This window comes from Bufo bufo, chromosome 7 (genome assembly GCF_905171765.1).
Source record: "Bufo bufo chromosome 7, aBufBuf1.1, whole genome shotgun sequence".
Classification (NCBI taxonomy): Eukaryota; Metazoa; Chordata; class Amphibia; order Anura; family Bufonidae; genus Bufo; species Bufo bufo.
The window spans coordinates 23,665,479-23,809,657 of NC_053395.1; the positions used below are offsets into that span (position 1 = coordinate 23,665,479).

The 144,179-nt window shown below is 45.6% G+C and overlaps 3 protein-coding genes across 6 annotated transcripts; 2 read left to right on the forward strand and 1 right to left on the reverse strand.

The window, feature by feature from the left end:
• The first annotated feature begins 9,857 nt into the window (after positions 1-9,857).
• Positions 9,858-21,282, forward strand: GNG13 (G protein subunit gamma 13). 2 transcript variants are annotated; one of them, XM_040440728.1, is made up of 4 exons: positions 9,858-10,074; positions 18,534-18,786; positions 18,964-19,103; positions 20,643-21,282. In XM_040440728.1, exons 3-4 carry the CDS (start codon positions 19,006-19,008, stop codon positions 20,746-20,748), a joined length of 204 nt encoding a protein of 67 aa, XP_040296662.1. In that variant the 5' UTR covers positions 9,858-10,074; positions 18,534-18,786; positions 18,964-19,005; the 3' UTR covers positions 20,749-21,282. The 2 variants fall into 2 exon arrangements, with proteins under 2 accessions (XP_040296662.1, XP_040296663.1); XM_040440729.1 differs by lacking the exon at positions 9,858-10,074 and adding an exon at positions 16,018-16,069.
• Positions 21,283-23,016: 1,734 nt separating this feature from the next.
• On the reverse strand, positions 23,017-84,704 carry CHTF18 (chromosome transmission fidelity factor 18). Of its 2 annotated transcripts, none has more exons than XM_040441225.1 (22): positions 84,573-84,704; positions 84,073-84,288; positions 81,228-81,366; positions 80,684-80,879; positions 80,428-80,526; positions 79,153-79,205; positions 78,692-78,839; positions 78,386-78,607; positions 77,652-77,749; positions 77,409-77,532; positions 76,223-76,365; positions 68,531-68,624; positions 61,341-61,439; positions 59,603-59,733; positions 59,058-59,223; positions 58,633-58,857; positions 56,917-57,066; positions 40,735-40,865; positions 29,062-29,206; positions 25,293-25,421; positions 25,003-25,054; positions 23,017-23,336 (listed from the first exon to the last, which is right to left on the reverse strand). In XM_040441225.1, exons 1-22 carry the CDS (start codon positions 84,691-84,693, stop codon positions 23,203-23,205), a joined length of 3,015 nt encoding a protein of 1,004 aa, XP_040297159.1. In that variant the 5' UTR covers positions 84,694-84,704; the 3' UTR covers positions 23,017-23,202. The 2 variants fall into 2 exon arrangements, with proteins under 2 accessions (XP_040297159.1, XP_040297157.1); XM_040441223.1 differs by having other exon boundaries at positions 25,293-25,424.
• A 55-nt stretch (positions 84,705-84,759) lies between these two features.
• On the forward strand, positions 84,760-91,890 carry RPUSD1 (RNA pseudouridine synthase domain containing 1). 2 transcript variants are annotated; one of them, XM_040440202.1, is made up of 6 exons: positions 84,760-84,838; positions 86,967-87,165; positions 88,049-88,172; positions 88,249-88,351; positions 89,317-89,418; positions 90,806-91,890. In XM_040440202.1, exons 2-6 carry the CDS (start codon positions 86,984-86,986, stop codon positions 91,171-91,173), a joined length of 879 nt encoding a protein of 292 aa, XP_040296136.1. In that variant the 5' UTR covers positions 84,760-84,838; positions 86,967-86,983; the 3' UTR covers positions 91,174-91,890. The 2 variants fall into 2 exon arrangements, with proteins under 2 accessions (XP_040296136.1, XP_040296137.1); XM_040440203.1 differs by lacking the exon at positions 84,760-84,838 and having other exon boundaries at positions 86,709-87,165.
• The last annotated feature ends 52,289 nt before the right edge of the window (positions 91,891-144,179 follow it).

Below are 144,179 nucleotides of genomic sequence, written 5' to 3' on the forward strand. Positions count from 1 at the left end.
GATTTGGAGTCACACTCAAAATTAAAGTGGAAAAACACACTACAGGCTGATCCAACTTTGATGTAATGTCCTTAAAACAAGTCAAAATGAGGCTCAGTAGTGTGTGTGGCCTCCACGTGCCTGTATGACCTCCCTACAGCGCCTGTGCATGCTCCTGATGAGGTGGCGGACGGTCTCCTGAGGGATCTCCTCCCAGACCTGGACTAAAGCATCTGCCAACTCCTGGACAGTCTGTGGTGCAACGTGACGTTGGTGGATAGAGCGAGACATGATGTCCCAGATGTGCTCAATTGGATTCAGGTCTGGGGAATGGGCGGGCCAGTCCATAGCATCAATGCCTTCGTCTTGCAGGAACTGCTGACACACTCCAGCCACATGAGGTCTAGCATTGTCTTGCATTAGGAGGAACCCAGGGCCAACCGCACCAGCATATGGTCTCACAAGGGGTCTGAGGATCTCATCTCGGTACCTAATGGCAGTCAGGATACCTCTGGCGAGCACATGGAGGGCTGTGCGGCCCTCCAAAGAAATGCCACCCCACACCATTACTGACCCAATGCCAAACCGGTCATGCTGGAGGATGTTGCGGGCAGCAGAACGTTCTCCACGGCGTCTCCAGACTGTCACGTCTGTCACATGTGCTCAGTGTGAACCTGCTTTCATCTGTAAAGAGCACAGGGCGCCAGTGGCGAATTTGCCAATCTTGGTGTTCTCTGGCAAATGCCAAACGTCCTGCACGGTGTTGGGCTGTAAGCACAACCCCCACCTGTGGACGTCGGGCCCTCATATCACCCTCATGGAGTCTGTTTCTGACCGTTTGAGCAGACACATGCACATTTGTGGCCTGCTGGAGGTCATTTTGCAGGGCTCTGGCAGTGCTCCTCCAGTTCCTCCTTGCACAAAGGCGGAGGTAGCGGTCCTGCTGCTGGGTTGTTGCCCTCCTACGGCCTCCTCCACGTCTCCTGATGTACTGGCCTGTCTCCTGGTAGCGCCTCCATGCTGTGGACACTACGCTGACAGACACAGCAAACCTTCTTGCCACAGCTCGCATTGATGTGCCATCCTGGATAAGCTGCACTACCTGAGCCACTTGTGTGGGTTGTAGACTCCGTCTCATGCTACCACTAGAGTGAAAGCACCGCCAGCATTCAAAAGTGACCAAAACATCAGCCAGGAAGCATAGGAACTGAGAATTGGTCTGTGGTCACCACCTGCAGAACCACTCCTTTATTGGGGGTGTCTTGCTAATTGCCTATAATTTCCACCTGTTGTCTATCCCATTTGCACAACAGCATGTGAGATTGATTGTCACTCAGTGTTGCTTCCTAAGTGGACAGTTTGATTTCACAGAAGTGGGATTGACTTGGAGTTACATTGTGTTGTTTAAGTGTTCCCTTTATTTTTTTGAGCAGTGTAGTTATATTCTTGTACATAGGAGCAGTATTATAGTAGTCATATTCTAGTACATAGGAGCAGTATTATAGTAGTTATATTCTTGTACATAGGAGCAGTATTATAGTAGTTATATTCCTGTACATAGGGGGCAGTATTATAGCAGTTATATTCTTGTACATAGGGGCAGTATTATAGTAGTTATATTCCTGTACATAGGGGGCAGTATTATAGTAGTTATATTCTTATACATAGGCAGTATTATAGTAGTTATATTCTAGTACATAGGAGGCAGTATTATAGTAGTTATATTCTAGTACATAGGAGGCAGTATTATAGTAGTTATATTCTAGAACATAGGAGGCAGTATTATAGTAGTTATATTCTTGTACATAGGAGCAGTATTATAGTAGTTATATTCTTGTACATAGGAGGCAGTATTATAGTAGTTATAGTCTTGTACATAGGAGGCAGTATTATAGTAGTTATATTCTTGTACATAGGAGCAGTATTATAGTAGTTATATTCCTGTACATAGGAGCAGTATTATAGTCGTTATATTCTTGTACATAGGAGCAGTATTATAGTAGTTATATTCTTGTATATAGGAGGCAGTATTATAGTAGTTATATCCTTGTACATAGGAGCAGTATTATAGTAGTTATATTCTTGTACATAGGAGCAGTATTATAGTAGTTATATTCTTGTACATAGGAAGCAGTATTATAGTAGTTATATTCTTGTACATAGGAGGCAGTATTATAGTAGTTATATTCTTGTACATAGGAGCAGTATTATAGTAGTTATATTCTTGTACATAGGAGCAGTATTATAGTAGTTATAGTCTTGTACATAGGAGGCAGTATTATAGTAGTTATATTCTTGTACATAGGAGGCAGTATTACAGCAGTTATATTCTTGTACATAGGAGCAGTATTATAGTAGTTATATTCTTGTACATAGGAGCAGTATTATAGTAGTTATATTCTTGTACATAGGAGGCAGTATTATAGTAGTTATATTCTTGTACATAGGAGGCAGTATTATAGTAGTTATATTCTTGTACATAGGAGCAGTATTATAGTAGTTATATTCCTGTACATAGGAGCAGTATTATAGTAGTTATATTCTTGTACATAGGAGCAGTATTATAGTAGTTATATTCCTGTACATAGGAGCAGTATTATAGTAGTTATATTCTTTATCAAATTTCTTTTTATTTGAGAAAAATATACAGTCATGTAGAGAGTCATACATTTTGTGTCCAGACGCAGCTGGACAAGTGCATAGATAGCCAACACAATATATTCAAGATAGTTGCATACACGACTTCAAATAATAAAGTGACAAATGTAAACAAATATCTAACGAGGGGGGGCTATGACAAGACAAAGGAAGGTGGGATAGGGGAGGGGGAGAGTTGGATGTCAATCACAATCTTAAATCAAGACATATCTAAGCCTAGAATTTGCGATATAGCTTCCAAGGAGACCATAGTTTTACAAAAACTGCTCTAGAGTGACTTTCCCAGTGGGCTAATTCTTCAAACCGATATAGTTGGTCAATTTTTTCCGTCCACATCAAGAACGAGGGAGCTGATTCATTTTTCCACAATAGAGGGACCAGCAGTCTAGCTGCTGTAATAAGCATGGTTTGTAGATTGTACTTTGAGGGGGTTAGCGTGCCATTTGGACACCAGAGCAGCAGGAGTTTTGCGTCTAAGGTAATCTGGCTATTACATATCTTGTTGATAGTTGTTTGTACTTCAACCCAAAACGGTTTTATTTTCTCGCAGCTCCACCAAATATGAGATAAAGAACCAATATCTCCTCCACACCTCCAGCAACCGTTTGGGATAGCGGGATTGAGCTTGTGAAGGAACTCCGGTGTCTTATACCATCTTGTAAGTAATTTATAAGAGTTTGCCTGTATTCTAATACAACGGTTGAAACCATGTGAGTGTGTGAGGATGAACGCTTTTTCAGGTTCTGACAGGGACAGGGACAGCTCCTTCTCCCAGGCTGCAAGGAACCACAGATCTGGAGGTGCGGAGGAGAGTAGCTCCCTGTAGAATGTGGAGAGAGGTTTCTTGGGGCGAAGGGCGTTAGAGATTTTCCCCTCCAACCAAGAGGGATCTCCCGTAGGCCTGGGAAAAGATTTCAGAAGCGCCAGATCTTTCTTAAAAGCCATAAGCGCTAGGAAAGAGGCTTCCTGAACCCTAGGGATTTCATATATTTTACTCCAATTTAAGGCACCTGATACAGTTATGATGTCTTTCAGTTTAAAGTTAGATAGTAAAGCCCAAATTCCTGTTGCATCAGAGGTGGTAGGGTGAACATGTGCCTGCAGCAGCTCTAAGGGGAGACTCAAGCTTGGGAACCCAAGGGTCGAGGACCCATATAATTTGGTCCATTCCAGTAACAGACCCTTCCATAAGGGCGAGGTAAATTTATTATTAGCAGTACATTTGCGCACGCCCCATAGAACTAACTTGTCCCTATATGAAAGCAAATTACACTCCAGTCGGGAGACAAGGCCGAGAGGGCGCCAAGAGATGAGGCTCAGAGCTCTGTTCAGCATTGATGCTTTGTAATAAAGGTATATGTCGGGTAGGCCGAAGCCTCCCAACCTCTTCTCCCGAGTGAGAGTGGCATAAGCCAACCTAGGGGACTTGCCAGACCAAACAAAGGTTGAGATGACCCTGCGGACCTCCACAAAGAAGGAATGGGGTAGCCAGATAGGAAGTGTTTGGATGAGATAGAGCAGTCTGGGGACAATAAAAGCTTTAATGAAGTTTTTCCGCCCAATCCAAGAGATAAACGGGAGTTTTAGAGAGTGTAAGTGTGTTCTAATGGATTTCAGTAAAGGGACATAATTTAACTCGAAAAGATCTTCTGGTTTTGCTGAGATATGGGTACCTAGAAAAGGGATTGACTTAGTGGCCCACGAAAAAGCAGCGGAACCTTTAAGCGTGTCTACAGTAGCAGGTGGGCAAGAAATATTCAGGGCCTGTGACTTAGTATAGTTGATCTTAAAATTTGAGACCGCTCCATATTCTTCAAAAAGGGCTTGAAGTCTGGGGAAAGAGGTTAGAGGGTTGGACGTTATGACCAAAAGGTCATCTGCAAAAGCGGCCGTTAGATGGGTATGCGACCCCACGGTGATCCCCTTAATATCTGGGTCTTGCCTGATCCTGGCCAGCAGGGTCTCCATGACAATAACAAAGAGGGCAGGCGAGAGTGGGCATCCCTGCCTAGTCCCATTAGTAATGGGAAAAGCTGGAGAGAGTGTTCCATTAATCCGTATTCTGGCAGAGGGGAGCGAATAAAGTGAGAAAATGGATTGGATAAACTGGTCCGGAAGGCCAAACTTCGACAGTGCCCGAGACATGAATTGCCAGCTGATCCTGTCAAAGGCCTTTTCTGCATCTGTACTGAGAAGAGCTAAAGGTATTGAGTGCTGGCGAGCATGTGTGATCAATTGTATGACACGGACCGTATTTTCACTCCCCTGCCTGCCAGAGACGAACCCCACCTGCTCCTCGTTGATAATGCCAGGGAGAACCGACTGAATCCGTTGAGCCAAAATTTTGGCCCACCACTTCACATCAGTATTTAGAAGCGAGATAGGACGGTAACTCCCGCAATTTAGGGGGTCCTTATTTTCCTTGTGGATTACCGTGATATGGGCTGAAAGCGATTGGGGAGGAAGGGAACCTCCTTGGAGTAAGTGGTTACATAAGGTATTAAAATGGGGAATTAGGGTCTGCTTAAAGGATTTGTAGTAAGAGATGGTAAAACCATCGGGGCCTGGACTTTTGCCCGAAGGTATGGAGGAGAGAACCTTACCAATTTCATCGTCTGTGACAGGAGATAAGAGCTGAGCTGACTGAGCGGGGGTAATGGTAGGTAACTGGAGGGAGGACAGAAACTTCTCAGTTGCCTCACCTAATTGAGCTGGTGACATATTATCTGGTGTTTTAAGGTTGTATAGGTCCCTATAGAAGGCACAAAAGGTCTTTGCTATATCTGGGGTACCTTTATGAAGGACTCCTCTGTCATCTTTAACTGCAGCAATAAAGGAGTCAGTTTTTTGTTTCTTCACTAAAGCGGACATTAGCCTATTCCCTTTGTCCCCGTGTGCATATGAGCGGAATTTGGCTCTAAGTAACAGCTTAGCTGACGTGACATTTAACAGGTTCTTGAGCTTAGTACGGGCTTCTGAGAGCTCCAAGGCACAGCTAAGGGCCTGGGAGGCTTTGTGCGTTAGCTCTAGAGTCTGAATCTGGGAGAGAAGTGTCGCCACAGCCTGATTCCGCTGTTTTTTAATATGTGCACCCAAGGCTATTAGTTCTCCCCTCAGGACAGCTTTGTGGGTTTCCCAAATAATGGAAGGGGAGGGAGCGTCAGGGCCTGAAGTATTAGTTGTGAAGAAATCAGTTATGATAGAAGATAATTTCGCAGCATGGGAGGGGTCAGAGATGATGGTCTCATTAATGCGCCAATTCCATTCCCTCTTTGGGAGGTCCAGCAGGGACACACTCAAAAATACTGGAGCGTGGTCAGACAGGGTGATGTTCCCTATGTGAGAATTTATAACTCTGTTAGCACAGGATTTGGATAAAAATAGATAATCTAATCTATGGTAAGATAGTTTAGCAGCTGAATAAAAGGAAAAATCCCTACCAGTAGGGTTTGTGGTGCGCCAGATATCTAGAACCCCTAACCTCTGTAGGGCCAATTTAAGGCGCCGCAACCGGGCATGTGTAATGGCAGACTTCCCATTTGAGGAATCTAATGTAGGATCAAGGGTAGCATTAAAATCACCTCCTAGAATAACCATTCCCTCCTTAAAGGAGGATAGTAGGCCTAGGGTCTGAACGAGCCAAGCAACCTGCCCTCTGTTGGGAGCATATACAGTTGCCAGGGTAACAGGAGTGTCAGCGATAGTGCCCTTAACAAACAGGTAACGACCCTCAGGGTCTGCAGAAACGGCAGAGTGCTTAAAGGGGAGCTGCTTGCGGATCGCTATGCTGACACCCCTGCTAGCCGAACTATACGTGCTGTGGAACCACTGGGAAAATCTTTTGGGGGGCAATTTGGGGATCTTACCCTCTCGGAAGTGGGTTTCCTGGAAGAATGCTATAGACACTTTATCCCTCTGTAAAAGGGCCAGGATTTGGGACCGCTTGCAAGGCTCGTTCATTCCCCGGGCGTTAAAGGAAGAAATCACAATAGACGACATTCTGAAATAAAAAATAGACAATCAGCATCTGAAAATGCAGTATATGACATCTGATGGAGGGGGAGGGGGGGGGGGAAACACACGAGGAAAGGAGGGGAGACAAACAAATAAGCCACATAACAATGGTGCAAATACATTTTGCATAGGGAGCTCTACTGAGCACCTGACAGTACGACCCTTTCTCATTACGGCTACCAGCCGGGGTCTGTCAGGTGGGGGGTCCCGCAGAGCTATAGAGGGCCAAATACTGGCCATCTCACAAGGAAAAGGGGTGACCCAAAGGTGAAACCGGGTTAACCCCTGCAATTATCAAATGAGCAAGTAGCAGGCAAGGTCCAGAACTTTAAACAAACCAGTAAACAATCTGGAAACGGATCAGTCTCATTAGAACCCTGGAACAGCCTTCATCCACAACAGGCGGACAGGACAGGCCTGGAATAGGGCCCTGTGCCCTCAGAAAACGGTGAGGCACCAGGTAACTTCTCCAGGAGGCGCTCAGTCCCGGTCATTTCGGTCAGAGCTGGAAACAATGCAGAAATCTTCTGTAGAACTTCTTATATTCAGGTAGGAGGATAATCAGGCTTCTCAGCCCTAGCTTTGGGCGACTTTTTGTTGTAAACAGGGCGCCATTCAGCTGCTTGGGGTGGCGGGAGGGGAGGATCCTCCATGTCGGCCGGCATCCATGAGGGAATATCGATCGGGGGTAACCCCAACTGGGCCCAGCTGGCATGCAGATCCCTCGGCGAGCGGATGGTGATCTGGCGTCCGTTTTTGAGGACTGCGATTCCGAACGGGTAAAGCCACCGGAACGGGGTAGCTGCAGCTCTAAGGGCATCCAAGAGCGGCTTGAGGATGCGCCTTTTGGCTAAAGTGGACGGGGCCAGGTCCTGGAAAAGCATGAGCGACGTACCTCCATACTGCAGCTGCTCCTTCTCTCTGCCGGCTCTCATGATTGCTGCTGTATCCACAAAACTTAGGAGGCCGCAGATGACATCGCGTGGGGGATCGGTATTCTTAGGCTTAGGCCTAAGCGCCCTGTGAATTCTTTCAATCACGATACGCTCTGCTCTCTCAGGCCCCAGCAGGTCAGTGAATATCTCGTGCGCCACCTTTTCCAGCGCTTCACTGGCGAACGATTCAGGGAGCCCGCGGATCCTCAGATTCCTCCTGCGGCTCCGATTCTCCTGGTCCTCGACCCTCAGGAGCGCTTCATTAAGCAGGTCAGTGTGGGAGCTGATCGCTTTGTACGTCTTCTCTTCCCTCCGGATTGCCGCCTCTTGCGCGCCTTCCAGGTCTGACACCCGGTGACCCATGTTCCGGAGGTCCTCTTTGATTTCCGAGAGGTCTCTTTTAATCGGTGCTAACGCTGAATTTAGCACCTCCAGGAGTGCCGCTTTAGTGAATGAGCCCCTCTGCCTCCTCGATTTGCAGGTGGAGGCATCCGAGACACTCCCGCCATCTGTGTCTTCCTCCATGTCGGATGCCTGGGCAGGAGCGGGCGCCATCTTGGGGGTCTGAGCCGACCGAAGCTTCGGTTGTTTATTAACAAATTGATCCATGTCAGGCTGTCTGGATCTAACATGGACTGGATCAGCCTGATCCTTGGGTCGATCCCTACCCGTTTTGCCCATCAGAGCTGTGCTGTTAGCTTAATATAGGGGTTAATTCGCCGGTATGGATGAGGAGCTCAGCAATCTGCAGCCATCAAGCTACACAGCCAGGCTCCGCCCCGTAGTTATATTCTTGTACATAGGAGCAGTATTATAGTAGTTATATTCTTGTATATAGGAGGCAGTATTATAGTAGTTATATCCTTGTACATAGGAGCAGTATTATAGTAGTTATATTCTTGTACATAGGAGCAGTATTATAGTAGTTATATTCTTGTACATAGGAAGCAGTATTATAGTAGTTATATTCTTGTACATAGGAGGCAGTATTATAGTAGTTATATTCTTGTACATAGGAGGCAGTATTATAGTAGTTATATTCTTGTACATAGGAGCAGTATTATAGTAGTTATATTCTTGTACATAGGAGCAGTATTATAGTAGTTATATTCTTGTACATAGGAGCAGTATTATAGCAGTTATATTCTTGTACATAGGAGGCAGTATTATAGTAGTTATATACTTGTACATAGAAGCAGTATTATAGTAGTTATATTCTCGTACATAGGAGCAGTATTATAGTAGTTATATTCTTGTCTATAGGAGCGGTATTATAGTAGTTATATTCCTGTACATAGAAGCGGTATTATAGTAGTTATATTCTTGTACATAGGAGGCAGTATTATAGTAGTTATATTCTTGTACATAGGAGCAGTATTATAGTAGTTATATTCTTGTACATAGGAGAAGTATTATAATAGTTATATTCTTGTACATAGGAGCAGTATTATAGTAGTTATATTCTTGTACATAGGAGCAGTATTATAGTAGTTATATTCTTGTACATAGGAGCAGTATTATAGCAGTTATATTCTTGTACATAGGAGCAGTATTATAGTAGTTATATTCTTGTACATAGGAGCAGTATTATAGTAATTATATTCTTGTATATAGGAGCAGCATTATAGTAGTTATATTCTTGTACATAGGGGCAGTATTATAGTAGTTATATTCTCGTACATAGAAGTATTATAAGTTATATTCTTGTACATAGGAGGCAGTATTATAGTAGTTATATTCTTGTACATAGGAGCAGTATTATAGTATAGTCTTGTATATAGGGGCAGTATTATAATATTCATATTGTTGTATATATAGGGGCAGTATTATAGTATTTATATTGTTGTACATAGGAGCAGTATTATAGTATAGTCTTGTATATAGGGGGCAGTATTATAGTAGTTATTACCCCCTATTCCAGGTTTGGGCAAATTTCGGACAATGCTAGGTGCAGCGATTCTCACTTTGCGTCCTAGGAATCGCGACGCTTCTTTGTCTTCTCCTGGTGACGACGACCGCTTTATCCAAAACGCACAAGACTCGGCCATCAGCTGCTTTTCCTTAGGGAAGCAATTAAAGCAGAATCCCCCGGACAGGTATCTATGGCAGCCGAACACTGGATGTCATTAGCATCCGCCAGCAATAAAATGGTACAAATACACCGGGTGACTAATGAGTCCATCTGAGGCCAACCCTGATTTTTATTTTTTTTTTCTCTTCTTCCCTGATACTTAAAGCAGAGAGTATAGTAAGTGATGAGGAGACGGCAGATCCCGGCGGCTCCTATCCCATCCCCAGAAATAAAAGGCCATCACTGATATTAATCCCCCCTCTGCTGCAGCTGGATTGCTGCTACATTAACAGATTACATTCTGGGCAGGTTTAGCAGGATCCCGTCTGTATAAAGGCCAGTGCCAGGCTCCAGCAGAAGAAGACACTTCCCAGCTCCAGATTCTGCTGCATCTTCCAGACCGTTCTGCAGGATCAGGTAAGGAATCTTCCTGGCTATTTTTGGAATATTTTACATGTGTAAGCTCAGCACTCAGCACTCAGGGGGTTAATGACCACTGCGAGCTTCTGCCTGCCTATAATATTTGGGGGGGGGGGGATCTATTTTCAGGGACTAAATTGTTAGACGCATCGATTACCGGTGTCGTGGGGGGATTCATGTGGCTTCATCTTTCTTGGTTCATGTACTCTTATCCTGTATTTCACTATGTAAGGAGGTAGCAGAGCTGAATTTGTCGTTTTACTTTATTGAGCACCGTGGCTACTTGCTCGCAACTGCAGCACAGAAAAAAAACTGCAGGAGTTTTGCAGCGAGTTGTAGCAGAGCTGAGTTTGTTTTTATTATGGTATAATCCATATGACACACACCTATAGGCCTCTCAATATTAATAACAAGGGCTGGGAGGAGGAGAGCGTATATTTTGGCATGTTCTAGATATGCTGCATCATACATGACTGTGCATATAATGTCATGACCGATCATAATAATGAGGGCTTTGGCCCGGAACAGCAGTAAGGAGTTTGTATTTTCTGCTTGGGGTCTCAAGTCACCCAGAATCACAATGAGAGGGTCAATCCATTACTATAAAAATTTGTCCCAAAAGCGAATGAGCCCCTAGGGTGTATATATAGGCCCTATGTGTTATAACATATACTGTATGTAATATGACATTTACACCCTGTGTCTCGGATCCCCAACATGCGCAGGTGCAGCAGAGCTGAGATGGTCAATTAGAAAGGCTTACGGTGATTTTACATAGGACTTCAGATAAGCCTAAAAGCTAAATGACTGCTTCAGCCCTGCTACATCTGTGCACATTTTTTGGCACTGGACGGATCTGTCTTTGGCGGAGATCCCCCGTTCTATCCCGTACCCGCCGCTAGGCTAATAAATCTACGGATGAAAGTTCCTGACTCTGATGCAGTGCACCATCTTTTTTGTTTTTGCCGAGATGATGACATCATTTGTATTCTCCTGATGATGTCATCCAGAACCCTGATAAAGCGGAGGTGGTCTCCAGTGTTTGGTGCCCTCCTGGCCCCAGAAAGTGTAAGGCCAGAGGGTCCCATAGTGTGAAGAGAGATTAAATGCCCCCCTCCCCCCTTTCTGTTTTTGTATAGTTCCTCTAGATCAGAGATGCTCAACCTGCGGCCCTCCAGCTGTTGCAAAACTACAACTCCCACCATGCCCTGCTGCAGGCTGATAGCTGTAGACTGGGAATGCCGGGAGTTGTCGTTTTGCAACAGCTGGAGGGCCGCAGGTTGAGCATGCCTGCTCTAGATTGTCAGCTCTGCTGGTAAAATGCCGCTATTCTTACCGGTTGGTATCTTGAAGGAGCCCCCGCTGCTGGCGGGTAATATAAATCTGCCTGTGAGGTCTTCTAGAGCTGAGACCCCCAACCAGAGACCCCCCTCCCCTGTACGATAGGGCTCATAACCGGGAGCTGTCTGTTCACTGGTCTCCAATAAAGGATACAACTCCCACCCGATCACGAATCGCGCAACTTTTCTCCACGCAGGGTTGCGATACTGTGGATCGCTGACCATCGACTTCTATGGGGGAGGGGTAACGTCACGCCACCGTGGTCTCAATGCAAGGAATTCCTTATGGGTAAGACCCTCTCGGGCCTGGGGTCATCTCCCACCTGAGGACCTTTGTGTAGAATATAGATCACGTGGATTCAGATGGTATCGAGCCTCCGCCCCAGGCCCCCCGCCTCCCCCCGGCTATCTTGGCGCTATTAGGTGATCTTCTTCCTGTAATTAGGTGCAATTTTCTAATCTCGGCTCTGATTTCAGTCGCTGAGAGGAAAACGGCGTCTATTAAAATCTCCCTGAGAAATAATTCATGGGCAGAGAGAAGATCCTGGCTTTCTTGCATTATGGGAAATTAAAGGACTCGTACAGATTTCTGTAAAGCTTAATGTAAAGTTCTGCAACTTACTAAGGCGGCATTCACACAACCGTATTTCGTATTTTTGATCCGCATTTTTTTGCTGATCGGATGCGGACCCATTCATTTCAATGGGGTCGCAAAAGATGCAGACAGCGCACCCTGTGCATCCGTATGTCCATTTTGTGGCCCCACAAATAACATAGAACATGTCCATGTCTTGTCCGATGGCGGGGCGTTCTGCAAACTGCATAATGCACGCGACCGGTATCCATGTTTTGCGGATCCGCAAATCCGACATGGTCGTGTGAATGCCCACTAATAGGCTTTGTGTTCCAATTCCTCACCGTTTGCAAGATCTCTTGCTGCCAGTAAATGGGGACATTCTTGAGGCTGAATACTGCTCACAGCTGGGGGTTTGTTACATTTGCATCCAGTCTAGACAATCCCTCTCTCCTGTGCTGATTAGTTTCTCACATTTAAAGGGGTATTCCGGCTAGAGAAAGTTATCCTGTATCCGCAGGATAGGGGATAACTATTAGATTGGTGGGACTCCCACTGATCACGAGAACGGGGACCCCGTACCTTCCCTCCCTTGAAACGGAAGGAGTGGCCGGACGGAAATGCGCACCACTACTCCATTCATTTCTATGGGAGCGCCGGAGATAACGGAGCGCTGTACTCTCGGAGTTACCATAGCCGGGCACCGCCGGGTCCCCATTCACTGTAATGCTGGACCCCACTATAGTGAATGGGAATCTGGTGGCGCCCGGCTTTTCCAGATACGGTAACTCCAGTTGGCCGCTCCTCTACCGGATTTACCAAACAGAGATGTGAACTTACCCTTACCTGACTACAGTGTAGACTGGATACATTTTGCAGCAAACCCTCAGCTGTGAGAAACATTAAATGAGGATATATAGCGGAATTAAGGCGCCTTCACACGTGGTAGATCTTGTGGCAGGAAATTCTGCGACTAAAATCAGTTCCCTTCATTTGAATGGGGCGGCAAGCGCTTGGATTTCTGCAAGCCCCATCGGGGGAATGGAACAGATTTTCAATCACGGAAATTTTTGCTACAAAATTTGCCGTGTATAAAGGCGCCCCTGCGAGGGGAGGACTCTAGGAAAGCTGGGTGATAAGGCAGTGGTTTGTATATCTTGAGGATCTTTTGATTGGTGCCCTCTTAAATTTTAAAAATGTCCGCCCTCAGCGGCAGGGACGGGGTTAAAAGCACCTGCCTGTTGCTCCCTGTGTCAATACCATGTCGGTGGCTTGTAAGAACCTGCAGGGACAATGTCTACATCCAATATACAAATACGTAGCGGGCACTGGGGAGGGGGCGGCGGGCGGACAGATGGAGCCTTTCAGCAGAATTTGCATTGTGTTAATGTGATGCATTAGTGGCTGGACGCAGTCGATAAACAGACGAGGCCGGGGCCCTGGGATCATACACTCTGCCCAGCCCATATGTCCAATCGCTGAGGCCTGGACCATGTGTCACTCCCCACACAGACCGGACGCCTGCGCCATAACGTGGACAACAGATGTACCTCTAAATTTTTTGGGGGCCCTGGCTTCTTCACCCCATGTTTACCCCCCCCCCCCCCCTCAGCTTTTCCTTTTTCTGTCCAGTATAAATGGAGTCCAGTAACAGTTCCAGCCCCCGCCTGTTACCCCCATAGCGTTGTTCATTCCTGGGGGGCACAATCAGCGGACTTCTCAGTGTGGTGGGACTCGTACCTGATCCCTGCCCCTGGGTTCCAACTGCATTGTCGGGCATCGCAGGTCTCAGGCCTCCCCGTGTCAACATATGATTTAATGTGGGTCACATGCCCTCTGCAGCCAATGACTGGCTGCAGCGGTGACTGGACACCTATGTATCATGACACGTCATCGCTGCAGCGGCCAAACTGGATATTGGCACGGGAAGACCCGCTGGGCCCGAGGGACAGGCATCCGATAAGTATGGTTCCCACTGCAGGTCTGGCCACGCTCGGAAAGGGGCGGTCTGCAGAAAAGGTCCTCAAGGGTGATCTACCCCTTTAATGTATCTTTCTAATGTGCTGTTACAGAGCTCCAAAATCCCCTGCACAGCCATAGTTAGAGGGAATTTGTTTCCAGAAATGCCTTCATTGATGTGGAGCGAGGTCTAATTAGAGAGAAAATGAAGTTTTATGCAATATGAAAATTGGACAGCAAGTGGGCGGCGGCAGTTGTGTCAAGCACCACCCCCTTTTCCTTGATTGACACCCTCTTTGCTGTCAAATGTCACTCTCTCCGGAGCTGACATCTTGTGCATGTACCATGCAGTTGCAGGACAGCACATGCGCAGTAAACCCCCCCCCCCCTCAGCCTGTGGCCATCAGCTTTGATGTACTGCACATGTACAAGAGCTGAGTTGAGAGGGTGATATCAGCAGAGAAGACAGGAGAGGCAACAGTCAGCACCGCCCACTGCAGTCTAATTTGCATATTTGATAAAGCTTCATTTCCTTACTAATTAGACATTACTCCATATAAATATAGGTAGGTTATGAATGCGTTTCACACCTCTCTCTCTAGGGCTGTAATGATAACGATGAGAAAGGCTTCATTTAAATGATACCATTTCTGTCTACCTGTGGCCACCACTAGAGGGAGCTAATTGCATAAGGATTTATGCAGTTCCCATTGAACTCTATGCAGTAAGCTCCTCGGCTCCCCCTAGTGGTGGCTTCAGGGAGAAAAAAAATGTTATCTTTAAAATAGTATTCAGGATTTTCTAATTAGCTGCCTAAATCACTAACAGAATGAAATGTGGAGTATACTCGCGTTATCAATCTTTATGTATTCCTGGGTCTCTCTGGTCTTTAAGAGGGTTCTTAAAATGGCTGTGACTTAAAATGACGGCCAGCAGCTTGTCCTAGAATGTGAGCAGGACTGGTTGCCTCCACTTGCAGAGCCGCCTAGCGGGTGAGGGGCGTGGCCTTACTACACGCTGCGCTGCTCTACAACAGATGGTAGTGATGCGATCCTGCCTATGATATGCCGTCATGGCTGAGCAGCCTGACAGGAACATTCACCAATACGCAAGTGTCAGAGCGTCGTGTGTAGTGAACGCCCACCTGCTCAGCCCCAGTGGGCAAGTGGCGGCAACCAGTCTTGCTCACATTCTAGGACAGGATGCTGGCAGCCATTTTAATCCTTCCCGGAGAACCCCTTTAAATTGCTGCCTGTGACGGCCATGCTTCCTCCATAGCGAGGTCACTCATGGCATTGTCAACAAGTATCGACAAGAGACTGAGGATACCGGGGCACAGCAGCGGGCACTATACGCCCCTTTATCTAAAGCTGTGGGAAGGGAAGCAGGAAAAAAAGATTCTGACCCACATAAAAAGTTCCGCAATGTTTGAAGCTTCTATACAGATTTGTGTTTCCATGGTTACAGACTACAAACCCTTGTGTAGTCTGATCCTTCAGTCATGTCTACTATCTTGTCCATCATCAGTAACACATGGCCGCACGATCAGACTACACAAGGGTTTGCTTGTAGTCGGTTACTATGGTAACACAGGTCTGCAGATGAGCTGTGCGCACAAAATGGTCGTTTTCTCATCAAGAATAATTAGCAAATTTACCATTTTCGAGATCTGTTGCTGTCAATGAAGGAGAACATTCTTGTTAATGGCCAGACTCAAAATCTGTACGCACAGTACCTATCAATTCACAGCTGAGGGTTTGCTACAATTTGTATATAAGACATTCTAATGTAACCCTTGGCCGAGGTACTGATACATTGTAACAAACTATCAGCAGAAGAGAGAGCTTTGTCCTGTTGTGGAGACAGCTATTAAAAACCTACAACTGTACAGATTTTCAGTCACTGGATTTAAATGTCCCATTCCCTGACAGCAAGCGGATTTTGAAAATGGTGAGCTGAAACCGAAAACTTATTATGCAGACGTTTACATAACGAGCTTCGCTTTAAACCTCGGTGCTGACTGGGACTTGTATGTCACTTTCACATGAATGCTGGGAGTTGTAGTCCTGGAGATCACTGGTCTACGCACTAATGATTAGACTAGTGTTTCATCGGAGAGGTCAGGGGTCACGGTGGTGGGGGGTTGGTTTGGGACGCAGTCAGGAAGCACTAATCCTAATGTACAAGATCTCCCTCCAAAAAATCATCCTCATCGTGTTTGTGTGAAAATACCAGCAGAGCACAACACCCAGCCTCCATCTGCTCCAGCTTTGTTTGATGCTGTGCCCGTCGTGGAGCCAACAGATGTCTCCGACTGGTGTGTTTAATCCGCCAGCCAGAGACTACCACCCCCATCATCACATACAATGTCATGTACTATGTATAGGGTATAATATTATAGTTCTCTGTGTACAGAGGTTAATAGAACTGTATTATGGTCATGTTGGGGGTTGTAGTGTTAAGCCTCATTCACACAGCAGTGTTCCACGTACGTGTTCTCTGCACATGTCCCCATTCAGGTCTGTGGTATTAGCGTGGATGCATGCTGATCCATCACGCCCATTATAGTCTATCGGTCTGTAAAAAACCACAGATACCACACGGATGCCATCCATGTTTCATGGATAATTAGGAAGAGATGATTTTTCGGCTGCAGAGTATCCGTGATGTATGGACGACACATGGAACGCACACGGATCCTTCACGGACATCTTCCTGGTTGCATCACTGACCGCCTTCTCACGGATTTAAGACGTGTGAATGAGGCTTAAAGGGTTTCTGTCACCCCACAAAACTCTTTTTTTTTTTTTTGGATAGTTAGATTCCTTATAGGGCGATATAGGAGAATATAATAGTCTTACTTACTTTCATGCGGCCGATTCTTTAGAAAACGAAGTTTTATAATATGTAAATCAGGGCTCTACCAGCAAGTAGGGCGTCTACTTGCTGGTAGCTGCAGCAGCAATCCGCCCCCTCGCCGTGTTGATTGACAGGGCCAGCCGTGATCTCCTTCTCCGGCCGGCCCTGTCAGTATTTCAAAAATCGCGCGCCTCTGGTCATTCGGCGCAGGCGCTCTGAGATGAGGAGGCTCGTCTCCTCAGCACTCCCTCAGTGCGCCTGCGCCGATGACGTCTTCTCTTTCGGTGATGTCATCGGCGCAGGCGCACTGAGGAGACGAGCCTCCTCATCTCAGAGCGCCTGCGCCGAATGACCAGAGGCGCGCGATTTTTGAAATACTGACAGGGCCGGCCGGAGGAGGAGATCACGGCTGGCCCTGTCAATCAACACGGCGAGGGGGCGGTTTTCTGCTGCGGCTACCAGCAAGTAGACGCCCTACTTGCTGGTAGAGCCCTGATTTACATATTATAAAACTTCGTTTTCTAAAGAATCGGCCGCATGAAAGCAAGTAAGACTATTAGATTCTCCTATATCGCCCTATAAGGAATCTAACTATCCAAAAAAAAAAAAGAGTTTTGTGGGGTGACAGAAACCCTTTAATGTGTATAAAGGATAATAGAACTGCATTATGGTCATGTTGGGGGTTGTAGTCTACATTTAGAGGATAATAGAATATTATGGTCATGTTGGGGGTTGTAGTGTTCTTTGTATAGAGCATAATAGAATTGTATTATGTATGAGATATTGGATAAATGCAGGTTCATGGGGGCGCTGAGTACAATGGTTGTCGTGCAACAGTGTTGAGTTACTTTCTCCCCGGGCACATCTTTCTTCTTTTTTTTCCTCCTCGGGCACATCTTTCTTCATCTTTCATGTGCCTGAGGAAGAAAGCCGAATGCATTGAAGCCCGCTGCACATCTTCATCTGTATGTTTCAACCATTTTTATAAACTACTATTGTCATTCGCGCCCCATGAACCTGGTTGTTTTCCCCCAATATTCCATGTATGTAACAGGCCTGGTCCCCCGGAGCAGGAGGGACACAGCTTCTGAGCAGAGTCTGAGAACCTCCGATGATCCTCCATCAGTTCTTCCTGTTTAGGGATGATTCATCTCGTTAGCAGGAGCTTATCACCTGCGAGGGACTGTCCTCACAGGTGAGGAAGCGCCCACCTGCCTGTTGATTATCAGGGCGGGATATCTAAGCTGACCCTGACAATCTGGGGCCTCATGCGCTACACCAAAGCTCAAATTTGGCTTTGGAAGTAGTAACTGCGCATGCGCGGTCTGTCATTGCTCCCAAAGCTGAATATGACCTGCACAGGGCCCAGATTGCCGGGATCAGCCTAGATGTCGGCCAGGTGGGCGCTTCTTTACTTGTGGGGGACAGCCCCTCGCAGGTGACAATCTCCTGCTAATTGAGATTAATCGATTTATCAGAATCGATGCGCTCATCCCGATGCCCGTTGTTGCGTTCCTTTATTTTATTTGGGTTCCCAGCAGCGGGAGGCACTTTTGTTCTTGCCTTCTAGCTAGAATTGTATTATGTGCATGTTAGGGGTTGTAGTGTTCTATGTATAGAACATAACAGGATTATGGTTTCTTGATGTCTAGCACTTAGGTTGTCATGAAGAATTTATAGAAGGAAAGTAATCTTCACTTTGTCCTACTTTATGTCCCCCTTAGGCTCTCATATGGGCCACAGAGAGACACCTGCCCTACATGCCAATTAGGGCCGCCTTCGACTGCTACTTTAAAAGACCTTCCTCGCTTTACCTTCTTCATAAGACGCCCATTGGAACATTCAAATCGCATTCAAATCCGGTCGGTGCCTGGTTTGACTTGTGCGGGGACGTACATGCAAAGCAAGACATAAGCAGTGGGAGATAAGCGGCTACAATATCATCGCCTCTATCCAAAGTCTGGTGTCTAGCAGCAGGTAAGAGGCTCGTCGATGAAGAGATGATACCACTGCTAATCTATGTGTACTAGGCAATGTCATACCCAATGGGGGAGGCAGAGGGCGCTAGACTAAAAGGAGGATCCAGGTAGAAGACCACTGTATGGCTGGGACTGGAGGAAAGTCTAATCTCTGTATGTTCTGCTTCTGTTCTAGCACATTCTCCTCCGCGAGGTCTTCCACTGTAAATCAGCAGCCATGGATGAAATGGACGTTCCCCAGATGAAGAAGGAGGTGGAAAGTTTGAAATACCAGCTGGCCTATAAGAGAGAGATGTCTTCCAAGTCCATACCTGAGTGAGTACAGCTCGGGGTAGAGTCAATGGGCACCAAAGCAGATTTTTAGGAACTGGTGCAGCAGGTTAGTAGCTCCACAGCTTGTTACCGTAGATAGCAGAGATGTGTCCATCTAGATTGAAATCTACACCATCACGTAGGCCAGAAAATGATAAATGAGCCGCCCACTTCCCCTTTTCAGAAATTGGTCAGCACTTGGGCCTAGGCACAATGGCATTTTAAAAGTTTTTAAAGATTTTTACACCAGCTTTAGGCATAGGGGGGGTCATAGTAAAGAACTGCTATTGGATGACAGCAAGCAAAGATCTGGAAAAACAGGAGGAATCGATACAGAAAGTGTATTGGAAAATTAGATCACTTATATGATGAATCAGAGAGTCCCTGACAGTTCCCAGCAGCACAGAGTATTTCATGACATGGTCTAATGGGGGAAGTGACCAGTCCACACATGTGATGTTAAGGATGAGAATAGGGTCCTAGATAAGGTGACGGGGGTCGTCCAGCAGCACAGAGTATTTCATGACCTAGTCTAAGCAGTTGAGTGCGGGGCAATGACCAGTCCACACATGTGATATTATTACAGACAGGGGAGATGTTAACATGTGAGGTGGAGGATGGGCTCATAGCACAGCAGCACAGAGTATGTTAGGTGAGAGGACTGCACTGTGTATTGATGTGAGGAGGGCTACAGGTTACATCTCAGGCTGAAATCTCCTCTCACCTTCTAGGTAATTAAGCCATTTGCAGCAGGTTTCCTAATTAGACTGTGAAGAGCGGTAATTAAAAGGAAGCTCGTTACTAATGGAAAAACCCGAACAGGTCAATAGACTAATTCACAGCTCGGTGCAGGCGGCTTGTGAGAGTACTGGTCACAAAATGGTTAATGTGTCTCATAAGGAGGGGGGGTCAGAATCCCACAGCAGCAGGACACGGGGCAGATTGGTTTAAGGTCCATTCACACGTCCATATGTGTTTTGCGGATCCACAAAACACTGACACCGGCAATGTGCGTTCTGAAATTTTGCGGACTGCACATCGCCGGCACTCTCATAGAAAGCTTTTTCTATTTTTTTTTGCGGAACGGAAGTACGGATCCGCACAGCACTTTTCCGGCCCCATTGAAAATGAATGTGTCCGGACAATTGCAGACGTGTGAATGGACCCTTACAAGGGCGGTGCAGTTTGAGATTCCATATCCCTTTCTAATGCTTGGATGCCTGAAAGATATTAGCCTGATGTAACATCGCCACCTGGTGGCTAAAAGCATATTGCTCCCTTCCTCTGGTTATTTATTTACTGCAATGGTACTGATCAGTCCCTGAAAGTAGGCTGCACCGTATAATGGTAGTCTGAAAGTGACTTCCTGTCTGATCTCCAAGGCTGCAACTCTGTCTCTTGCCCATTCTTTACACTGCAGCTCTGCTTGTTCACACACTCCCTTCTAGCCAATATGAAGTGCAATAAAAAGACATGGAACTGATGATTTAGGTTTGGACACATTTTGGTAATTTATATCTTTTTTTTTTATTTTTTATAAAGGATACTGAAGTGGATAGAAGAGGGGGTGCCCAATGACCCGTTCCTGAACCCCGAATTGATGAAGAATAACCCATGGGTGGAGAGAGGAAAGTGCAGTATCCTGTGAGGCTCTGACACCAGGAACTGCCCCCCACCCAATCTTCTCTGAATGTAACCAATACTGAATATAGGGTGCAGATTGGAAGCTGATCAGGCCTGAATGACTGCGCTGAGGTGGTCCTAGCTGCCCGCAGACCCGGAATTCTCCATTTCCCCATGACCAGTAGATAGAAGGATGACGACAAGTACCCATTATACTTTCCGCTTTACACAGTTGAAGCGTGAGAATGCCTTCTACTTTAGTTTAGTGATAGGTTCTTCTGTCCTCACCGAGGGGCGGCTATAGTTGCTTGTCACATCTGTATGACGGCAATAACACAGGCTTGTCCTGCACGGTGCAGTAGTGAGCATGGAAGGCTTCGAGGCCCTGGTGTGGCTGTACCTGACAGATTATGCACTATATAAAACACTATGCTTTTCAGGTTAATTGTAATTTATAGAAAATCAGGGGAGACCCCACAGCCCCCCTAAACCCACTTTGTATTTTTCTGTCCAAAAATAAACAGATATTCTGAAAATGAATAGAAAATTCATATCTAATAAAAACTTGGTGCATTTTTCCTTCACTGTCACTGGTGTCATTTTGTACATGGGAGGCAGTATTATAGTAGTTATATTCTTGTACATAGGAGCAGTATTATAGTAGTTATATTCTTGTACATAGGGGGCAGTATTATAGTAGTTATATTCTTGTACATAGGAGCAGTATTATAGTAGTTATATTCTTATACATAGGAGGCAGTATTATAGTAGTTATATTCTTATACATAGGAGGCAGTATTATAGTAGTTATAATCTTGTACATAGGGGCAGTATTATAGTAGTTATATTCTTGTACATAGGAGCAGTATTATAGTAGTTATATTCTTGTACATAGGAGCAGTATTATAGTAGTTATATTCTTGTACATAGGAGCAGTATTATAGTAGTTATATTCTTATACATAGGAGGCAGTATTATAGTAGTTATAATCTTGTACATAGGAGCAGTATTATAGTAGTTATATTCTTGTACATAGGAGCAGTATTATAGTAGTTATATTCTTGTACATAGGAGCAGTATTATAGTAGTTATATTCTTGTACATAGGAGCAGTATTATAGTAGTTATATTCTTGTACATAGGAGCAGTATTATAGTAGTTATATTCTTGTACATAGGAGCAGTATTATAGTAGTTATATCCCTGTACATAGGAGGCAGGATTATAGTAGTTATATTCTTGTACATAGGAGCAGTATTATAGTAGTTATATTCTTGTACATAGGAGCAGTATTATAGTAGTTATATTCTTGTACATAGGAGCAGTATTATAGTAGTTATATCCCTGTACATAGGAGGCAGGATTATAGTAGTTATATTCTTGTACATAGGAGGCAGTATTATAGTAGTTATATTCTTGTACATAGGGGGCAGTATTATAGTAGTTATATTCTTGTACATAGGAGCAGTATTATAGTAGTTATATTCTTATACATAGGAGGCAGTATTATAGTAGTTATATTCTTATACATAGGAGGCAGTATTATAGTAGTTATAATCTTGTACATAGGAGCAGTATTATAGTAGTTATATTCTTGTACATAGGAGCAGTATTATAGTAGTTATATCCCTGTACATAGGAGGCAGGATTATAGTAGTTATATTCTTGTACATAGGAGGCAGTATTATAGTAGTTATATTCTTGTACATAGGAGCAGTATTATAGTAGTTATATTCTTGTACATAGGAGCAGTATTATAGTAGTTATATTCTTGTACATAGGAGCAGTATTATAGTAGTTATATTCTTGTACATAGGAGCAGTATTATAGTAGTTATATTCTTATACATAGGAGGCAGTATTATAGTAGTTATATTCTTGTACATAGGGGGCAGTATTATAGTAGTTATATTCTTGTACATAGGAGCAGTATTATAGTAGTTATATTCTTATACATAGGAGGCAGTATTATAGTAGTTATATTCTTATACATAGGAGGCAGTATTATAGTAGTTATAATCTTGTACATAGGAGCAGTATTATAGTAGTTATATTCTTGTACATAGGAGCAGTATTATAGTAGTTATATCCCTGTACATAGGAGGCAGGATTATAGTAGTTATATTCTTGTACATAGGAGGCAGTATTATAGTAGTTATATTCTTGTACATAGGAGCAGTATTATAGTAGTTATATTCTTGTACATAGGAGCAGTATTATGGCCTTCCCCGGTTTCTCTTACCATTTTTCTCCATCATTACCAGGTTTTGTTCTGTTACATTCTTACTGTGTGCAAAATAACATTCCTTGAAATGTTAAATTTTTATTTTAATACAAAACATACTTAATAGAAAGCGTCTTACAATATATAAACATTATGAACAAGTCGCAAAAAACAGTGAACAGTTCAGTCACCGCCTGATGGCACAAAACACCAAAGTGTCTCCTCTACACAATTTCCATTTCAACATGACTGCGATCATCATAACAGATCCTTGATGTAAATGTTCCTTCTCACAGCGTTGGAAACTCCCTCATTAAATCGGAACCAAACATGGCTGTTCCCCACCGCCGTCCCCATCTTCTTTTCTACAGAGACTTCTTGGACGCCATTGGCTGCTGAAAATGGAGACGACCGATTAGACAGAAAACAAATACCATGGGGCTGAAGATTCAATGTCCAATCTGTTCCTGTGTATTTAGGCCCCATGCAAACAGTCATGTTTTGCAGCCTGCAGAACACATACCTTCTGAGTGCATGCCGCCATTTTTTTTTTTTTTTACTCCTGCAGAAATGTCATATCCTTGTCTGTAATATGGACAAGAATAGGACATGTTCTATTTCTTTCCAGGACTGTGGAACGGACTTGCACATCTTTTGCAGCCCCACTGAGATAAATCGGTCCACAGCTGATCTGCAAAAAATGCATGATCCCTAATGCAATCAATGCAGATTTGTCAGTCCCATCTCTCCTTCTCAGAGGCAGCCATATTGGATGTCATTCAGCTTTTCCAGAAACAGAAAGTAGTAAAAACTGGACAGAATAGAGTTGGAGGCGGCTGAAAAAATAAATAAATAAAATCAATAATTCAAAGCAAAGACTTAGGAGTAGAATGGCCAAGGTGGCCCAAGCCTTAAAGGGATTCTGTCACCAGGATTAACGCTCCAGGAGATCGTGGGACAACCCCTTGGGCTCCTGACAGGTGATTTACATATGAATAAGATCGCTTTTTATAAGAATATAAGGCACACAGAGCAGAGGGATCATTGTAAACACTGCATGAAGACTAATGGGCACATATAAATATCTACATATCGTTAATCCTGGTGACAGAATGCCTTTTAAAGGGGTTGTCTCAACTGAGATATTGATGGCATATCCTAGCCATATGTCACCAATGTCAGAAAGGTGCAGGACCCGCTCCTATCTCCAGAACGGGCCCATTCGTTTCTATGGGAGTTCCGAAAATAGCAGAGAGAGTACACTCAAAGTCCCATAGAAAACAATGTAGAGGGCACTGTGCAAGCATGGCCACTGCTTCATTCACTTTTATGGGATTGCTGGAGATTGTGCTATTTCCAGTAGTCCTACAGAAGTGAATAGAGGGCAGCCGGGCATGCACAGCTGTTCTCCGCTCCCTTTGTGGGTCCCATCCTGGAGATAGGTGCGGGTCTGAGAGATGGAACCTGCACCTATCTGATAGTGGTAGCATGTCCTAGTAATATGCCACCAATGTCTCAGATGAGACCAACCCCTTTAAGTATTGTCTTTGGCTCCTCTGCCTCTATATTACAGATAATGCACCAGGGAGGGGTCGCTGTATGAAGATGCAGCAGCTGCACCGCGCTCTACAGAGGCTCGTAATCCTCTCCAAATCCCAGATCAATGTGTATAAAATATGTACACGCAGGAAGATCGAAGTGGACGTCTCCTCAGTGATGGGTCAGGCACTTTATGGGCCTCTTTATAAAAGTTTGATAGATCGCTTTGCTAAGCACAATGGCGGCCTGAAACAATAGCAAGTCATGCAAGGAGAAAGCTGAAGAGGACTTGTCCCGAGACAAGACCCTTCCCATTTGAAGGTGGGACCTGCATCTATCAGACGTTTATGGCATATTCTAAAGTGAGAAATCCCCTCTGAAGGCGCACGCTATCTGCACAGAGTAGTGGAGCTCCACCCACAAGCGCTGTGCGGAGACCCCCCACATACACAGGTGTGACCGACTTATAAGCTGTGTGCAGAGGGTCATTGCTACTGTCCCGCGAAGAAGGAGTTTTACCTATAGAGATCACTTTCTTGACAATTTGTCGGCCAAAGAAATCCTTTTCAGGCTGTTATAAAAGAAAAAAATATATAGCTTTAGTATTGACGACTTTTACACCTAATGACTGCTTTATTATAAAAAAAAAAAAATGAGGAGAAGCTGAAAAAACAAGCTTTTGTCCAGAGTGAAGGAGCCGACCCCAGACGCCCCTGTACAGGACATGACACCGCAGGGTGCTGAGATCTAGGTGTAGGGTGGACTCCTCCACTGTGCACACATGAAGCCCCTGGAATCTATGGTTCTACCTTCTCCTCAAACGTGGTCTTCTTCATGATATTCTCCAGCCGCTGTTCGTGGTTCAGTGTGGTCGGTTTGGCAGGAGGTTTTACGACAGACTCTTTACCAGGTTTCTCCTCTGATTTGCTGGTATTGTCCTGCTACAAATAACACATAGAAAAGGGTCAGTGACGTCATCTTAAATTAGGACCTTTCAGTGGCAAAATGTCTCAGAAATAACCTGTTACAGCAGCGGAATATTCATCCCTGCCGCATACATACATCATAATATTCACAAACTCTACAGTCCTCGTACAATGGGCGCCGCAAATAAATTACCAGTGGTCAGGCTTTAGAGAAGAAGCTGTACAAGTGCCGCTTCTTCTCTAGTGTCCTCCCAGCCAGTACAGCTTCTTCTCTAGTGTCCTCCCAGCCAGTACAGCTTCTTCTCTAGTGTCCTCCCAGCCAGTACAGCTTCTTCTCTAGTGTCCTCCCAGCCAGTACAGCTTCTTCTCTAGTGTCCTCCCAGCCAGTACAGCTTCTTCTCTAGTGTCCTCCCAGCCAGTACAGCTTCTTCTCTAGTGTCCTCCCAGCCAGTACAGCTTCTTCTCTAGTGTCCTCCCAGCCAGTACAGCTTCTTCTCTAGTGTCCTCCCAGCCAGTACAGCTTCTTCTCTAGTGTCCTCCCAGCCAGTACAGCTTCTTCTCTAGTGTCCTCCCAGCCAGTACAGCTTCTTCTCTAGTGTCCTCCCAGCCAGTACAGCTTCTTCTCTAGTGTCCTCCCAGCCAGTACAGCTTCTTCTCTAGTGTCCTCCCAGCCAGTACAGCTTCTTCTCTAGTGTCCTCCCAGCCAGTACAGCTTCTTCTCTAGTGTCCTCCCAGCCAGTACAGCTTCTTCTCTAGTGTCCTCCCAGCCAGTACAGCTTCTTCTCTAGTGTCCTCCCAGCCAGTACAGCTTCTTCTCTAGTGTCCTCCCAGCCAGTACAGCTTCTTCTCTAGTGTCCTCCCAGCCAGTACAGCTTCTTCTCTAGTGTCCTCCCAGCCAGTACAGCTTCTTCTCTCGTGTCCTCCCAGCCAGTACAGCTTCTTCTCTAGTGTCCTCCCAGCCAGTACAGCTTCTTCTCTAGTGTCCTCCCAGCCAGTACAGCTTCTTCTCTAGTGTCCTCCCAGCCAGTACAGCTTCTTCTCTAGTGTCCTCCCATACAGTACAGCTTCTTCTCTAGTGTCCTCCCAGCCAGTACAGCTTCTTCTCTAGTGTCCTCCCAGCCAGTACAGCTTCTTCTCTAGTGTCCTCCCATACAGTACAGCTTCTTCTCTAGTGTCCTCCCATACAGTACAGCTTCTTCTCTAGTGTCCTCCCAGCCGGTACAGCTTCTTCTCTAGTGTCCTCCCAGCCGGTACAGCTTCTTCTCTTGTGTCCTCCCAGCCGGTACAGCTTCTTCTCTAGTGTCCTCCCAGCCGGTACAGCTTCTTCTCTAGTGTCCTCCCAGCCGGTACAGCTTCTTCTCTAGTGTCCTCCCAGCCAGTACAGCTCCTTCTCTAGTGTCCTCCCAGCCAGTACAGCTTCTTCTCTAGTGTCCTCCCAGCCAGTACAGCTTCTTCTCTAGTGTCCTCCCAGCCAGTACAGCTTCTTCTCTAGTGTCCTCCCAGCCAGTACAGCTTCTTCTCTAGTGTCCTCCCAGCCAGTACAGCTTCTTCTCTAGTGTCCTCCCAGACAGTACAGCTTTTCCAGTGCCCCCTTCCCAGACAGCACAGCCTCTTCTCTGCTGTCTCTTCAAACACAGTCAGTACTGCGCTCCGATTTATTTTTACCCGATTTCATGTTTTCTCTGTTTCTATACAGAGCTGCTCCGTTTAGCCCCATGCCCTGTCAGATGTGACCTGCACATCCCAGTGACATTACTTTCAATGTAACGTCCACGGGTTCTCCTTGCGGAGATTCAGCTGTTAAAGTCTGACAAGTCACACTCTCTGGCAAATCAGCTCTCATCCAGAAGGAAGAAAACTCTCAGATGCCACCTCTAGGCAGCTACCCTGTAAGTGAATGTCTGGCTCATTGAAGACCCTTGACATGTGACCAGATGGCATCTGCAGGAGCTGAACTCTTTAATACTTGCAATATCAAATTTCTAATATAATTTTACTTCTCTAGGGCACGATGACACACTTCAGTCTCAGGAGATTACCTAAATCCTCCAGCAATTTCATCAGCCTCCGCATGCTCATGATGTTAATGAGAATAACTGATGATGCTTGTGGTATCTGGGATACAGTGTAAACAGCCAGTCTTATGGGGCTGGCATGTTACGCCACTCTGCACTTTCAGGGAGCTTTGGCAAATCACAGGGGTAAACTGGAGAACAACAACTTCTACAAGGTAGCCAAGGACTGAATCTGCGTTCGGTGCAATCAGCAAGTAATGAGGGTGCAAAGTTATTGAAGACACAAAATTATACCGTACCAGCAATGACCACTAGGGGCAGTGGACGTTAACGCACCCCAAGCAGTATAGACGGGAGATAAATGCTACAGGCTCCCATCAGGATCTGCTATTGTGTATTGGTGCAGCTGGATTTCACCGCACTGATCCTGTGATCCTCCAGGAAGCCACTTAGCCCCCCCATGACAATGGGCATGACCATCCCTTACTAAATGACCACTGCAGCCCGTAGGTGCAGCACTATGGCAGGCTGATGAGCTCTGAGGCCTGACATCACTGAGGTCCTATGTTCTAAGAAGTCCCAGAGCAACATCTGCAGGAAGTTCTGCTCCCAGGTGTAAAGATAAAAATATACTAATGGGTTAATTGGCCCAGAGCGGAGGCACACAGAAATAGCACGTAAATACAATGACGCCTCAGTGACGGCTACGTGACAGGCCATCTAGGCTCAGCAAAACTCTGATAAAACGGGGGGAGGTTTTCCTAAAAAATGATGACTGCACAGTGCCTAGTATAAAGAAAACACCTCCTAGGCACTATGCAGACAATGAACAAGCAGGGAATACTGGCAGATTTCAGCTCCGAAGCCTGCAGAATAGCGAGTGCAGCTACTGAGCAAAATGCAGAATAAGCAATGTACATACACAGTGACTGCACCAGCAGAATAGTGAGTGCAGCTCTGGATGTAACTCAGGATCAGTACAGCTAGAGTGTCATCAGATACACTGCAGCTGTAATCTATTTAATAGTGTATTCAGAGATATGGATTATATTGTCACACAACTTTGTGAATTCAATAGTAAAAGTAAATATAACAAACTTTGTGATACACCTTTCCAGAAAATAATGTCTTGCTCTCCATATATCAGCTCGCCCTTTCCCAAGCTAATATTCTCTATGAATTCTGTGACAAATCATTCTAACAGAAGGATCATATTACAGATGGCCGTATAAGTCTATGGAGGGGGGTATAAGCTGCCCTAAGAGAAAGACACTGCTGGAGCTAATTGTGGATCTTATATATCTCACCCTAGGTGCTTTGTTCACATCACTGCTGCTCAGTACTTCTCTATAATGTCCTGCATGATGCTTCCGAGTGAGAGACTATGTTCACATAAGCAATATCTGTAGCTACTTCTTTACAGAATACAGTGGGAAAGGGGTAAAATACACTGATGAGTAGGAGGCCTGTTTTAAGCTGCTGATTCTCTTACAGATTTTTCCACTACATATTTAGCCTTCGCACACAGAATCTGCTGTCTCCATTTGCAGTCTATGGGCACACATGATACTGGGTCTAGAAATTCTAGATGGAGCCCGCACAGGGGAAAACCATTCAGTGTGTGGCCCTGCACTTACCTTTCTCGCATTCCTCGCTTGCTGAAAAGCCTCAGACCGTCTCATTTTCTCCAGTTCTATCTCACGGGCAATAAGCTGCTTGGCCTGGTAGGTGAGCTGCTTCCGGGCTGGGAGCTCTGGGAACCTGCAGACATCCTCCACGTTGCTGCAAGATACAATAAGTCACAGTTAGACGGGCTTTGAGAGCAAAGAAGAAAACTGCTTTTCTTTCAGAAACAGCACCACTCTTGTCCATAGGCTGGGTGTGGTATTGCAACTTAGCCTCATTCAGTTCAATGGTGCAGAGCCGCTGTACCAGACACAAGCCATGGACAAGAGCGGCATTTCCTGGCGCCTGTGTGGATGGAGAGGTGGTGTGTACAACGCCTCATTCACATAGGACTGCCAGAGATCTCCGTACAGTGCTCGGCTCAGTCCCATAGACAGAGAATGGAACAGTGAGTGTGCGCACTACCACTCCATTCAAGAAGGGTATTCGGGGACCCCTGTTCTCGTGGCCCCAGCAGTCAAAGCTCCAATGATCAGACATTTATCACCGATCCTCGGTTCGACTGCGTCGATTGACCAAAGTTGTCTAGATGGTTTTGCTCACAGAGGATTGTCTAGACTGGATACAACTGTAACAAAACCTCAGCTATGAGGGGTATTAGGTCTTTACAATGCAAGATGACAACACTGGAGTTGGTGATGTATTTATAATATTTACAGATGTAGCAGAGCTGACTGTTACTTCGCCTCAATGCACCGATTCATCAAATCCATTAGGACTGCAGGTATGCAGATTCAGCTCTGCTACATGTCTATTCAAGTGAAGCACACAAAACGTTGCAGTGTTAGCTGGAGCTTGGTGCAGCTCGATGATAAGTATTTTAGAGATGAGGGCCATCTGCCGCAAACAAATGTGCCATCGAAGTGATACCAGACACGAGCTGATAACAAGTGCAACAGAAAGGAGCGCAGGATAATCTGGTCTCCAGGAGAAGTCACCCGGGGAGATTATGTAACCGGCTGAGGATTAGTGACAGCTCCGCGCCTCTCGCTGCATCAGCCTCTGCCAGGCAATGAGGTAACAGCCCAAACGGGAAAAATAGACAGACAAACCATTAGCGGATTATGTTAAAATGGACAAACGACCCGACAAAGTGAAGCAATCTCCACTGAAAACTACAGCTATAGGACAACCAGTATGGACACAGCTCCGCCAATGGTTTTCACACAGCTTTCCCAGAATCCTTTACAGCGGGTCTACCCCACTAGACCAGAGCAGCATGGTGACGTCGGGGTTTCACCAGCTTCACTGTAATCATGGCTCCACCAGAACCAGCATCATTAGATCCTAGGTAAAACTGCCATTAAGGGGCCTGGAAAAGCTGGGTGACAATCTTTGTAAGGGATGTAATGCAGCTCAATAGAGTGTCACCTTCACAGGACTAAGGAAGTAGTGGTTTCTTAAAAAAATTAAAATAAATCTAAGTGACAACTTTGGTCAGTAGGGCTCTGCACACCATCCTTTAAATTACTTATTATACTCCCGAGCCGCACTCACTATTCTGCTGGTGCAGTCACTGTGTACATACATTACATTACTTATCCTGTATTATACTCCAGAGCTGCACTCACTATTCTGCTGGTGCAGTCACTGTGTACATACATTACTGATCCTGTACTGATCCTGAGTTACATCCTGTATTATACTCCAGAGCTGCACTCACTATTCTGCTGGTGCAGTCACTGTGTACATACATTACATATCCTGTACTGATCCTGAGTTACATCCTGTATTATACTCCAGAGCTGCACTCACTATTCTGCTGGTGCAGTCACTGTGTACATACATTACATATCCTGTACTGATCCTGAGTTACATCCTGTATTATACTCCAGAGCTGCACTCACTATTCTGCCGGTGCAGTCACTGTGTACATAAATTACTTATCCTGTACTGATCCTGAGTTACATCCTGTATTATACTCCAGAGCTGCACTCACTATTCTGCCGGTGCAGTCACTGTGTACATAAATTACTTATCCTGTACTGATCCTGAGTTACATCCTGTATTATACTCCAGAGCTGCACTCATTTTTCGATTTTACCCCACCCCATTTCCTTCAGCTCCACTCACCCAGTGCCATCAGATCCGCCCCTCCATGTCCCCCAGTGCCATCAGATCAGGCCCTCCATGTCCCCCAGTGCCATCAGATCAGCCCCTCCATGTCCCCCAGTGCCATCAGATCAGGCCCTCCATGTCCCCCAGTGCCATCAGATCAGCCCCTCCATGTCCCCCAGTGCCATCAGATCAGCCCCTCCATGTCCCCCAGTGCCATCAGATCAGCCCCTCCATGTCCCCCAGTGCCATCAGATCAGCCCCTCCATGTCCCCCAGTGCCATCAGATCAGCCCCTCCATGTCCAGGCAGACCAAGAGGCTGCCTTAGGGCGCAGAGACCGGGGGGCGGAAAAATGAAACTTTTTTTTTTTAAATACCCCGTATTTTTCACCCCATAAGACATTTTTCCCCCCAAAGTGGGGGGAAAATGCCCCTGCGTCTTATGGGGGGGCGAATACTAATTTTGGAAGCGCTTCATTAGTACCGAAGGACCGGGAAGCGGTGAAGGATCTGTACTCACCGCTTCCTGGTCCTCCGCAGGGCAGTCTGCAGTGTAGGGCATGCGCACCATATGACCTCACTGTGCGCGGCCTTCACAGCTGACAGCCAAGAACTAGGAAGAAGAAAGAGAGCGCTGGTGGTGAGGAGTCGCGGCGTCCAGGAGCGGTAAGTTATTTTATTTGCGCTGATGGCTGACAATGCGGGGCATGATGGCTGACAATGCGGGGCAGATATGAGGCATTGGGGGTCTGATTGCTGGTCTGACCTGAGGTGTAATTGAAAAACTGGATTTTTGTACTCACCGTAAAATCCTTTTCTCGTAGGATGCACTGGGGGACACAGCACCACTAGGAGGCTGACACTAGAAGTAAAAAAAAGTGTTGGCTCCACCTACCTGGGCTATACCCACTGCAGATGCAGGAGAAAACCAGTAGGAGCACAAGAAAAAACTGTAAGCCAACAAGTCCTAAACCAGAAAGGACCAACAGAAAAAACTAGCTACAGAGGGTGGGATCTGTGTCCCCAATGCATACTACGAGAAAAGGATTTTACGGTGAGTATAAAAATCCATTTTTCTCTTGAATGCATTGGGGGACACAGCACTATGGGACGTCCTAAAGCAGTCCACAAGGGAGGGCAGCAAAAAAACAGCCATGCAACGCAACTCACAGCTGCTTGCAGAACGCTGCAACCCAAACTGGCATCAGCAGAAGCCAAGGAGTGGATGTGATAAAATTTGGAAAACGTATGAACAGAGGCCCAGGTGGCGGCCTTGCAGACCTGGGAAGCTGAGGCCTGATGTCTAACCGCCCAAGAAGCCCCGACCGCCCTAGTGGAATGAGCGGTCAATCGAAAGGGAGTAACGCGACCCTTGGCAACATAGGCCTCCTTAACTGATGACCTAATCCAACGGGATATAGTGGCCCTGGAAGCTTGCAGGCCCTTGCGAGAACCCTCAAGGATCACAAAGAGGGAGTCCGACTGGCGAAAGGGCTCAGTCAACCGAAGATAGAGGCGAAGCGCCCTAACAACATTCAAACGGTGAAACGAACGCTCCCTAGGATGAGAGGAGTTAGGACAGAAGGACAATCTCCTCATTAATGTGGAATGAGGACACCACCTTAGAGAGGAAGGAAGGCACCGGACGCAGAACGACCTTATCCTGATGAAACACCAAGAAAGGGGATCTGCAAGAGAGCGCAGCAAGTTCAGAAACTCTGCGAATAGAAGTAATCACCACAAGAAAGGCGACCTTAAACGACACAAAGGAAAGAGAAATATCCTGTAACTGCTCAAAGGGGGAGGCATGAAGAGCATCCAGGACAATGTTCAAGTCCCACAGGAGGACGAAAAGGCGGAACGCAGTGAGCGACCCCCTGCAGAAAGGTTCTCACTTGACGGCGAGAAGCCAGGGGTTTCTGGAAAAGAACAGATAGAGCTGAAATCTGACCCTTGAGAGAGACCAACCGAAGACCCTTGTCAAAGCCCGCCTGGAGGAAAGACAAGACTGGGAATAGAAAGGTAGAGATGGTGAAACAGAGCAGCCTCACACCAGGAAAAAAAGGTCTTCCAAGTACGATGATAAATTCTGGAAGACTGGGGCTTGCGTGCGTGGAGCATAGTCTGGATAACAGACTCCGAGACACCACGGAATCTCAGAACCGCGGCCTCAACAGCCACGTCGTTAAACGCAGCTGATGTAAATTTGGGTGGAGTAGCGGACCTTGGGAAAGGAGGTTGGGACGTACAGGGATGCGCCACGGCGCGTCTGCGAGTAGGAACAGAAAATTCACGTACCAAGCATGGCGAGGCCACCAGAATCGCCGGAACCCAGGCCGACTTCAGGCGCTTGAGAACCCTGGGAAGGAGCGGAATGGGAGGAAAGAGGTATACAAGACCGAACTGGGACCAAGGAAGGACCAGAGCATCCGAGGCCAGCACCGGAGGGTCCTGAGACCTCGCGAAGTAACGCGGGACCTTGTGGTTGAGACGGGAGGCGAAAAGGTCTATGTACGGCATGCCCCAATGCTGACACAGACGAAGAAACACCTCTGGGTGAAGAGACCAGTTTGGCGACAGAGTCTGCCGCCCAATTGCCGACCCGGGGATTGTGGACTGCGGAGAGGCCCGGAACGAAGGACTCCGCCCACTGAAGTATGCGAGATGCCTCTTCCATGAGCCTCATGCTCCTGGTGCCCCCCTGATGATTCAGGTACGCCACCGCAGTGGAGTTGTTCGTCTGGATACGGACTGGAAGACCGGAGAGGTGGTGTGCCCAATGAGATAGAGCCAGAAAGATCCCCCTGAGCTCCAGAATATTGATGTGCAGGGAGGATTCCACTGCGGACCACTGGCCCCGAGCAGACAGGGACCCGAAGACAGCTCCTCAACCTGTCAGGCTGGCGTCCGTGGAGATCACCTGCCAACGAGGGGGAAGAAAGGACTTGCCCAGAGATAGGGTGCGAGGTAGAAGCCACCAGCACAACTCCTTGCGGACAAGACAGGTAGACGAACCAGACAGTCGAGACCCGGCTGGAACGTGTCCCAGCTGAATAGGATCACCAGCTGAAGATGCCTGGAATGGAATTGCGCAAATGGGATAGGCAACCATCCGGCCTAAAACCCGCGTGCACGTCCGAAGAGGTAGAGGGGACGGCTTGCGAAGGCGAACCACTGCATCTTGGAGAGCCACTACCTTGTCCTGGGGAAGGAACACTTGACAGAGGCGAGTGTCTAAGGTCATGCCCAAGAAATCCACTCTCTGGCAGGGAACCAGGGAGGACTTGGGGAAGTTGACCAACCACCCGAACTGAGACAGGACAGACGGGGTGATACAGAGGCCAGGATAGGACGGAGGGAGCCGTCCTTTTTGGGGACCGTAAAAAGATTTGAATAAAATCCCTAGAAGCGTTCCGACTCGGGGACAGGAACGATCTCACTCCGAGGGACTGAAGGGAATAAATGGCCCGGAAAAAATCTGCCGCCTTTACGGGGGGGGGGGGGGGGGGGGGGGGGCGTGACATGAAAAACGACTCGCAGGAAGAGTATAAAACTCTATTCTGTAACCGGAGAAAATGATCTCCAGGACCCATGCGTTGTCCACGCTTGCACGCCACGCTTGCAGAAGAGGTTTTTTCGCAGACTGGGGCTTTGAAGGCTTGGGGCGAGAGTGCCAGGCAGGTCTGGCTTTGAAGGAAGGTCCCCCTTCCCCCCGACTTCTTGTCCGAGCGGGAGGAAGAGTCCCGATAGGAGCGAAATTTTTTGGACCTTGAAGTCGCCAAGGGAGGGCGACAGCGGTTCTGGGAGAGGAGGGAGCTTTTTCCTCCCGTGGCCTCTGAAATAGGCTCCACCAGGCGCTTCCCAAACAGCTTTTCGCCCTGAAAGGGGAGAGAGATCAGCGCCTTTTTGGAAGCTACATCTGCCGCCCATGAACGGAGCCAGACCATACGGCGCCCTGCTAGATCGGCGAGCCGATTCCAGGGAGACATCACATAGGTACCGGGGAGCCTGGAGAAGCTGAGGCGCAAGAATGGAAACCTCTCCTGGAGCAGAATCCGGCAGCAAAAGGGTGAGCTGCTTGGCCCAGACCACGCAGGCTTTGGCAACCCAGGATGCGGCAAACGCAGGCTGAACAGCGGAGCCTGCCGCTACAAAAACGACCTTAGCCAAGGAATCAATCTTCTTGTCAGTGGGATCAGACAAGGAAGCCGCATCGGCCAAGGGAAGGGTTGGTGGCCTTGGCCAAACGGGCCACATGAGGATCAACCAGAGGTGGGACTGACCAGAGGTTCACGGATTCTGCACTGAAAGGAAACAGAACGTCTGAACCCTTAGAGATCTGCAGTCGCTTATCAGGCTGACGCCACTCTTTGGCCAGGAGTGCGTCAAGGTCCGGGTGGTTAGGAAAAACCAACACAGAACGCCTGGAACGGCGGAAGGACACAGGGTCCTGAGAAGAGAAGGGAGTACCTTCCTGCACATTGAGAGTGTCTATAACCGCCTTAATGAGGTCCTGCATGGCCACAGATAAAGTAGAACTCTGCTCTGATACAGAATCGGAGTCAGGTGTCCCCAGGAGCGGCGGAAGACGAGACTTCGCCTGCCTCAGACTTGTCCAGGGAGTGACCAGAGGATGCTGAGGAGGAGCGGGACGCGGCTGAGATCACTCGAGGTCTTTTACGGGACCGGAAGCTGTATGAGAAATACACACAGTATTACTCATACAGCCAATGCATTCCAATACAGAAGTATTGGAATGCATTGTAAAAGGGATTAGACAACCCAAAAGTTGCCCAAAGTGGGACAAAAAAAAAAAAAAAAAAAGTTAATAAAGTTTTCCCCCAAAAAATTTAAAATAAACAAAAATTTCATTTTCCCCAAATAAAGTTAAAAAAAATTGGTAAAAAATAGAGAGATAAAAAAACATTAGGTATCGCGGAGTCCGTATCGATCGGCTCTATAAAAATATCACATGACCTAACCCGTCAGGTGAACATCGTAAAAATAAAATTAAAAAAATAAAAAAAATTTTTTTTTAAAAAGCCCTTTTTTTCACCTTACATCACAAAAAGTGTAATAGCAAGCGATCAAGGAGTCATATGCACCCCAAAATAATGCCAATCAAATCGTCATCTCATCCCGCAAAAAATGAGACCCTACCTACGATAATCGCCCAAAAACTGAAAAAACTATGGCTCTCAGACTATGGAGACACTAAAACATGATTTTTTTTTGTTTCAAAAATGAAATCAGTGTAAAACTTACATAAATAAAAAAAAAAAACATATTAGGTATCGCCGCGTCCGTGACAACCTGGTCTCTAAAAATACCACATGATCTAACCTGTCAGATGAATGTTGTAAAGAACAAAAAAAAAAAACGGTGCCAAAAACAGCTATTTCTTGTTACCTTGCCTCACAAAAAGTGTAATATAGAGCAACCAAAAATCATATGTACCCTAAACTAGTACCAACAAAACTGCCACCCTATCCCGTAGTTTCTATAATGGGGTCACTTTTCTGGAGTTTCTACTCTAGGGGTGCATGAGGGGGGCTTCAAATGGGGCATGGTGTCAAAAAACCAGTCCAGCAAAATCTGCCTTCCAAAAACCGTATGGCATTCCTTTCCTTCTGCGCCCTGCCGTGTGCCCGTACAGCAGTTTACGACCACATATGGGGCGTTTCCGTAAACTACAGAATCAGGGCCATAAATATTGAGTTTTGTTTGGCTGTTAACCCTTGCTTTGTAACTGGAAAAAAAAAAATTAAATGGAAAATCTGCCAAAAAAGTGAAATTTTGAAATTGTATCTATTTTCCATTCATTCTTGTGGAACACCTAAAGGGTTAACGACGTTTGTAAAATCAGTTTTGAATACCTTGAGGGGTGCAGTTTCTAGAATGGGTGGTTTCTATTATGTAAGCCTCACAAAGTGACTTCAGACCTGAACTGGCCCTTAAAAAGTTGGTTTTTGAAAAGTGACACTGGTCAGATTTGCAAAAAATGGCCTGGTCCTTAAGGTGAAATATGGTCGTGTCCTTAAGGGGTTAAAGAGGACACGTAACTAAATGCAATACATACAGACATTAAGCAGGGAATGCTGGGAGATTTCAGTATAATGCAGGCTGAACTGGACGATGTTCAGTGGACTTTAAGTTAAAAGGGTTTTCTGAGATTTTAATACTGGTTACCTATCCTCTGGATAGGTCATCAGTATCTGACTGGTGAGGGGTCTGACACCCAGCACCCCCGCCAATCAGCTGTTTGAGAAGGCACCGTTGCTCCTGTGAGGGCCGCTACCCTCTCTCTATACTACCAAGCACAGTGCCGTACATTGTATAGTGGCTGTGCTTGGCATTGCTCTCAGTCCTATTCACTTCTATGGGGCCCAGCTGCGCCTAGGTCATGTGACTGATGAACGTGATGTCACTCAGTCTAGGAGAAGGCCTTAGCGCTACTGCCAGCACTGTTGCCTTCTCAAACAGCTGATCGTGGGGGTCCCAGGTGTCGGACCCCAACCAATCAGATACTGATTGAGGATAACCCATCGGTATAAAAATTTCAGAAAACCCCTTTAAAGATCCATCTCACATACAATTTATTAAAGGTAAAAAATAAGGGGTTGGGTCAGCACAACCTGCCTGTAGGTGCAGATCACTATGGCGAAATACATATACAAACGGAAAATGCAAATGTGATCGCACACTACATCCAGCACTCTGCCCTCCATGCTGGACGAGACATTGGTTTATATTTTGGCCAAAGCATAGTAAGCCACTCACCGCGTCAAGGCTGTCTCATGAGTGGTCCCTAACTCTTGTTCCTACCTGTTCATGGGCCATAAAATCCAGGGAATGCAGGTCAGCATGCAAGCCAAGTACACATGGCCCATGAACAGGTAGGAACAAGAGTTAGGGACCACTCATGAGACAACCTTGACGCGGTGAGTGGCTTACTATGCTTTGGCCAAAATATAAACCAATGTCTCATCCAGCATGGAGGGCAGAGTGCTGGATGTAGTGTGCGATCACATTTGCATTTTCAATTTATTAAAGGTGTTTTCAGACTCTAGATATCGATGACTTATTCTTAGACATTGGTGACATCAAGCACTTCCACCAATCAGCTGCCAGAAACACACTGTACAGAGCAGGAAGCAGACAGCGCCATCCCTTGGGTAGTGGCCATGCCAGGGTATTACAGCCCATTCAAGTGAATGTAACCTGGCACGACCACTAAACAAGAGATGGAGTTATCTACTTCAACAACCGATCAACTATGGGAGCTGGGTGTGGGACCCCCACCAAACTCATATTGATGACCTACACCAAGGATAGTGAAGAAATAGGAGGTGACAGCAGCATATCCAAATGAGGGTCCTTTATTCACCGAATTTCCATGCTTGATAAAGGCTACTATGTAGCCAAAACGTCGCACTTTTTTTGTACATTGTTTCATGGAATTTCGGTGAATAAAGGACCCTCATTTGGATATGCTGCTGTCACCTCCTATTTCTTCACTGATCTGTTGACCATTGAGGGAGTCATACAAGGTACATTGGTATGTATACCTACATAATATGCATTAATACTACTGTGATTTGTACATTGGTGCTGCTAATATACAGACGCGCAGCCTATTCTACAGCTTGATCCACACATCACCGCCATATCGTGTGAGTCTCTATACACACAGACAGCAATTACAATAATTGCACGACTGATGACTGAGTAATTACAGCAGAAAAACAAACACACATTACACGAGGGTGGGGGTCTGACTGCATTACAAAACACGGGATAAGACATCAATATCAGATCGGTGGTAGTCCTGCTCACAGCACCCCCACCCATCAGCTGTCAGAATCAGATATGACATTTTGGAAGGAGCTGGAAGCAGAAGGCCCCATCCACTGTGTACTGGCTGGACTGGCGTACCGCAACTCAGCTTCTATTCAAGTGAATGGTAACCAAATATTTTATTTATTTCTTTAATGCACTTATATAGCGCTACTAGATTCCTCAGCGCTTTACAGACTTTGCTTCGGGCGGTCCCTAATGGGGCTCACAATCTAAGGTCCCTATCAGTAGGTCTTTGGAGGGTGGGAGGAAACCGGAGAACCCGGAGGAAACCCACGCAAGCACGGGGTGAAAACATACAAACTCCATGCAGATGTTGTCCTTGGTCGGATTCGAACCCAGAACCCCATTGCTGCAAGGCACTAGTGCTAACCACTACTGCCAGTACACAGGAGACAGAGCATTCTGCTTCCCACAAGTACACAGGAGACAGAGCATTCTGCTTCCCACAAGTACACAGGAGACAGAGCATTCTGCTTCCCACAAGTACACAGGAGACAGATCATTCTGCTTCCCACAAGTACACAGGAGACAGAGCATTCTGCTTCCCACAAGTACACAGGAGACAGAGCATTCTGCTTCCCACAAGTACACAGGAGACAGTGCATTCTGCTTCCCACAAGTACACAGGAGACAGAGCATTCTGCTTCCCACAAGTACACAGGAGACAGTGCATTCTGCTTCCCACAAGTACACAGGAGACAGAGCATTCTGCTTCCCACAAGTACACAGGAGACAGAGCATTCTGCTTCCCACAAGTACACAGGAGACAGAGCATTCTGCTTCCCACAAGTACACAGGAGACAGTGCATTCTGCTTCCCACAAGTACACAGGAGACAGAGCATTCTGCTTCCCACAAGTACACAGGAGACAAAGCATTCTGCTTCCCACAAGTACACAGGTGACAGTGCATTCTGCTTCCCACAAGTACACAGGAGACAGAGCATTCTGCTTCCCACAAGTACACAGGAGACAAAGCATTCTGCTTCCCACAAGTACACAGGAGACAGAGCATTCTGCTTCCCACAAGTACACAGGAGACAGAGCATTCTGCTTCCCACAAAGTCCACTGTGTTATCTCCAGCAGAAAGCAGCAGATCGTGGGATAGGTCGTCAATATGAAAAAATTGGAAAACCAGTTTAAAAAGTTAGAGTTTGGATTTATTATTTGGAGGGAAAAAAATAAAATTCTACAAAACACCTTTCCCGACAATCCTTAAGGTCCTGGTAAATCAGAATTGTAGGTCTGCTATTTACATCTATTGGGGATCATTTGGACCAAGTCTCCAAAGAAGCTCCAAAGACCCACCCCTGAGGATCATTTAGACTCCGCCTCCAAAGACCCACCCCTGAGGACCTCAAGTGACCTGTTAACCCAGTACAGGCCCCAGACTAAGAGCCCATCACTGGCCTCCAACCCACACTGGGAGTTGTAGTCCCACAACAGCTGGGAAGTCACGGTTTGGAGACCAATGGTGTATACACAGACACATATACATAGTATTAAACTGAATAAAAGGATATCAATTCATCTGGACTATTTCTGCCTCGATCAATAGACAGCGAAGATGATTTCAGCTCTGAGTCGACAGCAGAGTAAAAGATGGAGAGGAAAATCATTGCATCTTTATTGCTCGACAAATAATAAGTTATTGATCGGGTCAGTGCCTGACGACATCAAGATCCGGGAGGAGGACGGGAGATACTCACGGGTCCAGCTTGTAGACGTACTGGCCGTCCATGGTGCGCTCCTGGTGGTAAGTCAAGTTGTAGGCCAGCATTGTGTTGATGAGGTCAGCCAGCTGCTGCTTCTCCTTCATGCTGTACAACTGAGTATTCACCTGCAGGGAGAACAGACGCACGTCACGATAGGTGCAATACAATGCACGCAGGGGCCCACCCCTCCTCCATAGTACAGCCAAACACAAAAGATTTGTACAATATTACAAAAAACAGTGCCACCCTTCTTCAAAGGCCATGTCTAGTACTGCAACTAGGCACATTTTACTGCATGACAAAAAGTTATGTAGCTTTCTAGTATATGCTGCTCCCAATCTGTACCAAGAAACCACAAGGCGGCAGTGTACATTACTACCATGGCACGTGAATAAACATACAATTGACAGAAGAAGAGATTGGAGTGCCGACAAAGGGACGGGGCACGGGCTCAGCTCTGAACCTACAACCAAATAAATGCATATGGCTTGGGGGGGGGGGGGGGGAGAATATAGATTTCCTGTTCACAAACACTTATCGGACATCAATTATTCATCCAGGAAAGCAAGCAGACGCAGGAGCAGCTCCAAACATCGATCACAGATGGGCTGCTAGCATTCTTTCTTAAAGGAAACATATTGATCTCGCCAGGGTGGGTGCACAGGGAGGTAAAAGGGCAGAGATCAGAGGTGTCAGGCCTGCCGCAGGACATAAGACACGGTGCACGCTCTACAGAAACATGTCAGCCCTGCCGCAGGACATAAGACACCAGTGAGCACTCTACAGAAACATGTCAGCCCTGCTGCAGGACATAAGAGACCAGTGAGCACTCTACAGAAACATGTCAGCATTGCTGCAGGACATAAGACACCAGTGAGCACTCTACAGAAACATGTCAGCCCTGCCGCAGGACACCAGGGGATTCTGTTTTTCTGCAGCAGGCTTTCCTGTGGACTTATATCGTCCACAGGAAAGCCTGCTGCAGAAAAACAGAATCCACCTATACAATAGGTGATGGTCACAGCTTATCTACTGGCCCTCCCCGCACAACAATAGTTTCTAGCTCAACCTAGGGCACTACCTCTAAAAACAAATGGAAAGCTGTGCGGTATGGGATGCTCACTTTAGGGCTCAGGTTCTTGTATGCACGTAAAAGATTGTGGCTGCATCCCTTAGGCCGTCCGGATATCCTTGGTGGAACTGGTGAAGATCTAAAGTCAATGCTGGAAAAAGGACTGCATCAGGCGCTGCCCAGATATGTAGAATCTTGAGATCTTGTCTCTTTAAAGAGGACCTTTAATGTTTTTTTTTTAGTTTAGATAAATACTAGGGCTGCACGATATGGGAATTTTGTGCGATTGCGATTAGGGCCCTAAAAATTGCGATAACGATATTTTAAGGGAATTGTGCTAGAGGTCTATTTGCTTGGATTTTCCCATATGAGCCGCTGACGCGGCTGGGTATGACGCTGCGTTGTGGGGTGGATCTGTGGAGGACGCTGCGTTGTGGGGTGGATCTGTGGAGGACGCTGCGTTGTGGGGTGGATCTGTGGAGGACGCTGCGTTGTGGGGTGGATCTGTGGAGGACGCTGTTATGTGGGGGATCTGTGGAGGACGCTGCGTTGTGGGGTGGATCTGTGGAGGACGCTGCGTTGTGGGGTGGATCTGTGGAGGACGCTGCGTTGTGGCGTGGATCTGTGGAGGACGCTGCGTTGTGGGGTGGATCTGTGGAGGACGCTGTTATGGGGTGGATCTGTGGAGGACGCTGTTATGTGGGGGATCTGTGGAGGACGCTGTTATGGGGTGGATCTGTGGAGGACGCTGCGTTGTGGGGTGGATCTGTGGAGGACGCTGCGTTGTGGGGTGGATCTGTGGAGGACGCTGCGTTGTGGGGTGGATCTGTGGAGGACGCTGCGTTGTGGGGTGGATCTGTGGAGGACGCTGCGTTGTGGGGTGGATCTGTGGAGGACGCTGTTATGTGGGGGATCTGTGGAGGACGCTGTTATGTGGGGGATCTGTGGAGGATGCTGTTATGTGGGGGATCTGTGGAGGACGCTGTTATGTGGGGGATCTGTGGAGGACGCTGTTATGGGGTGGACCTGTGGAGGACGCTGTTATGGGGGGGACCTGTGGAGGACGCTGTTATGGGGGGGACCTGTGGAGGACGCTGTTATGGGGGGGGATCTGTGGAGGACGCTGTTATGTGGGGGATCTGTGGAGGACGCTGTTATGTGGGGGATCTGTGGAGGACGCTGTTATGTGGGGGATCTGTGGAGGACGCTGTTATGTGGGGGATCTGTGGAGGACGCTGTTATGTGGGGGATCTGTGGAGGACGCTGTTATGTGGGGGATCTGTGGAGGACGCTGTTATGTGGGGGATCTGTGGAGGACGCTGTTATGTGGGGGATCTGTGGAGGACGCTGTTATGTGGGGGATCTGTGGAGGACGCTGTTATGTGGGGGATCTGTGGAGGACGCTGTTATGGGGGATTTGTGGAGGACGCTGTTATGGGGGATCTGTGGAGGACGCTGTTATGTGGGGGATCTGTGGAGGACGCTGTTATGTGGGGGATCTGTGGAGGACGCTGTTATGTGGGGGATCTGTGGAGGACGCTGTTATGTGGGGGATCTGTGGAGGACGCTGTTATGTGGGGGATCTGTGGAGGACGCTGTTATGTGGGGGATCTGTGGAGGACGCCGTTATGTGGGGGATCTGTGGAGGACGCTGTTATGGGGGATTTGTGGAGGACGCTGTTATGGGGGATCTGTGGAGGACGCTGTTATGTGGGGGATCTGTGGAGGACGCTGTTATGTGGGGGATCTGTGGAGGACGCTGTTATGTGGGGGATCTGTGGAGGACGCTGTTATGTGGGGGATCTGTGGAGGACGCTGTTATGGGGGATCTGTGGAGGACGCTGTTATGTGGGGGATCTCTGGAGGACGCTGTTATGTGGGGGATCTGTGGAGGACGCTGTTATGTGGGGGATCTGTGGAGGACGCTGTTATGTGGGGGATCTGTGGAGGACGCTGTTATGGGGGATTTGTGGAGGACGCGGTTATGGGGGATCTGTGGAGGACGCTGTTATGGGGGATGTGTGTTATGACACATAGGGCCATGAGGGGGGGGGGGGGCAGCATAAAACGTATAGCATCTTATGCTGGTCCCCCTCATGGCCCTATGTGTCCCCTCATGTGTCCTAAACTGCGCACATAACTGCCTTTGTGTGTAAAACAAGCTCTCTCCTATTGATAACAGGTCCAGCCTCTGTACTCACTGTCACTATAGCGAGCGGGAGCGAGCTGGCCGGCCGGCGCGTGACTGACGTCACTTAGTAACGCTCCTCCCACTTCAGGAAGCAGAAGCATTACTAAGTGACGTCAGTCACGTGCCGGCCGGCCCGCTCACTCCCGCTCGCTGCAGTGCATTCATAGTGACAGTGAGTACAGAGGCTGGACCTGTTATCAATAGAAGAGAGATTGTTTCACACACTAGTAAAATACTTTACACACAAAGGCAGTTATGTGCGTGGCGTCCCTTCATATATAATCGCGGCATTTTCGGGTCGGCCAAATCGCCATATCGCATTTGCCGATTATCGCGATTCGATTATTTTTTTGATTTATCGTGCAGCCCTAATAAATACCTTTACTTGCGGGGTACCCCCGGCTGATGCTGCCACCCTGCCTGTTTTTTTCACATATCGCTCCTGCGCCCCGCTGTGCCCCCTGAGCATCTGTGCATCGGAGGAGATGCCAGGGTTTCTCAATGGGCGTCCCCTCCCTGGCTGTGCCGCCATCCAATCACAGCGGAGAGCGTCACAGCCAGTATTAGCATACTAAGCACGAAAACTGCAGGGGGGCACAGCGGGGCGTAGGAGCCATATTTGAAAAAAAAAAAAAACTGGCAGGGTGGCCGCAAGTAAAGATATTTATCTAACCTAAAAAAACTACATGAAGAACCTCTTTAAGTGTTTATTTCAACCTGCAACCTGATCTTGTAAAGCCCGATGAAGGGACTGGTGCTGTCCCCAAACGTGTTGCTTTAACGCTGGAAATAAAAGCAAGATTTTACGTTTCTGGGCAGCACCTGACAGTTCTTTTTTCCAGGGTCGACTCCCTCCCTGCACAATGACCTATTCACAGGTCACAGGGCATGTCTGCAATGCTTTCTCACAGAAGTCAATGAACACCTCCTGTCTTTGGCCCATGTGGCTGCTGTAAAGCATCTCTCTAAATACTTTTAACAACAGTTTGGGCAAGAAGATTGCCCCCGAAATTACACCCACAAACAACTGCATTTACAGCATACTGATAGGATATGTCAAATGTCTGATGCACGTTCCATCTATGGGACCCGCTCTCATCTCAAGAAGGGGGCCCGTCATGAATGAAGAGCATGCAGTGCATGTGTTGGCATTCTCTCCATTCACAAAAATAATCCCGTAGTGGAAAATGGAGAAAGCCACAAATGATTTGGCCTGCACGCCTTTCACAGCCTCAGATAGGGGCAGGAACTTTTAAAGGGGTTCTGCACTTTGTTTAAACTGGATAGATGATCAGCATCTGACCGGTGGCGGTCCAACACCCGGGACCCCCGCCGATCAGCTGTTTGAGAAGGCAGCCGCGTGTGGCAGTGGCCTTCTCACTGTTTACCGCAGGCCCAGTGACGTCACAACTAGTATCACTGGCCTGGGCGCGGCTAAGCTCCATTCCCTTGAATAGAGCTTAGGCCAGTTGATACTAGTTGTGACGTCACTGGGCCTGCGGTAAACAGTGAGAAGGCCGCGGAGCTGCTGGAGCGCCTCTGCCTTCTCAAACAGCTGATCGGCTGGGATCCCGGGTGTCGGACCCCCGCCGATCAGAAGCTCAGTTTAAACAAAGTGCAGAACCCCTTTAAGTCAGAATGTACTATCATAGGGCTGACAGGATCTCCAAGTCAGCCCCGACCCAACGATCATGTTGAACAGTGACAGGGTCAGGACAAAAACAAGTCCCCCTCCTTTGACAACCACCACGTTCAGCACTGTTCATGGGAGCTTCAGGGGTTAAACCATCAGGATCGCTTCTGTAGTAGTCAACCTCAGCTGCAGTAATACAGATATTGTTCCCGCACACTCAGCGATAAGGAACGTGTATAGCATCCTCAAAGTCAGTCATTCTGCATGAAGGGGTTAAATATAGTACATACTAAAAAAATAAAAAAGACTAAGAAAATGAAATAAAACATGACAGAAAGTTCACAGGGATATAAGGCATATTTTTGTGCATCTACAAATTGTTTTGTTTGTCAGGTATAGGACAGCAAAAACGGACGAGGAGTGCGGCCGATCCTCAGGACGCAGAATAAAGGGACGGCTACTTTAAGCCTCAAATATGAGGTTTCCGTCTAATTGCCTTGGCCCTTGGCTCACCCGGAGACACAGACGAAATTGCTTTTTGTTCACTTCAATCACAATTGAATTAAAAGGATATGAGCCTGGGGCTTACGGGTCTATAAAAAGAACGAAAAAAGAAAATAACCTCAGACCCAGGGGGAGACGATGACCTGAGCCATCAGGATAGATAAACCGAGCAAAACCTGCAACGCAGGACCTTAAAGGGGCAAAACTACACCACATGCCATATTCGGTCGGGCACATGGATAAAATGCGGTACCCCGCTCAGGGAGAGCCCAAAGAGCGACCGCACAAGATCCAGCATGAATCTGCATCTCCAAGGACATTACACTGCCGTCAGTGCTGCAGAAAACATTATACTTATGGTAGCATGTGACCAATGGGAGTTGTAGTCCACACAAAGCAAGGGATCCAGAGTAAGTAGTCACAACTTTATTTTACCTCATACCATATCTCACCTGAATGGATCTGCGCTCATCAGCCACCAATCAATACTCCATTAGTGCCCCTTTTTAAACATCTACCGTCCTCATGGGTGAGAATTTTTAGATAATTTAACACTCTTAAAGGCGTTGTCCCACAAGAATTATTCTTCAGTTCTCAAACCAGAACCTGGATCTGAATACTTTCAGAATTGCATGTAATAATGACTTTTTTTGTGTTTTTATTTTTTACAGCCACTGAATTATTCAATAAAATACATCTGTATGGCGCCACCTGCTGTTTTCTTATTTCTTTGTCCTGCTCACTGAGATGGCCGCACATGCTCAGTTTCATCCTTCCACTGCCACCTGAGCTGTGACAGGGAGAGAGCTGCAGCAGAAAGGACACGTCCCTTGAGGTGCCAGCTTTATATTAATGAGGAGATCTCTGGATCCATGTGAGGTGCAGGGCCGGTTCTGACTTTGTTAGAAAGAGAAGGTCGTGTACCATATGATGCATGATTTTAATTTTTACTGTAATCATGGCATAACCCCTTTAAGAACCTGCCTATTTTGGGCCTGAAAGGGGTTTTGCCATCACATACAATGGGGGCATATCCATTGTCTAATAGGTGCGGATCCGACCTCTGGGACCCGCACCTACAACGAGAATGCAGCGTGGATATTAATGGATGCGCAGCCGCCCTCCATTCATTTCAATGGGGCCTGCCGAAAACAGCCCAGCGCTGGCTCTGCTATTTCCATCTGCCCCATAGAAATGAATGGGAGCAGGGGCCGCGCTGCGCTCCCCATTCACTTGTATGGGAGCAGCGCTTGGTGGTGGACGGACCCCGGGAAACCCGGGGTCCTCCAGCCACAGCTCTCCTCGATCTGTTCTCCTATCAGACAATGGGGGCATATCGTAGCCGTCTCATTCCAGCACCAGTAAGATTTCTATGCTTCCATTGATGTCATTCGATGAGGACTTGTTTATGTAGATCTGAAGCTCTGCAGCTGTTGCAAAACTACAAATCCCAGCATGCCAGGGGCTCCATGTGGCCTCGAATTTGTTTGGGGAATGGAGTTCCCAGTGGGCAGCTGCTCAAAACGGTACAACTGATCCCCTCTATTTAACCAATGTGCCAATGCGGGGACGGGGGGGGCCCTCTGTTTCCATTGACCAGCCACCAATATCCGAGCTGCACCTAGTAACGTTTGAATTAAATGTTGTTGCGCCTGTGGGGCCTGTATTTCCGTCATGAGGCCTAAGAGGCAAATCTTTTTTTTTTTTATTTGTCTTTTTATTAATAGTCAAGAAAGGAATGAAACATGTTACAATGATGGTGCAATTGCGGTATACTTGAAACAACAAGTTTTGGAATGATAACAATTGTAATAACAGTTAAATTGTGAAAATCGCAGCCAGTTCCGCTAGGAAAGGAAAAGAATAAAGGAGGATTGCATGGTCAGAAGTGTATGGGGCATAGGGAGGTAATGGAATGGGGGGAAATGGGATATAAAGGGAGGTTGTTAGAGTATTCTGAGTACTGTCTAGTCTTGTAGTGTAGGGGGGTGATCCGTAAGTAATTGAAGGGCATGCGCGGAGGATCGAAATGAGATCCAGTTCTGCCACGTCCGTTGAAACTTCATATGTGTGCGTGTTTCCCAAGCGGAGAGTTCTTCCATTGGAAAAATACGGTTCATTTTGTGTAGCCATTGGGTAGAGGAAAGGGGATTTTTGTTGGTTCCAATATTGGGGAATTAACGATTTCGCAGCGGCTGTGAGGAATTGGAATAGCATCCGGTCCTTTAGTGGGATCTCTCCTAATCTAACGTTGAAAAGAATGGCAATAGGTGTGGGATCTTTATCTAAAGCACAAATCTTTTTAATAAATCCAGTGATTTCTGTCCAGAACGGTTTTATTATCGGGCATAACCACCACATATGGAAATAAGTACCCTGTGATTGATTGCATTTCCAACATATATCGTTCATCTGCTTTAATCTAACGGGAGTACGGTACCACCTAGACACCGTTTTAAATGAATTCTCTTGAAGTTTAATACAGCGGGAGTTGCCGTGAGAAGGTTTATAAATTAGTTTAATTTCCGTTGGTGTCCAGCTAGTGCCAAAGTCCTTACTCCAATCCATTATGCAACCTCTCTCATGGGAGATTTTATCAGTTGTAATATGTTGTAGATTTTAGAGAGAATGTGTCTGGGGATGGACTTAGTGGATATGAGAGTTTCAAATTCAGTGAGGGAAAGGACAACACGATGAGGGTCCTTTCAATGATGCAAATCGCGACCCATCACAAACTACCACTAGTTCTACTAGAAACGGACGCGCTGAAAAGGCGTTCGATAGGGTGGACTGGACCTACATGAAACAGGTATTACACCATTTTGGCTTCCCAGAACCTTTTATTGAAGCCATTTTCATTATGTACTGCCAGACTAAGAATAAATCAACCCTTATCAAATAAGAAAGGGAACAAGACAGGGATGCCCCTTATCCCCCATACTATTCGTCCTCTCTCTAGAACCTTTACTAGCACAGATTAGGAATCGCCCGGATATAGTGGGCTTTGATGATGGACACTTTACACACCACATTGCAGCATATGCAGACGATATTGTATTGTTCATCACAAACCCCTCTATTGCCTTTCCGGCATTGCAGTCCCTCCTTCAAAACTATGGTACCATATCTAACTTCAAAACTAACACTTCCAAATCCGAAGCACTGAGTTTCAACATAAGAAAAGAAGAAATAATCTACTTGAAATCCAACTTCCCGTTCCAATAGCCACAGTCACATATTACATATCTTGGCCTTAAACTCAGTTCAGTCGGGAACGACTTAGACTCCTTGAACTATGCTCCAGTCCCTCAGAAGTTTAAACCAACCCTAGATTCCTGGTCTCTACCCTATCATGGATTGGTAGGAAAAATCTTATAAAAGCCATTCTCCTTCCGAAACTACTATACCTTTTTCAGACTCTGCCCATTCCCCTTCCAGCCCAATTTTTCAGAAGATTGACCAGTCAGTTCCTGTGGAACGGTAGACGACCCAGACATAGTTCAACATAAAACAAGAGGCGGTATGTCACTACCTGATTATGAGGCGGTTCATCTCTCCAGAATAGTTCAATGGCTGAGAAAAGATTCCAATAAACTCTGGACTTCGCTAGAAACTCACCCATCGGACACTCCTCTGAGCGCTCTTTTATGGTGCAAGGAACCAAGAGACTGCAATCCCTCCACTAAACACTATTACTCGGACCTCACTGAGGATCTGGGATGTATAGGCGAAAAACATCAGTCCCAATGTCTCCCCGCTGATGACGGTAAATGACATCCCAGAGTTACATCAAAAAAAGTTTAAAGACGTAGGTCTCAACCCACAAAACCTGTCCAAAATAACGCTTTATTCCTTTTCAGAAACCGATAAAGATGATGATCCCATTCAACATTTATCTCTTCACACCATCCAAAGAGCCCACCTTAAAGCTCTTATCTCCCAAACTTCAAGCCTAAGAGGCAAACACCTTGGGTCACTATTAGGGAAAAGAGCATTGATTTTGGAGGGATTGTAGTGCCATCTTGCGAGCACCTTGTAGTCGTTTTCCCGCAATTTGACACCTTTAGAAACTTTTGGTGACAAAGACAGAAGTTTTATCCTCTCCTCATCTGATAATTTGATCCCTAAATCTCTTTCCCATTTTGGAATAAACCAAAATTCATTCAACTGAATCTTAGGGAGTAGAGAGTCGAGATCTTTTTACTAGGTTCTTTTTGTCGCGCTGCTAGTTTTTCGAACATTGAGTGTTCCGGGTTAGCAGGTATAGTAGAAGGAAGAGGCTTAATATAGTGGATGAGATGCTGGAGGTGGAAAGGAGAGAGACCCCCCCCCCCCCAGGACGCAGATTGGATGTGAGTTCTTGTATGCTAGGCAATGAACCCCGAGGGCACAAGTCCAGCAAGGGAATTCGCATTTCAAAGGCCATTGGGGGAAGGGTGTCCCTAAAGGTTTGTTGAGAGTCTAGGAGAGCATCCGAGACTCGTGTGAGAGTTATGGAGTTAGATGTTAGTGCTTTCTTCAGTCCGCAAACATGCCAGTGGCTTAGTGTGTTTTTTGTTAAAGGGATTCTGTCATCAGATTTTACCCCTATAACCTAAAGATATCCTCATGTCCGGACTAATAAGAAGAATCCTAAGCTGGCCTTATTAAACTTCACTGTGGCTCTATTTGTCCAAAAAACTGGTTTTTATAACCTGCAAATCACTTACTTAAGGTGCCCAAGGGAAGGTCCGTTAATACAGGGTGCCCGGCCGCACCCCTCGCCGTCCGGTGCCCAGCGCCGCCTTACGTCTTCATCGCCGCCTTCCCCGTCTTCAGCGCCGCCTTCTACAGCTCAGCACCGCCTCCGCAATCCTCCCCGTCCCTCTGCCAGATCCTGCGCCTGCGCACTAAGCTCAACCAATCTGCAGGTCATTTTAGGGTTGAGCGAAGTGCGCATCAGGCCGGCGCATGCACACTTCGCTCAATGAAGCCGCTGCCAGGAGTCCGCACGGGCGCGTCAGGCCGAGCCTAGTGCGCAGGCGCGGGATCTGGCAGAGGGACGGGGAGGATTGCGGAGGCGGTGCTGAGCTGTAGAAGGCGGCGCTGAAGACAGGGAAGGCGGCGATGAAGACGGAAGGCGGGGCTGGGCACCGGGCGGCGAGGGGTGCGGCCGGGCACCCTGTATTAATGGACCTCCCCTTGGGCACCTTAAGTAAGTGATTGGCAGGTTATAAAAACCTGTTTTTTGGACAAATAGAGCCACAGTGAGGTTTAATAAGGCCAGCTTAGGATTCTTCTTATTAGTCCGGACATGAGGATATCTTTAGGTTATAGGGGTAAAATCTGAAGACAGAATCCCTTTAACGTATTATAGACGTTCTTTGCCGAGCAGCAGAGAGCTGAGGGTGGTTGGACACATAGCATTATCAGCCTGAATGTCTAGTCTCTCATTAGAGGCCCTAAGCCAATCTAGACATCTTGTCCCTTGGATTGCTTTGTAGTAGGTTTTGAAGTCTGGGATTGATTGTTGGAGTTAATTGGCTATTGATGTAGGGAGGAAGATGCTCAAAACCTGGGATTTGTGGGGTTAATTTTGAAGTTTGATAACTAAGTAGTCCAGTATAGACATAACGGCTGGGAACGTTTCTTCAGGATTAGTAATGAACAAAAGGACATCGTCGGCAAAGGCTGCCAGTGGATGATGAGCGTTTCCCCTCTAGTGAGTGTTTCCTGGGGAGTCATTCAGCCTAAAATATTCTTGTAGAGCTTCTTCTATTCGTTTAACATTTTTCTCTGATCCTAAAAGAGTGCAATGTAATCTCCACTTGTAAGTAGGTTTAGGAGTACCCTGTAGATTATAGCTCAGAAAAAACGGTGCACGATCTGATAACCTATTGCCTATATCCGTTTTTAGTCAGAGGTGTAGTTGTTGAGGAGGGACAAACAGGTAATCTAGTCGATGGTAAGATTGATGGAGGTGAGAGAAAAAGGAGTAATCCCGTTCCCCGTGGTGCATCAATCTCCAGGCAGGTAGAGTCCGCCAGGGATGCCCGCAGCCTATCCAGTGCCACCCTAGCGATGGATGTGGAGGGGCCGGAGAAATCCAAAGACGGGTCCAGTGCCACATTCAAATCTCCACCCAAGATTATGGAACCCTCTGCAAAGTCTCTAAACTGAACCAATACTTCCCAAGGTGATCAGTTGTGAGCCTATTACTCCTTTGAGAAAAACATATCTCCCATCCAAATCGACTTGGGATGAACGCAGGGCAAAGAGGAGCGACTTGTGTATATCCACGCTAGCTCCTTTTGAAGCAGAGCCAGGTGAGGTGCTGTGGTACCACCGATTATAATGCAGGTGTGTGCAAGTTATAGGAAATAGCATTGTACCATCGAAGAAAGGTATTGCCATAGGTAGAATAGGATTCCCTTGAAAGGAGATCTTCACATATGTATAGTGATATGTGTCTTGGTGCAATATGTGGAGCCCATCGAGCTGACAGGAAGGAGGTTGTGGGACAGGGAGGGCAGACAGGGTAGTCAAAAACAAGTAACAAGGTAAAGAACATTAGGAGAGAACTTCTAAGTAGAATAATGTCGTGAGGGGAGGAACTTTCCATCCACACGGCCTGTAGCTACCTGATCGGGCTAGCTGGAAAATGGTAGCTGTATCATCTCCCTATGGGCAATTTTGCAGGGAGGTTGACGTCCTGCTCAGATGTCATCTAATGGTCTATCTTGAGTAGTTTGTGATCTTCTCTGTGTCATCTGGCGGTTTACGGCTTTAGATCTTTGCGTTTTACCAGATGAAACTGGGGTCCAGGGAGAAATCACTGGAAGAGGTGGCAATGGAGCTATATGTTGAGCAAAGTTCCAGTCCACGATGTGTAGAGCTTCTATTACAAGGGTTTCGTATACCCTCTTGAGATCAGCCGCTGCCCGAACCACTAGCTTACTGCCTGGAGCATTAATAAGCAACCCAAAGGGGTATTAGCCAGCGGTAAGGTGTTTTTTTTTTTTTTTTACTTTTGAGCATTTCCAGCAGCGGTCTTAAATGAATGATTCCTCTTACGCAGCGTCATGGAGGACAGATCCTGGTAGATGGTGCCCGTCGATCCCTCGTAGGTGATGAGGGCAGTAGTTCTGGAGGCCGCGAGGATTTATTCTTTTGTCTGGAAACGAACCAGCTTACAGATGACATCTCTTGGGGCTTTGTTTTGCTTTGGTGAGGGACGTAGCGCTCTGTGGGCACGCTCCAGTTCAAGGTTGACGGTTTCTTGGCTGAGCAAATTTGAGAAGATGGTGGCGAGGGAGGTTGCAAGTAGTGATGAGCGGCAGGGGTCATATTCAAATTCGTGATATTTCGCAAATATTTATATAAGAATATATTCGTTATATTCTACATTCTTTTTATTTTCTACTCGAAAATCGACAAGGTAATGATCGCGTAACAGGCGTGTGTTAAAAACTAATATATAGCACTATAGAATATTGTGCTATATATTAGTTTTTAGAATATTCGTCATTTTTTTCCATCTGAAGTCAGGATTTCTCCCTGCTTAAGTTGCTTGTGGGCCAATGACTCATTGGCCCACAAGCAAGAAGGAAGGAGGAATCATGTGTTCAGATTGAAAAAAATGACGAATATTCGATATAACGAATATATAGAACTATATTCGAAATATTCGCAAATTCTCGAAGTGGCGATGTTAGAGATAAAAATTCGCTTTTCGAATATTCGTGCTCAACACTAGTTGCCAGCATGTCAGGCGACACAGATTCTGGCATGCCTTTCAGCCTGAGGTTGTTCCTCCGTCCACGGTTTTCTTGATCCTCTATCAGAGAGTACAAGTGATTCACGTGAGCTTGGCAATTATCTAGATTATGAGAGACTTCATTGTTGAAGTCTACTAAGGATGTTTGCGCAGTCTCTATTGTTTCTGATCTAGAATGCATGTGCCTTAGATTCTGTTTGATATCTTTAAGTTCACGTACCAGTGGTTCCAGAGAATGTGTCATCAGCTCCTTAAGGAAAGCTTTTGATATCTTCTGGTCATATCCTTCTGCTGTTGCCTCTTCCACTTCACTTCCTCCTTCAGCCTCCGAATCTTCAGTTTGAGGCTTCTATGTCTTGCCGGCGCCATCTTGCTTAATTCATGCGCCGGGGTTGCTGGTGTTCTCCTTATGAAGTGCTCTATTTCCTCTTGAGAAGCACTCGATTTGGAGGGTCTCAGGGGGTCTTTAGATCTTTCCCTCGAGGATTTGCCCATGTTTAGGAGATTTAAAAGCTTATAATTCGCCCGATTAGGGCTGGCCTGCAGCGGAGCTCAGTGTGCTGCCTGCATACAGCTCGGCCGTGAAACTTCAACCCCTAATATATTTTATTCTCTTCGATTCATAGGGTTATAGCGGTTGCCACTAGGAGGCAGACACTAAGCAAAAAGTGTGAGCTCCTTGTACGAGCTATACCGGTCCTACAGGGACTAAGCTAAGACAGTACAAGAGCAGTAGGAGAAGCAGAAAAAAAAAAATCTATGCAAGAAAGCAGAACCTGAACAAGTCCTGAAGTGGAGGCAAAAACCAATTATATAATGGAAGGGAGCTGTGTCCATGAACGAAAGAGAGAAAAGATTTGACGTTGAGTACAAAAAGTTTTTTTTTTCTCATCTGCATCGTCGGGGACACAGGCAAGACCATGGAACGTTCTAAAGCAGTCCTAAGGGAGGGCAAGAAAACCCAGAAGATGGAGCAGTCAGTGAACTGCCTCCAAGTGATGTGTCTGCAGATGCAAAGGTGTGCACCCTATAAGACCTGGAGAAAGAAGCGACCTGGACACTTGGAGGGCCAAAGCCCGGTGACACACAGCCCTGGAGGCCCTTACCGCCCAAGCAGATTGGGCAGTAATGCTGCATTCACACAGTCAGTGTTTGATCTGTGATTTCCATCAGTGCTTGTGACCCAAAACCGGGTGCAGGTTGAAAACACAGAAGAGGTGCAAATCTTCCCATTATACCTCATCTCTGTGTAGCCTCCAATACTGGTTTTGATTCACACTGATAGAAATCATTGATACAACGCTGACTGTGTGAAAGCAGAATGAAGGTTCATGGTTTTTGGTGCGGTACGCTTCCACAATTACCAAGGGAACCCATCCAGAAATGGTGGCTTTTGACACGGCCAGTGTTTTTCTGGGACCATCTGGAATCATAAACACAGATAAATGCGAACAGCCCAAACCAGATATCCAAAGCGTGTAGACAGCGCTCTTGGGGATAAGATGGAAGAAAAAAAAACGCAGGCAGAACAAAATCTTCGTTGCGAAGACGACTCCACCTTTTGTAAGAAGGATGGCATTGGGCAGATTAGAACCTTATGGGGCACAGGAAATGGGGAGCGACAGGAAAGAGCCTGGCGTTTCGAACCCCTAGGAATGGAGATGATGGCCACCAAAAAGTCATCTTTGTAGGAGAGAGAACGGAGACATATTTGCTGCAATGGTTCAAATGGTGAGGACTGAAGAATCACAAGCCACAAATTAAGATCCCACGGGGACAAGGTGTAGCAGTAAGGGGGCACAGAATGCGCAACCCCCTGCAGGAAAGTCAGAACTGCAGAAATTGACGACAGATTATGCTGAAATAAAATGGTAGGGACAAAACCTGATCCTTAAAAGGGGTTGTCCGGGATCAGAGCTGAAACCGGACATATCCCCATTTTCACCCCTCTGGCCCCTGTGAGCATTTCATGCTCCAATGCTCTCCCTTGCCCTGCGCTGGGTAACAAAGGGCAAGGGCTTGTTTCTTTATATTTTCACATTGCTAGGCGGAAGCCTCCGCTCGTTCATCGGGCTATTGGAATCTTTTGACAGGCGCCAAGACAATTCCTGGGAAAGAACATGTCCTTCCCGACAATCACCGGCAGAAATCGTGCTGTCTAATACAGCCTTTACTCCCTGTGGGAAGGGCTCACACTGTTTGCTTACTGTTCACCTCCTAGTGGCGGATGCAGCTATACCCCATGGTCAGGCCTGTGTTCACCAATGACCAGGCTGAGAAACTTTTTTAAAATCTTTTACTGCACCCTCCCCCTCCCACACTCTTCCCACCCCCAAAAAAAGGCCACCATTTTTTTAAATGCCTTGCGCAGTAGATCATGTCAAGGACTAACAAGGGGATATCCTGCCCTCTGTCAAACACCTTAGACAACACAGTGGCTACTTAACTGCAAAATTTAAGGGGTCACCGCAGGGATTACATGGAGACCTAAGGTTATATGCAGTAGCACGGTCATCAGGATTGCACAGCGTATTGTGGCACATTGGAATCCTCTGAACCCTATTATATGGCGGTCGTTCAGGGGTTAAAAGTATTCTTTTACAGTACACCATCAACACTGCATAATGTTCCAAGTAAAGGGAGCTCGGAAGCGGTCTTATATTTAGAACTGGTGCTGGATGCGCTAAAGTTATGGCGAGGCCGGCGGATCCTCTGCCAGCTATGGGGCTTTAGTAAGACTGGTGTCTAAAACACTGATCTTAATAAATGTGCCCCTATGTTTATACGGGTTTTTTTTTTTTTAGGGAATTTCTACAAAACGTGAAACTTGCAACTGAGCATAGTATGAAAAATCTACAGCGAGTCCTATAATATATCACGAGCACATGAACAGGATTTGGAACAGTCCATTCACACAACATGGCGCCATCTTCAGTGTGGAATTTGGGCTAAAAACCTAATGCAACTAAACAAAACCAAAACTGACTTGGAGACGGAGATGTGAACCACTCAGTACTTACTGGCCGCAGCTTTGGAGAGATGACATCAAGCAGAAGACATAGAGCATCCAAAACCAAGGACTGAGGTCCAACACGTGAACGGATAGAAGGGGCGATTTCGGAAACCATGGCGCTCAGAAGATTCTGCATTTGGTTAAGTCTGGATAGAGCCTGTATGTAGAGAAAAAAAAAAAAAAGATGATTTGATATCAAACACTTGAAAAAAAGGCCAATCTGCTACCTAAAACTTCTGAAAACTCTGCCCTATTAGGGAATTCAGTGTTGATTTAGGGCATCCTCTGTTCAGGATCCTCATCTCGTGATCAGCGGTTATATAGAGCGTCTCGCACTCAGGAGGACCTTTCCAGTCCTGCATCATACAGACAATCAACTGACGTGAACGGAGATTGTGTAATGCTTCTTTTCCCCTGTGGTGGCGCTGCAGGGAAATTAAACACTTACTGCCAACTTTCCCCACATATTCCCCAGCAGGGGGGCACTTTACATTCTGCTTATTGACAAGAAACCCTTCTAACAAGCAGCGGAGAACCTCTCTGTTAAACACAATGTCAGCAGTGCACACAACTTTATACCTGAGGCTGTGTAATTATGGAAGCAAAGAGGATATGGTGCCCTTTATTTGGGATCACTGCAGCAAAATTAGGCGCATTAACAAATGGCTGCGACTTCAGTTCTATTGAAGCATTACTTTCACATACTGAAATCAATGGCTGGCCATGTAATATTCTGTGACACCAGAAATCACAGCCACGCCGGACGGCAAATCTTTTCTGGCCAACTTGAAATTTGCACCCTTTTAGGCTTCTAAAACAGGAACCACGTCCTATTGAACGACTCGGAAGTTATGGAAACAACTCGCTAGGCAATGCCATTTGTGTGGCTTTCATTCACTGCTATAGGAATTAAAGGGGTTGTCTCGCTTCAGCGATTACATGATAAATGCCAGAGAAAGTTAATACAAGGCACTTACTAATGTATTGTTATTATCCATATTGCCTCCTTTGCTGGCTTGATTCATTTTTCCGAATTGCTTTGCAATCCCACAAGCAGTGGTCGTGCTTGTACACTACAGGAAAAAGCACCGGCCTCTTTGGTGGCTGGGACCATGGGAGTGGTGCGCATAACTGCTTTTTCCTATATAGTGTGCATGCACGGCCACCGCTGCTGGATTGCAGGGTGGTCGTAACTATGGAAACAAGTAGTGTATAATGCGATGGAAAAATGAATGGAAGGAAGCAATATGGACAATCACAATACATTAGAAAGTGGTTTCTATTAAATTTCTCTACGTGATAAACGCTGAAGCGAGACAACCCCTTTTAAAGGAAACAGAGCTGCTCTGACATCTTCATAACTCGGGCCACCACTGGCCGGTGCTTACTCAGGTTATTCCCTTCTCAGCAATAAAAGCCAGAGATGGGAATAACCCTCGAAGTGTCACTGTAGGTTCACAGATTGGTTGTAATTCAGCACCATCTGCAGGTCAATGAGAGTTCCAACAAAATACCGTAGCCAAATACAAAAGGTGAACCTGCACTTTTTTTTTTTTTTTTATTAGAGGGAGTCGGGAGTGTTAATTGTTGGCCAAATGATTATTCGTCAGGCAGTTATTGACTGTGTATGGCAGGCTTTATTATCGTTATCTACCAAGGAGTGCAGTACTTACTGCAGGTCTGATTAGTTCGTTAAACCATTAAATGAAACTCCCAGACGTACCTCGTAGTGACTGTTGGGATAAGCAATTCGAGGGATATTTGAAGCAGCAAAAAAGAGGTGAAAGGCGACCGGCAAGAAAGGCAAGTATCTCATGAGCTGGAAGTTCTGCCCGTGCATTATCGTTGTGTTTACAATGTCTGTGAATCCCAACCAATCCAGAGCGGAGACCACTGTGCCGAAACTGGACTCCTTCACCTTCATGTTCAAAAAGTTATCATATAATCCCTGTGGAGAGGAACGCGAGTTATAGGCTGTAGTGTCTCTCCTCAATAAAGTCTACAGTGGATATGGAAACAGCGGCGTACACTCAGCTGCTTCCTCATCTCCTGGGAGACATTTATGAAGATTGTGCACTCTACATCTTTGGGATAAGTGAGGTTTCAACCACTGGACCCTGGATACGTCAGAAACTATGCAGTACTCACCAATGTCAGTTTCTCGTACTCCCCTGTAGCCATAGTCAGGTGCAATATATGGTGGAATCTTTGGGCCAAAACACTTAATGGAGTTCTGCCCAACAGATTGAGGGGATCATTGTTTGTAAGAAGCAGCTGAAGATCTGGGGTAGTAACATCTTGACCAATGCGCTTTCTGGAGACAGAAGGAAAACAATAAAACAATTGTCAACCTGTAAATAATAACCGTTAAGGGTGTATGCCCCTCTTGTAAAGGGATGGCATATCGCTAGGATATACCATCATTTTTTGATAGATTGGGGTCTGATCTTTGAGCCTTCCCCCTTAAACAAAAAATTAACAGGCTGATTTAGCACGGTTCCAGGCCACCTAGCTGTGCAGGTTACTGCAGGGCAGCCCCATTTCTGTCAATGGCAGGTGGCCGGGGAGCCCTGAGAGGTCTGATCCCCACTGATCATATAGTGATGACATATCTAAGTGACGTGCCATCAGTTTACAGCGTGGGAATACCCCTTTAATAGGCCATTGTGTGTTTTATCATTACCAGCTCATACCTCTGAACTTTAGGGAGCTGAAAGATTTCCTGCCACACAGAGAACAAGCCCTTATTTTGATCCTTTAGCCCAATCTTCATTGTCTGGACTGTGCGCAAGTTCAGTTCTTTCCTCCCTTTGCCATGTAAGAACTGAAAATAGAAACATTGTGTTACATGCCAGAAGCTTGTACAGAGGCAGTGATGGTCAGTTCGCAGGCGAACACATGTGGGCTGCCATCTTTAGTAAGGTAGACTCACCCGTCCGGCGATGCACAGGTAAGTCCTTACCTGTGGCCGGAGCCGGTCTGAAATCAAATGCAGTCACCGGGAGCAGGCAGTTCCGAGAACAGCCGCCGGGGGCCTTCATCGGGCTGTTCTCGGAACTGCCTGCTCCCGGTGACTGCATTTGATTTCAGACCGGCTCCCGGCACAGGCACAGGTAAGGGCTTACCTGTGCATCGCCGGACGGGCGAGTCAACTTTTTTTTATATATTTTTTTTAAACTCGTTTTATTGAAATATAACAAGCAAAGATTGGCATGTTGCATACATTATACTGATACACTACATACTCAGTCACATTATTACATATGGATCCATTGGTGAGTCACATATTGATCTCTTCAGATTACAACTTCAAATCTCATTAATGTCAATTAACAATAAAGGAGGTACAACAGCAGAGTATTAGGCGTCGTCGCTTTGTGTTGTCTACAGGGTACATACGTTCAAAAAAATGGTTTTACTCTGTGGAATGCATATGTATCGAAGATACTGTCAATTGGCGAGGAACACCATGATCCCCAAACCTTCTCAAATTTCTAAGGACATTTTCTATGGGAGAACATCATTTTTTCCCAGGGTGTTATTTGATTTACCAAGGCTTTCCATTGAGTGACCGTAGGCGGCCTATCTGCCATCCACCTGAGAGCAACTGCCTCCCTAGCCGTGAAGAGAGTCTCCCTCAGAAAAGTACAGTTATAGTGTGATAGCGCCTCGTCATCAACTACTCCTAAAAGACACTTTTTAGGGCACAAGGGATCATAGTGGATAGTACGGTCACTACATCCCTCCAATAGTTCTGAACATAGTTACATTCCCACATCAGGTGCCAAAATCCCACCTCTGATTGTGCACACCGGTGACACCCGCTATGCGTCAATCTGCCCATCTTATATAGTCTGACCGGAGTGAGGTAGCTCCTATGAAGTATAAATAACTGTATAAGTCTATTGTTAAGGGAGGGTGATACCCCTGACGGGGCGTCTAATGCCTCATTCCATTCTTCTTTAGTGAGGTCGGGCGAGTCTACCTTACTAAAGATGGCAGCACGCATGTGTTCACTGACGAACACTGCGAAACTGACCATCACTGTACAGAGGCACTCAACTTCAAGTGGAGAATACCTAAATAATATGGCAGGAAATACTGCGTTTTCTATAAGGATTCTTACATTATATGTGACTGTGGGCATCTGACCACCAGAATCCCAGGAGAGCAGGACTCCCTATTCGTGCAGTCACATACTCATAGTTCACCTATAAAAGTGTAGAAAACTCCTCAAATTATGCCCTGACCTCTAGTTAAATTGTTCGGAGGCTAATACAGTAATATACTCTGCTATTAGCATTAATCAGCACAATCTCGGGAAGGATAGCTGTAAAAAAGGCACGAACAAGGAAAATTAAACCTACTAACAGTACAATTAAAAGTATATTCATTGATTGGTGGGAGGGCAGCATCTGGTCACATACGTACCTGCAGTGTATTAATACAGGATCTAATATCATTATCGGTCTTCTCACACAATGCCATCAGTGCCCCAGTGTCAGCTTTCATGCCCTGTTTAAGAGTGATCTGCAAAACCAAGCCTTGGCGTAAGAAACGATATTAAAAATCCATAAAAAGGAGACTTTTGTATTACTTACCAGTAAAGTCTCTTTCTCGCTCTTCCTTGGGGGACACAGGAAACCATGGGTATAGCTCTGCTCCCTAGGAGGCGTGACACTAAGCGAAAGCTGTAAGCCCCTCCTCCATCAGCTATACCCTTCAGCCTGGAGAAGAGACTGCCAGTTGCGTGTCCAAGTAGTGAAAGATAACCACCAACCGGAAAAAAGAACTGTCGAGCCCCCAACGGGGGCAACCAAGCCGGAACCACAACTGTAACCCAAATGAAGGGCGGGTGCTGTGTCCCCCAAGGAAGAGCGAGAAAGAGACTTTACTGGTAAGTAATACAAAAGTCTCCTTTTCTCGCCCATATTCCTTGGGGGACACAGGAAACCATGGGACGTTCCAGAGCAGTCCCAGAAGGGAGGGACCAGAACAAACTCAACCAACACCAGAGGCATCAATCAACTGCCGCCTGCAACACCAGACGGCCTAAAGCGGCGTCAGCCGACGCATGAGTATGCACCCTGTAGAACTTGGTGAAGGTGTGCAAGGAGGACCAAGTGGCCGCCTTGCAAATCTGCTCCGAAGAAGCCCGATTTCTCTGAGCCCAGGAAGCCCCGACCGCTCTAGTGGAGTGAGCGGTAACACCAAGGGGAGGAACCCTGCCCTTGGCGAGATAAGCCTCAGTAACAGCCATCTTGACAAAACGAGCGATAGCAACTTGGATGCCGCCATCCCTCTGCGCGACCCTTCCGGGACCACAAAGAGCGAGTCAGTATGCCTGAAAGAGCTGGTTACTTCCAGGTAAATCTTGAGCGCCCTGACAACGTCCAGGCGATGAAGCTTCCTCTCCCGCGGATGGAAGGGGAAGGACACAAAGAGGGAGGAACGATGTCCTCGTTCAGATGAAAGGCGGAGACCACCTTAGGAAGGAAGGAAGGGACCGGACGAAGAACCACCTTGTCCTGGTGGAACACTAGGAAAGGTTCCAGACAGGAGAGTGCAGCCAATTCGGACACCCTCCGAAGAGAGGTGATGGCTACAAGGAAAATAACCTTGCAGGACAGAAGTCGCAAGGAAACCGTCCGCAGAGGCTCGAAAGGAGAAGCCTGGAGCGCTGAGAGAACCAGGTTCAGGTCCCAGGGCGGTACCGGAGGGCGATACGGGGGAACCGCGTGAGCCACGCCCTGAAGGAAGGTCTTGACAGGACCAAGGGGGGCCAGTGGGCGCTGAAACAAAATGGACAGCGCAGATACCTGACCCTTCAAAGAACTAAGGCCTAGACCTTGGGCCAGTCCGCTCTGCAGGAAGGACAAAACGGTGGGGAGAGAAAAGCGAGCGGAGGAATCCCCAGATCGGCACAGAACCCCAAAAAAGTCCTCCAGGTCCTATAATAGATCCTAGAAGAGGACGGCTTACGGGCGCGGATCATGGTGCGGACGACGTCCGCAGAAAAGCCTCTACGTGTCAGGACGGTGGTCTCAACAACCACGCCGTCAAACGTAGGGACCCTAAACGCGGGTGGAAGATCGGTCCCTGAGAGAGAAGATCTTCCCTGGCGGGCAGTGGCCAGGGCGCGTCTGCCAGGAGCAGCATGAGGTCGGCATACCAAGACCGGCGGGGGCCAGTCCGGAGCGACCAGAATCACCGAGACGCCTTCCGCCGCGATCTTCCGAAGGACCTTGGGCAGGAGAGGGATGGGAGGGAATATGTATGGGCGCGCGAAGCCTCGCCAAGGAAGAACGAGGGCGTCGGCTCCGCAAGCTCCCGGATCCCTGGCCCTGGACAGATAGGCGGGGACCTTGTGATTGAATTTTGAGGCCATGAGGTCCACGTCCGGAATGCCCCAACGAAGGCAAATGGCCTCGAATACCTCCGGGTGAAGAGACCACTCGCCGGGGTCGACGGTGGTGCGACTGAGGAAGGTCCGCCGCCCAATTGTCCACCCCTGGAATAAAAATTGCAGATAGGCCGGGACGTGGGCTTCCGCCCAACGGAGAATGCTGGTGACCTCCCGCATCGCTGCAGCGCTGCGAGTGCCCCCCTGGTGGTTTATGTACGCCACGGCCGTGGCGTTGTCTGATTGTACACGAACTGGATGACCCTTCAGCAGATGAGTCCAGTGTCGTAGAGACAGAAGGGCCGCTCTCAGTTCCAGGACATTGATCGAGAGTTTGGACTCCGATGGAGACCAAATGCCCTGGACGGATCGGGAGGAAACACGCCTCCCCAGCCCGAGAGACTGGCATCGGTTGTAACCACCAACCAGTTGAGTGGCAGAAAGGACCTGCCCAGAAGAGGGGACTGTAACCACCAGCGGAGAGATGACCGCACCGGAGGCGAAAGATGGAAGGGATGATCCAGAGACTGCGGCGATTTGTCCCAGGAGGAGAGGATCGCCCGTTGGAGAGGGCGGGAGTGAAACTGCGCAAATGGGATCGCCTCGAAGCAGGCAACCATCTGCCCCAATACCCGCATGCAGAAGCGGAAGGACGGTCGACGGTGGAGAAGGAGACCCCGAACCGCCCCACGGAGGATCAGACGTTTTTCCGAGGGAAGACGTACCTCCGCCGCTCCCGTGTCTAAAAGCATTCCCAGGAAGACGAGTTGTCTGGAGGGGGGAAGAGAGGACTTGGGGAAGTTGATGACCCAACCGAACCTCGCCAGAGTCTCTAGAGTGAGATCCACGCTGGCAACCGCTTGAGAAAGGGACGGAGCCTTGATGAGGATATCGTCCAAGTACGGTAGCAGAAAAACACCCCTGGAACGGAGTAAGGCTAAAACCGGGGCCAGGACCTTGGTGAACACCCGGGGGGCTGTTGCCAGTCCAAAGGGAAGGGCGACAAAATGGAAGTGGAGGTCCCCACGGCGAATCGAAGGAAGCGATGGTGACACTGGGCTACCGGAACATGGAGGTAGGCATCCTGTATATCGATGGAAGACATGAAATCTCCCTGCTCCAGGGAAGCCACCGCGGAGCGGAGGGACTCCATCCGAAACCGTCGAAGGAGGAGAAAACGGTTGAGCTTTTTGAGGTCCAAAATGGGCCGCACCGAACCTCCCTTCTTGGGAACTACAAAGAGGTTCGAGTAGAACCCTTGGAATCTTTCCTCTAGAGGAACGGGGGTAATCACCCCCCTGTCCAGTAAGGCTTGAACGGCCGCGGAGAACGCAGCCGCGTCTTTCGGGTCTCGCGTGGGGCGGGAGCGAAAGAACCGATCCGGAGGGAAGGATGCAAATTCGATTTTGTATCCGGAGGGACACCATTTCGAGGGCCCAGGCGTCGGAGACTTGAGCCATCCAGACGTCCTTGAAAAGGAGGAGCCGGCCCCCCCACCCGGGTGGGTGGGGGCGCGCCTTCAGGCAGAGGACTGTTTTGCTGCGGGTGTGCGGGCAGCCTGCGGCTTGCGCCAGGAGGGCTGCGCCCGAAAAAACGGCTTCCTACGCTTGTCCTGGGGAGGAGCCGAAGCGGCAGCTGTGGTGGGAGCCCCAGAGGCCCTGCGGGAGGACCCGAAAACGAGACGCACCAGGGCGTCCGCGGGGGCGCCCCTGGCTTGGGGTTGAGGAGATGGGTGCTTTTTACCACCCGTGGCCTCTGAAATAAGTTCGTCTAAGCGGACCCCGAAAAGGCGGGAACCCGCAAACGGGTAGCCCCGCCAAGGAACGTTTGAGGCAGCGTCCGCTTTCCAGACCTTCAGCCAGAGCTCCCTCCTGACGGCAACTGCCAGGGCGGAGGAGCGTGCAATAAGGGCTCCCGCATCAAGGGAGGCCTCACAGACAAAATTCCCGGCCCGAATAATAAGCTGGGCCAAGGAACGTAGGTCCTGGATGGGATGTCCGAGTCCAACTCCTGTTCCAGCTGCGTACCCCAAGCAGAGATTGCTTTCCCTGCCCAAGCAGAGGCAAAAACCGGTCTGAGGGCAGAACCAGAGGCAGCAAAAATGCCCTTGGACAGGGTCTCATGCACGGTCCTCCGCTGACTGAAGAGAGGGACCCGTCGGGAACAGGGATGGCCGTGGTTCTTTGACAGCCGGGCCACAGGGGGGTCCAACTTGGGTGGGAAGACCAGGTGGCCACGACATCGGCTGGAAAAGGATAGCAAATGTCCAGCTTCTTTGGGTTGACAAAACGGGCGTCCGGGGCGAGCCCAAGCCTTAGACACCACGGAGGAGAAATCAGAGTGGATTGGAAAGACTTTTGAGGCTGCCTGGGTCTGATAAAGGAGACGCTAGCTGCGTCCGAGCTAGGGGGGTCATCCTGCACCTAAAGGTGTCACGTATATCAGAGATGAGTTGACCCATCGCTGAGGCTAGCTTGGACGGGCAGGGCCGAGTCCATTTCCAAATCTGAAGCCGCCAATTCACCTTCAGAGAGCGAATCCTTTGGAGAGGAGAGGCTCGTCTGGGTGCGCACGCGTGGCGGGGAGAGGGAGGCATCCGAGGAGGAGGCTCGCTCTACTCTAATACGCTTCTGAGAGTTGCCTAGCTCGGGAGGGGTCACTAGGAGAGGGTGAACCCGCTGCCGCGGCAGAAGCAGTGGACCCGGAGGGCGCGACAGTCAGAGTGGCGTCCTGCGGGGTAGGTGGCCTGTCTATTAGGCGGCCCACGACATGAGTGAGGCTTTCCACGGCCTGGGACAGGGATCTAGCCCAGTCAGGCGGGTCAGAGGAAGCAGGAGCGACACAAGCGGGCGACTGAGGCTGCGGTGGAGCTCGGCATGCAGTACAGTGCGGATCAGACTGCCCCCGGGGAAAGGGTTCCCTACAAGCAGTACAGGCATGGTACCATGGCTTGGCGGCTGCAGAAGGGTCTGACATGGTGGAAAGATGTTGCACTTAAAAGTGAGAACCAAGCAACAGTACTGTGGCACGGAGGGGGTTAAACAGTCCTACCAGACCCGGAGATACAAGCGGCAGCTGTAAGGGGAACAGACTGGGGAGGCTGTGGAGGAGAGGCAGCAGCACGGAGCTGAATGGCTTCAGGATCGCACGCAGAGAGATGAACCCGGGAAGTAGCGGAGCGCAGCAGCACGGAGCTGAATGTGTAAGGAAGCTCCGCCCCCCCCCTCTGCCGCGCTGAAGCCGAAGCAGAGCCGCGCGCGCGCGGCAAAATGATTTTAACCCCCAAGGATGTTGAAGTGCCGGCCATGACATGGCGCCGTTCATGCCAGGAAAACGGCTCCCACCGCGCCTAGATGTAGCAGACGGCTTGCATGTCTGCAGCCGTCCCTGTAAGGCAGCGTTCTAGGACTGCCCTCCAACTAAGCCCGGTAACGTCCCGATATTCCGTGGGCGGGGGGGGGGGGGTGTCCGGGATTGTAGCAGTGGCCATGTAACAGTGGCCATGTTGGTAGCAGCGGTGGGAGGGAGGAAGGGGAGGCTGGAGCAGCCACTCTCACCATACGCTGTCTTCGCCCTCAGTCCATCCAGCGGGGGTCGCCCCTTCAGCTCCTGGCACCGCGGTGGCAGGAAGCCGGGGGAGGGACTTGGCGTGCGGGCGACCCTGAGCTGGCGGGACGCAGGGGAGCGAGGCTGCCCTGGTCCACCTTGTCTTCTGTGGGGGAGGCGGCAGTGCGGAATTACCGGCACTGGCGCAACTCAACCCCGGGAGAAACAGAGGGGTCTAATGCGCCTCTGTTGTCCCTGTAGGTAGAAAAAAACAGAGTTAAAAACAACAAATACGTAAAAATAAAAATCATAGGATAACAACCCTGCATAAGCAGGGGGGTGTCTTGCCTCCTTGGACACTAAGCAAAAACTGGCAGTCTCTTCTCCAGGCTGAAGGGTATAGCTGATGGAGGAGGGGCTTACAGCTTTCGCTTAGTGTCACGCCTCCTAGGGAGCAGAGCTATACCCATGGTTTCCTGTGTCCCCCAAGGAATATGGGCGAGAAAATACAACCCGACCCACTGACAGATACACTAAAGATTGTTATGTTTATAGATACAGTTTTAAGAGGACCCGTCCCCTCTCCTGACATGTCTGTTTTTAATAGCTTCATGCATTCCCCATGTAATAACAATTCTGGAGCATCTATTCTTATGGCTCTATGTTGTGCCATTCCTTTATTATTTCTACTAGACGTTATGGATGAATTGCCGGCAGTCTGCAGTAAGGGTACAGAGGGGAGGTAACCAGTTGGGGGGGGTGTACCAATCAGTGCTGCCATTTTCAGTCTGTGCAGGTACACCCCCCTAACTGGTTACCTCCCTCTATACCCTTACTGCAGACTGCAAGCAATTTATTCATAACTTTTAGCAGAAATAATAAAGGAACGGCACAACATAGAGCCATAAGAATAGATGATCCAGAATTGTTATTACACGGGGAATGCATTCTTTAAACAGAGTTTTTATTCTTTAAACAGGGTTTTCTTAACACTTAACATTTAGAGAGTGTATGGTTAATCCTGTTTGGTCCAGTCTAAAAAAAATATATATATAAATTATATATATATATATATATATATATATATATATATATATATATATATATATATATATATATATTTTTTATTTTTATTTTTTTATTTTCCTGCAAAACCCTGGGGAAAAAAAAAATATAAGTTATATTAAACTAAAGTTAACTTCCTGTCGAACAAGGCAATTGCTTGAGAGACATGTCAGAGAAAGGTGGGCAGAGTTGCAAAAAAATAAAAATAAAAAAATAAAATTCAGGAGCATCCAAGATTAAAGTGTGCCATCAGTTACATGGGGGAAATGACAGTACAGGAGTAAACACAAAAATATTTTTTCTAAACAATTTGCATATGAGATTTTGTCTCTGAACAGTAGCATAGGGCGCCCCGTACAAGAGCCAGAGTTGCTGAAGTGCTAGATCTTATACTGGATACAGGAACCAAGAAGAAAAAGCAAGAAGTTCTGTCTCCTAGTACATGGGTAACACCACATGTAAAAGGACATGATGAAACTGTTTGGAAATATCAAGAAAAGTGACAAAACAGTATCTCATCCGTAGGATATTACCAAGGAGTAGGCACGGAGCACAGGAGAGCATGGATTTAGTGCAAGGCAAGCAAATTTATTTCAATTTCACTAACCTCATACAACCTTTGTACCAGCCTGGAGGGCATCGTCTGAGGGAAATTCAACATGAACGCTTGCTGTCTGAGCTGCCGTAGAGATGGTACATACCTGCACAGGAGAGGAGGGGTGAAAGAGGCTTAAAAAGGGAAGTTAAGAAACGTTGTGGTATGCAAGATGCCCTAACACACACAGACATCTAAGATGGTAAGCGGTGGCAATTTCATAAGGAGGCATACAGAGGTTTTTTTCTTCCTGTAGAACTGAAGGCGAATTTGGCCTTTGAAAGAGTATAGAAGAAATTAAAGAGATTATCCAGAACTTAAACATTGTTGACCTATACTCAGGATAGTTTATCAATATCCAATTAGTGTGGTCAGGCTACAAGCACCCCCGCTGATCGGCTTTTGGAAGGGACTGCAGCATTCAGGAGTTGCTGCTACCATCTTTCTTGGCCTGTGATGTAACATCCATCGGTCACTAGGCCTTTCTGTGGCTCAGTCCCATTTAAAGATTTTGTCCGGACAACAGCCATAGATGACTTATGCTCCAGATTGGTCATGATTATCAGATCGGTGGGGTCCGACATCTGGCATCTCCACCAATAAGTTGTGTAACTGGAAACTGTACAGTGCACAGAGTGGAAGCAGCAGGCTCCATACACTTTTGTTTCTGTTAAGGAGATTTTTTGTGAAACTCACCTGTTTTTGTGACACAGACCATGGGTATAGCCTAGGTCATTACTAAGAGGAGACACTATGCAAATAAAAAAAGAGCTCCTCCTCCCCGGGCTATACCCCATGCTCCACCGGGAGGACCCCAGCGCGAGCAAAAGCAGTAGGAGAAGGAGACAAAAAACTACAGAGACCAGAACAAAGGAAATACCGCCATCGGACCCATAACCCTAAGGTCCCGAAGAACTAAACTAACCCCTCCTGCAACAGACAAGAATGGGAGGGAGCTGTGTCCCCCAATGGAAAAGACGAGAAAAAGATTTTACAGGTGAGATTCACCAAAAATCTCCTTTTCTCGCACATTTCATTGGGGGACACAGACCATGGAACGTCCCAGAGCAGTCCATGGGGTGAGAAAAAGAACAGCTCCTCCAGGGGGAAACGCCCAGCGGTCAAACAGGAACCGCCTGTAATACAAGAGAGGACTTGGAATCCGGAAGGAATATCCGAGCTGCCGTGGTGTCCAGAACCATCCCTAGGAAGGTCACCCTCTGAGAGGGGTGAAGAGAGGACTTCTGGATAGTGTTGAGCGAACTTCTGTTTTAAGTTCGGCGTCTAAAGTTCGGCTTCCGGTTAGCAGAGAATCCCGATATGGATTCCGAATTCCGCTACCACGGACCACAACGGAATTCGGAATCCATATCGGTATTCTCCGCTAACCGGAAGCAGCCGAACTTTAGACGCCGAACTTAAAACAGAAGTTCGCTCAACACTACTTCTGGAACCAGCTGAACTGTTCCAGAGTCTGAACAGTGATTCGGACGCTGTCCTTGGCCTGGGAGGAACCCTTTATCAGTATGTCGTCCAGGTAGGGCAACAGAGATATGCCCCATGTACGGAAAAGCGCCAAGAGCAGCGCCAAGATCTTCGTGAATAGCAGAGGGGCCGTAGCCAGCCCAAAGGGAAGGGCGACAAACTAGTAATGCTGCCCGCTGACAGCGAAGCGCAGAAACCTGTGGTGAGATTCTGCTATAGGGACATGCAAATAGGCGTCTTGGATGTCCACAGACGCGAGGAACTCCCCTGGAAGAAGAGAAGCAATAACGGAGCGGAGGGATTCCATCCGGAACCTCCAGACCCGCAGAGACCTGTTATACAGCTTCAGGTCTAGAACCGGACGCACCGATCCCTTTTTCTTTGGCACAACGAATAGGTTGGAGCAGAAACCTGCACCTTGCTCCTCCAGGGGGACTGGAACAATCACTCCCCTGTCCAAAAGGGAAGAGACCGCCTGCAAAAGGGCCGAGGTCCCGGACCGGATCCCCCGGAACCCAAGAAGGGAAGAAACGCTCCGGAGGCCTGGAAGCGAATTCGATTTTGTAACCGGATGTTACAATTTCCAGGGCAGAGGCATCCTGGATGTGATCTCTCCAAACCTGTTGAAAGGAGAGCAATCGGCCCCCCACCGTAAGAGGTGGGGGCGCCCCTTAAGGAGGAGGACTGCTTGGGAGCCGCGGGGCGGGCTGATTGTGGCCGCGGGCGCCAGGAAGGCTGGGGCTTAAAGGCAGGCTTCTTACAGGAGTCCTGAGAGCCACCCGGGAAATGGGCCGCCGCAGATCTGGAAGAGGAGAAGCGACAAAAGGACTGGTTCCTAGAACCGGAGGACCGAGCTCCAAAGGTGAGCTTGGATCTAGATTGGGGCAGGTTGGTACTCTTGCCCCCCGTCGCGTCCGAAATGATCTCGTCCAGCTTAGCACCAAAAAGCCTGGAACCCGCAAAGGGGAGGTTAGTGAGGGAACGATTGGAGGAAGCGTCAGCGTCCCAAACCTTCAACCAGACTTCTCTGCGCTGAGTGACTGAAAGGGCCGAAACCCGCGCAAAGAGAATGCTAACATCAAAGGAAGCTTCACAGAGAAACTTTGTCGCCCGAGACATCTGGAGGACAAAGTTTAAGGTGTCCGCAGAGGCATCCTGCTCCGCCAGGTCCTGATGGTGGCGCTGCAACCATACGGAAAGCGCTCTGGATACCCAGGCCGAGGCGAAAGCGGGCCGCAGGCCTGTGCCTGCCAGAGTGAAGATGGCTTTGGACAGAGAATCCAAACGCCTGTCAACCGAGTCCCGTAGAGATGAACCGTCCAAGACAGGTATGGCCGCATTCTTAGCCAATCTGGCCACCGGCGGGTGCTGCACATTTTCTGCCGGAAATGGATAAAGGGTATCCATGCGTTTCGTGGCAGAAAACCGGTGATTAGGGCGGTCCCAGGCCTTAGAGAGGACCTTGTCGAATTCGCCATGTATGGGGAATACAACCGTTTGTGGTTTCCTAGAGTGGAAAAGAGGGAATTCCTGGCTACCAGCGGAAGGAGATTCCCCCTGGATATCAAAAGTATCCCGGACCGCTGCCACCATAGTGGACAGTTTGGGCGAGGGTTCCAGCTCTGTGTCCTCGTCAGAACTGGATCTTTCCCCTTCCGATCTATGGTCCCTGCGAGGAGGGGAAGCAGAAACATCCGAGGAAGGATGCTGCTGTGTACGCTGCCTCTTAGCAGCCGAGCGGCCTCTGTGGGAACCACTGGGAAGTGGATTGGTGTTAGCCACAGGATCCGTGGACGCCATGCGTTCCATGAAGGCCATGGCGGCCCGAGAGACTTGGGCTAAATCAACGGCCGCCCTAGAAATGGCAGAGGCCCAATCGGGTTACGATGGGGCAGAGGGAGGACTGGGCTGAGTGAGATGGGGGGGAGGAGGAGGATGATCCTGTCCAGAGGCAAGGCAAGAGTCACAGGATCCAGTGAACGATAGTGGCAAACAGCAGACCTTACATGGCCCCAGTGGGGCCTGAGGAGCCGACTTGGATTTTTGGGGGGCCCCAGGTTTCAGCATGATGGCAGCAATCCCTGCAAAGAAAGGGGTCAGGGTCTCCTACGGTTCCTGCAGCACGCTGAGTAAACACTATCCTACCGCGACAAGTGTGGAGGCGGGAGCAGCCGCGTGTGGAGAGTGCTGAGACGGAAGCGCCGGAGCTGAAGAAATAGGGCTCCGCCCACAAATCGCGTCAAGGAAGGCGCGAAACCAGCACGCGCGCGGGAAGTATGAAAAATAATAGAGACGCGGCCGCCGGAAGGGTAGGAGAGCCCGCTCCTACAGAGCACCGCTGTGGGAGAGCCGAGGAAGCTGCCACTTCTGCAAGAGCGATTGCCCCAGACAGGAATCCTTCCCCCGTCAACCACCCACTTAGTCAGCTGGCACATGGAGTGGCAGTGATCTGGTAGGAGGGCAGGATAGGTGACCCCAGATCTGGTAGGCCGCCAGAGCTGCAGGTCGAGCCCGGTTCCACTTAACTTCTTGGGGGAGGTAGCCGGGGACGTCAGTTCGCTAAATTGCGACCCTGCGTCCTCTGCTGAAAAAAAATAAACGGGAGTAGAGAGTCTAAAATGTCACCTCCTTATCCGACACTAAGCAAGACTGGGGTCCTCCCGGTGGAGCATGGGGGTATAGCCCAGGGAGGAGGAGCTCTCTTTTTTATTTGCATAGTGTCTCCTCCTAGTAATGACCTAGGCTATACCCATGGTCTGTGTCCCCCAATAGAATGTGCGTGAAAAGTTTTTATAGAAAATGTTATTTTAATTAGTTTTTTTCTTATTAGAGTACTCTATTAATTGTTGGATTAATCGGTAGAATACTTGATTATTAAACTAATCGATAGTTGTAGCCCTACTATCAGCCTCGCTGACAAGGCTGATAATATTCATGCTGCAATTTTAAGAATCCCTGATTGTACAAAATTTAAAATAAAAAAACTGATTTTGCAGGCTCATATATGAGCTAAAAAAAAAAGTTAATATATAAAAAATAAAATTTATATAATAAAAAGTTTTAAATCATATAATAAAAAAATACCTAAATAACAATAAACATGGGTATCATCACAACCAAAAACGCCTGTACTATTAAAATACACTGCTCAAAAAAATAAAGGGAACACAAAAATAACACATCCTAGATCTGAATTAATTAAATATTCTTCTGAAATACTTTGTTCTTTACATAGTTGACAAAATCACACAAAAATAAAAAAATGGAAATCAAATTTTTCAACCCATGGAGGTCTGGATTTGGAGTCACACTCAAAATTAAAGTGGAAAAACACACTACAGGCTGATCCAACTTTGATCTAATGTCCTTAAAACAAGTCAAAATGAGGCTCAGTAGTGTGTGTGGCCTCCACGTGCCTGTATGACCTCCCTACAACGCCTGTGCATGCTCCTGATGAGGTGGCGGACGGTCTCCTGAGGGATCTCCTCCCAGACATGGACTAAAGCATCTGCCAACTCCTGGACAGTCTGTGGTGCAACGTGACGTTGGTGGATAGAGCGAGACATAATGTCCCAGAAGTGCTCAATTGGATTCAGGTCTGGGGAACGGGCGGGCCAGTCCATAGGATCAATGCCTTCGTCTTGCAGGAACTGCTGACACACTCCAGCCACATGAGGTCTAGCATTGTCTTGCATAAGGAGGAACCCAGGGCCAACCGCACCAGCATATGGTCTCACAAGGGGTCTGAGGATCTCATCTCGGTACCTAATGGCAGTCAGGCTACCTCTGGCGAGCACATGGAGGGCTGTGCGGCCCTCCAAAGAAATGCCACCCCACACCATTACTGACCCAATATCAAACCGGATACTTATGATAGAAAGACCAGCACTCCGTAATTCCAATAATGAAAAAGGATCCTTTTTCATTATTGGAATTACGGAGTGCTGGTCTTTCTATCATAAGTATCTGGGGATTCAACCTATTGACCGTGCACCTGGACCCTGAAGGAAGCACAGTGCCGCCCATTTGTTCCTAACCAATATCAAACCGGTCATGCTGGAGGATAAGCAGAACGTTCTCCACAGCGTCCCAAGACTCTGTCACGTCTGTCACATGTGCTCAGTGTGAACCTGCTTTCATCTGTGAAGAGCACAGGGCGCCAGTGGCGAATTTGCCAATCTCGGTGTTCTCTGGCAAATGCCAAACGTCCTGCACGGTGTTGGGCTGTAAGCACAACCCCCACCTGTGGATGTCGGGCCCTCATATCACCCTCATGGAGTCTGTTTCTGACCGTTTGAGCAGACACATGCACATTTGTGGCCTGCTGGAGGTCATTTTGCAGGGCTCTGGCAGTGCTCCTCCAGTTCCTCCTTGCACAAAGGCGGAGGTAGCGGTCCTGCTGCTGGGTTGTTGCCCTCCTACGGCCTCCTCCATGTCTCCTGATGTACTGGCCTGTCTCCTGGTAGCGCCTCCATGCTCTGGACACTACGCTGACAGACACAGCAAACCTTCTTGCCACAGCTCGCATTGATGTGCCATCCTGGATAAGCTGCACTACCTGAGCCACTTGTGTGGGTTGGAGATTCCATCTCATGCTACCACTAGAGTGAAAGCACCGCCAGCATTCAAAAGTGACCAAAACATCAGCCAGGAAGCATAGGAACTGAGAAGTGGTCTGTGGTCACCACCTGCAGAACCACTCCTTTATTGGGGGTGTCTTGCTAATTGCCTATAATTTCCACCTGTTGTCTATCCCATTTGCACAACAGCATGTGAAATTGATTGTCACTCAGTGTTGCTTCCTAAGTGGACAGTTTGATTTCACAGAAGTGTGATTGACTTGGAGTTACATTGTGTTGTTTAAGTGTTCCCTTTATTTTTTTGAGCAGTGTATATATAAAAAAAAAAAATATATCAAATATGCTGAATGGCGTAACCGAAAAAGGGTCAAAATGGTCGATTTGCCATTTTTTTATTGCTTCTCTTACCCCAAAAAAATGTAGTAAAATGTGATCATAAAGTCAAACACTCTCCAAATTGTATCAATAAAAACTACAGATTGTCCTGCTCAGTAGACATAAGTATAAAAAAAAGTTATGGGGGTCAGAATATGGTGATTTAAAAAATAAAATATACATTTTTTTAAAAAAAGTTAAAATGTATTTTTACACTATTAGACATACAAAACCTATACATATGGGGTATCGTTGTAATCGTACTGACCCAGAGAATGAAGGGCATGGGTCAGTTTTGCCGCAAATTGTTGCATTAGAAAGTACAACTGGTCCCGCAAAAAAAAATAAGCCCTCATACATGTGAATGGAAATATAAAAAGTTATGGCTCAAGGAAGATAGGGAAGAAAAATTAAAATGCAAAAACCTCCGGTAGTGAAAGGGTAAAGGGCAAGTGAATGCGGTTGTGCTCCAATGCCAAGCAGAACCACTGTATAATGTCCTGCGGATAGGTCATGGATATTTAAAGGGTTTCTGTCAGCAGAAAAATGGGTATTAACCTGGCTGACATTAGTGATTTAGTTATGTTCAGCTGACATTAGCATATTAGTCCCATTTCACTATGTGCCGCCGTTATTTAGAAAAAAATAACTTTTATAATATGCAAATGAGCCTCTAGGAGCAGGGGGGGCGTTGCTCCTGATCCTAGAGGCTCCATTCCCCCACCTCTGGCCACGCCCTGCTACACTAGATTGACAGGGGCAGGCAGAGTTCACGTCCTCCTGCATGGCCCTGAGTTCGGGTGAAATCTTCAGCCATTTAGTATGCAGTGCAGGCGTAGTGAAGGAGGGATGCTCACCGGCTGTTACTTCCTTACTGCGCCGCATACATCACAGTACTCCCGGAAGAAAAGTGATGCTGGCATCAATGAAGGAAAGGGTGTACTGTGATGTATGTGGCTGAAGATTTGATCCGAACTCAGGCCAGGCAGGAGGACGTGAACGCTGCCTGGCCCTCTCAATCAAGTGTAGCAGGGCGTAGCCAGAGGTGGGAGAATGGAGCCTCTAGGAGCAGGAGCAACGCAAGTTCTTTTTTCTAAATAATGGCGGCAGGCAGTGAGATGGCACTAATATAGTTATGTTCAGCTGACATTAGCACATTAGATCCCATTTTCTGCGGACAGAAACCCTTTAAGTCCTGGATAACCCCTTTAAAGCTTAATGCAATATGGCCAGCTGTAGAGTAGTTATTTTAGAGAATACTAACTGGTCATTGCAAATACAGATGATGGGTCGAAGCATCAGACCACCCTCTTTCTTCTTCTTCTTCGTTGGAGCCAACTCATTACCACCTTCTGTATCCTTGCCGTCTTTACGGTTGATTAAACTTAGCAGCATATTGATAGAGACCTAGAGAGTAGAGGCAAGACAGAACTGATTTAGGCCCCTTTCACACGGGTGAGAATTCCGTGCGGGTGCAATGCGTGATGTGAACGCAATGCACCCGCACTGAATCCGGACCCATTCACTTCAATGGTGCTGTTTAGATGAGCACCATGTTCTATATTCTGTTTTTCACGCAACGCAGGCCCCATATAAATAAATGGGTCTGCGTGAAAAAATCACATAGCATCCACAAGCAAGTGCAGATGTGGTGCGATTTTCACGCATGGTTGCTAGTAGATGATGTAAGTAAATTGATAAAAGTCAATTTACTGTATTATTTTCCCTTAAAACATTGTTATAAGGGAAAATAATAGCGTTCTATCTTCATTTAGCAGGTCCTGCATTGACGTCACCGCACTCACCACGTGATGAGTGCGATTACGTCATCAAAAGGTCCTTTGGCAGGTCCTGAAAGAAGAAGAAAGAAGACGATGGCAGCTGCGCGAACAACAGGATGAGGAGAGTTAAATTTTATTTTTTTAATATTTTTTTTTAAATCCTAAAGCCACATTTTAGTAAGCATTCTGTATTAAGAATGCTATTGTTCTCTCTTATAACCATGTTATAAGGGAAAATAATAAAATATACAGAACACCGAACCCAGTGAAGAAGTCTGGGTTAGAGTCTGGGTACCACAGTCAGTTTTTTATCACGCGCGTGCAAAACGCATTGTACCCACGTGATAAAAACTAAACATCGGAACGCAATCACAGTCAAAACTGACTGCAATTGCATACCTACTCGCACGATATTCCCTGATCGCAGACGCAACGCATCCGGACACGCTCGTCTGCAAGGGGCCTTAAGCAGCCACAAAGTTCAGATTACAGCCCCAGCCAAGCTTCTCCTGCACAGTCTGTATAGCTGAGAGTATCTTATCAGCATTCCTTAACACTAAAACATGGGGTATCCTCGTAAAAGTACAGGCCCTTCATGGGTCTGACCGCTGGTGGGGAGTGATTCCTCTTTTCTTTTGCACTGGGTTCATTATATTGTGTCTCACTTACTGTAGGTGCACCATCAATTTCATCAATAATTAAGCAGTTAGGACGCTCATCCATTCCCAGCACAGATTTCATTTGTGTTGCAGCTTCGATTCGAGTTCGGAATATCTCTGCACTGCGGTCATCACTAGAATTTTGAACAATAAGAATTTTATCAAACTTAAAAAATAAACTGAATGCTTGGCAACCCAGTCTTACATTACATTACGAGCAGAAGCCTAGAAATGTAAAATCCCACGTACTCACCTGGCATTCATTTCTACCACATTGTATCCAGCATGTCTTGCTATTATATGGGCCAATGTAGTTTTCCCCAGACCAGGAGGACCACAGAGCAAAGCAACCTAAAATATATATGTGTCTGAATAATTATCATTGCAGCTTTTTTTTTTATAATTTTGGGCAACTGTGCAATAAAACTAGTTGGGGATTCTGGTACAGATTGTAAATTAAAGGGGTATTCCTGCTGTTACAAGTTATACCCTATCCACAGGATAGGGAATAACTATTAGGTGGGGGTCCTACCGCTGGAACCCCTACTGATCACGAGAACGGTGTTCCCGTATCCCCTGCAGCTACCCTGAAAAGAAGAGAGCGGGTGGTCACTCTATTCATTTCTATGGGCGTTTTGTCCAAAACTCCCATAGCAATGAATGGAGCGGCCGAGCGGATATGCGACCAGCCTCTCCATTCTTTTCAGGGGGTACGGAGCCCCCGTTTTGGTGATTGGTAGGACACCCTCACCGCTCTAATAGTTATCCCCTATCCTGTGGATAGGGGATAACTTGTACCAACTAGAAGACCCGTTTAAAGGGGGTTTCCACCTTTTAGACATGCTCTGAATAGGTCATCAGTATTAGATCAGTAGGGGTTGGACAATCAGCACCCACAGTGATCACCTGTTTGCAGTAGTTGATGGAAGCAGAAAGCTCGGTGCGGTGGCTGTATCAGCATAGTGTAGCCATCTGCTCTTCATTTACCTTGTTCTTGGGCCTATTGTACTGATCTAGTTCTGCCTCGAGTATCTCCTCTGTGATCTGGGCTTTGCTCTTCCACTTAACAGCCGTATCCTTCTGGAACTGGAACTTGTTGTTGTTCGCTCTCTGATCAGGGACTGCCTTGGGCTTCTTCACTGTCTTTTCTTTACCAAACACCACAGTGTCCCATAACTTCAACCATTTCAAGAGGCAGCGATTTGTGTACTGAACGAGGAAAGCAGAAGCAGATCATTAGGATGCAGGCAAGGTATCGTTATATCATTAAATAAATGGTGATTTAACTCTTACATCATCACTCAGCAGCTCTGTATAATATTTTGGGGAGTATCTGTCAACCCAAAGGTTATGCGAGGATGCATCGTCTCCTTCCTCTTCTGCCTCTGCAGAGACGAGCTCTAAACTTTCATTTTCCACCTCTTCAAATTCATTCATTTGACTGGTGACAGAAACAAAAGAAACATAAATGATGATAGCCTTAAAGGGGTTGTCCTTATGACCTATTAGGGAACCCTTCTACAGGTCAGAATGGAGAACTGATCATGTAGAAAATACATTTCCTCTGCAGCAGCCAACGCAGGAGAAAATGCCTGGCTGACCACATCTTCCCCTGTTTGCTGGGGGAGCTGGGAGAGGGACCCAGCGTTCTCCGTTCATATCATATTACGCATTATCTTAATGTACTAGTATGGAAGACAGGAGCCTTATAGACCGCTACGCTAGTCCATGACTAAGACTTCTGTGTGTATTACCTGTTCAACATTTCTGAAAGGCGCTGTGATTCCTCTAACACCTGCCTTCGACGCTGAAAGACAAGATAGGTCTCAATTACCATATGCAATTTAAAGCACAGGATACCCTGCAGACATCGTATCTGCACCAGAGGCAAACGCCACGAGAGTTGATGGTAGAAATATTGGTGCATGTAGCGCCAGCCACAACCCAAGCGTGATCATATCCTGCTTATGTCCACAATACATTATTCCCCATTACTGTGCCATTTACTCACCTGTCAGAGGTTACATCCATATGTGAATATCTGTTTGCAACTTACATACAGACATAATCTACATAAACAATAGAGTCTCTTTGTTTATCTTGAGCTGACCCTGAGTTACATCCTGTATTATACTCCAGAGCTGCACTCACTATTCTGCTGGTGCAGTCACTGTGTACATACATTACATTACTTATCCTGTACTGATCCTGAGTTACATCCTGTATTATACTCCAGAGCTGCACTCACTATTCTGCTGGTGCAGTCATTGTGTACATACATTACTTATCCTGTACTGACCCTGAGTTACATCCTGTATTATACTCCAGAGCTGCACTCACTATTCTGCTGGTGGAGTCACTGTGTACATACATTACTTATCCTGTACTGACCCTGAGTTACATCCTGTATTATACTCCAGAGCTGCACTCACTATTCTGCTGGTGCAGTCACTGTGTACATACAATACTTATCCTGTACTGATCCTGAGTTACATCCTGTATTATACTGCAGAGCTGTACTCACTATTCTGCTGGTGGAGTCACTGTGTACATACATTACATTACTTATCCTGTACTGACCCTGAGTTACATCCTGCATTATACTCCAGAGCTGCACTCACTATTCTGCTGGTGGAGTCACTGTGTACATACATTACTTATCCTGTACTGATCCTGAGTTACATCCTGTATTATACTCCAGAGCTGCACTCACTATTCTGCTGGTGCAGTCACTGTGTACATACAATACTTATCCTGTACTGATCCTGAGTTACATCCTGTATTATACTCCAGAGCTGCACTCACTATTCTGCTGGTGCAGTCACTGTGTACATACATTACTTATCCTGTACTGATCCTGAGTTACATCCTGTATTATACTCCAGAGCTGCACTCACTACTCGGCAGGGAAAAGCTACAAGTACATTGGTCCCTTTGTTCTCAGGATACTATGTATGATACGCCATAACATACACACACACACAGAAATACTCATTTAATGTTGTTTCCTAGCTAATACAGGTCATTACCTCATCAGCCACTTGCTCTTTAATGTACGAAATAGGGACCCCCAAAAGATGAAGTTGCTGGTCCCCTCTCCAACTGAGGCCTGCAATTTTAGAAGGCTCCTAAAACAAATATTAACGGTTACTTACATATTATATAATGAGGACTGTAGGATGCGGCATCAGTTTATGATTGGTCCCATAGTTCTACCCCCGCAGGCACTCCGCAATGTAGAGTTGCAGCACCGCAGCCCCTTACCTCTGAGGCAGAATTACTCACCTGAACCCCTGTCCCATCCTGATCGTCTCTCAGAGTCATATAAACCCTGGTGCCATCACTGGAAGTCACATTGATGTAGTCCTCCAGTACAGGGGGGCGCATCAAGACACGCTTCTGCTCGGTTTCTGTCGGGGAGACTTGTAGCGGAGCCATATCACTGACGTCAAACACATCGCAGCTCAAAAACTTCAGATTTCTGTAGAGAGGGAGCAACGGTTAGAGGGCTCCCCACAGGAACTCCTCTAGTCTAAAACTGGTCCATGAACAAGGACTGTCAGCATGACTGCTGCATGTACCGCGTGCATACTTGTTTCTGTATGGACAGGATATAAGGCGGGGAGGGGGGGGGGTCATACCCCAGCCAGAAATCTGCCAGTATGGACGAGACGCTTATAACAAAATGGGAATCTTTGGGATAGAGCAGCGGCCTCTGACCTGTGCCTCTCCAGCCAGTGTGAGACTAAAACTGTCAGGGGATGCTGGGGGTTATAGTTTTACAACAGCAGGCGGGCCACAGGGATAAAGAAGAACCTGCAGATCACACCTGTCTTTCTTCTGTGTGGGATGGGGGGATGGCGGAGGAGTGATGTCATCACTTGGCGTTGGGCTAGCCGCAAATCGCTCAGTAGCTCCAAAGTCCAGCTTCTTCACTGCCTCCATTTTGGGGCGTTTAGCTTTAGGCGCTAGAAAAAGATGGAAAAAAATAAAAATTATATTTTACTTATATTCCTTTCTATTAAAAATAAAATATAATAGGATAACAAAGTTCTCCAGCTTTCTAGTTCGCGTTGCTTTTTAATTCCTTGCCGTATTCAAGATCTCTGCTTGCCGTCAATGGATATAAGAAATTCTTGCTCCCATTTCCAAAGCTTAAAAAATGTGTACAGACCTAATACTGCTCACAGCTGAGGGTTTGTTGCAACCGTTTCCAGTCAAGAGAATCCCCTGTCACAGCTCTCTCACACGAGCAGAAGCCGTGCGGGTAATCCGCTGCGTGAATGAGAGCAAAACCCCGCACCGGACAGCAGAGACACGGGGCTTGGCTGTCTTTCACGCAGCAGATTACCCGCACGGCATCCACTCGTGTGAAAGAGCCCTTAGGCTATCTACAGGCGCAGCTGAAAGGGCTCATGCACACGACCGTTGTTGTTTTGCAGTCCGTTTTTCACACGTTTTTTTTTTTCCGATTAAGTCCTCTTCCGTTCCGTTATTGAACAAAACACATCCATATGTTTTCCGCATTTGATCAGTTTTTTGCGGATCGGAAACAGCAACGTAAATTAATCAAACACATGAGCAATATGGGCTGGGCATAGCATTTCTACAGTATAGATCCGCAAAATACGGATGTGTTCCGTGTGCGTTCCGTATTTTTTTGCGGACCCATTGACTTGAATGGGGCCTCGGAACCATGATTTGCTGACAATAATAGGACAGGCACTACTTTTTTGCGGAACGGCCGTGCGGACAAACGGAAACGGAATGCACACGGAGTAGCTTCCGTATTTTCTACAGCCCCATTGAAGTGAATGGTTCCACATACGGGCCCGCACAAAAAAACCGGAACGGAAGCGGAAAGAAAATACGTTCGTGTGCACGAGCCCAAATACTGTCGATTTTGCTGAAACATTTTCATGTGGCAAATCCGCAGGGTTGTCAGTAGCAGCAAAAAAAACTGCATAAATCGACCCCTGGTGTGGATCGGAAATCCGCAGCATGTCAATATGCTGTGGACCGCCATCGTGGATCCATTCTTTGCACTGGAGACAGCGAGACCCACAGCCATTCCTGGGTCTTTTCCGCTGTATTTTCAGTCTTGTGTGGACAGAGCCTAAGGCCTCTTTCACACGAGCGTGACGGATTAGGTCCAGATGCGTTCAGTTTTGTCTGCGATTGCGTTCAGTTTTTTCCACGCGGCTGCAATGCGTTTTTCAGGCGCGTGATAAAAAAAAAAAGCTGAAGGTTTACAAACAACATCTCTTAGCAACCATCAGTGAAAAACGCATCGCATCCACACTTCCGGATGCGATGCGTTTTTCACTGAAGCCCCATTCACTTCTATGGAGCCGGGGCTGCGTGAAAAACGCAGAACATAGAACATGCTGCGATTTTCACGCAACGCAGAACTGATGCGTGAAAAAAAAAAACGCTCATGTACACAGACACACTGAAATGAATGGGTCAGGATTCAGTGTGGGTGCTATGCATTCACGTTACGCATTGCACCCGCGCAGGAAAGCTCGCTCGTGTGAAAAGGGCCCGAGGGTGCCATCACGCTGCACTTGCAGTGTACATTGGGTGTAGGTGCCGAAAATCTCTCGGCTTATGTCTCCTTTGTATTCATAGGCCCCCATTGACCCCGCTGAGTCTCCTGTTGTCCGCCATCTTGCTGGTATATGTTGGAATACCCTTTTATACTGTACTACGCTCTCTATACAGAGGCATCAAAAAATGTATACCAAGCAGCATATGGTTCTTTAAAGGGGGATTCCTATCTCACACGTTGATGGCATATTGCTGGGCTATGCCATCACTGTCAGATGGGGGTCCTATTTTGGAGACAGGAGCAAGTGTCAGAGGTGGGTCCCTCCCCTCGCTGATGGTATATCCTAGGGATATGCCATCAATGTCGGAGAGGGGATACCCCTTTAAAGGGGTTGTCCGGGTTCAGAGCTGAACATGGACATAAGCTCCCCTTCACTCGATTACCATGTGTGAGTGGAGGGCACCGCGCAGGGCAAGGGTTTTTCTTTACTACCGGCCCCGCACACGGCAAGGGCGAGCTAGAGATGCTCCGATGCTCCGCTCAGACATGGTAAATAAGTGAAGGGGGGCCTATGTCCGGGATCGGCTCTAAACCCGGACAACCCCTTTAACATGGGTACCTATGGAAGCCATGTGCCAATGTATGTATACCTGCACCATTAAAGGGGGTTTTCCACTTTTTCCACTTTCCCCATATTGATGATCCTCAGAGGGTAGGTCGTCCATATCGGATCGGCGGGGGTCCGGCTCCGTGCACCCCCGCCGGTCAGCTGTGTGACGGGAACTCACAACTTGATATTAACAACCAGGTCAGTAATATAGGGGGAAGCAGAAAACCCCTTTAAAGGGCTTTTCCGAGACTTATAGACTAATGGCCGGTACTCAGCAAAGGTCTTCAGTGTCTGATCGGTGGGGGTCCGACATCTATGACCCCCACCGATCACCTGTTTGAGAAGGCAGGGGTACTGGCAGTGTCTCTCTACGACCCCCTCCCATCCATTCTGGAACCACCGCTGTAAGAAGTACAGGTGAAACCCCCGGGGGGGGTAAATAATAGCGTTCCCGTTCATTGACAGCAATCAGAGATCTTGAACCCATTGGAGGCAGGTGTGAGTGGCACATACTGGGCGGAGGCTGGAGGAGGCTGTCGGAGAGTTCGTCCTCTTCTGACAGGTGGAGGAAGGCCGCGCCCCGCTTCTTAGAGTTCGCGCCCGCCAGGCTGCCATTAGCGCTGTGGCTGTCGGCGGCTTCTACGTGATCGCCGGAGGTAATCGCCTCTTCAAAAGACAACTTCTCGCGGAAGCGTGAGGTTTTGGCCGCGTATCGGGAGGGGGGGTCATCTGTCAAAGATACAAGATAAGGCGTTAGGTACAGGAAGGTATATTATTTCATGACCGTACTTTGCAGAACTACAACTCCCAGCATGCCCTGACAGCCTGCAGCTTTGTGACAGCTGCTCTAGGAGTTTGTTACAATGTGTCAGCGCAGATAGACAGCAGCTGTGGGTGCACAGACCAATACAGATTACCATTGGCTGACAGCCAGCAGAGATCTTGAAACCGCTGGAAAATGGAAACCTGTATTTGTATCAGACTGCAGACAGCGCAGCGGCCGGCGTCCTCACCTTCCAGCTCGGCCAGAACCTCCAGCTCGGAGGAGAACTGCGCCTCGTACTCATCCTCTATGCCGTACAGGTCATACTCGTCCATGTCTCTCACACAGACACCGACATTCCCGCCAAACATCCACTTCCGGGTGAGGCCATTCAGAGTGTCACGTGTTCTGCCCGCTCCTGGCTTCTGATTGGCTGAGGCGAGGACAGCGGCTCTGGGATTGGTTAGAACGCGTCCAGCGTGGGATAGAGCGCAGTGTGGTCTGGAGCGGAGGAAGGTAAACACCGGGGGCGGAACCGCGGCTGTGTGTACTGTGTCATATAGGGAACCGTGCATGTGACGTGTGTGTGTACTGTGTCATATAAGGGAACCGTGCATGTGACGTGTGTGTGTACTGTGTCATATAGGGAACCGTGCATGTGACGTGTGTGTGTACTGTGTCATATAGGAAACCGTGCATGTGACGTGTGTGTGTACTGTGTCATATAGGGAACCGTGCATGTGACGTGTGTGTGTACTGTGTCATATAGGAAACCGTGCATGTGACATGTGTGTGTACTGTGTCATATAGGGAACCGTGCATGTGACGTGTGTGTACTGTGTCATATAGGAAACCGTGCATGTGACATGTGTGTGTACTGTGTCATATAGGGAACCGTGCATGTGACATGTGTGTGTACTGTGTCATATAGGGAACCGTGCATGTGACGTGTGTGTACTGTGTCATATAGGAAACCGTGCATGTGACGTGTGTGTACTGTGTCATATAGGAAACCGTGCATGTGACGTGTGTGTGTACTGTGTCATATAGGGGAACCGTGCATGTGACGTGTGTGTGTGTACTGTGTCATATAGGAAACCGTGCATGTGACGTGTGTGTACTGTGTCATATAGGGAACCGTGCATGTGACATGTGTGTGTGTACTGTGTCATATAGGGAACCGTGCATGTGACATGTGTGTGTGTACTGTGTCATATAGGAAACCGTGCATGTGACGTGTGTGTGTACTGTGTCATATAGGGAACCGTGCATGTGACGTGTGTGTGTGTGTGTACTGTGTCATATAGGGAACCGTGCATGTGACGTGTGTGTGTGTACTGTGTCATATAGGGAACCGTGCATGTGACGTGTGTGTGTGTGTACTGTGTCATATAGGGAACCGTGCATGTGACGTGTGTGTGTGTACTGTGTCATATAGGGAACCGTGCATGTGACGTGTGTGTGTACTGTGTCATATAGGGAACCGTGCATGTGACGTGTGTGTGTGTACTGTGTCATATAGGAAACCGTGCATGTGACGTGTGTGTGTACTGTGTCATATAGGGAACCGTGCATGTGACGTGTGTGTGTGTACTGTGTCATATAGGGAACCGTGCATGTGACGTGTGTGTGTGTACTGTGTCATATAGGGAACCGTGCATGTGACGTGTGTGTGTACTGTGTCATATAGGGAACCGTGCATGTGACGTGTGTGTGTACTGTGTCATATAGGGAACCGTGCATGTGACGTGTGTGTGTACTGTGTCATATAGGGGAACCGTGCATGTGACGTGTGTGTACTGTGTCATATAGGGGAACCGTGCATGTGACGTGTGTGTACTGTGTCATATAGGGAACCGTGCATGTGACGTGTGTGTGTGTACTGTGTCATATAGGGAACCGTGCATGTGACGTGTGTGTGTGTACTGTGTCATATAGGGAACCGTGCATGTGACGTGTGTGTGTACTGTGTCATATAGGAAACCGTGCATGTGACGTGTGTGTGTACTGTGTCATATAGGGAACCGTGCATGTAATGTATATATGATGTATCCGTGCATGTATACTATGTGTATTGTATCATGTGTGTAACCGTGCATGTAATGTGTCATATATGTACTGTTCTGTATGTAACTGTGCATGTGATGTGTGTAATGTATGTAACTGTTCAAGTTATGCATGTATAATGTATGTAACCGTGCATATGACGTGTGTGTAATGTATCATACATGTAACCGTGCGTGTATACTATGTGTAATGTCATTTATGTACATGTATATAATGGATCATATATGTAACTGTGCATGGAATGTATATAATCATGTCTGTTTATGATGTATGTGACCGTGCTTGTATACTATGTATCCATATAATATATAGAACTGTATGTGTGTATAATGGGTATGTATACAGAAGTGTATGTGTGCGGTATGTATGTTCAGGTGTACAAGCTTTATGTACGTGTCTTATATATAGGCGTGTGTGTATACACAGATGTGTAGCGTTTCAGCAGTGTATGTAGATGTAAAGGTTATAGTTTTGTGTATATACTTAGACTATAGGTGCACACAGATGTGCAGGAGGTAGGTATGGTGCCTTATATCTATATGACACCCCCGCCCCTCATGTCTTGTTCTCCCGGCAGCGGGTCCGTACGTGTCCATGGAGCCGGGCAGTATAGAGAACCTGCGGCTGCTGTACCAGAGCCCGGACTTCCTGGTGGTGAACAAGCACTGGGACATCCGCATAGACAGTAAGATGTGGTATGAGAAGCTGACCGTCCAGCGGCAGCTCATGCACCGGTTCCCCGAGCTCGCCGACCCCGACACCTACTATGGCTTCAGGTGAGGCGCTCTAAAAGTCTGACCAGTTGTTTCAGTTCTGTCTCTTTCAGGGAAAGCTGGGTGACTACCAACATGGCCGCTGTTAATTCACCCAGGCTCCCACATGGTAAATGTGCCTAATGGTGCAATCATAGAGAAGTCCTTAAAGGGGTTGTCTCATCTGAAACATTGGTGGCATATTGGGAGGATAAAACGCAAGGATGCGCCACTAATGTCCGATGGGTGCGGGTCCCGCTTCCGGGACCATCACCTATCTCCAGAACAGGCCACCAAAAGTGAAGGAGGGCACACCGCACACGTTCGGCGTGCTCTCAAATTATTTCTATGGGAGCTCCAAAAATTGCCGAGCAAGTGCACTCCAATAGAAATGAATAGAGAGTGCACTGTGCAAGCGCGGCCACCGCTCCATTCAATTCTATGGGCCTGCCTTAGATAACTGAGCCAGTGCTCGGCTATTTTGAAGAACCCCCCTATTAGTGAATAGAGGGCGGCTGCTCTCTGCTCACCTCAGGGGGTCTCACTTCTGGGACCTGCACCTGTCTGACATTGGTGGCTTATCTTAGTGATATGCCCCTTTAAGGATTGTAATGGCGGCCATATTGGTCACCCGCCGCCCCTAGAAACAGATATCCTGTAGCTTGGGAACGACTGAAAAGAATGACGTCTTTGAAAAAGCTGGGCGATTACCAGTATGGCTGCTGTTCTCACCCAGCTTTCCCGGGCTCCTGGAGACCACATTGTCCTATTGATCTTGTAGTAGATCTCCTGCTCCGTCTGGAGTTGACTCTTCGGAAATCCAGGAACGCTGGGGACTGTAATAACAGCCATTGTGGTCTGCCCACCGCTTTAATGCCCCTCCGATCGCATTTCTTTCTTCTTTCAGATTCTGCCATCAACTTGACTTTTCAACCAGCGGGGCTCTCTGTGTCGCCCTCAACAAGGAAGCCGCAGGGCGGGCGTACAAGTGCTTCAAGGAACGTACCGTCACCAAGGCGTACCTGGCCCTGGTAACTATGACGTCTCCTCCCACCTGCGTCCGTTGCATATTTCTTCACACCCGCTTACACTATCTCTCCTGCGCAGGTCAGGGGCATCGTTGCAGAGAACCGCATGACAATTACCCGGGCCATTGGCAAGAACACGCAGGACGGTCTGACACACATGATGTGCGTAGAAGGGACGGAGGGTGAGTGGCGGGCTTGATGTTTTAAAGGGATTGTCCACAGCTGTGTCAATAAAGCTGATTGAAGGCAATGTAGGATGCAGATGACATACTGATGTTAGCACTGGTGCACTTCTCGAGGACAACACAGTGGTCAGTCTGACATCACTAGAGAAACCCTAGTGACATCATTAGCCAGGGGGCTTTAAAGGGGTTGTCCGGTTTGAGGAAAAAAGCGGACAACCCTCAGGATCCGCCTGGTAAGTACTGCTCTGGTCCTCCTGGCTGGGCTCTACTTACCTGGTTGCAGCTTTGACGTTGTGTTGACAACGTGTGACTGCTGCAGCCAATCACTGGCCTCAGATGTGTAGTCCGAGGTCCTAGAGAGAGCCATGTAGCTGCATGCTCATATTGCCTCCTATGGTCTTAAAGGGAACTTGTCACTGTGTTCATTCTTCCCTTCAGGCGGCACGAGTTAGTGACAAATTCCCTTTAACATGTGAAATTAAATGAAAAAATGATGCAACTTTGAAAATAATAGTAACTAAAAATTTCCTGCCATTGTGTATACAGCTTCTGTGCAGAATGAGGGGTCTCCTTGGTAACAGACTACAACCCCCCCCCCCTTCCCCCAGTGTAGTCTGATCCTGCAGTCACGTGTTACTCCACTCCATGTGCCCCTTCCATCTTATTATGGGACAAACCGAGGTTGGTCGTATTCTGTTACCATGGAAACGCTTAGTTCTGCATAGGAGCTGTAAAGTAAACAACGAGTAGCTTCGTCTTGTATTTCGGATGCATGGTTTTGGGGTTTTATCTCTTAGTGGAGGATATGTTTCATGTACATTGAGACAGGTCAGAGTCGGGGGACTTCTGAATGGCAAAATGGATTCCCCTTCCAAACAATGCGATGCAGAATCTTGTCCGAAATCTGCGTGAAAATATCACCGTGTGAACATAACCTAATTCTTCTGTTCCTGACCCTCCAGGATGCGAGAATCCGAAACCTTGTCAGACCGACCTCCTCGTCCTGCAGCGTGGATTATACAAAGGCGATCCGGTCACGAAAGTCTTATTACAGCCGCTAACAGGTAGCTGGTAATGGAAACCAACCTGGGGTCTAGTGAGCGCCATAGTGTCTATTGCTCCCTGTTATCAGCCAGTTAGAGATGCGGGCAGCTTTAACCCTTAGGAAACTTTTAGGTAATTTTTCTTCCCTATATTCCTTGAGCCATAACTTTTTTATATTTCTGTTTGGGGGCTTATTTTTTGCGGGACAAGGTATACTTTCTAATGCCACCATTTAATATGGCATACAATGTAGTGTGAAGCGGGAAAAAATTCCAAATGGGTTGGAATGGGAAAAAAACACATCTCTTCACCGTTTTATGGGTTATGTTCCCACGGTGTTCCCTTTACGGCAAAACTGACCTGTTCCCTTCATTCCCTGGGTCAGTACGATTACAACTATACCACATATGTATAGGATTTTTATGTCTAAATAGTGTAAAAATAAAAATATATTTTTTTTTTTACATCACCATATTCTGACCCCCATAACTTTTTTATAGTTATGTCTACTGAGCTGTGTGGGGCTCATTTTTTGCAGGACAAGCTGTAGTTTTTATTGATACCATTTTGGAGTGCGTGACTGATCACATTTTATGAAATTTTTTTGGGTAAGAGAAGTGATGAAAAGATGGCAAATTAGCCATTTTGACCCTTTTTTCCGTTACGCCATTCACCGTATTGTAAAATATTTGTATATTACAATAGTACAGGCTTTTTTTGGACGCGGTGATGCCCATGATGTTTATTTTCTGTTAATTTATGTATTTATTTTCTTATTCTATGGTGATTTAAACTTTTATATTTAAAAAAAATAATTATGTATATTTTTTAATTTTTGACGATTTTGAAGCTCGTATTTAAACCTACAAAATATTTTTTTTTAAATTCTGAACAATCTTTTAGACCCATGAGTTGTACAGAATTGCTCATTTCTTATGTTGGCCTGCCAAAATAAGAATTGCAGCTTCAATACCTTGGGTCTCTTCAGAGAGACCCAGGTATTGAATTCAATTACCAGCATCCTCATCGGCCGCAGAGGATGGCGTTAAGAAGCCAGGAAGCTCGAGCTTCCGGGTTTTTACCCTTAAGATGCCGTGATCTCACTTGATAACGGCATCTAAAGGCTTTAATGGCCGCAATCGGCATTATTGCCGGTCGCGGTCATTAGCCGCCAGTCTTTGCTGTTTGAAAACAGCAGAGACCTGCCAGCCATAAGGCCCGCTGCACACGCGAGCAGGCGCCATGTTTGCACATATATACGGCGCTGGTAGCAAACAGGTTAAAATTCATAGTTAGAGACCCTTTAAAGGGCCGTTGCACATATTTTAGGCTTTATGGTCATTCAGTGCACCTAATATATTACATATCTCACCTGCAAGTAATATTAACCCTTTCCTTGCATTACAGGCCGCACCCACCAGCTCAGAGTCCACTGCAGCGCTCTGGGGTACCCCATCGTGGGGGATTTTACCTACAGCTTTAAGACAGACACAGAGCCCTATAGGATGATGCTTCATGCCCACTACCTGCGCATCCCCAATGATCGAGAGCTCATTGAAGTCATGGCGCCTGACCCCTTCCAGCCGGAGCTGGACCCCAGCTGGGCACCCACAGAGACCATCCACTGCCTGAGCGACGCCATGGCTGAAACCGTCAGCAAGGCGGTGGAGTCAGTCTGTAAGGAAGAGGTGCGGAAACCGCCAGAGCGCAAGAAGGAGACGGAGCAGGAGCGAGCTGTGTGTGAGCAGTGGTTGTCGGAGTGGGCCGGTGAATAATCCGCTATGTCCCAGTGATGCTTTACTGTATAGTCAGAATATTGCCCTGCACCCCCGTCACCTCGCCCGAGTACCATTTTAGCAGTAGTTCTCTGCACTCACAGGACCGCAATGCACCGCTTCTTACCTGTCACAGCACTTCACCAGCAAAACCGCATCTGCGACTGCTTGTGCGTTTTTAATCCGCGAGAAAAGAGTTGTCAGTGAGGACAACTGCGTTTTTAACAGTTAGACTTGTCCGTGACTTACCTAAAGACTATGTGGTGAAGAAAGGGTGGAAGGTCTTACGGGTAAATGTAAGTCCCCGGTCGTTCTGCCTGTCGGGGAGCTTCCATAAAAGTTGGCAGTGGTCACCCAGCTTTCTTGAACTGTGACATAGCAGATCTTCTTAGCTATGCCCTGATACGCCCATCTCAATATGGCTGCATAGTTGGGTAGATTTGATCTTCGGGAGTCTGAAAAAGCGGTGTGACAACGCTCGTAAGATCAGTGGTTGGGGGGGGGGGGGGGTATTGCTACAGAACTAAGCAAATTTGCTGTTCTAGGGGCTGGAAAAGCTGGGTGAGGGTGACCATCCCTGTTATGGTAAATTTGATTTTACCTACCAATATTTTACCAGTTTAACCTTCAGTTGGGGCAAAATGTCAGTTTTAACGTTTAAGCTTAAATTTTCGGACTCCAATAATCCCCAAATTTGGGTCAGGGCAAAATGGGGGGGGGGAAAAAAAACCTCCACTATATTAACTGCGTTATGGTTGAAGCTTGGGATGAAGCCGCTAAAGCCATACTTAGCTTTTTGTGATGCACTTCCGAAAGTTTTCTATAGAACGCCTCCGGACAGCGCTCCGTTATTATTTTTCTACAGATCAGGTCAGTTAACTACAATGAATTTTATACATATTATGATCACTGTGGCTTCCAATAGGTAAGTTATTATAGCTATGTATATAGGGGTCACCTACCCACCTTCTAGATGTAGTTGCTGTTGTTCTTAAAGGAATGTTGGGGGCAGATGAGCGGAGGGTGACGAGAAAATCTATGTTGTGCTCCGCCCGTGCCCTAGACATATCACAGAGTATGAACGTTGACTGGGGTCTCCCTTTAACCCTTAAAGGAGTGGGCCAAGTATGAAAGTTATCCCCTAATAACAGCATAGGGGATAACTAGATAACTGGGACCACCACTGATCCCGAGAACAGGGATCCCTTCTAGTCATGATGGAGCTGCAGGCTCCCTGCCGCTCCATCCACTGTCTATGGGACTGTCGATGTAACGTAACATGAATTCAAAAGATTTGAGAATGAGTAAATTCACGCAGGCTAAGTGAATAAACATATTTATTCACTTAATAAATATAATAAAGATACGTTGCCTAAGTCAACAGCGCTGCAGGTCCAAGTGTGAAGTGGGTCAAGTTCACATTAAGTAATCCATGCCTCAATGAAAAATACTTTCTTCCAGCATAAAGCCTTTCACGTCCCTGGACATAGAAGAAAACGCCAAACTTCCACGTGCGGGCTCCTCTCATTCGACACACTCCTGTGGAATAGCAAGAGGACGCACCGATGGTGAAGTCCTGATGATTTAGGTCTACTCAAAGTGATTTATTACACTGACAAACAGATTCTTGGTAAAAGCATATCACAATTAACGAGACACTACTCGTCCTCCTACCTGACCCGGGTTTCGCTTTTGCGCTTCATCAGGGGCGGGTGTCCAACCCCTTACGGGGATGTTTTAAATTAGGTAAAAGTATCCCACTTTTTTTTTCTCCCTTTTTCCACCAATAAAAACTTGCACATGCATTAAAATACAAGCCAAATAAAATAACACATACACAAAATACCAATGTACCATCAATTAAAATACATAAAACTAAAACAAAAGGTCCCGATATTGATAATCCTATCTAATACCCAGCTTCAACTAGATAATCCTTCGCACGTGACTAGCATCCCGTACTTCACTAGTTTCATTCATAAAAAATCGCTCAGTGATCTCTACCACGTGATCTAATCACGCGAGGGGTTCTCCCCTATGAGTGGCTACACGTCACTCATTCATTAAAATCTCCCTGCTTCCACCTCCAAAGGCAGGGCTTTAAATCGCACTCCACATTCATCCCTTGCGGTTGGAGCGTACCTAAGGCTACTTTCACACTAGCGTTTTTCTTTTCTGGCATAGAGTTCCGTCAGAGGGGCTCTATACCGGAAAAGAACTGATCAGGCATATCCCTATGCATTCTGAATGGAGAGCGATCCGTTCAGGATTCATCAGGATGTCTACAGTTCAGTCTTTTTGACTGATCAGGCAAAAGATTAAACCGTAGCATGCTACTATTTTATCTCCGGCGAAAAAAACTGAAGACTTGCCTGAATGCCGGATCCGGCATTTTTTTCCATAGGAATGTATTAGTGCCGGGTCCGGCATTCAAAATGCCGGTTCTGGCCTTCCGGTCTGCGCATGCGCAGACCTTTAAAAATGAGAAAATAAATAAATACCGGATCCGTTTTGCCTGATGACACCGGAAAAAAGGATCTGGTATTGCAATGCATTTTTCTGACTGACCAGGCATTTTTCAGACTGATCAGGATCCTGATCAGTCTGAAAAATGCCTGATCAGTCAGAAAAAATGACATGCGTTTGCATACAGTTTGCCTGATCAGGCAGGCAGTTCAGGCAACTGAACTGCCTGCCGGAATCAAACAACGCAAGTGTGAAAGTACCTAAGTTAAATATCCACTCCGCCTCTTTTTTTTATTCATATGCGCAATAGAGTCCCCTCCTCGCCAATGTGCCTTCACTGATTCAATACCGGCGAAGGGTAATCCTTTCGGGTCCTTCTGATGAACATTCTTGAAATGTAAAGAGACTATGTGTCTCTAAACCCTTCTTGATGTTTCTAATATGTTCTTGGAACCTGGTTTTTAACTTTCTTGTAGTCCTGCCCACGTTTTGGAGGCCACACGGGCACTCCAATACGTAGACAACTCCTGCGCTCTCACATGTGATATTACCTTTTATTTTAAACACCTGATTCTTCTTACTGGAACGCACTTTTTTTTGTTTTCTTTACTTCTGTTCTTACACGGATGGCAGAACCCACACCATATAAATTTATTTCCTTTTTTCGGCACAGTGGGTCGAGGTGCCGCACTATATACCAAGTGGTTCCTGAGGTTCGGGGCTCTTTTGAAAACAACCTCTGGATGTCTTGGGATTTCTTTTCCCAAAATAGGGTCATTTTTCAGAACCTCCCCCAGTTTTTCCGAATGACATTTTTAAGTGAACCCACATTGGTGTAATACTGAATAAAAAAAAGTAAACCTAAAATCTTTATTTTTCTTAATAGCCCTTTGTTCTTTTGACTCTGCACTCTCTTCTATATCCTTACTCGGCTTATCCAGAATTTCGTCATCATATCCCTTTTCCAGGAAACGCCCCTTAATAACTTGACTTTGATCTCTAAAATCTCTATTCTCTGTACAGTTACGGTGTATTCTTTTATCTGTCCTTTGGGGATGTTCTTTAACCAAGGTACATAATGACAGCTAGTAACATCTATATGTGCATTAACATCCGTAGCTTTAAAAAAAATGTTTAGGTTTTAAAACCGTTGTCTTCAATAAAAATCGTGAGATCTAAAAAAAAAATCTAGCGAGGTGGCACTAATATCACTAGTGAATCGGAGGTTCCAATCATTTCTATTCAATTCTGAGATAAATCCCTCCAGACCTTGCCTCTCCCCCTTCCATATTAACAGGCAATCGTCGATATAACGTCGCCATGATATCAACTTGCCTTTTTTGCTTTTTTTTTTTTCCGTTTAAAATGGGGCTGATTTTCTCTTTTTTCCCCAGAGGGCCATGAATAAATTTGGCGAAGCTTGGGGCGAATTTCGCCCCCATCGCCATCCCAGTGCACTGTAAATAGTAAGTATTTAAAAAAAAAAAAAAAATTATGAGAAAGGCAGAAGTCAAGGCAATCTAAAATAAATTTATAAGCGGGTCCTCATTTAATGCTTCCTCCACCCCTCTGAGACCCAGGGTTTTTGGAATAATCGTATAGAGGGAGGTGACATCTACTGTAGCCAACCAGATATCGGCATTACTAATTCCTAGATTCTCAACCAGTTCTATCACACTCCCCGAATCTTTTAGGTAGGAAGGAATCTGTGTTACATATCTTTGCAGAAAAAAAATCCACGTACTCAGAGAGTCTGCTTGTTAAGGAGTTAATCCCCGCAACTATAGGTCTCCATGGGGGACTTTGCAAATTTTTATGAATTTTAGGTGTATGATAAATTACTAATTCTTTTTTATTCATAACTTCCTTTTTATAGCCTTCCTGAAGAAGCGTACACATCTTCCCTTTGAACTCAGAGGGTTATTTTTCATAATTCGATGTCTTTTCATTCGATATTAATCTGCATTTCAATCTCGTATTTCTCAGCATTTATGATTACCACTCCCCCTCCTTTATCCGCAGGTTTTATCACAATATTAGTATTTTTTTATGCCATTTTTTTCTTCAATAGTCAAATTATATTGTCTGATTATCCAGATTCTCCAGTTCTCCTAACATTCCCCTTTTGAAAGCCTCGATGCAGTCATTATCCTGATTATTCATCTGATACTTGGCAATATTCAATTTCTTTATGTATGTCTAAGAACACCTCGAATTTATTGAGCCCATGAGTGGGTGCAAATTTTAACCCCTTCCCAAGCACTCTCTTTTCTGATTCTGATAGTAGGTGGGAACCTAAATTAAAAACGCCTCCTTTTATTTCCCCTTGCTCTTCTTTCTGTTTGGGCTGCTCTTTTCCCTCTACATAACTACTTCTTTTTTTTGGGGGGGGGGTTTACTTTTCCTTCCATAACCTCGACTAAATTGTCCCTCTGCACTCCTTTTGTCGCTTGATGTGGAAAATGTTGTTTCTCAATATCCGCTAGTATTTGTAATTGTGGTATATTTTTATTTTGCTGGGAATGTGGCCGGGATTGTTGACTAGTATTTGCATCCCGGACGCCTTGCTGTGATTGTGGTCCCTGTCGATATGTTGGATAAGGATTTTCTTGCTGGTGATAATATCTTCCATAATCATTCCTAAATGTTCCATTCCTTATGTATCCATGAGGCTCTTTATTATTATTATTATTATTATTATTATTACAGTAATGTGGTCTCACCCACGGTCTCTGATCCCATTTTTTATAATATCTGTTAGATTGGTGGTACCTTGCATTATAGTGACTATTTTTGTGAGTAAAACCTCTTCCACTATTAGGATAACCTGCAGGATTAACCCTTCTGATCATTGTAGTTTCCCTTGCGTCCCTCATACTCTCAGTGTAATTACCCTGTATGGGTTGATCTGTGTCCCTGCTAGTTGGTCCCTTACTAGATGGATTAGCTTTTTCATTGGTATTATTTCTCCATTTATATACTCTGTTTTTCCTCATAATCTTCACACACCTTAACATATTTCTTTTGTTTCTTATTTTTCACTTCAGTCTCAGTTTTCACCAAGACTCCCTGACATTTACTAGATAGATCCACATACTCCTTTGTATCTTTAAGTGGTTTCAACCGGTGTTGGAGTCTTTCTATATTATTATTAGTAACCTGTTTCAGTTTTTCTTTTCTTTTAGACACAATAAAACTCATAACTCTACGGGTTCACTCATCCAAATAACTTTTATATTTATTCACTTAGCCTGCGTAAGTTTATTAATTCTCAAATCTTTTGAATTCACGTCACGTTACACTTAAATTCATGTTACGTTACAGCCGGAGATAGCTGCGTGGAGCGCGCAGCTATTTCTGGCAGTCCCGTAGACAATGAATGGGACGGCAGCTCATGTGCTTGGCCTGTCGCTCCACAAGGAAGGGAAGAAGGGATCTCTGTTCTTGAGATCAGTTCCCAGTGGTCGGACCCCCACCAATCAGTTGGTTATGCCCTATCCTGTAAATATGGGATAACTTTCATACTTGGCCCAACCCATTTAAAACTACATCATGGACGACTGTCTATTTGCGTTCCATGATGTAAATTTTTTTATCATGGTGCGGTCAATGCACCCATAAGATCAGCGGCAGGACCCTATACAACACAGGCCTGCAGCTGCAGGGATTGGAGATAACTCCAGTCCCAGCAGTTTAACCCTTTAGATGCTGCTGTCAATAGGGCCTAGGGTATCTAAGTTGTTTGTCAGAGGGAGGTGGCATAACAAAGGCCTCCAGGTCTGCCTTGATATCTGTCACCTAGGCCCTGACCTATGCATGGCGTATTAGGTTGCCTGTCAGAGTTACACTGACTGGCAGTAATGCTTTACAATACTTCTAGGGCATTATGTAAGTGATCAAACAATGGCTGCTACAAGTCCCTTAGTGGGACAAATTGAAAATAAAGTTAAATTAAATTTAATAAAGTTTTAATAAAAAATAAAAATAAAAAAAAATTCTCTTCTCCCCTCCAATAAAAAAATAATTTAAAAGAAAATACATATTTGGTACCACCAAAATCATAATGACCCGTAGAAGTTAACTTATGGTCGGGGATGTAAAAGAAAAAAAAGTGTCGGATTTGCTGCTTTATTTCTCTCGCAAAAAATATTAAAAAATGAGCCAGTAAATAATATCTATCCCAAAATGAGACCAATAAAAAATAAAAGTCATCCCGCAAAAAAAAAAAACATACGAAGAATAGAGAAGTTAGGTTTTGGGGAATGTGTCAACTTATTTTTCCGCAAAATAAGTTTTTATTGTGGAGAAAGTACAAAAAAAAAGTGTGTATCTGGTTTTGCTGGATTTGTACCGCCACTCCCCCCTTCTTTTCCCAGTATAAAGCTAACAACAGAAAAAAAATAATTTGAAATAATTGGCAGGGGTTCTCTCTTTAGAACAAGTGTTGAATTGGTGGGGGCCTCCAGTTATTATGATAACGGGGGTCCTGTGTCTTCCATTGGAATGGAGCGTCCGGTTGAGCATACCCACCACCACTCCTTTCAAAGTCTATGGGACTGCCAAAAATTCCCATTCTCTGCTCTCTGCTATGTCCTAGCAGTCTCCTGGAGTGGTGGTGGGCATTCTCGACCTGCCACTCTATTCATATGGTGGCTCAGGACACCCATTCTAGGTGGGGTTCCCAACAGTTGGACCCCAACCCATCTCGCAGTTATGTCTTTTTCAGTAGATGGGGGATAACTTGTTCTAACTGGAATACCCCCCTTTAGGCACTCTAGCTGGGTGACACTCAGTATGTCTTCCATCAAAGTGGTCACACGGCTTCCTAGACCGCCTTTAACGATACATCCCCTTCTCCCATATATCTCCATAGCTAGGTATGACATTTTTTTTTTCAGTTGGTCTTTACTAAAAATGTTCAGCTGTTTTTGCGGTACAAGGGTTAAAAATCAGTCAGTTTGCAGAGTATTAGTGTCACGTCAGCTGAAGCCTTATCTCTGACCTCATAAACACTTTAGCGCTAAACTCTTATCAAACTGCTAAGAATATGGCTTAAATAAGTGTTTATAAGGTCAGGAGATCAGAGATAAGGTTTCACATGAGCCATCAGCTGATGGGACTTAGAAGTGATACACTTGTTTGTAGACACATGTATCTGTACAGGAGCTGCAGACACAAAACCGTTGGAGAATTTAATTAAGATATTTTTGCATATCTTATATTTTTAAATTAAAGGTGCTTCATTTTTTATTTTAGTTTTACTGAAGACGTCAGGGTAAGTTGGTTGCAAAAGTCTACATACCCTTTTAACATTTCTTTAACAGAATTAAATTTAAAGGGCTTGTCCACCTTGTCCAGGGGTCACTTATTCAGAAAGAAGCACCTTACCATTTTATGACTGGACAGAAATAGGGCATGTATAATATACGGGTGAGCCAGGCCCACAAGTTGGGCGCTGGTGTAATGAAAACCTCCAGGCCACCTTCAGATTATTACAGAATATGATGGGGCACTGTCTAAAAGGGGGAACAGTCTTTTTTGCCCATAGCAACCAATCACAGCACAGCTTTTATTTTTCAAGCCACTATAGGAAATGAAAGTCGTTCTGTGATTGGTTCCTTTGGGCAACAAAGACAACAACTTGTGGGAGGAGCATGACACAGATTTGCAAAACACAAAAAAAGACACTTCTCGGTGTGGAATCCGCTTAAAAAAGAAAAATTGACACGTCAAAATCACTGTATGATCTACAGCGCGGATTCCCATTAAAAACAATACATGTAGTTTTTGTGACAGATTACATGGTGAAATCCACATGAAAAATTAGCCGAGTGAACACGCACATAGTGTCTGTTTTGCCGGCAGTGTTTCTTTAATACGCCGCCGCCCCCCCCCGTTCCCCAAATCACCATGTGCTGTAATAATTCCAGTAGTGGTTATAGAGTGCACAGAAATGACAGATGTGTGTAGTTTTGATAGACGAGGACGAGTTTTTCTATTTATTATTTGTATTGTATTTTTTCCATCTGCCTCGGGTTTTATTTCCCACGTCGCTGCTGTTTTCTTGTTTTTTTTACTTCTATTATTTTATATGATGTTCATTGTTTTTAGGTTATGTATATAATCACTAGAGATGAGCGAATTTCATATTTTGGAATTCGCTCACGCTTCGTTTACTGGTAAAAGGTGAATTGCGTTATGGATTCTGTTACCACGGACCATAACGCAATTCTATGACGGAATGCCTTTAGAGGCATTCCGTCATAATAGAAGTCTATGGGCTGCAAAACGGATCCGTCCCGTTTCCTTTATGCAGGAGAGAACACCCCTGCATAACGGAAACGGGACGGATCCGTTTTGCAACCCATAAACTTCTATTATGACGGAATGCCTCTAAAGGCGTTCCGTCATAGAATTGCGTTATGGTCCGTGGTAACAGAATCCATAACGCAATTCACCTTTTACCAGTAAACGAAGCGTGTGCGATTTCCAAAATATGAAGTTCGCTCATCTCTAATAATTACATGTGCAGAATCTTGCAACTACAGGGAATGTGAATAAATACGATTCGTGAACCAGGTCCCCGTTATCATTTTTTTTTATTTTTTTTTATTACATATAGATTTCTAAGCAAGTACTCCTGCAGTGTAAAGTATGCGGGAAGGACTGCCCATATATATGCGTATTAGAATCGTATGAGGGAAACAATGCAATTCCATAGAATTAGGGACTCTAAAAGTGAAATTGTGGAATTAAATAATACAAGTCAAACTCCAGCTTATTTTCTCAAATTTTTATTGAAATTTTTAAATATTGAAAGAAATTAAAAGCAGCCATTTTGTAGCTGTCTGTTGTTATCTGAATGCAGACAAAACCGGTGGCTACCGCCATGTTTATTGATAAATCAAGATTATGAAATTATTAAAATAAGATGATTTTGGGCAACCACACGGATTAGTCAGATAACACAAAAATAAAATCTGATTAATACGGCAATGAGAGAGTGAGCCAAGTTTTGTAGCTTCTCTACACACAGTCCATGCCATACTCGAAAGAGTTGTCCTTGTGCTACTAGCAGAGAAGGGAAGTGGCCACCACTCTATGCCATATCTTCTCCTGTTTGCAATATTAATCAGATTTTTTTTTAGTTTAATTGGGGAACCTGCAAAGTAAAGAGCAGCGATCGCTGGAGGAATAGCGATCCATTTCCTTAGCAGGAGAAATGTAGTATTACATGGCAGCTGTTTAAATGTTTTTGGAAGAAAGCAGCCACGTTTTTCTAATGTAAACTAAAAGAGCAGCAGTGAAGAATTTTTAGAATTTCGGTATCGAAACCTCAGTCAAGAAGTTGCATCGGATCTTAAAGGAGGAATATGCCAAAAACAGCCAGTAGGATTGAGAAGCCGTGAGCGAGAGCGGAAGCCGATGAGCCTGTGTGGGGGTAAGAACAACACGTTAGAGCTTGGAATTGGCCTGATTGGGGTCTTTTGTTGTTTGAAATGGGCGACCCCTTTAAGTTACTAAAAAATATATATATCGTTTTTTTTATATCATATAATAAAGAATGCCAAGAACAACTGAAGATCTTACTAGGAGGTTTGGTTGTGACGAAATCCCGTATTCCTCCCTGGATGCCCAGGCCCAGGGTGTCCAGATCAGACTGCTTCTGTATGCTGATCCAGCTGCTGACCACGCTGTTGCTTTCCTGAGTCTTCAGGTCGACCACGTTGGTGCCAAGTAAACCCTTCACATCGCTGACTGTGAGGCTCTGGTGGGACAAGTGACACATATGTGTTAGAGACATGATAAAACTGTCTGCCTGCAGTCACCACTAGGGGGAGCTTTAGGAGCTTCAAACGGTAAGCTCTTAAGCTCCCCCTAGTGGTGACTGCAGCCAGCCAGACTTTTTTCATGTCTCTCAATAGCTATACAGAATTTGATCTTTGGATCTTTTTAGATGTAAAAATAGAATTTAAAGGGGGACACTCACTTTCAGTTGGTATTCAGATTCGGCCTTATATTTATGAACTACCAACATTACAGTAGGTCTTGCTGCAATATGGTAGCACTGTAGTGCATGACATGTTTGGCAGCAGGGGTGTAAATATCAACTACCAAGTCTCTAAGGTAGATGCTATGAAAGCGGGGCCCCACCTCCATTTTCCCCCTTCCATCATAAGTAGAATGGAGCTGCACAAGCCCAAAAATTAGTTAGCAAACATGGAGGATTAAGATGTCCATTGGTTAAACTGCCCTTCTATAAGGAAAGGGGGAAAAAAACAAGTACTATGTCTGGATATAGGGTGTGGTGGAGGGTTCATGCACCATTGGAAGTGCCATTTTTACTATGTATGCCCCTCTGTATAGCATCTTGTATGGTTTGCTAGGTAATAGTTGCTTCTCAGTATATAAGTGCTTTTTATGTTCACTGAACTCAATGTGGATTACTAGCGGACAAAGCTGACAGCAATTCCCTGGTGACAACAGCGTCACCACCTGGCAAGTTGAGGAATGGGCAAAACCTGCTTAGCTTAAAGGCTTTGGACGCCTTTTTTTATTTATGCTTGAATTTTACTCATTTTGGGCTACAATTATTATTTTTTAATTGGTCTTTATTAAAAATGTTCATCCATTTCTGAGCTACAAGGGTTAAAAATCAGTCTATTTGCAAGCTGTCACAGACTGTTTTCGTTGAATCCTGTGATCTGACGGTCACTTCTAGGTCTTATCGCCGATCTCCTGTCCTCATAAAGGCTCATTATAGCTCAATTCTTATCAAACTGATGAGAATATGGCTTACATAAGTGAATTGATCTACCATGAGAAAACAGACTGATTTTTAACCCTTGTATCTCAGAAATGGCTGAATATTTTTAATAAAGACCCATTAAAGAAAAATGATTTTTAGCCCAAAATAAGTTAAATGCAATCATTAAAAAATGCCCCCAAATTTTCGCATTTCACACTCACCAACACGGCAGAAGGGTTCAGTTTCACGAAGGTTCCTATGTCCATGCTGGGTCCCTGTGCAGCCAAGGACTTGAGATCTGCAGCTGGTGCTCCGCCTGTAATTGGCAGCATATATTGCATATTATAGGAATCATATAATGTCCGTTGTATCGAACCTGCGACATTGTCATCGGATACTTACCTAGATATGGCTTTATGAGGTTGAAGTAGGTTGACACCTGGCTGATGTCTCCCTGGTAGGCTGCCTTCGCTTTAGTATAAATTGTGTCTTTCACAATTTGGCTGCAACCAGATACATCCAGGTCTTTGGCGTCACTACAGAAGACATTGACGACAGAGAATGTTAATTAGGGATGCACTGTAGAGAAGTATTTGATGACTGCTGTCCCTTTGCAGGAGGACCACTCACTTTATACTGCTGGAGCTGATCAGGGCCAGTTGAGTGTTGCTTAGAAGACAGATTTGACTCCCAATCACGTTTAGTGCCGGGCCAGTTAATTCATTCCCGGAGCTAATATATTTACCAATTATACTCTGAGCCTAAAATGGTGGTAGAAGAAAAACATCAATGGGCGATAGAGCTGGGGCTCCAAATCTTGCTTTACCTTCTCAGAGCCATAAATTTAAATTTTGTTTACATGTGGCCACCACTAGGGGGAGCTTACTGCATACTGTTTTGTAACTGACTTCAATGTATAAACATGTATGCAGTGAGCTCCCTCTGGTGGTCTCTGCGGGAACCAGAATTTTATTACTTAACACTATGGCCATGCAGTGGATGTAGAGCTCTGTATCATAAATATAAAAAAATATACTATGAAATATGTCAGCAAAAACGTTTTGAATTGTTTACTGCATTTTATTTACCAGAGTATTAGAGAGTCCGACTGCCAGTAAACTACTCAGAGTGTCCACTGAAGTTATGGTCCACTTGCTGACGTCAGCATCTCCGCAGACAAGGGTGATAGCATTGAGATTAGTTAGGATGGCTTCTGGGTAACCTCCGGGATATAGCTGGGAAAGAAGACAATCATCAGTACATTAGATTACTGCAGTTAGCAGGATTATCCAGCAGAGGTCCACAAGGAGCAGAAGAGAAAGCCCCTCCCACAGTAAGGAGGATATGAAATCTGTGGGCCATCTGTTTGGTAAACATGTAGGACTTTTTAAAAATGTTTTTGTCATTTATCATTGGAATTGTTATGGCATCATTAATGCCATTATAACATGTGAATGGAGTTACCCTTTAAGTATTCACTTTCGAGCCGAACAAATGGGCGCCATGGATTGCTTTAACCCCAATGTCAGCTACAGGGATAGAGGGATATGGGAGTCTCTGGGTATAAGAAAGAGTGATGTACACGTGTCAATGGATTGACAACATAGGCTTTTTTCCTAGTGGCCTTAGAAATTATAAACTGGTCTGGGGAGATGGGGGTCACTTACTGCATCGAGCTTAGTCTTCAGGACGGTGAGTTGTTCAGTGGTGAAGGGCTTGCTGCTCAGCACGGACAGGTAATTGATCAGGATATCGTTGGCTAAACAGACATCTAATTCTGCTGCAGTGTAACTCAACGGGAGTAGGTTGTCGTTCACATTGTCTGCAGTAATCTGCTTCCCAGCATCACAACCTGGAATGGAAGAATTTTGGTTTATACCTTTATGGGTATTGTAAAGGAATAAAGGAAGAACTTCCGAAGTGAATTATGAAGAGTGTCTGAGTTAACTGTATGGGGAACTTCACATCACACTTGATTTTTCATCTCCGTTTTACTGCAGTTCTTCCTTCGGGGTTTATTTATTACTCTGTACTTTTTTCTTTGATTTCCCCTTTCCTTTAGACTTCCTCTTTCCTTTTTAGATTATCCCTTCTTATTTCATTTAGACTTTCCCTTACCATTTCCTTTTAGACTTCTCTTTTTCTTTAGACTATCCATTCCCTTTGGACTATCCCTTCCTATTTCCTTTCGACTACCCCTTTCCTTTAGATTATCCCTTCTCCTTTCTTTTAGACTAGCACTTCCTATTTCCTTTCAACTTCCTCTTTCCTTTTAGACTGTTCCTTCCTATTTCCTTTAGACTTCCCCTTTCCTTTAGATTATCCCTTCTCCTTTCTTTTAGACTAGCACTTCCTATTTCCTTTCAACTTCCTCTTTCCTTTTAGACTGTTCCTTCCTATTTCCTTTAGACTTCCCATTTCCTTTAGACTTCCCCTTTCCTTTAGACTTCCCCTTTCCTTTAGACTTCCCCTTTCCTTTAGACTTCCCCTTTCCTTTAGATTATCCCTTCTCCTTTCTTTTAGACTAGCACTTCCTATTTCCTTTCAACTTCCTCTTTCCTTTTAGACTAGCACTTCCTATTTCTTTTCAACTTCCTCTTTCCTTTTAGACTGTTCCTGCCTATTTCCTTTAGACTTCCCCTTTCCTTTAGATTATCCCTTCCCATTTCCTTTAGACTTCCCCTTTCCTTTAGATTATCCCTTCCCATTTCCTTTAGACTTCCCCTTTCCTTTAGAGTATCCCTTCTCCTTTCTTTTAGACTATCCCTTCCTATTTTCTTTAGACTTTCCATTTCCTTTAGATTATCCCTTCCCCTTTCCTTTAAATTATCCCTTCTCCTTTCTTTTAGACTTCCCCTTTCCTTTAGATTATCCCTTCTCCTTTCTTTTAGACTAGCACTTCCTATTTCCTTTCAACTTCCTCTTTCCTTTTAGACTGTTCCTTCCTATTTCCTTTAGACTTCCCATTTCCTTTAGACTTCCCATTTCCTTTAGACTTCCCCTTTCCTTTAGACTTCCCCTTTCCTTTAGACTTCCCCTTTCCTTTAGATTATCCCTTCTCCTTTCTTTTAGACTAGCACTTCCTATTTCCTTTCAACTTCCTCTTTCCTTTTAGACTAGCACTTCCTATTTCTTTTCAACTTCCTCTTTCCTTTTAGACTGTTCCTGCCTATTTCCTTTAGACTTCCCCTTTCCTTTAGATTATCCCTTCCCATTTCCTTTAGACTTCCCCTTTCCTTTAGATTATCCCTTCCCATTTCTTTAGACTTCCCCTTTCCTTTAGAGTATCCCTTCTCCTTTCTTTTAGACTATCCCTTCCTATTTTCTTTAGACTTTCCATTTCCTTTAGATTATCCCTTCCCCTTTCCTTTAAATTATCCCTTCTCCTTTCTTTTAGACTTCCCCTTTCCTTTAGATTATCCCTTCTCCTTTCTTTTAGACTATCCCTTGCAGAAGTGCTGTCACGTATCACACTCACTTGCAGCTCGCCGGGCTCTAGTAGGAGTCAGATTGCTGACAATGGAGGCGAATTGGCTTCTGGTCAAGGTAGAGGTCTGTATGGCTTCCTTCAGCCAGGACTTAAGTGAAACCTATGAAATCAGCAAAATGTAACAAAGATTCCATGAAGACCACAAACAAAAATGGAAATAACATTTTAGAGAAAGAAACCCCCCTCCTCAACCTAAGGAAAGCCGAGACACAACCAGTATGGGAGCTGTAATGGTGCATGCAGATGTGAGGAGTGGACGTTGTTGATAAGTTCCCTTCTGTTTGGATTGTATGTGATACAGCATAGCTAATAATCACTTTTGCTGTGTGCTTACACTGGAGATCTTTGTCAGGATGTCCTTGGTTAAAAATCCACTAATTCCTCCAAGTGATTTTAGCGTCTCCTTTGTCCACGTGGAAGGGGACCTTTAAATGAACACAATTAAAAAAAAGTTGACAACTCAGCTTAGTATACACGATTACAATTAAAAGACTTAAAGGGTTTTCCGAGACTTCTATACTGATGGCCTATGCTCTGGATAGGTCATCAGTATCTGATCGGTAATGGTCCAATACGCAGGACCCCCGCCGATCAGATGTTTGAGAAGGCACCGCTGCTCCTGTGAGTGCAGCCTCCTTCTCCCTGCTCACCAAGCACAGCGCCGTATATTGTATAGTGGCTGTGCTTGGTATCGCACCAAGTATAGTGGCGCTAATGTGAGCTCCAGAGCTTCCCAATAAAAACTCCCAGAAAACCCCTTTAAACAGAACCAAATCTTTAAATTAAATACTTCCTAGCTCTGCTCCAATAAAATTCTGAATATATCTTTTTAGCAGCTGAAGCTTCATTTTTTTTTCTAGGTTTCCAGTCTCCTGCTACCACCACTAGGGGTAGCTTAAGAACTTACTGCATACAGATATATACAGCCACCACTAGGGGTAGCTTAGGAACTTACTGCATACAGAGATATACAGTCACCACTAGGGGGAGCTCAGGAGCCTACTGCATACAGATATATACAGCCACCACTAGAGACAGTACGGGAGCTTACTGCATACAGATATATACAGTCACCACTAGGGGGAGCTCAGGAGCCTACTGCATACAGATATATACAGCCACCACTAGGGGGAGCTCATGAGCTTACTGCACACAGATATATACAGCCACCACTAGGAAAGCTCACTAGATACAGATATATACAGTCACCACTAGGAGAAGCTTACTAGATACAGATATATACAGTCACCACTAGGAGGAGCTTGCGCTATACAGATATATACAGCCACCACTAAGGGGAGCTAACTGCATATAGATATATACAGCCACCACTAGGGGGAGCTCAGGATCTTACTATATACAGATATATACATCCACCACTAGAAGAAGCTCAGGAGCTTACTGCATATAGATTTATACAGACACCACTAGGGGGAGCTTAGGAGCTTTCTGCATACAGATATATACAGCCACTACTAAGGGGAGCTCACTGCATACAGATATATACAGCCACTACTAAGGGGAGTTTACTGCATACAGATATATACAGTCACCACTAGGAGGAGTTTACTGCTTACAGATATATAAAGCCACCACTAGGGGGAGCTTACTGCATACAGATATATACAGCCACCACTAGAGGGAGCTTACTGCATACAGATATATACATCCACCACTAAGGAAGCTCAGTAGCTTAATGCATACAGATATATACAGCCACCACTAGGGAAAGCTCAGGAAATTACGGCATACAGATATTAGCCACCACTAGAGGGGCTCAGGTGCTTACTGCAAACGAATATATACATCCACCACTAAGGGGAGCTTACTATATACAGCCATCACTAGGAGGAGCTCAGGATCTTACTGTATACAGATATATAGAGCCACCACTAGGGGGAGCTCAGGATTTTTCTGCATACAGATATATACAGCCACCACTAGAGGGAGCTTACTGCATCTAGATATATACAGCCATTGCTAGGGGTTGCTAAGCTTTACTTTATGCAGGGGATTTGAAACTTTGTATCAGGAAAAGCAGGATCTGACTGCTGTAAAGATGAAGAAAGCACCAGGCATGTTGGTTTCTATTGGAATGACTCCATGTTTTGCACATTATGTACATCAAGGTGTGCACTTAATACTTACCCAAACACTGAGTCACTTTTGGTGAGGACGGTCTGGATGGAACTTTGTTGCTCAGCGGTGAAGGACTGACACTGAGATAACTGAGTCAAAAGGCTTGTAGAAGATATACTGATGTACTCTTTGCCGAGGTCACAAGAAAGCTGACCCAACACCTGGATATTGCTGTCTGTCAGAGAGGATCCTTTTATGTTCTAGAAAAAAAGATAAATGATATGAAGTCTGTGCAAAATGCATCAACCCCAGAACACTACTTCCTGTTTGTAATCCAGATCTGTGTAAAATTGTGTGCTGATTGCTAACATATCTGTATAGTGGTTTGAGCCCAGTTTTTCCAATACAGAACTCCAAATCCTCTGTATAAGCGTGAAGTTACCGTAAATGATATCTGAAATCCTGGCTGCCTGGAATTGCCACAAGGGGGAGCTCACTGCATGTGGTTTAGAAATTGAGCTCCATAATACAGCGGTATGCAGTAAGCGCCCTCTAGTGGTTGCCGTTGGAACTGTTGTCATTTACAGGGAATCTGTCACCAGCGAATTGAGAATTTGGAGCTCTGCATCAGAAAAAACTGAGCTGCTATAAAAAATAACTTGATGTTAAAATGCGGCTTACCATGCAGGACAAAGAATTTGCCAGTAAATTACTGCGCAGCTTGTTGCTCTTAGCCATGACGCTGATGTTCGCTTTGCCAACGTTGGTGAAGAAATCGGTGCAGTTTCCAATTGAGAGATAATTTGCTGAGCTGCAATGACACACACATCACTGGTCATCATACACATATATACCGTAGATTGTCTGCCGCTGACTACTAGACGTGGCTATAGAACAATAGTAATGGACGCTGCACTCTGCAATCTATCTCATATTTAACTATCTATCTGACATCTATTTATCTCTCTCTTGTATCTATCTCATATTTCTCAGTTTCAAATGTATCTCATATCTATCTCTCTCTCTCTCTCTTCATGCCTGTCTATCTAATATCTATCTATAATCTATCCCCTATCTGTAAACTATCTCCTATCTATCTAATCTACAGTATCTATCTTCTCATTTCTATCCATCTGTCTAATATCTCTTTTATATCTATCTTCTATCTCATATATTTCTGTCTCGTTATCTCACTTATACTGGAAAAACTTACTTGAGGAACAGGAAGACTTCCTTGGGGTATAAGTCCAGATCTGTTGGGTAGCCGCTCTTGGTTATTTGCCTGCTCAGACAATTCAGCTGGGGACAGATGTGAAGATGTTGTGGGTTATACTCCTTATAGTTGGAATTACAGGATTGTGTCTTTGGTTTCCATAGCACATGGGGTACTCTGTGTAATACAGTGTGACTTACCTGATCTTCACTTAGTACAGCGTTTTGGGTCTTCATGGCTTTCCCCAGCATCTTCACTTGGCTGTTGGAAATCTTACTTGGGGTAGAGCAGGTGAAGCCTTGCAGGATGGATGAGGAAAGCCTGGACACATGGAGACACTATTAATGGTGGGTAATTTTTTGTAATTTTTGTGTTGGTAGATTAATAATGCCACTTACTGTGAGTAGTCGGTGATGTTAATCACAGTGTCATCAAAAAACATGGCAGCCTGCAAGAAGTAGAAGACGCTATGTGAATATATGAGTATAGATACAGGTGCTGCTGAGGTGGCAGTCAGACCCGCCCTAGTGCCTGAGGGGGGCCCAAAGAACACATGGTAGGTGGGGACCCTCTATGAGCCAAACAACCATCCTTCAGCCACGTTGCTCATGGTCATACCCCCACCACAAACAAGCCATGGGCCACAAACTTGCTCCTACCTGCTCGGGTCTCCAGGACTTGCCATTGACATCTTGCAGAGATGGTTTCTCTGACTTGAACCGCAGGTAAAACTTAGGTATAAAGCTTGCCAGGCTGGCAGGGATGTTTTTGACCACGCTGGATGAAGTCTTGTTGACAGCTATAATCTAGGGAAATATGCAGGACGTTAGGTTTCAGAAGGTATCGGGAGAAGGTAACCTATTATCTGGTGAATAAAGCTGATACCATCAGCTATTTCCGGTTTCCTCCAGCTCACTTGTTAGCTTTACTGTATACCTGGGACACAATGTGCAGAGTCATCTCATTATCATTAGAAAGTAGAAGAGTTCAGGACGCCTCTGGGGGCCTAGATAAGGCTAGATAATAATACTATGACTCTGTATTCTGCCATTCTCTGGGGGAGGGTTGTACTCCTTTACTTCCTGGACATGTCTCTGTCAATTGTCTGTCATTCATGCACTGTCTATTTAGAAAGAAAGTGTCTACAACAGGGCTGGCCAACCTGCGGCTCTCCAGCTGTTGTAAAACTACAATTCCCACCATGCTCTGCTATAGGCTGATAGCTGTAGGCTGTCTGGGCATGCTGGGAGTTGTAGTTTTGCAACAGCTGGAGAGCCGCAGGTTGGCCATCCCTGGGACTCTACAATAGGGCCGCCCTATGGCAAATTTTAAAAGTTTTCCCCCTCATCCCAAGTTCCCTAGCTAGTGTGAGTCTTCCATGTTTCTCATGGCTTTTAAAGAGGTTGTGGTAAATTGAGACAACAGCACTCTAGTTGACTGCAAAGTGATAGATTTATTCATAAGGCAATCTTCTCAATAAAGCGTGTGACGTTTCGGTCAATTACGACCTTCAGACACAAGTTGCCAATAGAAATCTCAGAAGATAGAAAAGTTTGGGGTGCGGCAGGCTGTAGAATGGTGTACATGATACCAGGGAAAAAGCAGCCATATGTTCTATCAGAAGCTGTGGCAGTAACAGGGAGAGAACTGCAGCAGAAAGGACATGCCCCTGAGCTGCCAGGTTGAAGAAAATCTAGCAGAGCAATTGGAGCAGTGATGGGGAGATCTCTACCCATGTGAGGTCCATAGGATTTAGAGGTACCCTCAACATTGACTTTTGAGGGGATGTGGCTTTCTATGGACCAGCCAGCAGAGGGCTCTCTATCCTATATAAATGACTTACCTGCTTGACAAACATGTTCTGCAAAACCGGAGGGGCGCTGGATAGTTTGCTTGCGAATTGTGCATTCTTCACAGCATTTACTACTGAGGCCGGGTCCATTTCTTGCAGCTTCTTACTTGGCAATCCAGTTACCAAGCTCCCTAGACTGGCCAGGTTCTCAATCTGAAACGGCAGAGGCAGCAGGTTACACATCACAGAGGAAGGACATCACAGCAGAGATCTATGGTTTACCAATGTGTCACCTGGAAATTGGAGTTCAGCAGCTTGATCATTATGGACCTGGCCTGGCCGACGCTCCAGCCAGTGACGTTACCCAGTGAGGACACGCTGGATTTTAAGTCACTGTCACTGATGTTGTTGATTTGTCCCTGGGACAGACCCACGGCTGATTGTCCCAGATTTAGAAGGGTATCGGATGAGAAATTGGTTATTTTGCTGACCAGTGAGAGCGCCACCTGTGGACAAAGATGTGTAAAATTGTAAATGCATTCATATTCTGGATAGATAGATAGATAGATAGATAGATAGATAGATAGATATAGAGAAGGATAGATAGATAGGTATTAGATAGAGAGATAGATAATATGATAGATATGAGAGAGATAGATGATATATATATATATATATATATATATATATATATATATATAGAGAGAGAGAGAGATATGAGATAGATATTAGATAGAGAGATAGATAATATGATAGATGAATAGATATGAGAGAAGATAGATATGAGATAGATAGATATGAGATATATGATATATAAATATATATAGAGAGATATGAGATAGATATTCGACAGATAGATAATATGATAGATGAATATATATGAGAAGATAGATAGAGAGATAGATAAAAGATAGATAGATATCGGGTAGATATTAGATAGAGAGATAGATAATATATGAGATAGATGGATAGATTGAGATGCAGGAAGATAATGAGATTATCTAGAGATAGGTTGCCATTACCTGCACATCCTCGGGGGTTGAGACAATAGAACTATTAGAGCATTGCGTGTTTATTTTTTTGGTGAAGGTCAGTGCGCTTTCCGCATTCAGATTCTTCAGAGCTGATGGTGTCAGGTAACAGAGGAATGTGTCCGGGATGCTAGAAAAGCAGAGCAGAGGTTCCATTATAAGGGATTGCTTTCATCTCCCTTTCAACAATACACCCCATGCTACGCTGATTAATTTTTTAATGATCCTTTATAGAAGTCGACACTTTATATGATACAGAGCTCCAAATCCACTGCCTAGACATAGAGTTATACTGTAAAAGTCTAGCTGCTTGCTGTTGCCACTAGGGGGAGCCTTTGAGCTTATGGCAAACTTCTTTTTAAAGGGCTTTTCTGACTTTTTTTTATACCGAAGAGGTCCAGGAGGTCCATTTGTGCTGCTCTGCAACTGCCTTTTATCGCCTATCCTCAGGATAGGTCATCGGTATCTGATCTCACATCCGGTACCGCCGCCCATCAGCGATTTGAGGAGGTCACGGCGCTCACAGGAGCGCCGCTGCCTTCTCGCAGCTTACCCATGAATCGGTGAGATCCCCTAGTGGTGGCTGCAGGTAGGTATACATTAATGGACCCCTGCTCCTAGCTATCAGTATTTCTACCTGTTCAAGTTGAATAATGGACTTGATGTCAATAAGAAGGTGTAATAAATTCCAATTTCTTTGGGGAATTCCAGCTGGCTGGCCAGTTGTACACTGGATGGATCATTGGCGAATGTTTGCAGCTGTGAGGAGAACAAAAAACAATAATTAATCAACCTGCAAAGGCTGGGCTTATAGGATGCCTTTTTCTGGGTTGCCATGGTTACAGACTACAAATAGACCCCGTGTAGTCTGCTACTCCAGCCCCCTGTTAATTGCTCTTCTACCGAATGTAGCATCAAGAAGGAGACAGAGATAAGTGGAGTAATTTCTGATTGCAGGATCAGACTACACAACGTTTGTTTGTAGTCTGTAACCATGGAGACACATAGGTCTACTTTTTTAGAAGATGCCATATTCTTACCATGGATTCATTAGCAAAAAGGATCAAGTCTTCTTCACTTGTGTAAATCATAAAGGCGCCCACATTATTCACAAGCCAAGCGGAGGCGTTGGCATCATTTTGGTTATAACAAATGACTGCATTGCCTAGGAGAGAATACATGAACTATTACTTACTAGTTTGCATAAACCGGTGCATCATGTGTAATACTTCATTTCCCCTGTGGTGGCGCTCCCAGTGTTCTCTGCTTTTGCAGTCTTTGTACAGAGCACAACCCAATGAATTTAATCTGAGTACCCTAGTCATTACATGGACAGTAATAGGACATCAGAAAAGCTGTTGAGGACATGTCTATCAACAGTCAATTGAGTCAAGAAACAGCAGAATAGTGAGTGCAGCTCTGCAGTATAATACAGGATAACTCAGGATCAGTACAGGATACATCATGTAATGTATGTACAAAGTGATTCCACCAGCAGAATAGTGAGTGCAGCTCTGGAGTATAATACAGGATGTAACTCAGGATCAGTACAGGATAAGTAATGTATGTACACAGTGACTGCACCAGCAGAATAGTGAGTGCAGCTCTGGAGTATAATACAGGATGTAACTCAGGGTCAGTACAGGATAAGTAATGTAATGTATGTACACAGTGACTGCACCAGCAGAAAAGTGAGTGCAGCTCTGGAGTATAATACAGGATGTAACTCAGGATCAGTACAGGATAAGTAATGTAATGTATGTACACAGTGACTCCACCAGCAGAATAGTGAGTGCAGCTCTGGAGTATAATACAGGATGTAACTCTGGATCAGTACAGGATAAGTAATGTATGTACACAGTGACTGCACCAGCAGAATAGTGAGTGCAGCTCTGGAGTATAATACAGGATATAACTCAGGGTCAGTACAGGATAAGTAATGTATGTACACAGTGACTCCACCAGCAGAATAGTGAGTGCAGCTCTGGAGTATAATACAGGATGTAACTCAGGATCAGTACAGGATAAGTAATGTAATGTATGTGCACAGTGACTCCACCAGCAGAATAGTGAGTGCAGCTCTGGAGTATAATACAGGATGTAACTCTGGATCAGTACAGGATAAGTAATGTAATGTATGTACACAGTGACTGCACCAGCAGAATAGTGAGTGCAGCTCTGGAGTATAATACAGGATAAGTAATGTAATATATGTACACAGTGAGTGCAGCTCTGGAGTATAATACAGGATGTAACTCAGGATCAGTACAGGATAAGTAATGTAATGTATGTAGCAATTCAGCCTACTTAGATGCCAGACAAGATAGTCTATAATGAATGTAGGCAGATATAGGGGATGTAGAGATAACAGTCACATTCACGCACAGGTTTGGGTTCGGTCCAAAACATTCCTATGCAACATAAGAAGACACCATTATTATAAATGGCCATTTGTAGGTGGGTACCCATTTCAAGATTTTGCATTGGGACCCAAAGAACTTCAATTAATACTCAATCATCTGTGGCGATCAGATTGGGAACCTCGGAAGTAGAAGATGTAATGGTAATGTATATCTAGCAGGCTTCTGATTAGTGGAAGTCACCTTTCATCTTTAGATACGGCCTGATAAAAGACTTGTAGACATCTTCCTGATTATTGAAATCCATTTCTGAGATATGGGATTGCAGGCTGTTGACTCTACAAGAAGCAGATAAATTATAAGTGTCACTAATTATATTTAGTCATCATACAGCTGGGTCCATCTATGGCCGAGCGTGGGGCACTTACATGGATTGGTAGGAGGGGCAGGAGACGTTGCTGGGGATGAGACTGAGTTGGTCTTTGCTGATCTGGGGTAAAACCAAGCTCAGTTTATCCTGGAAAAGCTGAGTCCAGTCGGAGTCGTTGAAGGAGTTGAGGTTTGGCTTCAACACCTGAAAGGTCTTGGTCAAGAGGGCCTGGGACAGGTATGGACTCAAAGATCTCACGTTATTCTGTGGACAGAGAAAATGTTGGGATGACCAGACCACTAGTATTAGACATTCTCAACAAGGCGCAAGGTTGCCATTTTTTTTACTCTTCATAAATTTTCTAGGTTTGGTTTTTGGATGGATACTCCCTTTTTCTTCTCCTCATAGTAATTGTATATTATATCAATATTGGGGTCGGAGCTCCAAATCTTCTTCATTCCTTCATGGAGTCAAATGATTAAATTAGATACCTGCAGCTGACAGTAGAGGGGAGCTCACGGAAGACTTATCCCATTGAACTGAAAAATACATCTGTCTTCAGTAAGTACCTCACAAGCTCCCCCTAGTGGTGGCTAGAAATTGGTCGTTTTTAGAGACTCCTTGTAAAACTGTATATATTTTGCAGAAGGTGTATTACCTGTGAGGCTTTGAAGTGGCTGCCTGTGGCCCCCTGATAAAAATAGGAAGGTCACTACTTACCATGGAAGCAGATGCTTTTAAAGAAGTCAAAAAGCTATTTGCATCGGTTACATTGTGTATCATTGCAACGATGCTGGCGGCTGCCTTTGGATTAATGGTGGGTTCCAAGCTGAAGTCTATAACTTGTTGCATGGTGAGAGAAGACAGGACATCTACCTATGGTAAGTGGCACAAGAAATGAGTCGTTAGAAGACAATTGGTGAATCCATGTTCATATCTTTTATTTGTTTGGTTAATGTAATCTTCCCCTAAGGCCTAAAGTGCTTGAGGGTATCAGAACCATTACACTCATCTTCTAACCAACCCATATGGGATCAGACTGGGGCCAACTCCAGGTGTCCATCGGCCCTTGGGTGATAGACTCTTACTGGATCCTCTGTCTGTTCTACCCTGGAGGGCATGTTGGTCCAGATCACCACAGGAACCATGAACCTAATGATCCCTGGCATCTACCCTTTTTTCTAAGTGCTGATGCCAGCCCTAGATCAGACACCAAGAACCAAATGTGCAGTAGAGCATCCAATTCTGATACCCTCAGTAAACAAAATGCATCAAACATCACACCAAACCTATGAAAACGTCACTTCAAATCCCCTTGATGAAGTGGTACTTACTGCACTGAAATTTCCATTAAGGACCACAAAATCTTTGTATTTGGCAAACTGGGAGAATTTTCCAAAGTTGAGCTTTATTAAAGCGCTGCTGTTTGTACTCTGAGCACAGGCTGGACCTTGGACAAGCAGAACAAAAGGACATTTTTTTAAAAATAAATTACAGAATACAAACTAAAATTTTAAAAAAATTAGATGTAACTCTTATAATAATTTTACCTTGTTTGTTCAGATAGGGTTTGATATAAAATGTATAAACCTCTTCTTGATTTTTGGAATTCATTTTTGGGTAAGTGATGTCCAAAATCTTAAGTCTGTTTGAAACAAACAAAAGAAAATAATAATACCCAGTTAAATTACTGCACATTTTTTAAAATGAATCCAGTGAATCCCTTTAAGAATATTAGAATATATTAACGACAGACAGACCAGGGACATAGAGTATTTGTCGGAGGACCCTGCTAAATTTTGATGTGATCCACCAGATATCTAAAGGTGGGGGATAGGGAGTGGATATTTGAGACCAAGTGGCTTTTCCCATTATTGGGCACCAAAAGTGGCAGCAACCCAAAAATATATGTACCGTAATTCAAAGGGGTTATGCCATGATTGATGTAAAGAATGAAAGTGAAAAAAATTAAAATGAAGATATTTATAAAGTATATGACAAAGCTAGAACCAGCCCTGAACCTCGCATAGTCCCAGAGATCTTCCCATTTATTGCTCCAATTGTTCATCTAGATTTATTTTAGGCTGGCAGCTTAGGGGACATGACTGCTACAGCTCTCTCCCTAGCTCAGCTCAGGGGGTGTGCCCTTTCTTCTGCAGCTCCCTCACGATTACAACTCAAGGGGCACACCCTTTCTGCTGCAGCTTCCTCACTATCAGCTCTGGGGAAGTGTCCTTTCTGCTGTAGCTCTTTCCTTGTAACTACCACAGCTTCTAACAGAACATAACGGCCGGTGACAGTTGAAGATTTAAACTGAGCACGTGCGACCACATCAGTGAGGTGGACAGAGAAATAAAGAAAAGAAGAAACAGCAGGTGGCGCTATACAGCTACATTTTGTTGAATGGCTCAGTGGCTACACTGCATTTTTAATTACATGCAATTACAAAAGTATTCAGATTCAGGTGCTGGTTTGAAAAATGTAGAATATCTTTTGTGGGACAACCCCTTTAAGGAATTTTCTTTCTGGTCACAATTTATGGAATAGTATTTAGTATTGGGCGCTCATAGTACACCCCTCATAGTAATCATTGGTGGAATGATACCCATTAGCTTACATCCTAACTGTCTCATTTTTCCTGTGATTGTTCAGTGCCATAGCCCTCAAAAGGGGTGCTGCTAATCAAAATATACTAATTTCTGGGTGCTGATCTGGGTGTCCCTGGTCGTATTTGAGGCGGTGCTTAAAACTGTCCCAAGAGTGGGGATTCAGATGTTAGGTGCTATCTGGTAATCATTTGATTCAATGGGACGCAGCCACATAGCCAATACTTACATGGTCTGGTAGGAGTCACAGGAGATGTTCTGGGGAATAAGTATAAGTTGGTCGGAAGAGATCTCAGGAAGAAAGGCGTTGAGTTTATCTTGGAAGAGCCGAGTCCAGTCTGACTTGTTGAACATGGAGATGTTGGCCTGGATCGCTTCAAACGTCTTATTTAAAAGAGCCTGGGACAAAGCAGGGCTCACCAAGCTTATGTTTTTCTGCAAGATATACACTTAAAAGGTTAATTGAGAAGACCAAAACGCCTCGCAAATGCATGTGACTAAGGCCAAGGAACGTGGACACTTACCGAGACAATGCCAGAGTTAAGATAAGCCAGGAAGTTGTAGAGATCACTGGTGTTCTGTAGTGTCCCCACAATGATGGTTGCAGTTAAGGGATCACTAGAGGCATTCAGTGCCAAGCTAAAGCCCGCCTTCTGTTGTGTCGTGAGCAAGGACAGCACATCCAGCTGTAGAACATGATTAAAATGTCATGAGTCAACATTCTAACTAAAGCTCCCCCTAGTGGTGGCAGACAGTCAGATATTTTCATGATTTAACTTAACGGCTATGCAGGGGTCTTGGAGTTCTATGCCAGAAAAACGGAACTCTGAATTCCATATTAAGAATAGCGATGTCCCTAAGACTCATTTAAAGGAGGACATTGACAACTCAAAAGATCATATTGGCCAACATTCTCCCATTGCCAAATGTCCACTCCTGGGAAAAAGAAGAGCTTTACTCATAATTTTACACATCATTTAGTAATAGATGGACTATACAATGATTGTTTACTGCACCTCTTAGTTAAAAGGTGGTGGGGCTTGAGTAGGATGCTACAGCATTCAAGGCACCCTTTCAGATTTTAAAACAGATTATTCGTAGATGACAGAGAGAACCCAAAAAATTGTTCTTATACCTAAATTTTCTGCTTAGTTTCTGTTACTTACACCACTGAAATTCCGATTGAATGCCACAAAATCGCTGTAGTCGGCAAACTGAGAGAAATTTCCTAAGTTCTCTAAAAGAAAACTGATGCTGTTCAAGTTCTGAGCACAAGCTGGACCTAGAAAGATCAGTAGATATTAGTGATCTGATGATTTTAGTCTAGGGGATCACAAGTAAAAACAAATGGTTTTATCCCCTCAATCAGCCAACTGTAATCTAGTGTCTAGTTCCTAGTACGAGGCAATTAAGCTATGCATGGGCCGTCCATCAAGACATACCGGTAGATGGTTCTATATGGATCAAATGCCCCAATGATTTCTTCTTTTACATGGATCTTTACTTGACTTTTTCAGAAATTGCTTTCTTATAAGGCAACTGTACTCTAGTGTCTAGTTCCTAGTGGGAGGGAACTAAGCTATGTATAGGTGGTCCAAGACATAGATAGTTCTATATGGAGCATAATCCCCAACATTCTAGTGGTACCCATCATTACCATCTACTTAGGGGGACTCTGCAGAAATGCAACTGGCATCATGACAAAACATGTATTGCCACTTTAAAGGCACATAATCCCCAACATTCTCTCCTTTTATTTTGATTTTTACCTGACTTTTTCCGGAAATGGCTTGCTCATAAATCTACTGTACTCTAGTGTCTAGCTTCTAGTGGAAGGAAACTAACTTAAGTATGGGCTGTCCATTAAGACATAGATGTTTCTATATGGATCCAAACCCCCAACGTTCTCTTCTTTTATATGAATTTTTACCTGACTTTTTCAGAAATGGCTTGCCCATAAGTCAACTGTACTCTACTGTCTAGTTCCTAGTGGGAGGGAACTAAGTGAACTATGGGTGATCCATCTAGACATAGAGGGTTCTATATGGATCTAAAGCCCCAACATTCTCTTCTTTGAAATTAATTTTTACCTGATTTGTTCAGAAATGGCTTGATGAAGGATTTATAAATGTTTTCCTGTGTGCCGGGGACTATTTGATTGAATGATGAGCTTAAAACATTGATTCTGTGGAAGATAACCAAACAAAATAAAAATGCGGGTACACCTTATTAACCGGCAAACCTAAGAATTGATTATGTAAGTGCCCTATGGTATTCCTATTCCAATGCTTACATGGCTTGGTAGGAGCCACAGCTGATATTTTGGGGTACAAGGCTCAGTTGAGCAGAGGTAATTTCTGGTAGGACAAGAGTCAGTTGATCCTGGAAGAGTTGTGTCCATTGACCTGATGTAAATGTAGAGAAATTGGACTTGATGGCTTCAAAGGTCTTGTTGAGAAAAGCTTGTGCCATAAGTGGGCGTAGAGCAGTCATGTTCCTCTGGAAATATAAGGAGATTTGCTGTCAATTAAATAGCAGAGGACTTAAAGGAGAAGCCTTTCTTGATCTCTTGCTTGGCTTAAAGTGTCCTTTCAGACACTTAAGATATGAGCATCTGTACAAGACCATACCCACTAAAAAGTGAAAAGTGCCAATGAAGGGCCAGGAGACTCATGTCCCACCAATGCAGTAGGGACCTGGGTGGGGCGGTGACAATCTATTGTTGCCGGTTAACCATAGATAGTTATTTGTTTCTTACCGTCCTGGCAGCTGCATTGATATTAGCCAGGAAGTCTAACATGTCAGCATTCTGTATTGCTCTGAAAACACTGTTGATTGCAGCAGAGTCATTGGCAGCACCTAAGTCCACACTGAACGTTGCGATTTGTAGTGGAGTGAGAAGAGGCAGAACATCCAGCTGAAAAAAAACAACGGGCATCCATTGAGTTTAATGGACATCCTTCAGAGCTGCATTCGATGTGAAAACTCTAACTTCAATTAATCAATCTAATAGGGTATATTGAAGGACTGGGTGATACAGACCCCTTCAATTCTTATATTTTACGTGTTTTTATTACTTACTGCACTAAAATTTGCATTGAGTGCGGTAAAGTCACTGAAATTCGCCAGTTGCACAAATTTTCCAAAATTCTGCTGTATCCACGTTCTGGAGTTGACGTTCTGAGAACAGGCCAAACCTGCGGACATTGAGTAACAGAGGTAAGAAAATCAATGGGGATCATGTTAGCAGTGTTAAAAGGGCTACTAATCCTAAATCTTATAATTGTAGAGCAGCAGCGTTATAAGATGAGCAGCTAGTCGCTGTTATGCACAGTATGTGGATGTACCTGGAGGTTCCCAGCATTAGAGATATGTGATGGAAAGTGGTGATCATGGGGGTCAGGGATGTTTCTGAACTCTTAATCAGTCATTCCATTAGAAAACACTATAGTCAGCGCTGCCCCAGGACCTGAAATGGCTGCTAACTGGAAACAATAGACTAATGGGGTGGTCTCATCATAGACAACCCATCTTATATAGGAGCCAGGGCTTCTGGTTGGGTTATGGCCAATAAGAGTCTGCCACTGCCTGTTAGTGTCTTTCTGGGATCTTCTCTTTGATTTCTATATGTGCTAATAGGACAATGCCTTTAAGTGTTGTGTCCTTTTTGATTAAAGGGGTTTTCGGGACCAACCCACCATAATTACAAGACAACAGTAGAAAAAAGTTGAGAGGATCGACATTTCAAGAACCCAATCACTTGGCAGTCCTCTTCTGTAAATCCAACTTCTTCGAACATCTTCCAGGTTTACATCCGAGGCTGTGGGTAGGACATCACTTCCCCTGTGGATGGGGCCAGAACTATTCCTCTCCCGGGTGAATAGTTCTGGCCTTGTCCACAGCAGAAGTGACGTCCCTTCTGTTTCTCAGGATGGAAACCTGGTAAAGGACGTGGTGTCGGAGCAAGCAGGATTTCCAGTAGAGGAGCATTGCATGACTAGGACTAGCACCTTCAGAACAGAAAACCCTTTTTAGTATAATTATAAGCATAGAAGTTAAAGGAACACTCCATGCTAAAGGTATTCACTGTGTTATAGTTTCTATAGGGGGGCAACAAAGAACCAATGAGAAAATCCCTGTGTCATGCTCCACCCCTGAGGTACTAGGCATTATACAATATATCGATAGTGAATGGAGTGTCCCTTTAAATGTGTCGATCGTAATAAAAACCACCTCTGACATGAAAATCACAGTCACAGCCTTTTCTGTTATTCCCTAGGAGGAGATTAAAACCTGAGCCCAGATGTGTTCAGCGCTGAATCTCTCAATTTGATACCAGGGCTGTGGTAGTCATGTGACCGTTACGTAATAGGGGTATTATTTACCTGACAGTGTCTGTAGTATGGATTTCATAGCCATGTAAACTGTTGCTTTATATTCTTCTGTCATGTTGGGGAACACTGTGTCCAGATTCTTCACCCTAAACATGACAAGAGGTTATACATACCAAGTGTAATCCTTCATTATAAGGGGGGATAAGTGACTAAAATATCTACTGTCTAAAGCCAATGGTGTAGTTTTAGGAAAAACTGTCTAAAAGAAAAACCAACCACGCCGCAGCTTTCATTTTACCAGAGCAGCGTTCCAAAATTTAAGCCGAGCTCTGATCGGTCAATATGGGCAGCAAAGCCAGCTCTTCCTTTAGCCACTTTTAATGAATATATCTCCATTGCCTTTAGCCCGATTGTCCAAAGGGTTATGGACCTCATGGACCATGCACAGAACCTCACGCCACATGTCGCCATGTTGTAAGGCATCGCAATGACTAAAATGGCAGAATACCTGGTAACTTGTATGTATCATGCAGAAAATTCATCGTTGCCAACAGTCCTGAATTTGCAAGAACTTAAAGGGGTTCTCCGGGAATTTCTTTATGATAAATATATTCCCAAATACCTTTCATTAGTTATAATGACTCTATTTGTCTGTGGAGCGATCATTAGGAGAAATAAAATGGCCGCCGTCCTGTTAGCACACACAAAATCTGTCCTAATCATACAGGAAGATAAGTTACTTCACAACACTGAGCCAAAGTGCTGCCTCATCCTCCTCTCTGCTCTACCAGTCAGGGATTATGATCCTGAATACAGGTGAATCTCTGGGGAAATGGAAATAATGAGGAGACATGAGAAGAGGGTTAGGTGTGGCTAATGAGCAGTAGCTCTTGTATGCAGTCTCCATTACCACAGCCCCACATTACCACAGTCTGTCCTGTCCGTCCTCTCTGTACTAAATTCCCCAGAAATTTGGCTAAAGTTCTTATCCTCTATATTCAGGATTATAATCCCTGACAAGTAGAGAGGAGGATGAGGCAGCTGTTTAGCTCAGTGCTGTGAAGTAACTTGTCCTCCTGTGTGACTAGGACAGGTTTTTTGTGTACTAATAGGATGGCGGCCATTTTGTTTCCCCTGATGATTGCTCTCCAGACAAAATGAGCCATTATAACTAATGAAAGGTATTTGGGAATATATTTATTATAAAGTAATATTTAAGTATTTTCATTTTCTTAATTCCCGGAGAACCCCTTTAATTTTCAGCAAATTCGGGCTGTCCCGGGCCAAAATGGGCAGAGTTTATGTTAGCCCTGCTTATAATTGGGCATTCCTGGGTGGGTTTGGGGTATTCCCGCGGGGCAGAGCTTTTATGCCCTGCATTTACCAACTGCAATGTATGAATATCATAGTTGCCAACAGTCTCAAATTTAGTCTGAAATACCCTGAAGGAGACTACTTACAGGTCCTGGTAAGCTGCACAGCTGAGATTTCTCTCCTGCAGACATTGGAATAGGTAAGAGTCAGGGTTGAAGAGCAGGAAGGGCTGGAAGTCACTGGGGATCCAGTGTTGCAGGGCGGGGGAGTCGTTCAGGTTCTGGACGATCCTGTACCAGATCCCAATGAATAAATGTTGCTTCCATTGCTCGCTGAACTTAGAGAACTAGTCAAAGTAAAGACAACATGAGGAGATTAATCTATTTGCATTGCATCGTATACAGGACTGTCAAAGAAGTCCAAAATGTTACTTAAGGGGCCAGTCATCATTTTCTAGCCAATGCCATGAGCCAAAGACATGGTCAGTCATAAGTCAGAAATCGCCATGGTTCTCCACTTTGGACAATGTCTACCGCCCGTCACAATAAACTGATCATGATGAATCCTCTGCAGGGATCTCCAGTGATCAGCTAAGATCTGTGGAGAAACCTGACAGGAAGTGTTCAGTTTCCCTGCAGCGCCTCCACAGGGGAAATGAAGTATTACATAGTGTCTATTCACATCAATGGGTTGTCTGTGTAATACAGGACAAGATAAGGTCCTCAAGATGGAGAGACGCTCTTTGAGGATGCTGAATAGTGTTCATGCCTTGCTAACCCTGGATACCATAAAAAGTAAAAGGGAAACCCCTATAAAAAATAAATAAAAAAATTCACAATTATATGATTTACAAGGCATGTACATCATTTCTGTACACGCCCTATAAATCCAGCACTGGGTTATACAAAGATCAAAGGCCTTACAGTATGTACGAAATGGTCCTGGTGGTCTTCTTTTTCTGGAGATGCACTGGTGACTACCCTAATGACTGGCCGCAGCAATCATCAGAAGGAGTAGTCAGTGAAACAAAGACCACTGATAGCATTGGACCTTGAATGGCAGGGGATTCAATTTTAGACTATTCCCGGCATTTTGAAAAATTTTGGGGGATCCTGAAAATCCTCTTTATCAGTTAGAAGAGACTTCTTGTCACCAAAGATAATGCTTTACTTTGTATAGACTATAGAGGGTCTTCAACCTTTTCTAGAGCAGTCTGCCAATCCAGAATATCTGGTAATCTAGAACTGTCCCATTAATTCCAGTTCATGGTAATTCTATGGTATGTAAAATAATACAAGGGCTCGTAGCCTCGGTTATAATAGACGGGGTCTCCTCCCAGTCACTGAATGTTATACATAGTCTTTTGTATGTTGTCTGCCATACATTCTAGACAGAAGAAAGGATTTCACCTCCGGCCACTGCTTTATGTTTTTCGTAGCACAGAAATGCTGTACACGCCTTGTAAATCCTAGCATTGTGTGAATGTCAATGTGCGCCAGCATGCTCTGTAGAAAAAACATTGGGGATTCCCTTTAACCTTTTACGGTAGTCAAGGTTAATGAAGGGGTAAGAGCTATTCAGGATCCTCAAAGAGAGCCTCTTCCAATTTTGAAGACTGGTACGGACCAATTCATTTGGGGCCACAAAAGATGCGGACATCACACCACATGTTGTACACATCCGATATTCCGTTCCGCAGCGCTGCAAAAAATATAGAGCATGTCTTATCTTGTCCACAAGAATAGGCATTTTCTATATAGCGCCGGCAAGGTGCGGTCCGCAAAATACAGAATGCACACAGCCGGTATCAGTGTTTTGCAGATCCGCAATTTGTGGACCGCAAAACACTTACAGTCGTGGGAATGCACCCTTATTGTGAAGGTAGGTAGAGATTGTTTAAGGTGGAGAACCTTGGTGACCCTGTCTTCTGCTTGCGATGCCATTTTACTGGTCTTCTTTCCCCTCCCATCGAGGATGGATGTTGTAAAGCAGCCCGGGGATGATTACTACTCACCTCGCTGTTGAGTTTGGAGACCACGGCGTTGGTTTTGCTGTTGTCCAGTTTTGAGAAAAGCAATGTGAAGAGGTCGTAGTCCAACTGGGTGTCATTATAACAGTAGGACAGGTTGACCAGCAGGTTATCCGGGAAATTAGCCAAGGTGGTTATCTGAAGGGGAAGGGGTGGTTATATGGTTAGTATGAACCATAAATCGGGGTCATTATCTGCAGTGAAGGCGGTGGGAATACCTACATTGGAACAGGCATATTCCGTAAAGTTGTTGCTGCAGGTGTCGATTTCAGGGTTAACACTAGAAAAGAACAGAGATGACACTGAAGATTTATGTTGGGAAGCTGGGAAATCCAGAGAAAATAATCTTCTGGTCAAGAAGAGCAGGGCTTGTACACAGGTGGATCATATCGGGCACAGACCCTGAGTCTTTCACCACTTTGTCATCTTAGAGGTTCTCCATCCTTATTGACTAGGCCGGTTCTTCCAATCCAACTGTTTAAAATTACAATCAGAGCAGCTGGACGGAGCAACTTCTGGGGCTCCCACATCCCAAGACAATGATGCTCATTGAAGTCCAATTTAGCCAAGAAGAAATGTAGAATTGTCCATGCCTTCGTGTTCTCCACTGAAGTCAGGGAGCCATTGGCTGCATTGCCTCTGTGAATCCCATACCTCAGAAAAGAAGGCCATAGGCACGCACGGCCACCAAATTTTGCGCACTGGGGCCTCCAAAAACCACTGTCCGGCCCTTTGCTTACAAGGCTGTGTCAGATTTCCAGAATCAGAAATTTTTGAGCTAGGCCAAAGGGGTCTATAGAGTGTTTGTTTCATTCTAGTAATCGGTGATCACTAGGATCTTCTGAAATCCTTGAAATGTCTTTATCGGTGGACCTTCAGTTCTGGTCTCAAGATAGACAAATGCTATAGGACAGGGATGCTCAACCTGCGGCCCTCCAGCTGTTGTAAGACTGCAACTCCTAGCATGCCCTGCTGTAGGCTGATAGCTGTAAGCTGTTTGGGCATTCTGGGAATTGTAGTTTTGCAACAGTTGGAGGGCCACAGGTTTAGCATGCCTGCTATAGGACATTTATCAGAATCAGTGGCTCAGTTGCCCATAATAGTCAATCACCATTCATAATCTAAAGCACCAGTTTTTTCGTCCCCCCCCCCCCCACCCCTTCTTCAAGGGGCAGGGAAATTAAAGGTGCCTTGCAGGATTAGAAAACAGAGCTGCTATTTTTCAGAAACAGTGCCACTCCAGGTTGTGTCTGGTATTGCAATAACACACACAACCTGTGGACAGGTGTGGTGCGGTTTTTGGTAGAAAGCAGCCAATTTTTTTCCCCTGTACGGCACCTTAAAGGTTCTTGTGCAAAAAAATAAAAAACATATGGCGGTTATGGTGTGGAAGTACCCAGAGGTACCCATCCAACCTCCTGGATTTGGGCCCCACCTGCCTCACCATGATAGTCACATATAGTATAGGTAGTCATGTACGTGCACTGTCTTCTCCTCTGAGACGTCTAAGTGGGTTGTGGAGACAACCAAGCCAGTGCATGTGTGGCTAACCCTTGGGCTGCCCAAAAGGCCATCAGGGAAGGTGGGTACTGGAAGCCCTCTAGGCCTAAGCGGTGGAGACCCCCGTGGCCGTATGCATGTTTTCAATGGGAAGGAAGAAAGCAAATGCATTAGGTACTTACTCTGCCACATTGGTACATAGTTCGGTTTCTGCAAAGAGAGAATACAACCGGTTATCCTATATCGGTGGTCTCCAAACTGCGGCTATACAACTCCCAGAATGCTTTGACAGCAGCCGGGCATGCTGGGAGTTATAGTTTCACAACGGTAGCAGGTCATAGACCACTGCCATACATCATCATAGGACAGCATAAGCCGGCCATGTACATTACAGTTCTATGGTTGTATATTGGGGCTGCACCCGAGCCCCCGACATCTGCGGAGATGCTTATATTTCGAGTCATGTTGTTTCTCTTGGGATAAGCAGCGCCATATATGTCTACTAGATGCTTATCTCTACCCAAAAATATGGGGTCAAAATTGGGCTGACAGCTCACAAAGGTGATTATAGGAACTTACCGTTGAATGGGCTCCCAAAGCACTATGGGAATAAAGAGAGAATGGTGTTTTTAGAATTTAGCAGAAGGATGTAATGACAATACCATACACAGTGCTGCGGCCATATTGTCTGTTGCGTTTTTCATCATGGCCGATATACCGTATACTGAGATGTAGCAGAGCTGAATTTAACTCTTTGAGGCTGCATTAGATGCCCTCACAATAACTCTTATGACTCATGTACATGGCAAAGGTCAGGGCCACAACACTAGACTTTTGGGGCTGCATTGCCTATATGTGATTGGGAGGAGATGAGTGCAGTTCCCAAAGTTTACATTTATATCCATTTAAAAAAATAAAATAAATTTACATTCTGTGGATGGCTAATTACCACTTACCGCATCGGCAGCTGACAGGGTCACCAGAAGTCCTGAAATCAGAAGAAGGATTAGAGACATTTTCTTTTGTCCATACCCCCCGCCAAATCCCTTGTGAACAGAACGGCAAAATACAGAAGCAATGTTGTCTGGTCTTTTCCGTATAGGAGCGTAAGTCGACTCAAGTGTACCCTGCTTCACTCTGAGGACGGGTGTGGTAACAATTATATATTTGTATTTATATTTTGAGATTATATTATATATTTGTGGCGTGAAGGATCTTTCCAAACACCAGATGTGGAAGTGAGCTAGAAAAGTCCATCCTGACCACCAGCTGTGTGCATGTGGACCTCATGACACGAAGGATTTGGCATATTGGACATTAACATGCTTCATCCTTCATTCCCACTACATCCCACTCTCCCCACTGAAAAAACATGGACAGAGCGTACATGTATGGGGGAGTTGGGAGCAATTGGCCAACAGTTGTCTAAGGTGTATGGACACCTTTAGGTATCTCTGTGCCTCTGAAGTACCATATGGGGGAGAACGACAATCATTTTGCAGACCACAAATTTCTTTTTAGATCCTCAAGTAGGTAACTAAGAGCTCCTCTGCATCGGCGCTCCTGTTCTGCTTTATTATAGAAGCATGAAACAGAAGCTCAGGATCCGTCACATGGTGGACACAAACAGCACCTAAAGCACCCCGGTTGCCCAAGTGGAGTCCGCCAGGGTCCCATCATTGACCTAACATTTTTGACGGAGACCCTGACTCAGATGTGAACACGTCCTGAAATAACACACAGTCTTCTTCTGGTTCAGAAGATCAGGAAGCACTATCTAAAAAGTGGTCATAAGACCCCATGAAGAAGCGCTCGGAGACCTACCTGAGCAGAGAAGTGCGCAAAAGAGGTAATTGGGATTCTTCATGCTGGCGTCAGAAGAAGCTGCCTATAAAAAAAAGAAGCCTAATGAGATCCAGTAATATGTCTGGCGGGTCAATGGTGGCCTGGAATAATATGTTGGCTGTAGAGAGTTCTTCTACGAGGCTAAGGCAAACATTGGTGCAAAGGGAAGATCTGCCATTGTTTTGGGTCATCCCACATCCAACATAATCGGAAAAGTTGTCAGTCATATTGGCCCATAGCTGTTTGTTCTAGTTACATGACATAAATGGTGAAATTATAGGTGTAAGGCTGCACAGAAGAAGTTGGCATGTAGCCTTATCCCAGGCTTGAACACATCCCAGGGGCCAGGAGGCCAATGTGCCTCGAAATTTTTGGCCGCGGCCAATTATTTTGGACTTTTTTCTTTACTATTGATGTTCATGGAGGCAACATCTACCCATACTTGAACTTCCTTCAAGGTGACCCACATTCTAAAGGTAGGTTCACACGAGGGATTTTGTCCACAACCAAATCTGTTGCGTATTCCACGGCAGAAACCATTGTCGCCAGCTCTCCAGAAAGAAATGATCACATTCAGACTACATTCATTATTTTGGGCAGTGAGGCCGGCTCCATGATCACCCCTGTAAGGTAGGTGCTGCTGTTATATTGAAATTTGTATGAACTTTCCTTACGGTCATGTAGATGACATGTGCAGTCCCTGCCTTCATCCTTGTCATGGTGCCCAAGGTATGTATGAAACATACAATATGTATGATCACGCCATGTGAAACCATAGCTGCTATATCCACAAAGCAGCATGACAATGATACAAAAAAAAGGCCCTTTACAGAAGCTGCCTGACATTGGCACATTGGTCCTAGTGCCTTCATCTCCTGAAGATGTCTTTAAGTGGTATCCCCATCTTAGACAATGCCAGATAGGTGCAGGTCCCCCATGTCTTGGACCTGCTTCTGTCTCCAGAAAGGAACCCAAGAAGTGAAGGAGAGCGCACCGCACAAGCATGGCCACCTTCCATTCACCTCTATGGGACTTCCAAAAATCGCCCTTGGCTATTTTTGGAACTCCTAGTGTGATGAATGGAGAGCACGTTGTGGGCTCTCCTTCATTTTGGGGGCCCCGTTTTGGAAATAGGAACAGGTCCTGCACCTATCTGTCAAGTTGCACCTCCCTAACCAAGTTCTCACCACTCATTAAAATTGGGGCAAGATTTTCCAGGATCGGGCCCCTCCAACCTGGCCCTTGACTACCATTCATATAAATATAATAAAAAACATGCAAAAACATTTGATCCCATTGACTTTTATAGTCAATCTAAGTTGCAGCCATCTTCCCTAAGATATCTATTCGCACAATTTCCAGGAGCTGTAGAGCAGGTGCATCTGACTATCCTCTAGCCTGTCTGTGGACTACAACTCCCATTGGGAAATGCAACCACAACCGCTTGGTTAAATCAAATCCTTACTAGCAAATAAACCCTAAACATGACAGATACCGAGGTTTTCGAGCTTGTGTGTATGGCCGACAGGTAGCGTGCATCTTACCTTGTCCTGCAGCTGCCAGACCGTCAGTGAAGATGGTTGTCACCAGAGATGCTTATATATGTTAATATGGGAGGGGCAGGAGCGCCTGCAGGTACAGTATGTCATTGTGATACTTAAAGTTTACTCACTTTGTTGCCGGAGAGACAAAGGGAATGTTGCCCTTCAGGATCCCAAATTTATTTATTGATGTGAAGTCATCCATAGACATCAAGGTGGCTGCAGACCTAAGGAACCATCTTCTTGGGTTGGACCAAGAATACATTTTCTTCCTATGGATAATGGGGATAAGCGTCTTCATCTGACTAAGATAATACTGCCATGTACATCCCATATAATAGTACTAATATGCAACATCCAAATAATAATCCATTAAAGAGCCTTCACAATAAGTTAATATAACTATATAAAACCAGAAAAAAATTGTCCAGTGAAGAGCCTTCATAATACCGCCATATCACTATATAGTGCCAAGATAATACTGCTATATAAAACCACCATATAGCTCCTAACTAATATGGAGTAGTCGACTAATATTCAGATAAGGAGCACCTGCAATACTGCCCTACAGTTTCCATGTAATACTGCAAGTCAATTCACAAATAATGCTGCCTTACACCAGTAAATAATAAAAGCTGCATTTAGTTTGCCCCTGGGGGTTTCTGTTCTCAGAGCACCTTAGTAAATAGTCAATTGCCCAGTTTGCCATCCCCTTAAAGTGAATTGGACCTTAGGACCACTGGGAATTTAAAGGGGCCCTGGAAAAAAAACAACTAAAAGTGGCCCCATTTTGGTGGGGGGGTCAAAATTGACAGAAAGCGGGGCAACACAAGTAGGTGGTGTCACCAATACCATAGCACAAAATACCGTCCCAGCAGAACCATATACCACAAAGCAGCACAATATATTGCCCCAAAAGCTGTCCCTCTGTTGTGGTCATCAATAGCGCCATTTGCTGTCCTCCTTAGGAGGTGAGATGTGGGCCACAGCAGTTGAATTCAGGAGGGCATACGTGGTCGCTGGTCGGGTACATAAGTATGTGATTCTCATCATATTATTTACTGCTGACTGCTTACTATGTACCCGACCAGCAACAAAGAAGGGGGCTTGGCGGCCCCCTGGGCATCGGCCTACTGGGAGATTTCCCTGTAAGGACTATGGCCAATCCACCTCTGCTTAGGACAGACCTCTTTAACTAAGGCTACTTTCACATTAGCGTTTTGGCTTTCCGTTTGTGAGATCCGTTCAGGGCTCTCACACGCGGTCCAAAACGGATCAGTTTTGCCCTAATGCATTGTGAATGGAAAAGGATCCGCTCAGAACGCATCAGTTTGCCTCCGTTCCGTCTCCATTCCGCTCTGGAGGCTGCCTGCAGTGTTTTGCTGTCCGCATGATGAAGCGGTGTCCTGGCACACAATGTTAAGTCAATGGGGACGGATCCGTTTTCTCTGTCACAATAGAAAACTGATCCATCCCCCGTTGACTTTCAATGGTGTTCATGACGGATCCGTCATGGCTGCAGAAGACCTAATACAACCGGATGGGTTGATGACGGATGCATGCGGTTGTATTATGGTAACAGAAGCGATGGATCCGCAAAAAACGCTAATCTGAAAGTAGCCTAACAATATGTAATATCTTCACAACACTCAAAGAGGTTTCCCCATCTTAGACATTTATGACATATCCTCTGAATACTGTTGCAAGAAAAAGTAAGTGAACCCTGTGGAATTTCTAGAATTTATGAAATTGATTGACGATGCAATGTGATTGTTCTCTAAGTAACAATTATAGAAAACTCAAAGTAACTAATAACGCACACAGTTGTGCACCAGGTAATTATCCATTGTAAATAGAACAAAGTCCAGCTCTCAAGTGGTAAAGGTGCTCTGACCTGCTCTGCACGGATCCGTGCTGTGTTCACACCCAACGTAGATGCAGCAAAAAAGTCCAACAGGATCCAGCGAGTAAAATCAATGATTCTTTATTTCTTCATTTAAAAATAAATGTATAAACAAGTAATCCTCCTGCATAAAATCAACGCGTTTCAACCATAAGACAGGTCTGCTCCATTCAGATGGTTGAAACACGTTGATTTTATGCAGGGGGATTACTTGTTTATACATTTTTTTTAAATGAAGAAATAAAGAATCATTGATTTTACTCGCTGGATCCTGTTGGACTTTTTTGCTGTAATTATCCATTGTGCAGGAAGAAAAGGTGAGTAAATCCCTGAAATTAATAACCAGTAGATCGCCCTTCAGCAGGAATCACCCTCACCAAATGTTTCCTGTTGCTTTTAATAAGATTTGTACATTGTTGAGAAGGAATTTGGGCTGATCCCTCTCTGCAAATGTGTTTCAGTTCATCAGTATTTCTTAGATGCCTTGTGTCCACAGCCATTTTCAGGTCATTCCACAACATCTCCATAAGGTTAAAGTCAGGACTGTAAAGCCTGTATTACACCGCCCGATTTTTCAGCAGATGATCGCTAACGAGCGTTCACATGAACGCTCTATAGCGATCTTCTGGCAGTGTAAAACTACCACCGATTGCCTGATGAACGAGCTCTAAATCTTTTGACGTGTTAAAAAAATGATCGTTTGCTATATAGTGGTTTGCCGGCAGTAGATCGTTATTAGACACCACAATCTGCTGCCGGCAAATCACTATGCAACATGGGGGCGAGCAATGGCATCGCGATCAATCCTCCCTATGCTGTGGAGGAGATCGCTGCATGTAATAGCAACGGTCTCCTCCACTAGCGAGCAGGCGATTGCCGGGAGGGAATGCCCCTACTTGTCCATCCCAAAAAACAAACCTTCTTTTTCAACCATTCTTTCATAGATTTATTTGTCTGCTTTGGGTCATTGTCTTGTTGAATAACATGCCTCTTCTTCTTAAGGTCATGGTTGGCTGCCCTTATATTTTCCTGTAAAATGTTGTGAAACACTACAGAAATTACTGTTCATTACAGTTACTGTTCACTCAATGATTGCAAGGTGTCCAGGCCCTGCAAAGCAACTCTAAACCATGAGGCGCACTCCATCACTCCTCATCCATGATGCTACCTGCTCGAAACCATGATGTTCCCTGTACCAGCCACAAACCATGTTACCCCCTCCACCAGTCTCAAACCATGATGCTCCCTCCACCAGCCCCAAACCATGATGTTCCCTCCACCAACCCAAAACCATGATGTTCCCTCCATCAGCTCCAAACCATGATGCTCCCTCCATCAGCTCCAAACCATGATGCTCCCTAAGCTGGCCCAAAACCATGATGCTCCATCCACCAGCCCCAAACCATGATGCTCCCTCCATAAGCCCCAAACCATGATGCTCCCTCCACCAGCTCGAAACCATGATATTCCCTCCAGCAGCCACAAACCAAGATGCCTCCCCCACCAGCCCCAAACCATGATGCTCCCTCCACCAGTCTCAAATCATGATGTTACCTCCATCATTGTTCTTTTTCCTTCAAACATAGCATTGTGTATTTGTGCTAAAATCTTCCTAGATGCACTGTAGGTCACTCAGGTGGCCTTGGGTAAACTTGATATGCGCCACAATTCGTTTTTGGACAGCAGCGGCTTCCTTCATGGTGTCCTTCCATGAACACCATTCTTGTTCAGAGTTTTTTTTTATAGTGGACACATGAACAGAGGATTTCTGTAGGCGTTTCACTGTTACCCTTGGGTTCTTTCCAACCCCTTTCAGGATAGTTCATTGCGGTCTTTGAGTGAATTTAACAGGACTTCCACATCAGAATTTTTTTTTCGTTTGTAGATTGTCTAACCCTGGATTGTTGTACACCCACATCTTTAGCTCAGTTGCCTACTCCAGCTTCATGTATCTCTATAACATGTCACATGAGGTCTTTTGAAAGTTCACACTGACCAATCTATCTTGGGAAGAATAGTTTTGTCAGTAACCAGCCTTTGTGTGCCTTTATTTAATAGGCAGAGCACCATACATTTGTAATGGTCCCATCTCTGGGAGAGCAAGGGTTGTTTGACTGCTGTTCTGCCCAGAAAGCTTTCTCAACCAGATGAAGAATAAATGGACCTGTGAAGGTACGAGGATCCCCATTATCCCAACAGACTTGGGACCCCTATCTATCAGACATTTAGGGCGATCCTTTTAAAGAGGGGTTTCAGTCTACCTTGTATGATGAAAATTTCTGAAACCTCCCAATATACTTTTATTTCTTCAACAATTACATGACCTCTGCTTGGTGTCAGTGAATGGAATACTTGTGATAACCTAATACTTACCACAATCACAAAGGATTGTCTAGACTAGGGCAATGGTAACTAACCCTCAGCTGTGGGAACTTTATAGGTCCGTGCTTGTTTTTTTAGCCTCTAGACCAGGGATCAGCAACCTCCGGCACTACAGCTGTTCTGACACTACAACTCCCAGAATCCTCATTTCACTTCTACGGTAGTTACAAGAATAGCCAAGTAAGTTACTCAGTGTGCATTCCATTTATGTATGTCCTCATGTCCATTTAACGCCCCAGAGTGGCATTACAGCTTCTGCACCTCGCTACTGTCTTTATTGGTTAACCTTGTGTCATCTTGTGTAATTATTGCAGGTCTAAACAATGTGCATTTCCTATTTTGCAACTGTTATGTTATAAGGTAATGTACCTGGTTCACCAGAAGGTGGCAGCAAGCATGGCAGAGCTACACTTAAAGAGAATGGAACCCTTCTTTCCGTTTTAACCCTCTCTCTAGGGAAGGGTGGAGACTAGTTAGTTGAGGTCAGTCTAGCTTACCCCCTGCTAGGGAAAGAAGCAGGGTGCACGTCCCTGCTGGATGTGCCTTGTCTAGGCCAGCTAGAGCACAATCAGCTCTGCTGGATGTGGAGGCCACAGCTTGGAGCCTCTGAAGCCAGGAGGCGTTTTCCCTGGATTAAACTAGAGTCAGACTACAGAGAGAAGTTGCAGCATCCTGCAGAAACAGAGACTCTATTTAAGCCTGTCAGTACAGCAGAGCCAAAGAGCAACAGATGTAGCAGAGAGGAGTTTGCCTGCCACAGAGTAACATGCTAAATCCTGCTGGGAACCAAGATAAAGTCTGTAAACTTTTGGAGAAACGTTTTATTCAAGTAAAGCTGTTATTGAACTTCATCGCAAAGTTTGGACTCAATTTATTTCTTCAAATCCCTCAATTATTCCCCCTCTGCTTCAGACGACAACGCCTGGGATCCAGCGTATCCAGGTAGGAGCACCGTGACATGTGCACAGAACATTAAGGGACATTGTAGGCCACCCTACTCTAGCATTCCTACACCTGGGTACCATCTACTACATCACTAAAAGGGGCCCTGTGCCCTTGTTGCTTCACTGCAACTGGTGTCACGAAAAACATTTGCTTTAAAGGGATTCTGTCACCAGGTTTTGGGCTATAGAGCTGCGGACATGCACGGCTAGATCGCCGCTAGCATGTCCGCAATATATCTGTCCTATAGGGCTGTGTGCTTTTAATTTCTTTAAAAAAGGATTTTATAGATATGTAAATTAGTCTTGAATGTGTTCAAGGGGCTGTACGAACCTTCCTGGAGCCCAGCCGTGCGCAGCCACGCCCACCTGTGAAGGAGCCCAGCACCGCCTATGTCTTCCGAATCTCCTCCTTTCATCAACTATAGATTGCCGTAATCTCGCGATGCGCGAGCTCGCGCATGCGCAGTTCTTTCCCCGAGGCTGATGCCAACACAGGGAAAGAACACTATACCGGCACTGCGCATGCGCGAGCTGGCGCATAGCGAGATTACGGCAATCTATAGTTGATGAAAGGAGGAGATTCGAAGGACATAGGCGGTGCTGGGCTCCTTCACAGGCGAGCGTAGCTGGGCACAGCTGGGCTCCAGGAAGGTTCGTACAGCCCCTTGGACACATTCAAGACTAATTTACATATCTATAAAATCCTTTTTTAAATAAATTAAAAGCACACAGCCCTATAGGACAGATATATTGCGGACATGCTAGCGGCGATCTAGCCGTGCATGTCCGCAGCTCTATAGCCCAAAACCTGGTGACAGAATCCCTTTAAGGGACCTATGGCCGTTGCCCGTGTGTCGCATTTGGCGTCACGAACAGGATAAGAACATGATCTGAACAGGATAAATCTGTGTGCCCTTGGATTATACTGCCTATAGGATTTACAAAAACCCCTTCAAAAATTACTTTACTGAATTTACTGCAGAGCGGCAAACACAAAACTGTGCGCGCCAGCGTCCGAAGGCTTAATCAGCCATCTTTAACTTTGATGGTGCAGCTTCTTTTTGCACAGTCAGAGCGGGAAAGTAAAGAAATGCCCCTATCTAGAGCGTGAAAATCCAGCCCTGCCCACAGGGTACAACATCCTAGCAAAGAGAAGGGAACTGGAGACTCCTCCCCAAAAGCCCCTCCTTCTTCACCAGTTGGGATGGCTCGGAGAGAAGACAAGATGGCAGTGCCCAAGCCAGACTGGAGTAACATGCGCTGCGGCGATGACCTGCCGCCGGACCTATGCGACGACCTACAGGAGATCCAGGTGTCGCAGATAGTCAGGAGACCCAAGCCGGGGTCTGTAGCTTTCCCCGTGCCAGCTGGCGCGGCGGAGGCTGCAGGAGTTCCCACTCCGCCATCCAGAAAGAGCGAGACTTACGACACGCTTAACCCGGTGGTCCCTCTAAAAGTCACGGCCTATGCAACTTCCACCTGAGATTACCGCAAGGCCATAGAAGATTGGGTGGTCCAATTGCTAGAACGACCGCTGCCCCATGACCCGGTGTTGGAGAGGAGGATTGGAACCGTGGTGTGGTTCTCTGTGGAACAAGGAACAGGGTTCATCCAGGATGACGAGACCGGGATGGAGCTGTTTGTGAACCCACTCTCCGTTAAGTGACCCTATCTACCTTAGGCCCGGCACAGCCTGTACAAAGGGGAACAAGTGGAGTACACCCTGATAAAATTTCCAAAAGGCCCCTTTGCCACGGGGGTGAATAAGTTGGAGAAGCCCCTTGTTCCAGTGTGAGCACCGGAGTGCTGGCAGGAGGACCTAGCTGCGGTCGTGAGGGTGCGCTGTCTGCAGGAGTCGGCAGATGGTGTACTATGCTTCTAAGACTGACCCCCCCAGAGCTGGAGCCACTCATCCCGGGATTTCCCACACCACCAGTCTGTCTAATGGGCTGTGTGGCAACTTCTACCTTCACATTCAGCCCCAAAGTTATCTACCAGTTGCCCTGGAAAATGGCATCGGCCAGGGAGAAACCTGCTCAGGAGTTGGCCCCAAGACCAGTGGAGGATTACTTACCAGCACCTCTACAGCTGGAGATCCTGGATCCCTTCTCCATGGCAAGAGTGTCCGGACCTGTCAAGCAAAGGGTTGCCACTAAGATGACCACTGTGACCACCCGGTCACTTCCAAGTTCGACCACAGGAGGGCAGTGGCGCTCCACTACAGCTGCAAGATTGATTACAGAAGGCAGGACAAACCTCTCATCAACTTCAGCAGCAGTAGCAGTAACGAGGAGGATCTGAGGTCCTTCCTCTGAAGAGCCTCTTTACTATTTATCAGCTTTAAAAATAAGGACTAATGGGAGCCACTTCCTGGACTCGACCTGACGGGTGAGGAAAGGTTGGCTATGTTTTTGTTGCCCTTTTTAGTCCTCACCCAGATGGCCATGTTAGTCAGGACTCCCCCCAACTGTCAGCTACCTCTGAGTTGCGCCTACCACGCCAAAATTCCCTTTTTTCCACCCTTTTCAGGTTAATTGGGAGCCCCCTTTGCCAAAAGGGTTCTCATGACCTGTGCTGCTATTTTATATTGCTACCCATGTGGATTACAAATGACATTGTTGCCTTATGTGGATTACAAATGACATTACTACCTCGGGATTACAAATATTGATCTTGTTTCCCATGGATTACCAAGGACTTTGTTGAACTTCATGTTCCCATTTGGTGCACTTAATCCTCAAGCATTGAAGAAATGGACTCATGGACTAATCTTTTTCAGTTTCAGCAACGTTCAAGAATTGTACCCATTGTATGCATTTTGTTATGGTCTATGCACTAATTCTAGTTAGGCCTCATGCACACGACCGTTGTTGTCTTCCGTGTCCGTTGTTCAGTTTTCCGTGATTTTCTGCGGACCCATTGACTTTCAATGGGTCCGTTGAAAACTCGGATAATGCACCGTTTGTCATCCGCGTCCGTGATCCGTGTTTCCAGTCCGTCAAAAAAATATGACCTGTCCTATTTTTTTCACGGACAACGGTTCGCGGACCCATTCAAGTCAATGGGTCCGTGAAAAAACACGGAGGCACACAAGATCCACATACGGAGGCACATCCGCGTCCGCGTCCGTTTTTTTCCTATCATTTGAAAGGCAAACTTGACTTAGATTTTTTTTTCACTTTTCATGTCTGGTGATCCTCCAAAAATCAAGGAAGACACACGGAAACAAAAACGGAAACGGATCACGGAACAGCTTTTTTGCGGACCGCAAAAAAATACTGTTGTGTGCATGAGGCCTAAGCCAAATAGCTAGCACCTTACTTTTCTAGCTTTTGACAGGCCTGCAGATGCCTCGTCCATGGGCGCCTGTAAACAGACTGGAGCTGAAACTACGAGACACGAGGGGGACCAATATAATATATTCCAAATTCTGAAGAAGCTCAGGAATTTTTGTGTATAATTCAGTATAACATCTACGGCGGGATAAGGAATGATGCATTATAGCATTCTCTGGGCATTATATGGCAGTGTCATGACGCTGTATGGCGGCGTTATTTGGGTATTACATGGCGGTATCACAGCTAAATGCACTCACTTTTTTTGCTAGGACACTTTGAACCACAAGGGGGCAGAGGTAGCAGTTATACCCCGGCCCTGGTGACTGCGTGCAATATGGCTGCCATTAAAGGGGTTAGTTAGTAAAATCCCTTGGTGGGGGAAGCTATCAGTGAGTCCAAATTTCCCTTACAGACCACCATTGAAATCAATCGAGCAACCATGTGAGGTATGAACAAACCGGATCATTCAGACAGAGCGGTTTCTACTCTGTAAGTGAGGAAATGCACTCTTTTACACCAAATACTGTCTAAGGCTACATGCACACGACCGTGTACCAGCCGTGCCCGTGCTGCGGACCGCAAATTACGGTCCGCAATGCACGGGCACCGCACATGTTCCCGCTGTCTGTGGACACGGACCCATTCGCTTGAATGGGGTCTGCGATCCGCATCCAACGGTCCGCACCACAAAAAAGTAGTGCATGTACTACTTTTTTGCGGTGCGGAGGCACTCCGTAGTGCTTCCGTAGGGTTCCGTGTCTCTGTTCTGCAGCACACCGTATTTTCCGGATTGCGGACCCATTCAAGTAAATGGGTCCATATTTGTGATATGGTGCGCACGTGGCCGGTGCCCATATTCGGCAGACCCGTTGTTTCCAGGCCACAATACGGGCACAGACCTGCTGCGGTTGTGTGCAGGAGGCTTAAACCAGACATCCCCTTTAAGGCTCCTAAAGGGATTGCAACTCCCAAAATCCTGAATGGCCGATTTTTTGCAAGATTGGTTTAGCAGGTTCAGAACTGGGGCAGAGCTCACCGATAATCCCTATGGAACAAATCCCTTTTTTAAAGGCACCATTTAATTTACCAGGGAAAAATTTTTTTGTGGGGTAAAATAAAAAATAAAAAAACACAAATCCGCCAAGGCGTTTTGGGTTTTGATATTACAGCGTTCACTGTGCACTAAAAATGACATGACGTCCTTGTTCTGCGGCGCAATAAGATTACGGTGATACCAAATTTGTATGGTTTTTATTTTGTTTTATTACTTAAAAAGAAAATAAAAAACCTTTGAAAATCGTCCAGACAGAGAGCGTTTTTTTATTCTAGAGGGGTCCAAGGAGAAGAAATAACACCCAAATAATGTCTAAATCAGGCATCCCCTTTAAGACTCTTAAAGGGATTGCAACTCCCAAACTCCTGAATGGCAGATATTGGTTCGGCAATATGTTTGATGGTGCAGAAGGTTCAGAACTAGGGCAAAGTGCAGTGATAATCCCTATGGAACGAAGCATGGTGGCCATATTGGCTGCCATCTATGAACATGCACCTTACATGTAATAGCTGCTGACTAGCGCGTTTTGGGTACTGTGACCGTTCTGTGCATGGTGCATTGTGGGCATTCACCCCCATTGTCTTCAGATGCCTGGAGGAAGCAATTTCAGCATCGTCTTCAGGATGTGTATTTCCTGAAATTGCTTTCCTGCTGCTATGGAAACCAACAAGAGGGGCCATAAAGCGGAGGCTTGGTGGACATAATGTGGTAAAGAATGTACCTCCTCCTGGCTTTTTACTAATGTGAAATACAAGTTTAACCGGCCCTTTAATGCTATCACATTTAATGGCTCCATTGACATGGCAGGAATTTTAGCTGACAGTAAAGTTAACTGTAGAAACCATTGTCGGCGGCTGCTGCAAGGCAGTAATATCACGTGGAGCGTCACAAGGGGCATAGAGGACAGGAACATAATGGGGGAGATGTTTTAAAGGAAAACTAGTTTAGTTCCCCATAGCAACCAATCAGATTCCTCCTTTCATTTTCCAAAGGAGCTCTGAAAAATGAAAAGGTGGAATCTGATTGGTTGCTATGAGCAACTACACCAGTTTGGATAAATCTCTCTCTAACCACCTCAGCCCCCAGTGCTTAAACACCCTGAAAGACCAGGCCTCTTTTTACACTTCTGACCTACACTACTTTCACCGTTTATTGCTCGGTCATGCAACTTACCACCCAAATGAATTTTACCTCCTTTTCTTCTCACTAATAGAGCTTTCATTTGGTGGTATTTCTTTGCTGCTGACATTTTTACTTTTTTTGTTATTAATCGAAATTTAACGATTTTTTTGCAAAAAAATGACATTTTTCACTTTCAGGTGTAAAATTTTGCAAAAAAAACGACATCCATATAGAAATTTTGCTCTAAATTTATAGTTCTACATGTCTTTGATAAAAAAAAAATGTTTGGGTAAAAAAAAAATGGTTTGGGTAAAAGTTATAGCGTTTACAAACTATGGTACAAAAATGTGAATTTCCGCTTTTTGAAGCAGCTCTGACTTTCTGAGCACCTGTCATGTTTCCTGAGGTTCTACAATGGCCAGACAGTACAAACACCCCACAAATGACCCCATTTCGGAAAGTACACACCCTAAGGTATTCGCTGATGGGCATAGTGAGTTCATAGAACTTTTTATTTTTTGTCACAAGTTAGCGGTAAATGATGATTTTTTTTTTTTTTTTTTTTTTCTTACAAAGTCTCATATTCCACTAACTTGTGACAAAAAATAAAAAGTTCTATGAACTCACTATGCCCATCAGCGAATACCTTGGGGTCTCTTCTTTCCAAAATGGGGTCACTTGTGGGGTAGTTATACTGCCCTGGCATTCTAGGGGCCCAAATGTGTGGTAAGGAGTTTGAAATCAAATTCTGTAAAAATTGACCTGTGAAATCCGAAAGGTGCTCTTTGGAATATGGGCCCCTTTGCCCACCTAGGCTGCAAAAAAGTGTCACACATCTGGTATCTCCGTACTCAGGAGAAGGTGGGGAATGTGTTTTGGGGTGTCATTTTATATATACCCATGCTGGGTGAGAGAAATATCTTGGCAAAAGACAACTTTTCCCATTTTTTTATACAAAGTTGGCATTTGACCAAGATATTTATCTCACCCAGCATGGGTATATGTAAAATGACACCCCAAAACACATTCCTCAACTTCTCCTGAGTACGGAGATACCAGATGTGTGACACTTTTTTGCAGCCTAGGTGGGCAAAGGGGCCCATATTCCAAAGAGCACCTTTCGGATTTCACAGGTCAATTTTACAGAATTTGATTTCAAACTCCTTACCACACATTTGGGCCCCTAGAATGCCAGGGCAGTATAACTACCCCACAAGTGACCCCATTTTGGAAAGAAGAGACCCCAAGGTATTCGCTGATGGGCATAGTGAGTTCATGGAAGTTTTTATTTTTTGTCACAAGTTAGTGGAATATGAGACTTTGTATGAAAAAAAAATAAAAATCATCATTTTCCACTAACTTGTGACAAAAAATAAAAAATTCTAGGAACTCGCCATGCCCCTCACGGAATACCTTGGGGTGTCTTCTTTCCAAAATGGGGTCACTTGTGGGGTAGTTATACTGCCCTGGCATTCTAGGGGCCCAAATGTGTGGTAAGGAGTTTGAAATCAAATTCAGTAAAAAATGACCTGTGAAATCCGAAAGGTGCTCTTTGGAATGTGGGCCCCTTTGCCCACCTAGGCTGCAAAAAAGTGTCACACATCTGGTATCTCCGTACTCAGGAGAAGTTGAGGAATGTGTTTTGGGGTGTCATTTTACATATACCCATGCTGGGTGAGATAAATATCTTGGTCAAATGCCAACTTTGTATAAAAAAATGGGAAAAGTTGTCTTTTGCCAAGATATTTCTCTCACCCAGCATGGGTATATATAAAATGACACCCCAAAACACATTCCCCACCTTCTCCTGAGTACGGAGATACCAGATGTGTGACACTTTTTTGCAGCCTAGGTGGGCAAAGGGGCCCATATTCCAAAGAGCACCTTTCGGATTTCACAGGTCAATTTTTACAGAATTTGATTTCAAACTCCTTACCACACATTTGGGCCCCTAGAATGCCAGGGCAGTATAACTACCCCACAAGTGACCCCATTTTGGAAAGAAGAGACCCCAAGGTATTCGCTGATGGGCATAGTGAGTTCATGGAAGTTTTTATTTTTTGTCACAAGTTAGTGGAATATGAGACTTTGTATGAAAAAAAAAAAGAAAAAAAAAATCATCATTTTCCACTAACTTGTGACAAAAAATAAAAAATTCTAGGAACTCGCCATGCCCCTCACGGAATACCTTGGGGTGTCTTCTTTCCAAAATGGGGTCACTTGTGGGGTAGTTATACTGCCCTGGCATTTTACAGGGGCCCTAATGTGTGGTAAGTAGGTAAATGACCTGTGAAATCCGAAAGGTGCTCTTTGGAATGTGGGCCCCTTTGCCCACCTAGGCTGCAAAAAAGTGTCACACATCTGGTATCTCCGTACTCAGGAGAAGGTGGGGAATGTGTTTTGGGGTGTCATTTTACATATACCCATGCTGGGTGAGAGAAATATCTTGGCAAAGACAACTTTTCCCATTTTTTTTATACAAAGTTTGCATTTGACCAAGATATTTATCTCACCCAGCATGGGTATATGTAAAAAGACACCCCAAAACACATTCCTCAACTTCTCCTGAGTACGGAGATACCAGATGTGTGACACTTTTTTGCAGCCTAGGTGGGCAAAGGGGCCCAAATTCCTTTTAGCAGGGCATTTTTAGACATTTGGATACCAGACTTCTTCTCACGCTTTGGGGCCCCTAAAATGCCAGGGCAGTATAAATACCCCACATGTGACCCCATTTGGAAAGAAGACACCCCAAGGTATTCAATGAGGGGCATGGCGAGTTCATTGAAAAAAAAAAATTTTGGCACAAGTTAGCGGAAATTGATTTTTTTGATTTTGTTCTCACAAAGTCTCCCTTTCCGCTAACTTGGGACAAAAATTTCAATCTTTCATGGACTCAATATGCCCCTCAGCGAATACCTTGGGGTGTCTTCTTTCCAAAATGGTGTTATTTGTGGGGTGTTTGTACTGCCCTGGCATTTGAGGGTCTCCGCAATCATTACATGTATGCCCAGCATTAGGAGTTTCTGCTATTCTCCTTATATTGAGCATACGGGTAATGAGATTTTTTTTTTCCGTTCAGCCTCTGGGCTGAAAGAAAAAAATGAACGGCACAGATTTCTTCATTCGCATCGATCAATGTGGATGAAAAAATCTCTGCCAAAAAAAGAAAAAAGGAGGGGAAAGGCGTCTGCCAGGACATAGGAGCTCCGCCCAACATCCATACCCACTTCAGCTCGTATGCCCTGGCAAACCAGATTTCTCCATTCACATCAATCGATGTGGATGAATAAATCATTGCCGGGATTTTTTTTTTATATATACAAAGTGTTTGCCAAAGTATATGAACACCGCCACCTCCTCAGCTCATATGCCTCGGCAAACATATCTTTTACTGCAGAGGAGAAATCTCGTCTTGCAGCGCCGCATACACCGACTTGCGTGTAATCTGACAGCAGCGCAATGCTTCTGTCCGAATGCACATCAGTGCTGCAGCTGGTCGATCGGATGGTCCACCTGGAAGGTAAAAAAAACAAAACAAAAA

Excerpts from the sequence above, each read along its gene's own strand:
- RPUSD1 (XM_040440202.1), top strand. The coding sequence starts at position 86,984 with ATGGAGCCGGGCAGTATAGAGAACCTGCGGCTGCTGTACCAGAGCCCG. Across the intron at positions 88,173-88,248 it reads CCAAGGCGTACCTGGCCCTG|GTCAGGGGCATCGTTGCAGA; the intron begins GTAACTATGACG and ends TCTCCTGCGCAG. Across the intron at positions 88,352-89,316 it reads GTGCGTAGAAGGGACGGAGG|GATGCGAGAATCCGAAACCT; the intron begins GTGAGTGGCGGG and ends CTGACCCTCCAG.
- GNG13 (XM_040440728.1), top strand. The coding sequence starts at position 19,006 with ATGGATGAAATGGACGTTCCCCAGATGAAGAAGGAGGTGGAAAGTTTG. Across the intron at positions 19,104-20,642 it reads TCTTCCAAGTCCATACCTGA|GATACTGAAGTGGATAGAAG; the intron begins GTGAGTACAGCT and ends TTTTTTATAAAG.
- CHTF18 (XM_040441223.1), bottom strand. The coding sequence starts at position 84,693 with ATGTTTGGCGGGAATGTCGGTGTCTGTGTGAGAGACATGGACGAGTAT. Across the intron at positions 77,750-78,385 it reads ACAATAGGCCCAAGAACAAG|GTTGCTTTGCTCTGTGGTCC; the intron begins GTAAATGAAGAG and ends TATATATTTTAG. Across the intron at positions 61,440-68,530 it reads TGGTACAAAGGTTGTATGAG|ATCACTCTTAAACAGGGCAT; the intron begins GTTAGTGAAATT and ends TTGGTTTTGCAG.